This window comes from Sarcophilus harrisii, chromosome 2 (assembly GCF_902635505.1).
Source record: "Sarcophilus harrisii chromosome 2, mSarHar1.11, whole genome shotgun sequence".
Lineage (NCBI taxonomy): Eukaryota > Metazoa > Chordata > Mammalia > Dasyuromorphia > Dasyuridae > Sarcophilus > Sarcophilus harrisii.
The window spans coordinates 540,584,272-540,728,450 of record NC_045427.1 but is presented as its reverse complement, the minus strand read 5'-3'; the positions used below and the strand labels follow the sequence as shown (position 1 = coordinate 540,728,450).

Sequence of the window (144,179 nt, the reverse complement as noted above, 5' to 3'; positions counted from 1 at the left end):
TGACTTCTAATAAGAAAGATTCGATTCCCCTCTTGGGACTCTTAATCCCTACTCTTTGAAGCTTAATAATTAACTCTCTGACTCTTTGGACTATTAATCCCCAACCTCAGTGCTCTTGGAGCAAATTGTCCAAAGCTCAGGTATAAACTCACATCAAGGGTTTCCCCAGAAGGAGAAATAGAAATTTACTTGATGTACAGTGTGAATCAGATATAGGAAAAATATTGATTCCCTACAAATAAATAATAAAACATAAAATGTTCTCAAAAATATCAGCAGTATGACTCAACCTAAACAAGCAACTGTGATAAGTTACTATTATGCCCAGTCAAAAGGTGAATTATTAAAAACCATCTAAATATAAAACAATTTAAGGCACTACTGAAGAGGCACTTCATATTTCACCTTGACTCTGCACTGTCCTAGTAAATGCCTCTCTATAAACAGGCCAGATTTGTTTTGTTGAAAGTCAGAATCTCCAAGAGACAGAGGAAATCGTTACTAGAAACTATTTCCTTTGCCATCATTCAGCTCCAACCAAAAGAAACATTCATGCTCAGAAGGTTGCCTCCAAGCCTAGAAACATTCATTTTAGGATTTTCATTCATCAAATATTAGGAAAGAAAATAAAATGGAAAACGACAGCCAAAAACTCAAGTATAAGATCCCAAGTTGAGTTCTCTGCTCTGTCTGTCAAATGACCATGGTCACTACTTTGCTGGAGTGGAAAAGGTTCAGATCTTCCCAGTACCTACAGAGAAAGAGAGAGAGAGAAAAAGAGAGAGAGAGAGAGAGATACAGAGAGACACACACACAGAGAGACAGAGAGACAAAGAGAGACAGGAAAAGAGAGTCAAACAAAGAGACAGACAGAAACAGAGAGAAAATCTCAGTTACGTGATACTACAAGAAATAGGGGATGCCAAAGATAGATCCACAGGAAATCTGTCTCTGCTTTAAACTAACACTGCACCCTGCCCTCTCCCATATCACTCAGGGCAGGATTATTCAGGTTCTGCCAAAGGCCAAGTCTTAGGGTTGCTGTACTATACCACCAGAAAATTTTTTATCTCCATTGTACACTATTTCACATTGTCCTGGGATCCCTAGAAGTTTCCAAGGAAGCTCTAGGAACAGGATTCCTAGAATGGTCCCTATAGTTCAAGTTATCCTCCATCATAAAAATAGTGTTGTGTATATATTTATTTCACAAATGACTAAACTGAGATCTAGAGATCTTTGACTTACACAAGATCACACAGTTAAAAAATGGTAAGTCTGGAACTCCAGCCTACCTGTTCGGGCTTTAAGTTGCGTCTTTTCCATCACTTGAAGTCTAAAGCTTTCTCTTAACCATACATACTACTTTTGTATATTGGACTTTCTCCTGCCTCTAACTTCATATATGCTAATTCTCTCATTACAGTCACATGCCCTTTTAACATTCATGTGAGTTTTTATCATCACTTTTAGATTTTTTTCTGCCTTTTACAGAACGGATTAAAGCAGTACTCAGCTATTTAAATTTAAAATAATTGAGGTCTAGGTATTTTTGGAGAGTTCTTGGCATTTGTATGATCTTTGTTTCATCCAATTATTATTACTGGGGTCCCTCACAGATACACTGATACTGCCAAGAAGCCTGACTTGAATTCAAATCCTTGTTTGGCTTCTGACAAATATATTGGTTATAAACGGGAGAGAGGAAGGGGAAAAAGAAGGGAAGTCTTCTGTCCAACTCCTCAAAAAATATAATTGCCAAGGTAAAAAGTCTAGGTTGTAATTAAGGGAAAAAAAACATTAAACATCTGGCTTAATCCCTTATAACATGGAGCTTATAAAGATGCCTTGACCATTTTAGGCCACTGGGAGGCCACTTACTGCAAACAGTCCTGGAACTTAGGGTGGGTTAAATTCCTGATAAAGGCCCTGTAGTTTTAAAGATTACAAGTCAAATCTGATTTCTCCATAAAAACAATGACATAATAGGCAGCCACATTCCTGACCCAAGGCTTGATGCCAAACTTTTTACAGAAATAACGATAAACACCACATTTTATTAACTTTATTTTATCTCCTCCCTTCCAGTAGCAGAGCTTCACAATTTCAAGGCACTCTTTCCTCTCCCTTCTCCTGAAAATCCAATCAACTGCAAAATCTTGTTGCTTCTACTTCCAGTTCTCTCACATATACCCCCCTCTCTTCATTCACATAAATATCTCACTGGCTCAAGCCCTCATGATTTCTCCTCTGTGGTATTGAAATACCCTCCCTTCCCACCCAGTTTCTTCTCTTTCTAAACCATACTCCACATAGTTTCCAAAATAATCTTCCTGGAACACAAATCCAATCATACTATTGTCTTGTTTAAGAACCTTCCACATCCCACTCTTGCATCTAGGATAAATGTTCCTCATTTTGGTATATAAATCTCTTCACCAATCTGGCTCCAGCCTACATTTCCAGGAAAGGGACAAGCATTTATTTAGCGTCTCCTCTGTACCAGGGACTGCATTTAGAGCTTTACAAATATTATCAATGAATCCTCATAACTCTGAGAGATAGGTGCTATTAGTAACATCATTCGATAGCTGAAGAAACAGGAAAACAGAGGTTAATGGCTTGGACAGGATCACACAGTTAGTCAGCATCTGAAACTGGATTTGAACTTAGGTCTTCCTGACCAAGCTCAGCTCTCTATCTACTTTGCCACCTAACTACTTAAACTTACTTTACATAACTCTCCTCCAAATACCCTAAATTCTAGCTAGACTGTTCTCTCAGCTTGGCATTCCATATCTTCTTCCCATGCTTTCTCCCAAAATAAATATTTCTTCTCTAGATTGTACTCCACCCTCACCTCAGATTCTCGGAATCTACATCTCCCTTCAAGGCTTAGCTCAAGTGTGCCTCTTATAGAAAGCCTTTCCTAGTTTTCCTCAATTGTAAAAATACTCCCAAAAGAATTACTCTATAAATACTTACAATTTATCTTTCTGAGTTCTATATCCTTCTAACAGAATGAGTTATTCTAAAAATGAGAGTATATTGTTTTAATCTTTCTTTCTCCAGTGCCTATCATCATGCCTTGTACATATTAGGTGCTTAATAAGTGTTTATTGAATTGAAATGAGCTACAAATATAATGATACCTTTGCATATTTGTAGCCTAAGTCACAGTGTCGGGCACTTCATTGTTGTCCATTCATTCAGTTGTCTCCAACTCTTTATGACCCAATGGATTATAGCATACCAGGCCCTCAACCTGAGGGGCTCATCTTCAAGTGACATATCTTTTAACATTTTAATACTCTCTATAGGGTTTTCTTGACAAAGTTACTAGCATGGTTTTCCATTTCCTTCTCTGGTGGATCACATTTTTGACAGAACTCTCCACTATGACCTATCTGTCTTGGGTAACCCTGCACAGCATAGCTCATAGAATTCATTGAATTATCATGACAAGGCAGTGATCCAAGAAGGGAGTCTGGCACATAGTAGATGCTTAATAAATTCATATTGATTGATCGCTTTTGCTTAAAGGATATAAATCAATTAGGGCAACAGAATATCCAGCAAATACATATTTAACTCTGTTTATTTATATATATATATATTTATTTATATATATAAACTCACTAAAGTTTAATTCTCTTGCCTCATCATAAATGGTGTTGAACCTAAATTTTCAAAGGCTCTATCAGTGAAGTGTAAACTCTATCATGTCCTACCCAGATGAAAAGACCTCAAGTAGCAATCTAGGGAGAAATCTACCATTCAATGACCAGACTAGTTAAGTTCAGGGATGGACCTTACCAGAAAGTTGATCAGCAGATGATGATTTGGGGGTGAGGGGAAGTAGATAAAGATTCTCATTCACAATGAATCAGAGACATTGTGAACTCACGAGAGTGAGATTGGAGATCTTTTGATATATTGAAATAAAGGGTCCTATGGGTTCTTTATAAAGTCCCACATAGAAGTAATGACTATCAGATCAGGAGGAAACAAGTATTTAGAACTGTCTAAACCAGGAGAGGAGCTATGACTAAAGAAGCCTTCAGAAGCCCAGATCCTTAGGAGCCTAAAACCTTTTGTGTATCAGAAAGCTGACTGGTAAGTTTGTCAGTTGCTTTTTTAAAGGGCTAAGTAATAGTATGGTGATAATTATAAGTGTGAATCAGTGTAAGTCAAATCAGCTTTATGAAACTTCATTTTCTCAAATGTAAAATGAAGTGGTTGAATAGGATCATTTCTAAGGTGTTTTCCAGATGTAACAGTTTATGATTCTACGGATCCCTATAAGTTGTGGGTCACATATGCTTCTTCAGTCTACCCATTTGTCTCAGCATTCTACTTGGAAAAGGCTGGAGCACTGCCTCACTCTGTCCATTTTTCAAATTAGAAAGCTGCCTGCATGGTTATTTTTAATCTCTCTCTTCTAATAACACTCTCCACACTTTCCTACATCAGAGAAAAACGTAGAGATCAATTTGCTCAGCATTATAGACAGACTTGGTTTGCCATTTGTTTCTCTAGGATTGCAGACATCGAAACCCACAGTAATTGATTTTTACATCAGCTACTCATGTCTTTAATTTAGGGTTTAGGCACTGGATCTTTTTAGGATGCATGGTATCCCTCGTTTTCCAATGATTAAATAATGCTTTAAAAATGTCCATCTAGCTCCAAGGGCACAGGATCTTAGCACTGTGCACTGAAGGCTTCAAAGTCCACAATGGGCAGGCAATGGACACGCTTCAATCAGCCTTATATACTTGTAGTTGAGTTTCATGGAAAAAAAGAGGAGCTTTTTTGTCCATGTATGCAAGCTCAAAGGAAAGAATACTACGAGAAGGAGCAAACTGTCCCAGCTTGCTTTCAAATAACCTCACTTCAGGGTTTTTATGTCATATGGGCTTTCATATGACCTCAAGTCTGGTGGTCTGTTTTGTTTTAAAAAGCTCCGTTGCTGTAAGGAGAAGCATGAAACAAGAAACTCAAGAAGCTTGGGATAAGTGAGAAAATAATTCATATAGACTTGGGAGATACTTTACCTGGTGCTAGGATGAGCCTTTTATTTTTCGTCCTTCCTTTGATAGTTCTAATCCCAATGCTTCATGGTGATGTAGAGGTGATCATGGATCCTCAAAAGCTATGCCAGCAGAGTACAAGCTCTAGAAGTTTCTCCTATTGTAGAAAAATGTTTAATATAGTCTCAGAAATATACTATGACTGCTTTCTGAGGAATAGTCTAAGGATAGAAAGGCACCACTAGACTGGCCACTCTGTTCATGATGGTGGCCCATAAAACAAAGAAAAGTTCAAAATGACCCTCAATCCTGGTTATGTCACTTCACATTCTGCAATGATGGTAGCAGAGGAAGAGGAAGGTTGAGTTCTCCATCACCCAAAGTCAGATAGAAGGCTGTAGGCAGCTCAAGGTCTGCCTGCCCCTCATTCCCTTCCTATTTCTTTCCTTCTTGTAATCCCATTCCGTCCCCTAAAGACTCTCCCTTGTGAGCATGATAATGTATGTGTGAGGGAGGAAAATAAAAATGTCAGCCCAACTGTTCCATGCATTTGTAAAAAATTGTCCAATGTACTAAGATCTGGGGACCTCTCACCTTCAGTAAGGGGGTAGGGTAAAATGTCAATATAACTATAAAATATTCAGAGGACAAGATATTTATGGTTAGAAAACATGCATTCTGAGAACATTCCAGTTGCTATTGCCTTGCTCCCTACAGAAATAATCTAGTCTCAGAACACTCAGAAGACAAAATACTTGTGGCAGGAGACACTCTTTTTGAACATTGCCATTACTACAGTTTTGCTCTCTGTGGAAGCACTTCTAATCTCAGAATACTGAGACAAGAAACTTGTAGCATGATCTACAGTATTTGATAACATTTCAACATTTCTGTAAAAGCTAATCTTGTTTGAGAAAACTCAAATCTCTCATCTTGGTCATGTTTCATGAAAAATCAAGGTAAACTGAGATACAAAAAAGTAATAGTAGCAGAGTAGGGGGGAAGGGAATGTGGTAATGGTAGCAGAGTGTAGGGAAAGAGATAACAGTAGCAGACTGAGAAGAAAGGATGCAGTACTTGTAACAGAGGGCTCCTAAAAATTAGCTACTTTTTCATCTTCATCAAAACAATAATTACAGATTAACTGAACAGTAGAACTGATGATATGTGGCCCTCCGTTTTCATTTCTATCCCCCAAACTGGACTGGTTCAGGTTCTAGAGTCCTTTCATGTTGGTTACTTCATCTGATCTTCACAATAATCCAGGGCAGCTATTATTCCCATTCCATAGGTAAGGACATAGAGGTTTTGTGATCTTGAGTGTTTCATTCAAGATCACACAGCTAGCAAGCAAGGATCCTACCTCCACCTTACAGTTCACTCACTTTACAATCTACTCTGTACTTCCTCCCTTACATGAGATACCTCTCAGAGATGTTCCTGGTTTGGGAACTGAATTTCTCTCATCACTTCATGAAGCTTTCACACCTCTCTATTTCCTTCTAAGTAAAAACCACAAGTAGAAGTTTCTTCAGGATAGGATAAGGTTTAAAGCCAGACCTCTGCCTTGAGAGAGCCTTTCATTACAGACCAAATGATGGTGGCCAAAATGATGAGGTATGAGGTATGAGAAATCTCTCTCACTTCTATCATCCCCTTGCATTTCCCTCAGGAGGATTCAGTTGCACTGAAAGAGTTATATTTATTTGAGAAAAATTTGTGAGGCAAGGACCTCAAACCAAAAATAATTCTTTAGGTAAGATGGAACAAGCAAGCTGTGTTCAGTCAATTTCTACTTAATGAATTGGGGGTAGGGAAATAGAGTCTTTTTCAAAGGATATTTTGTATTTTGTGAGTTCCCTAAGAAACTCAAAGTATAGCTGAACAACGAAGACATTAAAACTTATGACATCTTTAATCATCCATAAGCAAATTTTTGGCATAATTTTAACAGAACCTGTTTTTTAAAGACACAAATTGGTGAATAACGGAAGAGAGACTTCTGTGCTAGCTGAAATTCCCAGTGTTCTGTTCTCTAACAATTTCTGTGACAAGGAAGTTTTATAAACCTGCTGCCTACTACACACACACATACACACACACACACACACACACACACACACACATTTCTTTGATTCCTGTTCTTATGTTTGGAGGTGGATAGCTATGTTCAGGGTCTCCCCTTTCCCTAATCATCCAGGATAATTAGGATCTTTTCCTGATCTTATTCAGGCTAGAAGTATGAGGTCATTCATAGATCTGATCAGCTTGAGTATTGTGTCCTGCATCATTTTCAAAATGAACTGCTTCAACAAGTTAATGGACCCCACCCCTGGGAGTTCTCTGTATTATTTATTCCCAAACAGTACAGATCAATGTGATCAGTATAACCCACTGTAGCTCAGAATTTCAGCACTCAAGAGATCAGATAGCCTTAACTTCCTTCATAATCCTTCTCTCTCATTGGCTGGTTCCTTCATTTTAAAGAAAAGGCTTGTGAAAGTCATTCTTTATTCTGCTCCAAACTGTACTCCTGATTCTTCTCCAAGACTGTCTACAATTTCTTACTCAGTACTTTTATTCTCTCTCCCCCTGCCATTTTTCAACTTCCCATTATGTATTGTCTTCTCCTATTAGAATTAAAGTTCCTTGTGGATAGAGATTTTCTTTCTTTCAGCTTTCTACATTAAGAACACTTAAGAATATACCAGTATTATGTCTGGGGTAAATATCTAATAAATGCTTTTTGACTTAACTTAGTCTGAACTGGTACATAAAAATTTAGGTCTGTATCACCACTCCCAGATCTTTTCCTGTTCTGTGGAATGTGAAACTCCTGGAGGGCAAGAAACAATTTCATTTTTGGCTCTGAATAGCCAGTAAATAGCACAATGTCTGGTATGTAGTAGGTTCTTAATAAATGCTTATTGAATGGAATTTCATAAATAAAACAGGAAAATTATTTTTTATTTTTATTTTTAATTATACCTTTTTAATTTTTAAAATATATACATGGATAATTTTTGACGTTCACTTCTACAAAACCCTCTGTTGTAATTTTTTCCCTCCCTTTCTTCTCTCCCCCAGTCGGCAAGTGATCCAATATATGCTAAACATGTACAATTAAAGCATATAAAACCTCCTGAATAACATCTCCTATTTCTTTTTATTGTTATTCTTTTTCCTATTGATTTATCTTCTTATGTTCAAAGTCTTTGAGATCCCTTTTTTCCTGAAATCTTTGGTACTTTCAGATTTCCCCCTCCCTCCTATTTTCCTTATCAGTTGCTTCCTGATTGTGGTTTCCTTGGGGGCTAGCTCTCAAAATACATTTGCCTCTTCCAACACAAGGCAATTCATGACTCACCAGTCTACATCTCTGTCCCAACTGATTTTTGGGTGGTCAATGGCTCTAGCTGGGTGCTGTGTTCTCTCCTTCTCATGGTGGAGTGCTACACAACACACACACACACACACACACACATTGTCCTGGTGACCTGTCCCATTTCCTTTGTTCTTCAGTCATCTGATCTAGTGCCCTTACTGGCAGTTTAGACACCCACTAAAGGAAGGTTTATCAGGACAATTTGAATTTCCCCCAAATTGAGGATACATTTTTCAATACTAGACAGGTCTTTAATTATGCTTTGGTATAGAAACTCCCATAGATTCTGATATTTGATTAATGTCACTAATCTGTAATTGCAGAATCATTCATCTGGAGCAGTAAGGGGTTAATGACTTGCCCACAGTCATACAACCAGTATGTGCCAGAGAATACGGACATGGTATATGGACCCAGGTATCCTGACATCAAGGCTGATACTCTGACATCACTGCAGCATTGGTCTTTCATATTATTGTAACAGAAACATGTCAAAAGTACATTAAATTCAACAGATACACAAATAATATAGAAGTGGCACCATTTCTCAGATTAGGGGCCAGTAAATCTCTATAGTCACCTTGGGCTTATTAGAATAACCTCCCTGTGACCATGTCCACACTCTGTCAGCTCAGTCCTTTCTTCCTCTGGATCATCCATCTCATCGTTGTCCATTTCCTTTGCTCAGCCTTCCATATCACTACCTCTCCTCCTTCCTAATGTCAGCCTTAGAGAAAGAGAATTTCAAAAGTCACCTTTCAAGAGAATCAACATATAAATCTTTCTCTAAAAGGTGGATTCAATTTATGATTGAGGTCAATAATTTGGAGTCATACTGAGTCTGTGTGTGTGTGTATTTAGAAACATTTCCTGAAGTTAAGGAGGACTAGCAGTTTTCCTTAAAAGTAAAAGGAAAGTAAGTAACTCACTGATTTTGCACTTATTGATAGAACCCTAGGAGTGAGGCCAGGAAGATCAAAATTTAAATCCTACCTTAGACACTCCCTACCTGTGTCACCTTGATCAAAACATTCAACAGCTTTGACCTTTGGTTTCCTCACCTGTAGAATGGGAGTAATAATAATGTCACCTCTCTTGAAAGGTTATTGTGTAAATCATGTGAGATCATGTGTTTAAAGTGCTTTGTGGATGTGCTAAAGCAAAATGGCAGTAGAGTGGAAACAGAGCTGGCCTCAAAGTTGGGAAGAGCTGAGTTTAAGTCCTGCCTCTGAAACACACTGGTTGCATGACCTGAGACAAGTCACTTCACTTTGCAAGATTATCTAGTCAACTCTCTAAGACCGTAAATTGCAAAAAAAACACAGGTTTGTATTTGTAAGAGGAAGTTCCTCAGCAGGAGTCCTAAACAGACAGATAGGCAGATAGATAGATAGATAGATAGATAGATAGATTCAGATAGTTAGATTCATTTGGATCATGTCTGCCAAAGTGCCCAATTCTTATTCTTGGCACTTCCTATTGAATTAAAACCCATAAATCAAAAGGAGATTTTAAAACATTTTACATTTGTTCTATCCTTGAAAGAGTTTTATTTGTTCACATAAAACTCTGATCTTTAGCTGCATTTGATTTCATTTTTATTTATTTTTCTCCTCCAATGCTTCCCAGAGCTTCTGACTTCCAGCAAGTTCTGTTCATAATTAAATATAGTGTTCAAGGAGTGAGACTGACTTCAGTAAATGAATAGTTGGATAGATAGGTAAAGGCATGATGAAGAAACAGCTTATCTTGATCAGTGGTTAGATGTCCCACACCACCCAGATATTAAGGTAGTATTTCTGAGGACAAAGCTGTTCCTGAAGCCAGGAATAACTGGGTTCAAGTTTCTTACTTTGCTATCCTGGATCCTGGACAAGTCACTTAACTTCTTCATGTTATAGGCAACTCTAAAATTAAATTATGGCCTTACCTAAGAGACAAAACTTTCTTTGACTTATGGGGTTTGATGAATCTGGCTCATCAATTAACTGTAGCTGTGGTTCCAGCACTTAAAGTCTGTTCCTTAGGTATCAAAATCCTATCCCTAATACTTTGACTGGCAGCATATTTTAATTCTTACTGTAATGAATCCATTTCTGATCTGTGAAATTATATATTTTTCAATATTAGACAATTGAAGAGAGTTTCTCTATGGATGTTCCTTTATTTTTAATACCATTTGCTATTCTTTCCCCTTAAAGTAATTGAGCCCCACTCCAATCTAAGAAAGTAAACTCTCTAATCTCCCATTCTCCCTCTTCATAATTTCAATATTGACTATCATATAACATATATTCTCTGTATATAGCTTTCTATTGGCTGCAGTGTTATTTTGGGAAAGACTCCAGTAAAAACTTCTCTTGACTCTTGTCCTTGGAACTCCAGAATTATGTGAAGAAACTAAAACTAGACACTCCATAAAACTCCTGCCACTGAAAGATCACTGATTCTACTGAGGAATATGTCTTCACAACTTGAGAATACCACAAGACATTCCAACTCTGAGAACTGAACCTGTAATTACCAAAGTAAATATCTTCAGATAATATATACAGATATATGCATATATATATATATATATATATATTAGATTTCCTTCATGAAATAGAATCCATTTCAGTAATAATAAATAAGAACAAGAGATAGAAAATAGAGTGAGGTATAAAATTAATAACATAGCAATCACTAAGGTTGTTCTAGCTGATCTAATGACCTGACCCATGTGCTTTCCACAAAATTTCACCTTAATTGTGGTCCCTTTTCCCACTTTTGGGTTGCTATGAAGACCTAGACTCTAAAATATACAAGTTTGATAGGCACTTTTTGGTTAACCCTCTAGCAGCAGTGTCCTAGGCTACCAAAAAATTATTTCTACATGAAAGTAGAGAAACAGAGGGAACAAGGAAAGATGTGTTTGAACTTGAAATAAGGTTAAACCCACATCCAGCAATCCTCCCTCCCCAAATCCTTGAAGATCCAAATTCCAAACGATAGAATTATCCTCTGCAGCAATAACACCAGTGAGGCAGCACTCTGTATTATATAGCAAGGGAACTGAGGAATAAAGAAAATGAGAAAGGACACCATGTTTGGAAAGCTGTGCAGCACTCTACTTAGCCTAAGGCACAGAAATTAGCATTCAACTGGGGCCAGTTCTGAATCCCCAAAAATTACTTGAGGCAGAGACCTAACCTAGTGAATTGTGAATTGCCCAGTAGGGAAAGATGCTAAGATGCTCTGGGATATAGTTCCCAGGGAAATCACGAAGAGTTGAGGTGGGAGTCAGAAAATGAGTAATAAGGGACAATAAGAAGGAAGGAGAAAAAATACTTTAAAAAAGACCAAATTGCTCAGAAAGAAGAAGAACTCAAGAATTTTGAACAGAAGTAGAAAAATCTAGAGGGAAAATGTTAACAGCAGAACAAAATATGGCCTCCAGATCTAGTAATTAACTTCAAGCATTCATGATTAAATATTATAAAACAAAAGAAAATGATCCAACATTTGATGAAACAGAGAATCCTGTGGAATTTGAGAAGTATGTGAAACTATAACAAATTGTTCCTGAGTGGTTTAAAAAATTAAAAAAAATTATGAGAGAATTTATGGTCTGCATAGCAAAAATGAGGGCAGAATAGAAAGCTTGAATTTGTAATCGCAAATCTTGCCAAAGTGTTTATTATGTGCCAGGTACTATGCTAAGTGATGAGAATACAAATGGTATTTAAAAAAAAAAAAATATATATATATATATATATATATATATATATATATACATATATATATATATATATATCTTCCTTCAAGTACTTCCATTCTAATGGGAGGAGATAACACATAAAAGGAAGATGAAAAGAGAAAGAAGTAGATAACAACACTGGTCAAGGAGAGGAAAGAAGTCCAGAGATCATCTGAAGGTCAGAATTGGATCCTTAAGAGGAATGAAAGAGTGAACACGGCTGCCTTGGGATAGTCCTTAAAATGGAGATTTGGGTAAGAACTGAACAAGCAAAGAAAGGGAATTTGGGAGGGATCTTCCAAGATGAGAATGCTTCTGGGGCATAGTGGCTAAAAAAACACAAAAAGGAAGAAGAAGAGGCTGAAAAAGAATGCAGTGGGGGAGGATTCTGAAAAAATGAAAGAATAAGTCAGTAAACTTCCAGTTCTCCAGATTTTCCCCACAAATAGAACAAATTTGTATCTCAGGGCAAATAGAGACTGGTGAAAAATCAAGAAAATTTGGGGCAGAACATGGTCCTCCGGGAACAACCCAAGAATATCTGAAGAAAGACCCCAGGCCTGGGATTAACTACTGTGAAATGCAGACATCTCCTAGCTAGCTCTGAAGAAACACCAAGTGAGGACCCCTGAGGCAAGCTAGATTTGGCTGGAGCCTCTGCAGGAACAACAGAAACCTCCTGGAATGCATGTGCAGTTCGGGGTCTGAGTCTAGGAAGACTGAGATAACTAGCTGATTAAGAATGGGGGAGAGGGTTGGGCAGGAAGGAACCAGCATACCTGGTGAAAACAGAAGCATTGAGTCAGGGAAGCTGCTTGGCTAATAGCATTTACAGGAGGGGGGAATTTTTGGTTTGAGATTTCAGGTCAAAAGGGAGAGCTGAAATTAAGCTAGAGACATCATCCCCCCATTCTATAATTAAAGATGGTTACACTATTACTTCTCATTTAAAAATGAACCATTGGAGAAGAAACCCAACCATAGAAATTTACTATGAGAACAGGGAAGACTTGGAGTTTATCCTCATAGGAGGACACTGAAATAAAAAAAGAATTTTTTCTACCCCAAGGGGTAAAGTAAAATGGCTCCCTGCCCAGAGAGAATTTATAGAACAACTCAAAAAAGAATGAAAAAAAATCAAATGAGAGACATTGAGGAAAAATTAAAAAAAAAAAAAAAATCCAAAAAACCCAAAAAGATTATGAAAAAAAGTTAACCCCCCAAAAAAGGAGATGTAAAGTCTTAAAGACAAAAATAACTCTTTGAAAATTACAACTGGGCAAGAGGAAGCCAGTGAAGCCATAAGAGACCAAAAAATAACAAAACAGAATATAAAGAATGAAAAACTAGAACAGAATGTGAAACATCTTTTTTATTAAAGCTTTTTATTTTCAAAATATATGCATAGATAAGTTTTCAATTTCTCCTCCCCTCACCCTCCTCTAGATGGCAAGTAAATCCAATATATGTTAAACATGTTAAAAATATGTGTTAAATCCAATATATGTACACATATTTATACAATTATTTTGCTGCACAAGAAAAATTAAATCAAAAAGGAAAAAAATGAGAAAAAACAAAATGCAAGCAAACAACAATAAAAAGAGTGAAAATGCTATGTTGTGATCCACAGTCAGTATCCACAGTCCTCTCTCTGGGTGAAGATGGCTCTCTTCAGCACAAGATCATTAGAAATGGTCTCAAACATCTCATTGTTGAAAAGAGCATGTCCATCAGGATTGATCATCATATAATCTTGTTTCCATGTACAATGATCTCCTGGTTCTGTTTATTTCACTTAGCATCAGTTCATCTAAGTCTCTCCGGGTCTCTCTGAAATCATCCTGCTAGTTATTTTCTTACAGAACAATAACATTTCATAATATTAATATACCATAACTTATTCAGCCATTTTCCAACTGATAGGCATCCACTCAGTTTCCAATTTCTAGCCTCTTTAAAAAAGGGCTACCACAAACATTTTTGCACATGTAGATCCCTTTTCTTCTTTTAAGATTTCTTTGGGACATAAGCCCAATAAAAACACTGCTGGATCCAAAGGTTTGCACATTTTGATAGCCTTTTGGGCATAGTTCCAAATTGCTCTGAAGAGTGGTTGGATGAGATGTGAAATATCGTATAACAAAAACTATAGACCTGGAGAACAGATCAAGAAGAGAAAATATAAGAATAAGTGGACTGCCTCAAAGCTGTGACCAAAAAAAAGAGCCTTGACACAATAATGCAAGAAATAATCCAAGAAAATTGTCCTGGAATAATAGAACAGGAGGGGGAAATGGAAAAAATCCACCAATGACTACCTCAAAGAGATCCTTTGTGGAAAACGCACAGGAATATTATTGCCAAATTTTGAAACCACCAAATCAAAGAGAAAATTTTACAAGAAATGAAAAAAGAAATTCAAATACACAGGAGCTACAATTAGAATTATACAGAATTTAGCAGCAATCACAATAAAAGTAACAGGTCTTTGAACTACATATAGCAACAATCAAAAGAATTAGGTCTGTGGCCAAAAATATATCCAGCAAAAATTTATATAATATTGAATGAAGAAAAATGGACATTCAATGAACTTTCGGATTTTCAGGACTTTCTTTCAACCAACCCTGAACTCAATAGAAAATTTAATATGTAAGAGTCAAAATCAAAGATCAACTTCAAGGAACTTAACATGGACAAATTGTTTATTTTTTTACATGGAAATGTAAAACATATGTTTAAGACTGACATCAGCAAGAGGGTAGATCAAAAGAAAGATTGGCAGAGTTAAGGTAAAAATAGTAATTATGTTATATAAATGAGGTGCAAAGGAAGAATAGATACAAAGGCATTAGAGGGAAGGGGATTCATAGTTCTGAAAACCTACTCACATCAGAAATGGGTTAAATAGGGAACACCACATGTATACCAGGAAGGGTATGGTACTCTCCAAAATCCATAAAGAATTAAGTGGAGAGGGATGAGTGGACAGGAAAGCAAAGGATAAAAGAAGAAGACAAGGGAAGGATCTATGGATGGGGGGAGGTTAAGTAATAGCAAGACAAGTTAAGAGCAGAATTAAAACAAAGAATTAGCAGGATAGGAGAGGTGTGTGTGTGTGTGTGTGTGTGTGTGTGTGTATCTATATATGTATACATAAATATTTCCTTGCTTAAGTATAACACACTTGAAGGAGGTAAGGAAGATAGAAAGGGGAAAAAAGAATAAAATTTAAATGTGTACAGCTAAAAACAAAAAAAACAACCTACAAGGAAGCAAAGAAAAAATGGATACTCATGAATATAATTTCTTCTCCTATTATATATCCTTTCTTGAACTGGTAATTTATTGTTATATATTTTGAATCTTCTCTGATGTTCTGCTAGGCACAAGAAAATATTGTTTTGTTTTATTTTTTCGGTCTTCCTTTTCTGTTTTTTCTTTTTTTATTCTGTTTCCTAATAAAATACATAAAAATTTTTAAAATATACATAGGGAAAAAATAGAAAAGCTTGGAACAATATCTTTCTCTCAATACAGTATATTCATGATCTCCAAAGGTTGTGGTGACCCCTCAACTTTAATCCCAGGTTTTAACAAGAATTTCAATTCTCTTTATATTTTTTTTTCTATCAGAATGTGGCTACATAAACATCTCTATCCCAATTGTCCTCCAGGATATGATACCCAGTATTTGACCATAATCCCAGTTTCCATCTTTAGAATAAGAGAATTCCGTGAACTTTAAAAAAGTGCCTCAGACCCATCTCTGTCTCTTTCTTTTCTATCAGTCCTTCAGGTGGTAAGGTAATAAGAGGATAAAGGAAGGGAATATCCTTTTTTCTCTACTCTGTCAACTAAATCCCATGTCTTACTAAGCAAATCCAATTCTGGTTCTCCTCCTTCTGTATTTATTCTTTTCTAATCTTAGGTGAATAAGAATGGATTCCAAGATGTATGGGTTTAAGCTTAAAGGTCTCTTTAGAATTTAAAAATCTCACAGATCCTGGATTGTTTGATTGAGCTGGTTGGAAACCCCTGACAATTAACTCCAGCTTTTCTTAAAGAAGATGACCAGTGGCTAGATGGCACATTCAATCTCTTCTCATTTGATAAAACACATGAACTTTGAGGGAGACGGTACAGAATAAAGGTAAAATGCAAAATGCCTAATCAGCAATCTCACAAATTTATTCATGTTGAGATAATTTTAAGCATCAACCCCACAGTGGAGTAAAATAATTGCTATATGTCTAGTTTTGTCTTTCTATCAGTGTTACCTGCAAGTGTTTTATTAGGTATTTGTGTGTGTATGTACATGAAGTAAATACTTGTTCCATATCTGATTTATATTATATGTTGAGTACTTTTCTACTCCCCCTACTTGAGAAGACTCTAGACATGAATCCAAAATATAAGTTTTAAATAAATTATCTTTATGGGGCTAAGGTAGTAAGGTATAACAGAGTGAATGTGAGAAAAAGAAGTCCAGCCATTCTCAAGAGTCTAAATTTCCCTAGCATGGAGTCTGTTTTAGATTAATTCAAGAACAAAGGGCAGTGGAGGCCCCTAAGTTGTAAGTATGTGAACCACCCCCCTCAAACTACTAGTGGATGCTATTATAAGTCATACCATAAAATAAACAAGAAAGTGGAGGTAGGGAAGGGGAGGAGCTTCTGGTCTACTAATTTAATCTTTGCTCTGGCTCTGAGTAGACATTTACTATCTCCCATGTCAAACACCCAATGCCTCTGTTGGTTTTGTCTTAAACATTAGCCTGTCCTGATTCTAAGGGTTATTGAAGCTCATTCTTTTTTTCAAAGAGGACCAACATTATAAGGATCCTTGGCTTGTGAGTGAATTGGATTTAAGAGAAGTGGACTTGCACCAAGTCATCAGATTCACTTTCATTTCCAGAGTCTTTGAAGTCTAGTAGCAAAAATTAGTCAGGATGACTGGAAATGGTCCAGAACACATTGGATGATCTCAGCATCCTCAATGCCTGACACAGCTTTAAGGGCTCTGCATCTCCTTCATGAAGGCTTTGGCTGCCGTCATGGGCATCAGGGTTCATGGAGTGTCCAGGAGGACTAGCACCTCTAAGGTAGGCTCTTTTCAGAGCTGCTCCTCAGCTTTTGGTGTCTGCCTTTCACCCAGTTCTCCAAGAAGCTGTAGCATGCACAGTGACTACATCCCAATGAAACTATCTTGGCAGTTGGAAGATAACCAACAAGCCTCAAACTGTCATTGAATTAAAGAAAGGTCTATCCCAGGCATGGGAAGATTTCTCCCTGCAGAATGAGTGAGTGAGAATGATTCGAGAAGGACAAAGAATGTAGTATCAAAATTCCTAAAAAGGAAAAACCATTTCTGACTTGAATCACTCAAACATAAGCATTTATTTTGAATATATTTTATTGAAATCTTTCTCTTCTACATTGCCTCTAAATTTCTTTGTACATTCAGTTCCCTTCTCTCTCCTATAGAGTCATATCTTGTAAGAATTACTTATTAGCGTCATATCTTGTAAGAATTACTTATTAAAAGAAAAAAAGAAATGAATAAAATCTGCAAAACTAATCATAAATCAAAAAAATCAGACTATATGCTCTGTTTCACATTCAGGGACCTACTACTTCTACAAAAGAACATGGAGAAAGAAGTTTTCTCACTTTTTTTTTCTTTGGGAACAATTGTAATTTTCAACATCTTCATTTATTTTGTGGTGATTACTTTTTCTATTTACATCACTGTAGTTATTTGTTTTCTTGCCTCAATTCACTTCACTTTAAATCCATTCTTTTCATCATATACATTACAGCACAATAGTACTCCATTATATTGACATACTTCAATTTGTTTAGACATTCCTCATTTTATAAATGGCACCCTGTAATCAAGAGGACCTGAATTCAAATTTTGCCTCAGACAGTTACTAGCCCCATGACCCTGGGCAAGTAAGTCATTTTGCCCTGTTTGCCTCAGTTCTCTCATCTATAAGATGACCTGGAAGAGGAAATGGTAAACCACTTCAGTATCTTTCCCAAGAAAACCCCAAAAGGGATCATGAAGAATTGGACACAACTGAATAAAACTGAACAACCACAACAAACAACATAGAACAATAGATGTTTATAATTTCCTATATAATCCTCCTTTTTGCTCTTTGTATAATGAAATGTTCTTGTTAATTTGATATTTAAATTTAAATTTTTTTTAATTTTTTAATTAAAAAACTTATAAGCCTGGAGTTCTGAGTTCCTACATTACTTCCGCTTTTTGTAAAATAAGAACAAAAACAAAAACAAAAAACAATGACCTTCAAAATTGCTTTTAACAGGTTTTAAAGTGCTTACAATCCCATTTGGAAAGTACCTTAAATGTCCTGGCTCCAAAAGAATTTACACCAACGTATAGTTGATTTTTTCACTTTGGAAAAGGAATAATATGAGATTAACCTTAGCTTATTTTCTGCATTTTCCAAAGTCATTATTTAAAAAAAAAAAAAACTTCTGCTAATTCACCTGTTAAACTGTCTCCCATTTGCTAACTTGAAGTATTCAAAGAGGTTAAAAAAAAAAAGAAAAAAAGAAAGATATGAACTCAAATCAAACTGATTCAAGTCGAGAAAGAGTTTGTATTCATGTAATCAATTTGATAGCTTTTCTAAACTACAAATCCATCAAAAATAATAAGTTAAAAATACAAAAAGAAAGGATAAAGTAGTTCATTTGAAAAGAACCAGTCATTGCTGTCTGTTGTCTATCAGATAGTTCCTGTTCAAAATAAACCAAGTACTACTCTTTATCAAGTGTCTGGGACATGGCATTGGGCATCAGAGCCTGAACTCATCTTGTCTGAATGAAAAAATCAATTAAATTTGGTCAGTCCAGTGAAGATCAAAATCCAATAATTAATTACATGTCAGTATCAAAATAACATTTTCAATTGATTTAGTTAAGTTTTCTTCTTTTTCAACTGTATGTGAGAGGTTTTATAAATATGCCTTAAAATGTCTAATAGACATTTATTCTTCTTTAATATTTTAAAAGATTTATGATTTCTTGTGTGATAGATTGGTGAAGAAGGAAAAAGGAGCCTCCTCCCAAACACTACCTTCCTTTTACTTCTAGAAAATCTGCTTTTTTCATGATGCTTTGGGGGCAGAACCAAGATGGTGGATTAAAGAAAGCCATTCAGTTAACATTCCCCTCCAAAAATCTTTAAAATAATTCTTCAAATCACATTTTGAAGTGTCAGAATCAATAAAAGGTCAGAGTAAGACATTTTTCCAGATTAAGACAAATTAAGAAGTCAGCAGAAGATGTCCATAATATTAGGTTGGGGAAACAACCCAGCCGTGTACCTGGAAGGCAACTACAGTAGCAATAACTTCAAGAGTTTTCAGCTCAGAGAAAATAGCGGGGTTGGAAGATTGGTCAGAAACGTTACAGGGGAGCCTTTGCTGGCACTAGGTACAGTTGGTGCTGTTTGGCAACTCTATTGCCCATGCACAGTTCTGGGGCACAGTTCCATAGTGAAGAGAAGAGTTTGTAATCTGTTAAAAAAAAAAAATGGAGCAGGGACCTATCTGTCAGCCTTATTAAACAATACTGTTTTAAACTATTTAAAACTAGATAGTATAAGATTGAACTATTGCTGTGATGTAAGAAATGATGAGTTAGTGGATTTAGAAAAACATGGAACAACGTGGACTTAAGAAGGATGAAATTATCCGCTTTCAGAGAAACAGAGGACAAACAAGAATAATACAATCTCACATAGAGGTATATGAATGTGTGTGTGCATGTATGTATATGACTATAGATATCCATGTATATATATATATGCGTAGACAGTTGTGAATAAAATGGTGTTGTATTTTATATATTCTTTCTTGAAATGGAAATTTATTGTTCTATATTTTGAATTCTTTTGTGTTTTGCTGTGCTTATGACAATTTTTTTCTTTTTTCTGGTTTTTATTATTTTGGTTTTTTCCTATCATATTTGTTTTAAATAAATAAATGTTTTAAAAATAAAAGTTCTTTGAAGAAAAAACTCCTTAAAAAAGCAGAACTAGTCAAATTTTAAAAGATATAAAAGCTCAGTGAAGGAAATAATTCCTTAAAATTAGAATTGGGCATGTGGTAGCTGATGCCTATATGAAACATCAAGAAACATTAACATAAAGTCAAAAATAAAAAAAAGAAGAAAATGTGAAATATCTCATTGAAAAACAACTGACCTGGAAAACAAATTGAAGAGAGAATTATTAGAGTACCTGAAATCCATGTTCAAAAAAAAAGGGCCAATACATCATTTTTTGAAAAATTATAAAGAAAAACTGCCTATTTTAGATCCAGAGAGTAAAATAGAAATTGAAAGAATCCACCAATCACCTGAAAGAGTTCCCAAAATGACAGCTTCAATGAATATTATAGCCAAATTCCAGAGCTTCCAGGTCAAAGAAAAAAATACTTCAAGCAGCCAGAAAGAACTACTAATTCAGATATCACAGAGCCACTGTCAGGATCACGTAAGAGATAGAGCACCCACATTGAAGGAGAGAACAGCTTAGAATATGATCTTCCAGAAGACAAAGGAGCTAGGATTACAATCAAGAAAACCTACCCAAAAAACTAAGCATAATCTTCAGGGGTCAGGAAACAGATATTTAATAAAATAAAGTAAGCATTTTCTGATAGAAAGACCAGAACAGAATAGAAAATGTGGCATTCAAATGAAGTCTCAAAAGAACCATAAAAAAATAAACATGAAAGGGTAATCATAATGAATTCATATAAAGTTAAATTGTTTATATTCCTATATGGAAAGGTAATACATGTAACTTCCAAAAATTTTATCATTAGTATGGCAGTTAGAAAGAGTCTTCATAGATAGAGGGCATGGACATATTGAGATGAGCTCTAAAAATAATAATAATAATGAAGGAGTGAGAAAGTTATAGAGAGAAAGGGGAACAGAGGTAGAATAGGGAAATTTTTCTCATATATAAAAGGCATATATGGAAGGGGAAATTGAAGGGGGAGAGGGGAATGTGGCAGGCAATGTTTGAACCTCACTCTTTAGAAATCATTCAAAGAGGGAAGAATATATATATATATATTCTTCTGATTAACTGATTTTGTGTGTATATATATATACATATATAATGTTTATATATTTTATAAGTTGAGTATAAAAATATACCTCAAAAGGGAAATAGGATGGGAAGGGAATAAGAGACATAGGACAGGAGCAGGTCCGAGAGAATGTTAAAAGAGAGGATGTCTTAGGGGAAATAGTAGTCAGAAGCAAAATGAACTTTTAAGGAGGAGCAAGATAAAAAGAGAGAGAGAGAAGGATAAACAGAAGAAAAGGATGAAGGGAAATGCACAGTAATCATAGCTTAATGTTATGGAGATGTAATGCGATGAGCTCACCCATAAAAAATCAAAATGGAAAGCAGAATGGAATAGAAACCAAAAACCAAAAGTATGTTGTTTATAAGAGACATACTTGAAACAGAAAGGTACACAGAGAGTTAAAACAAAAGGCCAGAGAAATACCTATTATGCTTCAGCTGAAGTAAAAAAGATAGAGATAACAATGATGATTTCAGATCATAGAAAAAGCAAAAATAAGCCTAATCAAAAGAGGTAAGCAGAGAAACTAAAGTTTTGCTAAAAGGTAACACTGACAGAAGTAATGTCAAAAAAAAAGCAAAATTCTCTGATAAAAGCTTCATTTCCAAACCATATAGTGAACTGAGTTGAATTTATTAAACTAAGAGCCATTCTTCAATTGATAAGTAAATCAAAGGAAATAAACAGGCAACTTTTAAAAGAATAAATCAAAGCTATCTATACTCATTGAAAAAAATGTTTTAAGTTTTATTGATTAGAAAAAAGGCAAATTAAAACAACTCTAAGGTACTACTTCAAATTTATCAGAAATTATAAATTCTGGAAGGAATGATGGAAAATAGGAACACTAATAAACTATTGGAGGAATAGTGAATTTATCTGATCATTCTGAAGCACAACTTGGAATTATGCCCAAAGAGCTATAAAGTTGTGCAATAACACTACTAGCTCTGTATCCCAAAGAGATCAAAGAAAAAGGAAAAGAACCTATATATACAAAATATTTATAGCAGCTCTTTTTAGTGGCAAAAAAAATTGGAAAATGAGAGGATTCCCATCAATTGGGGAATGGCTGAACAAGTTATAGCATATGATTTTGATGGAATACTTTTGTGATATAAGAAATGATGAAGGATGTGGTTTCAGAAAAAAAATAAAACAACACCTACATGAACAGATACGAAATAAATGAGAAGAACTGGAAGATTATTGTGCACAGTTACAGAAATATTATAATGATCATCAACTATGAAAGATTTGACTATTCTGATCAATAAAATGATACAAAACAATATCAAAGGACTCATGATGAAAAAATGTCATCTACCTACAGAGAGAGAACTCCTTGACTCTGCATACAAATAATTTTCTTACTTTATTTTTCTTGGATTTTTGTGATCTGGTTAATATGGATATATGTTTTGTATGATTTCACATATATAACTGATAAAATTATGCTTCCTTCTCAGTGGGTAAGGAAGAGTTGAGAGGGAAGGAGGAAGATAATTTGGAACTCAAAATTTAAAAAAAGAAAAAAATGATTAAAATAAATAATAAAATAAAAAAATTTTAAAGCAAAATATGCTCAGTTTTTTTATTTCAGGATTCTTGACTTATCTTCCACACTATGGAAACTCCTATTTAGATATGGTCATTAAAAGTCACTTAGATTCCATACCATAATTAAGATACATTTTAATAAATTTCAAAAAGGCATGATGACACAGAGGTATCAGACAATGGATTACATAGTATGTCATCAGTGCTTTATTTCAACACTAATATTGTCACCTTGACTCCCTGCTAGATTCTGAAACCATTTCATCCTCATGCCCCTGGAAGTAGATAGACATTTGCTTTGTCTCCTAATGAATTCCCCTGTCTCCCAGTGGAAAGAGGAGACACTCTCAGTCCCTCATAGAAATGGCTCAGACTGACAGCTATTTTTAGGGTTCACTGGTATTTTCAAAATGCCTCAGATTATCAATATGTCTTTGGTACTCTACATGACTTCTTACTCTGCACTGATTAGTTTAACAAAATGGGAATAAAGATCATCCTGACTATTCTGTGGCTCACAAGTTTGGAATAGATTATTGATTATCTCACCCTAGGTTCAGGGGAGAAAAAGGAAGAGATGGTGGTCTGACTGCACGATATCACTGTATGTTAGTCTATATCATTCTCCACCCTCTCTCTACTTTTCTTTCTATTTCTCCCTGTATTTCTTTCTCTCTCCCTGTCTTCTGACTCTCTCCTTTCTTCTCTCTCTTCTACTCTCTGTCCTTTCCTTCTTTTTTTTTCCTCCCCCCCCCCATCTCATTCTTTCTTCCTCTTTCCCTCTCTTCACTCCCTTTGTTTTCAATCTAGTTGTCCAATCTAGTCCAAATCCTCCACCAAGCAACAAAAATACTTGAGGAAATGAAGCTATACCAGAGAGATTTCAGTCCTAATACTTGCTATAATAGATCATTAGGATAAACCTGAGTCTAACAATATTCAGATGATTCCCCATTCATTATACTATGCATAGATATATTTAACTTCTCCACCAAAGTGTACTGTGACCTCTCTGTGCCTTAATAAATGGATTTTTATCAGTTTCTATTGTCCAAAATAATTTGTTGCCAGATGGCTAACCTTCTAGTGATGAACTTTTCTGAACTAGGTAAGGCCTTGGACACAGAATTCAGAAATTTGTATCATAACAAATATTCTTATGAGGTAAGCACCCAAATTACTAATTTAGTCTCCTTTTAAATTTACCCTGAAATGGGAAATAAATAGACCAGGTGTCACAATAACTGTACTATCTTCCACACATTAAGATGTTGACTAGCATCAGCAGACTAAGCTGTTGTTTTCCATTAGTTGATTTATCTATGCTTTCAGTGAACAGTTGAGAGATAGCTGATCAGAGTTCATAATGGGATCTGTAACTATGAAAGCTAGATTGAAAAATGGAGGGACTTGAGGCAGGCAGGCTATTACAATAGTCCAGGTAAGACTTTGTTTGAACATGTATACCAGGAGGAGCTTTGGGAAGCAGAGCGTTTCCTTAATACCATACTGTTATGGGAATGAACTGCTGCTTTAAAATAATCCTTCTTTCGGGAGTTTGTGGAAAGAGATTAGAGTAGTGGTGAATCTGACTCTTGGTTTTACAATACTTAAGGATAAATAGATAAATAAGATAAATTGGTCATTACACAAGCATTTATTAAGTCCCTACTACACTTTGATAAGTACTAGGCACACAAAAGGCAAAAATAAAACAGTGTATTCAAGGCACTTTCCTTCAATGAGATAGACATGTGCATATATAAATATATTAATAAGTAAGTACAAATTTTAATAAGTAGCAAGTAAGTACAAGTAGCTTTGGGGAGGAGGGCACTAGCAGCTGGGAGATCAGAAAAGACTTCACATAGAGGATGATATTTTAGCAGATTCATAAAGGAAACAAAGGATTTTAAAAGGAATGAAGAGGGACTGCAGTCCAAGAAGACAGTAAAAAAAACAAAGGCATGGAAATGAGAGATGGAGTGTTACATGTGAAAAACAGCAAGAAGTACAATTTGAATAAACTAGAGAGTGCAAGAAGGAGTGTAATGTATGAGAAAACTAGAAAGGTAGACAAGGTGGGCCAGATTGCAAAGGCTTTAAATGGAAAAAGGATTGGTTTGTTTTTATCCTGGGTGCAACAGGGATCTGCCATAGTTTGTATAAATAGGAGAGTGAAGTGATCAAAACTGCACTTAAGGAATTTGGCACTTAAGGAAAATTACTTCAGCAACCATATGAAAGCTAGATTGAAAAATGGAGGGACTTGAGGCAGGCAGGCTATTATAATAGTCCAGGTAAGAGATGGTAGGGCTTGGATCAAAGTAGTAGCTAATTGAGTAATAAGAAAGTGTCCAATTTGTGAGATTTGCCAGTAGAAATGGAAAAAGCATAAATTAGTAAACGAATGAATCAATGGATGGAGCCAACTTTTCACTGTGATATTCACTTTCTCCATCTTTACCATGTGCTCAAAAACATCTCTGTATCTTTCAGGAGGAGCAGGAAATTAATTTATAGGCACAACTAAACTTCAATGACTCTCAAAAGCTTCAACTCCTCCCCATCCCCATGATGCCTTTTCCTCTATGAATCCATTAAGTTAATGATGGGGTTTGGGTGCTGCATCTCTTTGTGCAGTATGTGACACATTATCTGCCCATAATTTTTTTTATCACAAAAATCTGTGGGAAGGGACCATGTGGATTTGACTTCTTTTTCATATCCCACAGTGCTCAGCACTGTGCTGGATACACAGAAAGCAGATTAATAACTATTTTTTAACTTGGGTTGTAGATTTGTTTGAACATGTATACCAGGAGCAGCTTTGGGAAGCTGAGCATTTCCTTAATACCACACTGTTATGGGAATGGACTGCTGCTTTAAAATAATCCTTCTTTCAGGAGATTGTGGAAAGAGATTAGAGTAGTGGTGAATCTGACTCTTGGTTTTACAATACTTAAGGATAAATAGCCAATGTATGTGTTTTGCATTTAAACACTCTCTGAACCAAATGAAGAAAAGCATAAAACTGTTCAGGTTGAGCTAAGATCAGAGACAAGTAATGAAAATTGCCTCTCCATCTGTTATTGATTTACACAATTGGTCATTTTAAAGTACTTAATAATTCTTCTCAAAAGAAGTTTCAAATGTGTACGTTTGAAGTAAAGAGTTAAGGAAAAAAGGTGGAAATAGGGAGAGAATAGAATTTCTGACATAGATAACCTGAATTTCCCCCTCCATTTTGGATGATGGCTGACCATTTTCCCTTGACGAGGCATATGCGCAGACTAGAATACTGATTTCTGGGGACATGTGTCTACTTTTCATCTCAACTTTTATTACCTGGTGATTGAGACTAGCTTATGTGAGTCTAAAAGTTTCACAGAAGACAAAGGGCAAGATCCAAGATTCTTTCCTTTAAGGTACTACTAGTGGTGCCTCTTATTACGATTCTTTTTTCCCTATAACCCTTGATCACTCTGTACTTACTTAGGAATTGCAGGGGTTTTTTTTTTAATTCCTTTGTGTATCCCTAGCTCCTAAAACAGTGCCTTGAACATGAGAGATATTAACAAATGCTTATTGGATGAATATGTCCCCAGACTTTGGATCCATACATCCATTGCCCCCTAATTCACACTTATTCTAAGACCCTACTTTCTCCATGGCTGGCTTCCTGGTGGCTTCCTAAGCCAATGATATGGCACAACAGAAAAAGGAAAGCCAACAAAATGTGGAGTGGGAGAGAGATAATAATGTAGCTAGCATTTTTTTCTTTTGTTTTTACATTTAATTTTAATTTTTTTCAATTACATGTAAACAAAAATTTTAAATAATTTTTAAAATTTTAAGTACCAAGTTCTTTTCCTCCCTCTCATCCCTATTCCTTGAGAAGGCAAGTATTTTCATGTAGATTATACACATGAAGCCATGCAAAACATTTTCCATGTTAGCCATGTTGAAAAAGAAAATGCAAACCAAAAAAAAAAAAAAAAAAAAAAAGAATAATCAAGAAAGTTTAAAAAGTATTCTTCAATCTGAATTTAGATTCTATCAGTTATTTCTCTAGAGATGGGTAGAATTTTTTCCATCATAAATCCTTTATAATTGTCTTGGATCATTGTATTACTGAGAATACCTCAGTTACTCACAGTTGATCACTGTACTATATTGCTATTACTATGTGTAGTGTTCTCCTGATTCTGCTCATTTCACTCTGCATCTGTTCATGTAAGTCTTACCAGGTATATCTGAAAATTTTCTGTTCTTCATTTCTTATAGCACAATAATATCCCATGACAATCACATCCGACAACTTGTTTAATCATTCCTAAGTTGATGGGCATCCCCTGAATTTCCAATTCTTTGCCACCACAAAAAAATAGCTATTATAAATATTTATATAGATAGATTTTTTTTTCTATAATCTATTACAATCTTAGTGGTATTATTGTAAAGCTAAGATTTAGATAGCATTTTTGAGTTTGCAAAGTGATTTACAAATATTATTTCAATTTATCTTTACACCAACCCTGGGAGGTAACTAAGACAGAGAAAGGTTAGGTGATTTGACAGTGTCATGAAAGTAGTAGTAGTAGTAGTAGTAGTAGTAGTAGTAGTAGAAGTAATAATAGTAGTAAATAATAATTTTTAAAATCACTTACACAGTCCTTTAAGATTTGCAAAAATCTTCACAAATATATCCTCAAAACAATCCTAAAAGATTGGTGCTATTATTATCCCCACTTTGCAAATGACAAAACAGAAGCAGACAAATTTTTGTGATTTTCCCAAGCTCATTTAGTAAATGTTTGAAACCAAATTAGAACTCAGGTCTTTCTGACACCAGGTCTCATGCTCTATCTATTCTACCACCTAGCTGGGATATGAAGTAAGGAATGCCCCATTGTAACTCTTCTTTGGACAGGTTGGAAATAAAGATGAGTATGCTGAGAAACCTGATTCTTGGTTTACAATATTTAAAGATCTGCAGGAAGTGTGTCATTTGCATAGAAACATATTCTAAGCAAAATGAACACACACACACACACACACATATACATACACATTTATTCTGGATAAGCCAAGATCTGAGCTAAATATTCATATTTGCCCATAAAAAGAAAAGTTAAGAGAGAAAAGATAACAAATAAAATTCTTCCTTTAGGAGAATTGCCCATAAATTTAAATTTACAAACTATAGGTGATCAGTCCAAACCTTTTTAGCAAGTCTACTTTGTACAATAGTATATTAATAATAATAATATTTAATTACATTTATCTAGCTCTTCACAAATACTATTACATATATTTTGAATTTTGTAACTTTGTAAGTGATATATGTGTATGTATGCCTATATGTAAACATACATATATACACATATATACATATACATAAAATTTATTTGAGATTCACAAGTCAGTGATATGTTATACATGTTTTATTATTCTCATTTTTATGGATTAGAAACTGAGGCACAGAGAGGTCTAAAAAATTTTTTTCTAGCAACCACCTTGTGAGGTAGACATGTACATATTACCACCACAATTTTGTGGATGAGAAAACTTCAGTTGAGAGGTCAAGTTCTCTTTCCAAAGTCAAACAGCTAATAAGGATTAGAGAGTGGATTTAAATGAAGGTTGATACTCTATCCCATTGTGTTTTCCACTCTACCTCTTTTCACCATATATGTTCTTGAAAATTGAAAACATTCATTCCTAATCATTTTTTCCTTAAACCAAACCATTTTGCCCTAGGTATTATTTGTGGATGACTGTAGAGGGGTTAAATAAGGTCTATCTATCTTTGACAACTTTTGAAAACAAAACTGTAAAATTACTTTCCATTCTCTAGCTAATGGCTACTCACAAATCGTCAATATTGATCAATTGATAATTGAGTGTTTTATTCATTCATGTAGCTAGTCCAACCTCAAAAAAAATAATCCTAATTTTATAAAAAGCATTTCAGTCTCACAATATGTAGCAGCCTGTGCTGTAATAATAGGTCATGGCTCACACTTTGCTATGTGGGGGAAAAGGAAGGTAATGGCCAGTTATCTATTTTTGCTGTACTTGCAAAATGACAGCAAAGTGGCTGTTGAGGATAATTTTTAATTTTTTTTTCAAGATGGCAAAATTTTCCAATTTTTTTCTTTGTCATTTGTGGTTAATTCCCTCCTAGAAGCAGAGAAATGAAGTTCTTTTGGTGCCAGTCTCATCTTTCCCATTGATTTCTTCTTCTAACCCTTGCCCCTAATGGAGCTCGAAATGAATGCAGTCCTGCTTTTGTTTACTTCCTTTGTTGGTGTACCCCTGCCAGAGGCCAGATGGGGGTTGATCCTTGGGGCTTTCATAACTGATTCAAAATGAGGGCAAACAGGAAGAAGAGAATAATAGGACCTACCTTCCTTTTGGGGGCTTCAAATGATTTCACAATTTTGTCCTTGAAAGCAGTTGCTTTGCACAAGAAGATAAGCATTATTAAAAGGAAATGTAGCATCCTAGAGCTGGAAGGGACCCTAGTGATCAACGCCAATCTTCTCATTTTATAGGGAAAAGGAGTATATGGGGTGTGTGTGTGTATGTGTGTGTGTGTATGTGTGTATATATATATGTGTGTGTGTGTGTGTGTGTGTGTGTGTATACATATATATATGTAGTATAATGGACTAAATATTGGAGTTATTAGGAATATGGAGGTTCCCTTGAAAATGTTCAGATCATCCCTCCCTTTTTGTGAACTGCAAAATAAACAAATTTCCTGCCAAAGCAACTAGAACAATTGAGCAACAAAAAGAAATAAACTGAGTTGAAATGTTTTCTTTATACTAAATCTTACTTGTTTTCCATTGATTTAGTACTTTTCCCATGCAGATCAGTCATTAACCTTCAAAAATCTTTAGCCTTCAAAGTCATCTTTAGCCAAAAAGTGATCTTTAAACAGAGAATTTCAATGAATAGTGAAGAAATAGGTTTCACAGAGATTTGTTACACCCAGCATTGATTATGAATGAAAATAAGAAGCCCAATGTCTACTTCCTGATTTATCATTATCTTACTCTGCAAACCTGGGAAAGCTCCCTGGTTATTCTTTGATTCTGTTTTTAAAATAGTATTAGTTATTTGTAAGCCCATAAGCTGCCTCAATGGTATGCTTCTATACAACACTTGAAGAAATTTGCTAAAATACTTTAAAATTGAGCACTATATACAGTCCCCAATTTTCATAGGAATCCTTTCCCAGAGATAACATTGTAAAATGAATTGTCATAAAGCAGATTATCATAAAACAGCTTGTATTCCCCCAAAGGAACAATGTTATAATTGAGGGATGTTTTACTGACCAATGATTCAACCAATAAATCACAGATATGATCAACAATATGTTATAAAAAGTAGCATATCACCTATAAACCTTAATCGTTTAAAGTAGTCAAATTATACACCAAGTTCTATAAAATGGCATAAATATACTGTAAATAGTGATTATAAAATGATCTCCCTACACACCATAAAATATACATATAGCAAATAAAAAAATACAACCCTATTGGGTCATAAATTTGGCCAAATTAAAGCTAATATCTCAGAATTATAGTGCCTGCAAGTTCTAAATGTTAAACATTGAATTAACAAAAATTGTGCTTGTTTTATTAGCCTTGAGAAGAACCTGTGGGGATTATTTGTCTAGGTCTCTTCAAATTATTCCAAGGAGTTTGGACTAATATCTTTTCCACCCCCTTACCTTTTTCCTTCTATAAATGTTCCTATAATAAATAGGGATGAGGAAAAGTAGATTAATTGATGACAGAACTCTCTGATGGAGTCCTCTCCACTCTCCCAGTGTATATCTCAGTAACTTACAATCTATAGCTGTCCAAAGTCCTAGTACTTAAGAGTTAGATTCAAAGCCGAGAACTTTTCTTCTTCTCCCAAACCACTGTCACTGAAAGCATCTATATCACCGAAGATCTAGCCAAGCACTTTAGTCAAGGGCTCTTGGGAAGAAGAAGTCTCTTGAATCTAGCTCAACTTTTTTTCCTAGCAGTTTTAAGGTGTGTGGGAGGCTAGAGGGAATGGCAGTTATTCCATTTTCCTTCTCCTCCAACCAGAATTAAGGTAATAGTGGGGGCAGGTCAGACCAGGACATATAGTTCAAGCAGACTGTCAGGAAGACTAAGAGAGAGTCTGACAACAAATAAAAGGTGAGATTCACTTAAGGAAGTGGCCTTCATCAAGGAAATTGATCTTGTAGCCATAGGGGCAGAACTATAACTAATAAAGTTTGTCTGGGCAAATGACACAAAATAAAATAATCTCTCAAATCAACTTCTGGGGAGAGTAGGAATAGAGATGGGTGGAAGGAACAGAATGTTTACAGGGTTCAGGTGAGCATATGCCCTTCCTTTCTTTCACATGTTCCCCACAGGTAATTGGGGGAGGGGGCAACTCCTCCTCCAGCTCCCAAGTCTTCTCTTTTAATTTGCCAAATATGCACTTAATATGCTCTGTTCCTTCAGATGATCTTTAAATATCATGGACTTAAGGCCCTTTATGATCTTAATTGCTATCATTTAGGCACACTCCAGTTTATCAATGCCCTTTTTAAATTATGTGTCCAGAACTAAACACAATACTTTAAAAAAAGATCTGGCAAGGGGAGAGTACAGAGCACATAATCTCCTGAAGTTATAGTCCTCACAAATTGTTGGAAAATCTTCAGTAGCTATTTATTAACTCTAGAATAAAATACATATATAACTCTAGAAAAAAATCCATAATCTGGATTTTTCCTAGCTTTATCTATATTCCAGCCAAATGAAACTCCTAGCTGTTTCTCAAGCTCCTGGAATGCCCTCCCTCCTTATCTTTACCTTTCATAATTCTTATCATAGGCCCTACCTTCTTTCCCCAAAAGTCCCAGTCATTAGTGATCTTATCCTCCTAAATTTGCCTTGCATGGGAGATGGAATCAAGACAGGTAAGTTCTCCAATATAAATCTAGAAGATATAACAGACTAGTCACCTAGAAAATAGATTGAGTAAAGAGAATTTAAGATTCACTGGACTACCTGAAAGCTAATCACATCAATACCCCCCAAAAAGAACTTTGACATAATATTTTAAGAAATCATAAAAAAAAATACTGCCCAGATTTCCTAGAACCACAGGTTAGAGTGAAAATAGAAGAAAAATCTACCAGTCATCTCCTGAAAGAAACCCCAAAATGAAAACTCCCAGGAATATTATAGTCAAAATCCAGGCCTTCAAGGTGAAAGAAAAAATAATGCAAGCAACCAAAAAGAGAAAATTTGTGTTGAATAATAGCCTAGGATCACACACTATTTCACAAGAAAACACTATAAATAACTGAAGATAAAATGATGTCATGATTTTCTAAAAGGCTTACAACCAAGAATGACTTAGCTAGCAAAACTAAATATAATCCTATAGGTAAAATAGATCTTTAATGAAATCAAGAAATTGCAAGCATTCCTCATGAAAAAAAAAAAAAAAAAACAGAGTTACATAGAAAGTTTGAAATAAAAACATAAGCATCAAAAGAAATATAAAAATGTAAATATAAATAAACAATCATAAGGGACTAAGCAATGATAAACTGTAATATTCTAATATGGGTCGATGATACATATCAGAGGCTTATAATCACTATGGTTCATAGAGGGAGACTAATTAAGTAAAAGGGCTAGGAGTGGGTCTGTTATATTTTAAAAGAAAAGAAAGAAAAAGGAAGGAAAATGATGGAGGAAATTATCTCATACAATGGTATAAAAGAAGAAATGTATACTAGCAAGAAAGAAGAATTAGGGCAATGTTTGAGCCTCATTACTCTAAAGGAGAAACACACACACAAACACACACACACACACACACACACACACACACACACACACCTGCCAAATCATAGGATAGGAAAGAAAGCAGAGAAAGAGAAAGAGAGAATAAGAGAATGAGAATAAGATTAAGGAAGGGATTAATACTATTGTATTAATTGTGAAAAGGAGGAAAAGTAGGCATTCATTAATTGAAAAAGTTAAATTAAAAATAAATTTACCTTATCTTGTCATTTTTATTCAATTGTTTCCATCCTGTCCAACTCTTCCTGACCCCATTTGGGGTTTTATTGACAGAGACACTGAAGCAATTTGACATTTCCTTCTCCAGTTCATTTTATAAACAAGGAAACTGAAGTAAACAGGGTTAAGTGACTTGCTTAAGGTCACAAAGTTAGTAAATGTCTGAAACCCAATTTGAATTTATGAAAATGAATCTTCCTGATTTCAAGCACTGCACCATCACTGAACTGCTCCCAAATGCATCTTCAAAAATAGCATTCAATTTCTTCCATCAGATGTGTCTACATGTAGGCATTAACTCTTTTATATGAGTTGATCTTCATGCTGAAAGGAATAAGTATTTATACATGTTCTTTAGCTATCACCTTCATCTGCCGAATCCCCACTGTTTTGGAATCCATTTATCATTGAATAGAGCCAGATTTTATGCTATTAGAGTCCCCAAGTCACTGATAAAAATGATAAATGGCACAGCAACCAGCCTAGATCATGGGGGCACCTCACCAGCAAACTTAGGCTTGATATAGCAAACAAATAAACAAACAAAAACATCTGATCAACTCCAGCTATCCAAAAGTGGAATGGGACTCCTTGAAGATAATGGGTTTCTACATATCGGTGTGTAACCAAGGGTCAGTTGTCTGGCATCTTGTAAAGGGGATTCTGATTCAGATATGCATTAGATTATATGGCCCCTCAGGTCACCCCCAACTCTCAAATTCAATGTTCACTATGCCAATACAAACCCCTTTGTAAAGAAGTATGTAGTGCATTCATTTGCAAGAAGTCCCTTTCTTAGACTAGTCATTTACTCCCATATCCTAGAATGAGAATCTAAACGACATTGGGAAATGATTTTAACCATATTTTACAAAGCACTCACTTAAACTAACGTTAGATGTGAGCATTCATTGCTTTTAAATGATTCCTGAGATCTTCCCAGTAGGGGGGGAAAAAAGCCTGAGTAATTCACTTAAAGTGTGGGTGACAGAAGTTACTGTAGTTTCTAATAGTCTTATTTTGATTGTACAAATGTTTATTGATCTATAAAGCCCCTTCCAAGTGTGAGCTTTGGTGATGGGTTGGAAGAGACATAATGAAAAGGTTGGGTCACAGGCCAGAAGACAAAACAAGATGGACTCATGCCAAAGAGCAGAATTATAAAATAACAATGGGAGAGGCAGCTCAATTTCCAAGTCAGAAGATTTCAAATCCAGGTCCTACTGACTCATTACCTGCTCCCCGAACTTCAGTTTCCTCTTCTTTAAAATGAAGGAGTTGGAGGTCCCTTCTAAATCCTTGATCTTCCTAAAGCAACTCTCTCTCTAACTCTCTCTCTCTCTCTCTCTCTCTCTCTCTCTCTCTCTCTCTCTCTCTCTCTCTCTCTCTCTCTCTCTCTCTCTCTCTCTCTCTCTCTCACACACACACACACACACACACACACACACACCCCATTCAATCACTTCCAATGGTTCCCTGTCTCTAGAAAAATCCCTATCTCCTCAAAATTAATCTCTAGGATCAAATATAAAATGCTCTGTTTGATGTTTAAAGTCCTTCAAAATTTGGCCCCCTTCTACCCTTCCAATCTGCTGACACTTTATCCTATCCAGTAATCAAGGCTATCTTGCTGCTGCTCCTCAGCCAAGAAACTCCATCCCCCAATTCCCTTCATTCTCAGTGGCTGTCTCCCATTCTTGGAATGTTCTCCATTCTCTGTTCTGCCTCCTGACTTCTGTGGCTTCTTTCAGTTCTCATCTAGTTTCTCTCTGTGAGTTCCTTGAAAACATATACTTTTAGCATGTTTGGTTGGATTTTTGTTCTTCTTTTCATAGTGCCTGGCATTTAACAGTGGGCCTGGAATACAGTTGACACTTGATAAATACTTCTTAATTGATTATAATAATAAATGATGTTTCCATAGGACTTTTTACAAACACGTTCTCATTTGTCTCACGAAAGCTCTGGAAGATAGACACTACATATCTCCATTTTACAAATGAGGAAACTGAGGCTAGAAAGGTTAAGGGACTGGCCTATGGTTATACAACTATCTAGTAGGTTTCAGAAGGTAAGAATTAAACACAGATCTTGTAAACTCCAAATCTAGTACTCTGTCAAATCTAAACCCCCAAGTTGAGTGACCATATCAAGCTGCTTATACTAAAAAGTTCTTAAATACCTGCTACAAATGTGAGCAATAGGGATGTAAAAAGAGGTGTCACTGTTGGTTTTTACAAGTTCAGCTATATTAGTTATTTGGCACAAAACTTAGAATCTGAGGAGTATCATTGGTTTTGATGACATACAAAGCTGGAGGATACAAATTCTTTGGAAGTGATCATTTAATTGAACTACTAGATGGAGTAGCAAGGTTAAGATTTTAAATAGATATCTTATTAACCCTTAATTTTATTCCTATTCTGCTTGTCAGTATAAGACTTACTCTCTTTATTCAAAGTTGTCTTTAATGAGTATCAGAACAGCTGAAAAACATATAGCAAACAATTTATATAAAACCCCCCTCTCCTACTCCCTCATATTCATTTTTTACAGGGCAATTGGGGTTAAATGAGTTGCTCAAGATCATCCAATCAGTAAGTATTTTAAGTGTCCAGTACCTAGGCTAAATTTGAATTCAGGTTCTCCTGATTCCAGTACTAGTCCTCGATCCACTTTATCATCTAGCTGCTCAAATTCATTCTTTAAGCTCATTTCCATCTTTCATACCTTGCTGCATTATAAATTTCCCTAGATCTCTTACTGTTATGCCAAGAAACCTCTAGAGAAATTGCTAGGATTGGGTTGGGTTTTTTTTAGGCTGGTACACAATTTTGTAATTTACAAAGGTTCCAAATGGAATGCAAATCTGCTGGTCTACTTTTGCTTATCACTCTATCCTCATATCCATGATTCTACTTTTAAGAAGTTGCATTTGTAAGTATATTCAATTTTGGTGTAAATTTCAAAAGAGAAGAGTTTTCTGAATTACCACAGGCAAAGACAAATAATAGACTATTAATCTATTCAGAATATGATATTCTACCTTTTTACATTTCCTCTCACAACTATCTGTCTTTAATAAGTAGAGGGGGAAAAACACCTAAGGCCTTTAAAATGTAGAAAGTATTTAATAATCTAATGATTTGTATATTCACCAAGCTAGATACCATAGAGAATAGTATACCTACAATGAAGGAATAAGAATTATGACAGAGATACCCAGAAGTTCACAAACGTACAAAAATACAGCAAGAAAAAAATAGGATAGGCCCTAAGATAAAGTGTATATAAATAAGTTCAGGGAATTTTTTAAAAACAAGCAAGATAACCTATACGTCCTAATGTAAAGAGACAAATATGGCCTTACCTGTATCCCTGAGATTAGTGGGATGAAATCTATGACTGGAATATGACCTTAGATAAATAAACCATATTTATAAGGAACAGACTAGAGAAAATATTTTCTTATACTAAGAAGATATATTCATGTAAAAAAAAAATCAAGAACCAAAGGGGAAAAGTGTGACAGAAGCCATTTGGGTGAAGGTCAATGGATTAAGAAACAGAAGCAATTTTTGTCACTATAGTTAACCTTAGACTGGGTAGAAAGGGGAAATAGATAGGTAATGAAAATTCAATAATTTGCTTATCAAATTTATAGGCAACAAACACTGTGGTAGATAATTAACATACAGGATGACGGATGATAGAATTCACTCCAGAAGGCTCTTCACAGACTAGTCACCAGAACATTGGGCAGAATTTCATAAAATGAAATTCAATAGAGATAACAGATCTTACAAGTGGTTCAAAAATCAGCGTCATATGTAGAATATGGGAAAAAAATTGGTAGATGGCATTTTGTTTGAAAATTTAAAATAAATACATTTATGATTAAGAGATACATAGCTTTCAAGAATTTAAGAAATCATGTTACCATTATATTGTGTCCAGGTCATATCACATCTGGATTGTTGTGTTCAGTTTTAAGTATCTAAAATTTAATAAAGATATTGATAAACTGGAGAACATTTAGAGAATATCCAGGCAGTTCAAAGGTCTTGAGCCCATGTCATATAAGTGCCAATTGAAGGAATTAGAGATATTTAGCCTGAAAATGGAAAGCCCTCAAGGAGGGTATGATAGTTATGTTCAAGCATTTTAAGTAACCATCATGTGAAAGACAGATTATACTTGTTCTATTTAGCCCCAGTGGGCAAAACTAGAAACAATGCTTGGAAATTGTGAAGAGATTAATTTGGTCTTGATTTCAGGGAAACAAAAAAACAAACTTCTTAATTATTGAGCTACACAAAAGTAGAATGGGCACCTCGGGAGAAAATTCCTCATCTGAGGTCTTCAAGCAGAGGCTAGATGACCATATCTAATTTATTTCCTTTAGGAGTATGAGTTAGACTAGATGGTGCTAAGGGCCCTTCCAACTTGAATATTCCATGGTTATATAGATAATGAGAGAGAATGGGGGGGAGGGAGAGAGAGGGAGATTGGGAGAGACAACTTGTACTTAAATCAGTATATGTATAAATCAGTATATTAAGATCTATATAACTTTCAAGAACTTAAGAAATTATATTACCTTTGTATTTTGCCTAGATCATATAACATCTGGATTATTGTGTTCAATTTTAGGTATTGATGAACTGGAGAAATTCAGAGAACAACCAGGTTGCTCAAAGGACTTGAACCTATGTCATCTGAACATCAACTGAAAAAATTAAGGATGTTAACTTAACTGAAAAAGGAAATACTCTGATTTCAGAAAATCCTAGAAAGACTTATATAAATTAGTGCTGAGTAAATTGAACAGAACCAGGAAAACAATGAACATAATAACAGCAAAATTATGTGATGATCAACTATGATAGACCTAGTTCTAGTAAGTAGTGTAGTAATTCAAGACAATTCCAGTGGATTTAGGATGGAAAATACCATCTATAACCAGGGAGGGAACTATGGAGACGCGATGTAGATCTAAGTATGGATGGTATTTTTACTTTAAAAAAAAAATTCTTCCCCATAGTTATTTTCCCTTTGGGTCTGATTTTTCTTGCCCAACATGACTGGCATGGAGGTATGTTTGGAAGTATTGTGCATGTATAGCCTATATCATATCCATTGCTACTAGGTAAGGAAGGTGGGGGAGAGAGAAGAAGTTGAAATGTGAAGTCTTGCAGGGTTGGATTTTGAAAACTATCTTTATGTGTGTTTGGAGAAATAAAATACTATTGAGTGAGAAAAAAGAAAAGGAAATATAAAAAAGCTTCAAGGGGCTTATAATCAATACATGTGAAATTGAGGGAGGAGGCATTAAAAGCCTGGGGAGGTCAGAATATGCCTTATCTTGGAAGTGTCATGAGCAGAGTTTTGACAGAAACAAGATTATTCTAGGAGGCAAAGATGAGGGGGAATACATCCAAGACATTGGGAACAGTGACAAAAGATAGTTTCAAGTATGAGGAACAGAAAGAAAACACAGTTTGAACTATAAAGTGCAGGAAGAAGAGTAAGGTTGGAAAGGTAGTTCAGGTCAACTCATGAAAAACATTAAAAGATAAAACAAAACTAAATAATTGATCATAGAGGCAATAGGGAGTCATTGGAGTTTATTGGGTAGGGGAGCGAAAGGGTGAGTCCAGCACTTGAGAAAAATCTCCTTGATAACTCTGTGGAAAATGGTTAAGAGAAAAAAAGAGACCTGAGACAGAGAGACCAATTAGGAAACTCAAGCAATAGTGTAGGTGAGAAGTGCAAAGGCCTGGAAAGAAGGTAGTGATAAATTAAAAAAAAAAAAATAGAGATTCTGAAAGGATTTGGCAATCAATTAGACGAGTAACTGGCTTTATCTAAAATATGTGTAATTTTGAGTGAGAGAATCCAATTCAATGCCTGGCTTTGTCACTTTCTCTCTTATGACCTGGACAAATTAGTTATCTCTCTTAGTTTCAGGCTCCTGACACGTGTGTGAGGTAATGTGTGAATGATTCAGCAACATTTTTATGAAAAAGGTGGAAGATTTTAGAAAACAAAAACTTTTTTCCATTAAAGTAAGACCCAGGAAATCAAACAGCAACCACAAAACCCCCAAAAGTGTTCTAATCTTGGTTCTGTCTCTAGCTGGCCATGTGACTTTGGAAAAGTCATTTTGTTTATCTGACTCATATCCTTATTTTCTAAGTAAGAGATTTGGAATAGATAATTGTCAAGACCTCTCCAAACTTTAAAACCTTACAGTTTATTTCTACATAGAATCTTAATTTCCAATGTCCCATTTACTAGACTCTCAGCTATGCTAAATTGAATAGAAAGCTAACTTGATAAAAAAAAATAATAATTTGACTTACTGTGCTAATAGATAATGATAATTTCAATGTGCCGTGTCTTTCAGATATTTGTTGTTATTATCATAGTTTAACTTTAACAATGATAAATGATCCTTAGCATCACAGATTGGTACAGTCAGATATAAGGTGGTAAGAGAAAGAGAGGCTTTTGGTGTATCTTACTCCATTTATAAATCTGAAGTAGTACAAGATTTTGTCCAGAGTGACAACTACACCTATAATTGAACCTATTTGGAAATAGTTTTATTCATCATTCTATACTCTTTCCTCTCAGTCTCCCAGTGTGGTACAGAGGAAAATCTGTTAAATTTTGAGTGAGAGCATAGAGGTTCAAAGTTTGATTCTGCCACTGACTACTTGTGTAAATTTGGACAAGCCATTTTACCTCTTTAGGCTTTTTTGTTTTCTCTTCTATAAAATGAGGGGGTAGACTAGTGGCCTTCTAGTTCTAAATCAAGGATCCATTTCTCCCAGGAACTGAAGGTGCAATCTGGGAATGTGGAACATAGTAATCATAACAATACTAATGAAAAGCTCTTTACATGCATCATCTCATTTGATCTTCCTAAAAAATACCTGGTATGGTAGAAACTACAAGTCTTACTGGAAACTGAACTTCAAGAGTAATTAAATGACTTTTTCAGTGACCTACAGCTTATAAAAATCAAAAACAGGATTCAAACCAAGGACTCTTCCATCTCCAAGTCTAGTACTCATTGCTACTTTGTTGAGTCAATAACTGGCTCACAGGGAAATAAAACCCATAAATATAAATATATGAGACAAATACAGCTTCTCACAAGCTCTCTCAACAAATAGAAGTTAAAACTACATTATAAACTTCTGTATTTTTTTTTTCATGCCAGATGGAGTGTTGTAACAGTGGTTTGTTGGTCTGGACACAATTTAGTTGCTATGAAGCAATGACATGAATTTTCACTAATGGCTAGGCAGCCATAATGGATATTTATCACCAACTTTAGCTCTCTCTGTTGGTCACTACTTCAGTGCTTTCCAGGCTGCTGGCTGGATTCAGTTTCTGATAGTGTATTCTCAAAGCCCCAAGTGCTGGACTCAGGCTGCAGCTGAGGTATTTGCCTCATGGGCTACAGGGAAAGGTCACCCTTTTGCCCTTCTCTTCTTTATTCTCTAAATACAGTGGCTTCCAAATATTTTTAAGCACAAAATTATCAATGAAAAAACTTTGAGCATGAACTCCTATTACATATATATTTACTTACTAATAAATTACATATTTTATACATGTATATGAGATTGCTTTATTTTATATATTATAAGGAGGCCATGGCTCCAGGGACTCCTGTTCTGGTGTCTGTGACATTTGATGATGTGACCAAATATTTCACAGAGCAAGAATAGAGAACTGTGGAGAAATAGCTAAAGAAACTTTACAAGGATAAAATGAATAGCAATTATAAAATTTTGGTCTCATTGGGCTATACCATTCCCAAATCAGATTTAAATATTCAGTCTGAACAAGGGGAAGAGTCATTTTCAGACATCAGGGACATCTAGAGACAATAGAACTGGCCATTGATTCCAGTGTTGGAGAGGATCTTGATTTGAAGAACCCACGGGGGCAACTGTTTTCTGAGAATTCCAGATCATTAAATTCTAGAGAGCAGGAAAACTATTTATTTGAAAATCAAAATTCATCTTAATCCTTAACATTCCACTGCAATGAGTGTAACAAGAGCTACACCCCACAAAATCTTAAATAATAAAATCAAGATGCACAAAGAGAAACAAACCTTCTACACTGAGTGTATCAAGAACTATAGCCAGAGTGACCAACTGTCCAGGCACCAGCACCTACAAATAATGGAGTTACCCTTCCAGGGCCTTGAGTATGACAAGACTTAAAGAAAGCCAAATGAAGTCCATTAGCTCACTTGTGCACAGTGGGGATATGTCATTTTCCTACAGTGAATGTGGCAAAAGCGTCATCAAACATTGTAATCTGAATGCATCGTATTATACACAGAAAAAAAAAAAAAACCCTTCCTGAACCCAGAGTGTGACAAGATCTTTCACCTAAAAGCACCTGCAAAAACATAGCAAAGTCAGGGTCACTCTGCAGCAGCAAGGGCACTAAAGCATTTCCCTGTAGCAACCTAAGCTCACAGTCCACATTAAAGTGCACACAAAGAAGCAGTACTACAAGACCCTGCTGTTCAGACTGATGGACTTTGATTGGAGTTGAGACAAAATGTATAGCATATAAGGGGTGATTATCAACACTCCAAGTCAGAGAGTTACAATGAGAAAGGACTTCAGATGCTATCTAGTCCAAATCCTTGACAAGTGGGTCTTTCGATCTCTGCTGGAACACCTCAAATAATAGGAAATTTACCACTTCATGAGGCAGACTATATTCCATTCTGGAACAGCTCTGATTGTTAGGAAGTTCTTACTTAGATTGCACTAGAATCAAGCTCCCCATAACTTCCAGCCATTTTTCACAGTTCTTTCAGGAATCAGAAAGAAGTTTAATACCTTGTTTCAAAGGCAATTCTTTAACTATCCAGTGAAATAGATTTGGTGATTAAGGAGGGAGAAATAGGGAGGAGGAGAAAGAGAGAGAAAAAGAAAGAGAGAGAAAGAGAAAGAGAAAAAGAGAAACAGACAGAAAGGAGAGAGAGAGAGAGAGAAACTAAAGCAACCTCTCCTACTTAAATGGGTCTCAACCTTCCTCCTAAGAATTTAATTCTCTACCCAATAGGTGAGACCTCTAGTTGGAAAGAACTTGAATTTTTCTAGAAGTTCAAGAACCTCTTTACCCTTCTAGCAAATCAGCTCTTATCAAAAATTATAATAGCAATAACAAAAGGATGTATATGGCATTTAAGGTTTGCAATGTATAGCTTATCTCATTTGATCCTCACCACAACTCTATGATGTAGAGCTATTATTAGCTTCATTTTACAGATGAGGAAACTGAGCTCAGAGAGATTTAATGACTTGTCTATAGGCATACTGTTCATAAATGTCAGAGGCAGGATTTGAATGAAGGTGTTTTTGGTTCCCACTCAAGCACATTTCACTCACCACATCACCTAGTTATACAGTTAATGAAACTTACAGTATAGTTCTAAATGGGGCTCCTGGTAGGGGCAAGATCTAAGTGTAGACCTTCATACCAGGATTGGTGGCTCATTGATAACTGAATATCTCCTCTTTCAAATGCTGCCCCATTGTTACCCTATTACAGATCCTCATCTCATCAGCCCTTTCCCTACCATTAGTGCCATTGTGGTCTGCTGTTTCTACCATAAATTCCCAAAAGGTGCTGTTGTCTTTCTCAGTGTTGGATTCAACACTGGTTGGTTTTATTTATTTCAAGTTTGCTCCATTCATTCTTATTTACATTTTTAATAATTTAAATAATTAAATAATTGAATTTTAAAATAATTAAATTAGCTTTCAAATTCCAAAAGTATTCATAGACCCAAAGAACTATTGAGATGTAACATGTAGCTTTGCAGGCCAATGTTCTCACATTAAGACTGGTGGCTTCTTGCTTAGTTCCCTAGTTAAGATTTCTATCAGCCTTCCTATACTCAGAGGCTCAAAGAATTAGTCATCTAGTCCAGTTGTCAAACAAATAGAAATGGATCCCTTTGGGCGCATATTGACTTAGAAAATCACAAATTAACTTTATATTGAATTTTAGTTTTATTTTATTTTGTTAAACATTTCTCAATTGTTTTTCTTCTGGTTCAGGTCTTACTCAGAGGTTTTGACAAGCCCATTTAAGACCCCTGGCCTTTAATCCAACCTCTTCCTTTTATTGAAAAGGAGACTTAGGTTCAAAGTGATTTAGTGATTTTTTTTTTCCCAAGGTAATATAGATAGTAAGCAGTTAAGAAAAGATATGAACTCAGGCCCTGTGATGCTAAATCCAGCACTCTTTTCAGAGTTCTAAACTATCTCTCTAGTCTGCCTCTTTTCTTAAGGCACAATTGGCTTTGGCTTGGCTGGTTCTCATAACTATGCTTTACACAAGCTGATGATCTCTAACTGAATACATTCACTGGGCCATTCTAGAGCTAAGTTCTTCCCAGTGGCTTTAATATCTTCCAGTTTGTCCTTTGAAACATTGAGTTTTACTCATTTCCTGACACACAATGCACGCCATGCTTGTGGAAGATCTTTACTGAGGAAATTCTGGGCAATCACTAAACTACAATGGTGAACTGGGTTGGGGACAAGCTTGGCTGGGACTCCCGCACCAGTCAAATTGAATATTTATACACTACAAGCATAGCAACTGTAGAATGTACTTCATAAGCACTTCGTGTCACAAGAAAGTTTATCTACTCAATACATTCTGCCCCTCACTTATCATAAACATCAAACATTATACATGATCAAGGACATTATAAAGCAAAATAATCAGACATTACATTATGAATGCAGAACTGCTAATCAATCTTAGATATTACCCACAACATAAACTTAGCATTCTAACAGCATTTAATTATTGTGGGCACAGATAGCCTCCATATCCTCCCTTTTCTTTCTCATTACTATATTTAGGTACCTTAGGTCTCTTCAGTGAGGCTTATATGGTCTTCCTTTTCTTTTGCCCATTTCTTCTACAACAGAGTACCTAATACATTACAATTATTTATACAACATAATCATCAACATCGATATTACTTCCCATAAATCTGCTGCATAGTCTAGGTATTCCAAACTCTAGGGTCTTCTTCCAATCTCTTTCTGTACAAGAATGGCTAGCTAGGTGACAAGGGGAAAGAGCTGTGGAAATCAAGAAATTCTGAAATATTATTTAGTCTTTAATGCTTGTTCTACCTCTTAGTTCTTTGCCCCTTATTGTCCACACTTTAATTCTCAGACCCATGTGGCCCAGGAAAGGAGAGACTTAAGTCACATAATGACTGCTAATTAAGGGCATAAACTAACACCTGTAAAATGCTTCCCCGGCCTTATAGGTCTTGACCTCCTAAAAAACATTTTATTTGAGATTTTAGCAGCCCATTCCAGCATTCTATAAGGCCAGCTGCTCGAGAGTGATATGGTATGCTTAAAGTCCAGTCTATTCCATGTTCCTGTACCCACTCTTAGACTTCGTTAATGATAAATTGGCATCCTTGATGGGAAGCTATAAAGTATGGAATCCTCAAGCAATATATCAATCACTGTTAACTCCCAGAGGTTGTTTCTGCCCAAATTCAGCATCTTGGGAATACAAATACCAATCCTAAATGTCAATAATCAAAACAAATCTCTTCCCCCTCCACAACAAAAGAAAACTTACATAGTTAATCTGCCACCATGATATGTGGTCTATTCTTCTCATCAGGAAATCTGCTATATCTGAACTTTAAAACAAGGCATATTTGCCAGTAGCTGAAACATTTGGCTACCACAGTGGCAAGATTAGACTTGGTTAATAGCATCTCATGATTTCTAGACAATGCATCCATTTTTTTTCTTTTTTTAGTATCCATTCTACTTTGGGGTTCATCTTGCATGGATCATGAAGTCCAGGAAGCATCTTATAGTAACTTTTGTTATAGGTTGTATGAGTCTGCAACTTTATTTTTGTGTGTTCTTCTCCAGTGGTGGAGTATTCGTGGACATTTACATTGGACATATAAGTGTTTAGATAGCAACCCCATTCAATGAAATCCTCCCAAATACTACTCCCCTATATCTCCTTGTATTGTGTTTATCATGTCCCAGATCACTTGAATAAGCTTTCAGCTGTTAAACCAGTATATGTACTACATACAGATATATACTACTTCCTAGGTCTTAACTACCTCATGTCTTAGCATAATTTAAACCATTCTGAGCTCAGATCACTGGGATGATCTACCTTCCCCTTAATTGTTCATCTCCAAACAAGCAATTGACTAGAAGCCAGAAACTACTCATTTACAAATAACTATAGTATTTTTTTTAATTACAGTATTTTTTTACTTACAGTCTTCAAGGGTCATTAAAATTCTTTTGGTTTCTAACTTTGTCCAACCAGTCAGGAAACATATAACACTCTAGGTCTAAGAGCCAATATGAGAGTTGTGCCAATTATTCAAAATATTTATATCTCAAATAAATTCAAAATGAATGAGTCTGGAATCCATTGGCTCTATCACAAAATGGACTCTTCCCCTCCCATAATTATTCCTTTAGGTCCCTATGTCTCTTAGCTTTACAATATAATAAGAGAGCCCTGGTAACCACAGAAGCAGTGTCTCTTCCTAGCTAAATTCTAGAAGCTCCTTAACCAAATGATTATTTTATTTGCTCTAGTGCAAAGTAAATCTCTGTCTGAGATGGTCTTTACATCTTTTTATAGAGGTGATTTCTCCCACCCTACTTTTGTATTTGCTAGCCACTGGACAGCATTCTGACTTTGGACTTGGATGATGAGATAGGTGGTCAGTTTAGAAGGACACAAAGGTCTCAGGAGCCCCAGTTCACCTGGTCCCTCAAAGCCCCCCATTACACATATCAAGGTTCCAATTCTTCCCAAACTGGGACCCTAATGTGGTCATGGAGATCTGACTTAGCTGTCAGTTAAGTTTGATTTGCAGTGTTGTTACCCTTTGAGGTTATTTTTCTGCTGCCCCAGTTTTCTCTGGAAGGTCTCCATGGATTTTTATCAAGTTAACTTTTGTGTATGTATAGTACTGCTTCTGCTCCCTTTGAGAGCACTAAGCAATAGCCACCTTACCTGGTAATCCCTGGCCTTTTACTTTCTTATTTTATTCAATATGATGGGTGATGGATAGGTAGGGAAGCAATCAATCAAGAAGAAAAAAAATGCCTCAATAGTATTTGTTTATTAACTAGGTTGAATATTTGAATATTAAAAAAACACAACAAAAGAATTGTGCAATTGAGTGCTGTTACCAATAATATTCTCTCTCTAGTAAAAACTCTTCATTGTGCTTTAAGAAGTTTCATTTGGAGTTAAAGGGCTTGTATCTCAGTGCTACTATTTGTGTGACTCTAGAAAAGTCAAAATGCCTCCAAGCCTAAATTTCCTCATCTATATATAGGGAAACACTGAAGTTTTAACCTGATCATAATAAAACATGAAAGCCAGAAGATTTAGGGGGTTTGGTTTGGTTTGGTTTTTGCTGTTGAAAAATATATATGATACAAGAAAGAATGTGGACATTGGAATAGATTATTTACACATGACACAACAATCAAGACCTACAGTAATCTAGTATTTGATAAACCCTCAAACTCCAGCTTCTGGAAGAACTCACTATTTGACAAAAATTGCTGAGAAAACTGGAAAATAATATATCAGAAACTCAGCATAGATCTACATAAGATCAAAATGGATATGTGATTTGGATGTAAAGAATGATAAGAGAGCAAGAGATAATTTACCTTAACAGATCTTTGGATAAGGGAAGAATTTATGACCAAAAAGAAACTAGAGAACATTATGAAAGGCAAAATGAACAACTTAGATTACATTAAACTAAAAAGGTTTTACATAAAGAAAACCAACAGAAACAAGATTAAAAGGGAAATGCAAAGCTGAAAAAAATTCTTTACAGACAATGTTTCTGATAAAGGTCCCATTTCTAAAATATATAAAGAACTGTGTCAAGCCATCTCAAAGGGCTATCAAACTGTGCATAACCTTTGACCCAGCAGTGCCACTGCTGGGTTTGTATCCCAAAGAAATTGTAAAGGAAGGAAAAATACCACATGGGCAAAAATGTTTATAGCACCTTTTTCTGAGATAGTAAAGAATTGGAAAATTAGTAGATACCCACCAACTGGAGAATGGTTGAATAAGTTGCAGTATATGAAGATAATGGAATATAACTGTTCTATAAAAAATGCTGAACAAGCTGATTTTAGAAAGACCTAGAAAGATTTACATGAACTGATGATGAACAAAACAAACAGAATCAGGAATACATTGCACACAATAACAGCAAGAATATTCGATGATCAACCATGAAAGACTTCGTTCTTCTCAATGGTTCAGTGATATAAAGCAATCCCAATAGACTTTGGACAGAAAATTCCATCTGCATCCAGAAAAAGAATTATGGAAATTGAATGTAAATCAACACATGCTATGTTCTCTTCTTTTTTCTGCTTTTTTTTCTCTCCCATGTTTTTTCCTTTTGTTCTGATTTTTCTCTCCCAACATGATTTGTGAAGCAATGTGTATTAAAAATCAATATTTTAAAAAAAAAAAAAGAATGTGGATTAGGAGAATAAAGGATAATAATGTTTATTCCTTCATTTAGCTTTATTTTCTGGCTCACAAAATAAGAGGATCTTGAAATAAAGTGGGTTTTAGTAGCCAGACTCCAAACAAGCTTTCTTTGGCAGAATGCATAAAAATGGATTGGGGGTTGGGGAGGAACGGGACACAGAATTCCTATAAGAAACTAAACAGAAATTACAAGAAAGTTTTAACCCAATTGATTGGCACAATTGATTTCAAATCAGCACAAGATACAGGCAGTTAATCATTTCATTTGGGCGCTATTCCTCTTGCCCCTCCTTTTTTCAACTACCCTTTAGATAGTGTTACATAGCATATAACTATGTAACCTTTGTTATAACTAAAGAACTATTAACCTATTCCTATCAAAGAAAGGCTTGCTAGTCACTGTACCTTAGCAGACAGAAGCTGAGGTGACCAGCAGGGAACCCTGCACAAAGTGATGTAGATAATGGAGAGAGCATTGGGTCTGGACTCAGTTTCTATGCATGGTGATGAGCATCCATAGAAAACACATCTATGGCCAGAGAAGATGTGCAGTCCCTATTGAGATATTTATATGGCCAAGATACATACATAAGGGTTACATATACAGGAGACATGAGTGGGCAGGGCAGCTCACATCTGAAAATCTGAAACTGGCTTCAAATCCAGGCTCAGCATTCACTAGCTGTATAGGCAAATACTTAACCTCTGAGTTTTTTCAAGAGGAAAATGGGGATAATAATAGTAATTCTCTTCCAAGATTGTTGAAATGATCAAATGATATAATATGTGTAAAGCATTTAGCATGGTGCCTAGTATATAGTAGGCACTTAATAAATGCTTGTGGCTTCCTTCCTTCCTACTTTCTTTCCTTCTATCCTAAAAAGATGATGCCCAGAAGTAGGTTGCAGCACAAGATGAGCAGAACATCCCCCAGTGGAATTCTCCCATAAATAAGAATCCAAATGAGTACATCACCAGAGAATATTAGCAACCATGAATTGTCAGAGGTATGAACATGCCCTTTACACATATTCTGTCCATGCATCTTTTCCAACCATAGATCTGTTTTTTATGCATGTTTTCCAGCCATACATCTGTTTGTATAAGCTTTCCATCACTAGTAATGTGAGAGCATATACTACAGGCAAATATGAAGAACCTTTTCTTGGCATTTTATTTGCTATCCTGTTTTATTAAATGTCTTTTGTATAGATTAATATGTCCTCTGGCTAGCTGGAAAGAGTAAATACACCAATGGGACTCTTGCACATTTGTTTTGAGTAGGTGATGGCCCAAAGAGTGTCTTGAGCTTGGGATACCCTTTTTTGAGGGGGGAATATGTGAGAAGAAATGACCCTAGAAGTTACATGTAAAATTAGAAATTTGAACTAGATAACTTCAAAGGCTCTGACTCTAAATCTATGATCTTATGATGTTCTTTCTCAGGAGATGGTACCAGTTCATTCAGAGAAATATTCAGACTCAGAATGCCTGAAGGCTAATCAAAATGTTCTGTCTTTCACTCTGCTCACCAAAGGTTTTTAACCAAGTTAGGGAGAATTTGGTCCCCTTCCTTTCTTCCTTTTCCCTGCAGCCAGGTAGCACATTACCCACTGAATCAATATCTCCCACTGAGCCTTTTTTTTGGATCTTGGAAAGGCATTAACTCATGCCCTCTTTCCATTTCTCAGTCTCAGTCTCAGGGGCTGATGCAAGATCCTATGCAAATCTTACACTCATCCCAGGATTTCTTTCAATATTAGGAAATGGGGGGGAAAGAGGGAAAATCAGCTATTCCCCATGCACTCACCTATAATCACACACAAGTGAAAGGGGACAATCCTGGTATTAGAGATGTAATTCTAAAGCCACCACTCTTTGCTCAGGTTCAGTGTTGGGATGCAATGAAAGTTTAACAAAGGAGATGTACTTTGCCCATACAGCAAGGATATGCAACAAGGATACAGCAGTCCCTCTTTTCTCCATCTGGAAATGTATCTTGTCAGTTATCAGGTAGTTTCTGGTCATCCAGTCATCAGGATATAGCAACTTGGCCTTGAATAGACTCATGTACCTGTCAATTTGGAGAGGTTTGGAACTTCTTGGGGTTTTTTGGCCCTAGTTTTTTTTAATTGGCTTGGATTTTTATTGGCCCTAGCCCAAGAAGTATGTCAAAGAAGTTGGGAACAAGATTTCCTGAGGCCAGCAAACCATCCAGGGAATTTGGAGCTAAAGGAAGTTGTATGAGCAGGGGTTGTGGGTGGGGGGAAAGTCAAGTCAAGGTAAGGAATTTATCCTATTGCACCTAGCATGTTATTGAAGATTCCTGTAATGGCATAACAACAACAACAACAAAAAACAACCCTTCACCAAAACACATCCTCCAGCAACTTTCCCTGCAAAAATTATTTTCTATAATCAATGTATAAGAATTATTAAATATCAAGTAGTACATTAGATTAAAACTTCTTACACTATAGGCTGCAATCACACACGTAATCTCATAACTGAATGTGGGGATCACAAAATTATGATTTGTTATCAGTAAATGTTTGACTTGTATAGTTATTTTATATATCTATATAACCAGAATTGCATAAAAATTTCTCAATTGAAAGGAGTTGCCAGTGGAAAAAAGTTTAAGAAGCCTTACACTGGATGATAGATATAGGAACAAAATCCCTGCCCTCAAAGAGATTGCAGTTTACTAAGGAGAGGTGAACAACATGTGTAAACAGATAATAGATGTGATAGAGGAAAGGGAAGAAGGAAGGTGATAGGAAACATTTATTCTAAACACTTTTACAAACATTTCATTTGTTAAGGATAGAGGAGAGATCACTGAAAATGTTCTAAGGAAACTTGAAAAGGGTTAAACAAGGAATCAAGGAAGATTCCACCAAAGTGGATACCTTCAAGAGAGACAAGGAATTTGAAAGATGGGAATAAACATTCATTGAGTGTCTACTATGTGCCAAGCTCCTATGCTGAGCTCTGGAAATTCAAAGAAAAGAAAAGGACACTCTGACTTCTTTGCATTCTAACAAGGAAGACAGCATGCAAATAATTGCGTACAAACAAGTTATACATAGGATAATGAAGAAATAGTCGATAGAAAGAAGGCTCCACAGTTAGGAGGGATTGGTAAGGGTTTCCTAAGAAAGTGGGATGTTAGCTTAGACTTAAATAAACCATTTGTGAGGGGCTTATTATGTGCCAGACACTATGCTAAGCTATATCCAGAGAAGGACACTAAGTCAAATTTTGGAAACAGCTAGTGGTACAGATTAGTTAAAACATAGAATCTGTGGGGAAAATAATATAAATAAAAGGTTGGAAGGGATCTAGAAGCAGTAACTTACTGTGTTGAGGAAAGAGAACAAAGTTCTTAACAGTCTTTAAGAGGTGATTACCTCTCTTCTAACACCAAAATTCCCAAAGCAATCACCTAAATATACTCAACATTCAAAAAGAAACATTTTTCAGAAAGAAAAATGGGGTGGCAGTGATAGTGTGTCTAGTCTCTCTTTTCCTTATTTGGTTCAGAATCCCTCTTCATTTGCTAATTCATTACTGGAAGGTTCTCTTTTATTTCTAGTTCCAGCAAACTGGGAATAAATTTTCTTCAGTGAGTTGTCATAAGCAAGTTGTATTCTAACCAAAAAAATGGGGTTCCTCCTGGAGATCCTTATAATAGGATTTCAACATTAGTGCCTTGCTAAGAATTTAAGAAAAAAATAAAAGAAAAGAGAAAAAGAGAAAAAACACTATTCAAAAATCTCCTTCCCGATAATAATATACAGCCATTCCCTAAACTCAGCCACTAACTTCCATGCATGCAGCATTTTTGGCATAGTTTCCCCAAGATGGGGCTCATGGTTATGAGAATTGCTTATGACAAAAGAAAGTAGTTTCTTCTTAAATGGGTTTATATACCCTGACCTTCCTCCCACACCTAACCAACACCTTTTCTTCATAACAACTCCATTAGTCCTGGAAACTATCTCTTTCATTAATCTATGGGGTAGATTAGCACCTAGAAAAATTAAATGTTCGATAATATGAGTTAGTGGAAAAACAAAGTAGTGGGTGTTCCCCATTATAACTGCTTAAAGTACTCTTCTCTAGAAACTTATCTCTTTGCAGTAGATGTTGCAATAATATATAGATCCTTAGTAAGAACACTGTGTAAGTAACACAGAAATCAGAGCAGTTCCATTACCTTTCCTGTTCAGGACTGGTTGACTCCAAAGGTCCTGTGAAACACTAAATCTGTGATACTATGATCTGGTTACAATTTCTAAAATAAGATTATGATTTTTAAAATTACTATCTATATAGTTCCTCTCTCCCCATGATCAAACTTCAATAATCTTCACATAAATTGGGTTATAATTGCTTTAAAGGTACTTTTTCCTGGTTCTGATGAATTGTGCAATTAGCTCAGAAAAATTTTAAGCAATTTTCTAATTCCACTAAAACTTAATGGAGCCCTTCCAGCCCTAGGCAAATGGTTGGTGCAAAATTTAATTTGAGCTAATCTGTATAAGATTGGGGAAGCGTAAAATATACAGCATGGGGGGCATTTACCCCTTGTGGGCACCCAGCTTTCCTACCATGCTTTTCCATCAAGATGAGACTCTGGGTGAGTATTGATTTTACAATAAGTGGGGATGTGATACTAGAATTAAGTGCGTTGTCCTCAGCATCACTAGTGTCTGTTGATAAAACAAACAAAAAGCTTCAATGAAGTATGAATGTAATGAAGTAATGAAGTAAAAGAATATTGGCCAAGTAGTCAAGAGCCGTGGGTTCTAATCTTAACTCTGCCAATGACTTGTTCTCTGACCTTGGATAAATCTCTAGGGTCCTTAGCTTCCTCATCTGTCAAGTAGAACTTCCCACTCTCAAATCCCACATTCGAGGAGTTTAACTACATCCTTGTTGGCGCTGACCACACCTGCCCCACCGGCAGGTGTCAGTATCTCGGCTGCAGGCGGATGGTTACAAGTAAATTCTCTTCCACCTTCCCACCAAATTAGGCAAATTAGGCTTGAACCTTTGTCAGCGTGGATCCGCCTTCTCCCAGACTGCCGGCTGTCCCCAGGTGTTGGTCTTTTGTGTCAGGAAAACTTTGAAAGAGAGAGGGAGCTGGACAAAGAGGGGGAAAGCGACGGCGCTTCTCGGGGTCGGGGTATGCTCTTGGCCCCCCTCCCTCTCTGGGTCAGGGAGGGTGGGAGAAGAGCAAGACGCCCCTGGGAGAGGAGCGACGGGGATGTGCCTGGCAAATTCCTAAGAGGCGATGCCACCGAGGGGAGGGGAAGGGAGGGGAGGGGAGAGAGGAGGGGGAGACAGAAGAGAACGGGCACCGACTGGAGCAAAGCTGTCAAACTGAGCGCGGAGAGGAGCCCGCGGCTGGGAGGGACGGCGGGACTGGGCTGGGCTGCACTGGGGGGACAATCGCAGAGCCTGTGCAACTCCCCGCCTGCTGCTGCCGCCGCCGCGGCGGCCGCTTGTGCCCAAGCGGGGCTCCCCGGGGTTGGGGGGCGGCAGGCAGGTGGGAGAGGCGCTTTTTCTCGCTCTGCTCCTCGCCGGCTCCGTCCCCCGCTGGCCGGTCCCGGTCGGAGGCAGGCGCCCGAGCCATGCAGCTGCAGTTCAAGAGCTGGATGTTGGCTCTGCTCACCCTGCTTGTCGTCTTTCTCATCTTCGCAGATATTTCGGAGGTCGAAGAAGAAATCGGGTAAATAGACCCTGCCTTCCCCCTCCCCCACCTCCGGGACCCCCAACCCTCTAATCTCCTCCACGCTCCCGCTTCCCACTCCACTCCCCCTTTGCTCCTTCCCCCGTCTTTGTATGCGCCTTGTCCTTCCCCCTCGCTGTGGCTGCTCCTCCCCGAAGCTGGGGAGAGCGACTGGGGGGCGGGCTGGTGGGGGCCAGGACCACGTCGGGGCTATTGCTAGGAGAAGGTGGGTGGCTCGGGAGTTGTAGAGGGGGGGCTGGGTCTCAGGGCAAGAGGGTCGGGACGGTTTGGGGGGGGCAGTGAGAGTTAGAGAGGGTAAGGGGACACCACTAGAGTGGGGCGTCGTTAACTAGGCATTGGCCAGGGTGCCAGCGGGCGACGGAGCGAGGGGGGGAGATCGAAGGCACGAGGATGTCTTTTTTAGTGGATTTCCCAATCATCCCTACCCCTTTATCAATCGAGGTCCTAAGGAAGGGGGCTGGTGAAAGAGCGGGGAGGGCGAGACGGCCAGACAGGCGGGTTGCGAGAGAAGGGGAGTGTCTGGGGGCGGAGGGGGTACTGGAGAGAAAGGCAGGAGAGTTTCTTTGTCTTGGGCTGCACGGGTTTCTCGCCTTTACAAAGTGGGAAGGGAGCGCGCCTGCATCTCAGTGGGGAGGAAGGGCAGCCTCGGGGCCGGTGCCCAGCCCGGGGAGGAGAGGGCGGGGCGGACCGAGTAGCAAGGGGCCCCGGCGCGGGGCCGTCCCGGGAGGGGCAGCTGCGCTCTTGCTCTTCCCCTTGCGCCCCGCGCCGCGCCGCCCTCCCACTGCCTGCTCGGGGCTGAGAAGCGGGCGGTCCGCTCCGTAGGGGCTCTCCGGGACTGGGCATCCCCCTCCACCCTCTGCTAGTCGACCTAGGAGACTTCGGTCTCCCTTTGTCCCTTCTCCTGCACCGGGTGCTGAAAGCGGGTGAAGGGAGAAGAGAGACGGCGCGAATGAGTCAATTTCTAGGAATACTTTATTCCTGCTGTCCTCGCTCCTGAGCTTCCAGGAATAGCTTTAGCATTCGTTACTATTTATTGCTGTGGTGCTTCCGATTTTTACTAGGAGGTGTGTAAGCTCATTTATCTGACTACACATGCCCCTGCCCAACGGCGAGTGTTCTCTACCCTCAGCCTCAGATCTAGGTGGCTCTGGTTCCCTTACTTTGAGGGGCGGAGGCGAGAGGAGCAAGAGCTGGGGTCGGGGAGGCTCCAGGGCCAAACACTCGTGGGACCCGCTCCGACTAGGATCGATCGGTCTGGTCCCGGGACAATAACCCAGCAGTGACTTCCCATCCTTACTCAGTTTGCACGTTGCCCCAATCCCTCACTCTCCAGGTGAAATTAAAGGTAACAAAGAGAAGCTTGGGCGACGAGGGGGTTGGGGGAGAAGAAAACTGAATTGGCTCTGGATGGAGGCGGGGGAGCGTATCCCAAGGGAAATATCCTGCAATTAGGGACAGTGAAGGAAAGGAGGGAAAGAATTTCTCGGGGTTGAAAAGGAATGTCAAGTGACCCTGGAAGAGGTCAAACGATCCTGAAGGGAAGACAAGGAAATAAGATTGGGAATGTCCGTGCCTAGATTCAAAAGATAACCCTTAGGCAGTGGGGTTCTGATACCCTTCCAGGACTTCATCCTGCTTGCTTGACTACATTGGTGCCAGGTTTCTGCAATGGCCAATGCTTTGAGCGTTTCAAACCCAAGTCCTCACTCCTAGTTAAAGGTACCCAGAACCAAAGGGACCAAATCATCAAAGATATTTTACTTCCTAACAATATTATTTCTTCTTTCTTTTCACCAACTCTCATTTCTGTCGTCTCCCTTCCTCTTGTTCCTTTCTCTGCCTTTCTCTTTTCCATACCCTTTACCTTCAGAATTTCCTTTTCCCCACTTCTACCCCCACCCCCCTCTCTCTGGAGTAAATGTTCGTTTTCTTTCCAAGCCTCTCAGAAAACTTTGTAAAAGGAAAAGCATCCGGTATTCTATCTTTACCCACCTCTATCAAGTTTCTGAGTCAACATGTTTTGACTCAGAAATCTTGGTAGGAGCTACAGTTATTTTGTAAAGTTCTACTCTGTTGAGTGACCCCAAAAAGCTGTTGTCAAAGGAGTTAGAGTTCCTCTAATTCAACTATTCCATTAAGAAAGAGGAAACAAATCCAGATGTAAAGAGATTTGCCTAAGATGGCAAATATTAGAGTTAAGATATGAAACTGTATCCCTCACTACCAAACCTAAGATTCTTTCCATTGCATAATACTGCTTTTGCTTTTGGGTCTGATTGGGTTTTCACAGATGTCAGTTTTAGCAGAGTGGTTAAAATTTGCAGTTTATGGCTCCATTTAGATTTGTTATTTTATTTTTACTATTATTATTGCCTACAATACTGACCAATATGGTGGACAACAAAAGTAATTTCCACTTATTCCAACTTTTAAAGTTACAAATCCTTTTATATACATTGTCATTTGCTCATCCTAATAATCTCATGAGAGTAAGTAAACATTTATTGAATGCCTATTGTGTGCTCGACATAAGAAGTAGGACAGCTATCTAGGACAACTCATTTGTTACAAAGGAAGAAACTGAGAGAAGTTAAATGACCTGTCCAAGGTCACAAAACTATTATATAGCAGATCTCTAACTCACTCCAGTGACTTTTATATCTCTCAGACTAATAAGCTAGGAAAAAAGCAAACAAATTAAAGGTAGTCCCTACCCCAAGTAGCTTACAATTTCCTGGGCAATGTTTATCACAAAATTGAATTGAAAGAAACCTCAGAAGTCATCTGTAGAGAGCTGGAACTCTGGAGAAGTATACTTGAAACAAGGTTAACACCTTGTTATTCAGTAGAATTGATGAGATGATGGTTCTCTAGTTCACATATATACTTAGTATTTAGTAGGGTGATATAATGGTTCTCTAATTGACACATATTCAGTATGCTGTAATGATGTAATTGTACTAAAGTATATAAAGGCTAAGAAGGACTGGAAATGAGACATTCCATTTTTGACTATCTTCCTGATGGCTCTCCTCCTGCACTAAGATCAAGGCTGATCCTCCAGAAAGCTAGCCCAAACATTACAGTCATCTAGTTCAACCTAAACCTAAATCCACAACATAACTAATAAGTGGTCATCAAATCTTTGTCTGACAGCCTCTACTAAAGGTAAACCCAGTATCTCCTGAGACAGCCCATTCCACTTTCGGATGCCTCTTGGTTTTAGAAAATTTTCCCCAATAGCCAATCTAAATTTGTTGTTTTCATGACTTCTACCCATTATTCCTGACTGCCCTCTGTGGCTATTAGAAAGATACTAGTTTATCCTCCAACAGTAGCTCTTCAAATATTTGAGGACATTTGATCTATTTCAGGCTAAGCATCCCATTTCCTCTCAACCCATGACCCTAGTACAGGCCTTCATCACCTCTTCCTGGAACACTGCAATAATCTTCTAATTGATCTTTATATCTCAAGTCCTCTGCCCACTACGACTTGTCTGAACTGCCAAAGCAATTTTCTAGGGTGAAGATGTTACTATATCATCCCTTTGCTTAATAGTGGCTCTTAATTATCTCCATGATCAAATAGAAAATCCTTTTGTATATTTAAAGCCCTTCACAACCTGGTCTCTGTTTACTTTCCCACCATATACTCTACCATCCAGCTATAGTGGTCTATTCACTATTTTATACAAAGTACTATCCACTTTCTGACTCTATGCCTTTTGCACTGGTTTTCTTCCAGGACTGGAATTCATTCCTTCCTCACTTCTATCTTCAACTTCTTTGGCTTCTTTTAGATTCATCTCATATTTATCTTCTTCACAAAGTCTTTGCTCCTCTTTCTTCTCCCTTCAAGTGTCTTTCCCATCTAGTTATTATGCAATTAGACTATATTTATCTTGGGTTTTGTATTTGAATGTTGTCCACCACATTAAAGCTCTTTGAGAGCAAGAACCTTTTTTTTCTTGAGGACAATGCCTTCCTGGCATATAAAAAGCAATTAATAAATAGTTGGTGATTGACTGATTCAACCAATCAGTTCCGTGTCAATGCAATTACAGATCCTTAATATAGTTATCCAATATTCTCTATAATACTGGTCACATAGCATGTGATCAATAAATACCTAGAATCACACCATTTAGAAGCCAGAAAGGATTTTAGAGTTCATCAGATAGTAGCTTTAGAACTGGAAGAAATCTTAAAAGTCTAGTTGAGTCCTTTTTACTATAGCCATTTTTATTATGGATGAGGAAATAGATCTAGAGGGAGGAGTTGATGTATACCCTCATATGTACTCATATAGAGTAGTCAGTAGCAAAGCCAGGACTAGAACCCACATCTCCTGCTACCTTCTGGCTTGCTCTTCTGGAAACTGCTGATTTATATATTTATTTAACTATATTCTTGATTGAGCTGAGGTCCAACTTGATGATATCATCTTGGTCTCTAAGAAAACAGAAAGGTCAAAGATCATGATAGAGAAGACTTACTAGATTTGGAGTCAAAAGACCTGGTTTTAGATCCTGCTATCACACACTAATTAGCTTTGTGACCTTTGAGCAAATCACTATATCCCTCTGAGTCAGTCTCCTGTGAAATAGAGATAAAATTTCTCTTCCCTCACAGGGTTGTTTTGAAGATCAAAAGAAATAACATGGATAAAAGCCCTTCATATAAACTGCATAGTAGTACTAGTAGGCCACAAGTTCTAAAATGAGGTTTAGAAAAAATCTTTTGTCTCAGAATTTTTATTTATTTCTACTACCAATTGTGGAACAATAGCAAAGGGATAATATAAGGTGTTTCTGGGAGATGCAGTAGATAGAGTGCTAAGCCTAGAGTCAGGAAGATTCATCTTCCTGAGTTCAAATCTGGTCTGACATTTACTAGCGGTGTAACCCTGAACAAATCGCTTAACTCTGTTTGCCTCAGTTCTTCATCTATAAAATGAGCTAGAGAAGGAAATTGCAAAAAAAATAAAAAAACTCTACTATATTTGCCAAGAAAATCCCAAATAGGGTTATGAAGAGTGGTACATGACTGAAATAACTGAACAACAATCCATTACACATTAAGATAAATAATATTTTATGAAAAAATATCTACGTGTATAATTTTATATTATTGGCATTGTTTTCCATATTTTAGCAAATCTTTTTAATGTCTGATTCAATACAAAATAGCTTGATTTTCATATCTGCTTCTGCCTTAATTCTAATTCAATTTGGTGTTTTGGTTAAAGTATTTGAAGAAAATCCAACCTCATCCAAATAGTAGTTACTGGAAAAGGAAGGAATATTTTTGCAAGCAAATGACATCTTTGTATTTTAACAAAATAATTGTGGCCTCAGAAACTCCCTGAAATGGTCTGACTCCCCACCCACCCACCTAAGAGTCCATGGATCACATTTTGAGAACTGCTTTTCTAAAACACAATCCTAATTCATACTTTAAAATGTGAATTCTTGTAAAAGAAGAAATGCAAATCTAATTGTCCCTGTTTTACAAATAAGGACTATAAGGTTTGGGTAGTTAAATGACTTTTCCAAAGAGCAATATTAAATCTCACATATAGGTCGTTTGATTTCAAATCCACTTCTTTTAGCTCATTATATGAACCTCCTAGAGAAGATTCTATATATTAAGATAATTTTGTGCATATTTCATCCTTTGTTTCCAAAGTTTCTTCCAAAGAGTACTATAAAATTTTTCTCTGATCTATAGTTTATTGAAAGTAACTTTAGGCTTTAGTCCTTTATTCTATGCTGATAGAGAAAAAGAGGTCAAAGAAGAAATTATTTTAGTTCATCCTTTACCAGTTCAGTAGACTGGATCTTTCTGACCTTGTTAGTCAATGGCAGAGTTTTATCTAGGCAAAAGATGAGTTTGGCCCTTGAAGGACCTTTTGTTGTTTGATTGGTTCACACTATCCCTGAGCATTTGGCATCCTTATAATTCATAGGCTTCATTTTGAGGCTTCTGCTTATGGAGAGATGGGGAGGGGGAAGAAATTGTAAATCATTTCCTGATGTAAATTAAGTGGGCTTCCTGGGCATCCCACGCTTACAAATATGATTTGAATTGTGCACTTCAGGGCCTGGAAATGTGATTTCTGAGTAGGGAGTAGCTATTATTATCAGATTTAAGCATATCTAGAAGTAGGGGGCAACTATTATCATCAGATCCAGGCTCCATTTAAATACTAGGAAACTGCACCCTTTAGGGTGATGCATCTGTATGTAAGGAAAAGGGAAAGTCACCTGGAGAGGATGTGGTGCAAGGACTCCAAGGTATGTGTTTGCTTGCCAGAATTGTCTTAAATTGTCTGTGAAAATGCCCTTTTAAATGTGTTGGAATCATAGAATCCCAGAGTAGGAAAAGATCTCAGAGGTCAATATGGTCCAATCCATTCCCACAGGAATTCCCTCCATACTGCCTTTGATGAGTGCATTCATCCAGCTTCCACTTACAAACCTCCAATTTAAGAGAACACACTATCTCACTGAGATAAAACTCTTATTTTTTGCTCAAGTCTAATTGTCAGAAAGTCTTTCCCTATGTTGGGTGCAAATTTTCTATCTTCTACCACTGCTCACTGACATACAATCTGGGGTCAAGTAGATTAAGTATAATCTCTCTTTCACAAATCATTCAATCAATAAACATTTATCAAGCATCCATTTATGTGCCAAGAGCTATATTAGGCATTGGGGATAAAAACAAAGAATGAAATCATCTGTAAGGAGCTTCCATTCTAATACATGGGAGAACTACTTGTATAAATACATATAGCATAAACATAAGGTGAATAAATACAAATATAGACACAATCGTTAAATATAAAGTACTTAGGGAGGGAAGGTAGCAAGTGGGGGATTAGGTAAGGCTTCATTAAGAAAATGGTGCTTAAGCTGTGAAATAAAGGAAGAAAAGCATTCTGAGGCAGAGGTAAAAAGGAAGAGCACTTCTAGGTATGAGGGGCAATCAGTTCAAATACTTGAAAACAATTATCATGCCCCTCCTAAGCCTTTTTTAAGTTTCTTCAACAGATCCTGGGATGGCATGGAAAAATCACTTTCTCCCTAGTTCAGCTGCTAAGCTTCCATGGAATATATCTGATAGAAAAAGAGGAGGAATAAATGAACAGGAAGGAGGAACCATATTTAATTCACTTGTCTCTGGTAACTATTATCAGCTGCTCCCTGCACCTAACCCATAAGTGGATATTCATCTTGGGAACCTTTTCAGAGACATCTTTCTCACTTTCAAGGTTGGATTGTTAAGTGCCAGAATTATTTAGGAATAGTGTAACTTTCCTATTATCAATGTTTCTCAGAAGCAGCGAGCTCCTATAGACCTTAGGTCTAGGACACTGCAAAGGATGAACATTAATTTTTTCTAGTCTCAAGGGAACTATTTAAACACTAATTGACTAAAAGGTACCCTAGGGGGTTGGCTAACTTATGAACTAGCAAAATCTGGTCAACTCATTTATCCTACCAATATGCCAGTGCTGGGAAACAAAAATCCCCTCTCATTTTTAAGAAAAGTAGAAATCCGAGTCATATTTGTGTCTGCTTAGTTCAGAGAAGAACCAAGGGACACATTTCTTGGGCCAATGGATTATTCACTGTTTGACTGTCTCCACCAAAGTCAATGTCTTCATTGTACCTGCTTTCATGGGACCCTCCATCTGACTGAAGAGGAAGCTTCCTAGCAATCACTCCAATATAACTTTGTTAAGGAATTCCACATTCTGTAGTATTAAGAGCAAATGGGGATTTCACAGCAATCTGTTTTGCTCCAAGACAGTAGTAAACGTAAAGACCAGAAGTTATTAGTTTAAAGCATTTGATGGAAATCTTATAAGTAAGCAATGAATCTAGTGCACTCCAGATGCATTTTAAGGTCAAGCATGTCTATGCGTCAATTCAATTTTAAAACATATATGTGTTATTGCTTTTATTTTTTCAAAATACTAGTAAAATGAGGATGGAGGTAATGGGAAGGAAAGTCCAGGCTGCTGATGGATGGCTAATAGAGGAACTCAGAGATCTTATATCCATAACTTGTTTTCCATCAATGAATTAAAGAGAAGGATGGTTATTCCAAAAAAAAAAAAAAAAGAGAGAGATTAAGAATTCAAAGGAAAGAGAAAGATACAGTGAAAATGGTCAGGTGGATGAGATCAACCCAAAAATCAACAAGGGACATAAATTACTTGGAGTTTTTTTTCTCCCATTGATAGATCCTGATGGGTTCGTTGCCCCACCTGGCATATAGGGAATGTCTAGACAACAGTGTGTTTAAGGATTACTTTCTCTAGCCACAGTTCTTATAGTCTGCCTTTCAGTTTTCCAACCATCCTCTCTCATTCTTGGGTGACAGATCAGCTGATTTTAAACCCTCCACAGTCTCCTGCAATTCATCATTTAACTATAAAGTTGATTGGTAACCTGACAGGATCCATTCTCTGGCTCACTATTTTCTCAGGTTGAAATTGTCTCTGATCTAGGTGCAAAATGATGGAAAATGGTCAGACTTGGAACAATAAAATTTCCATGACCCTTGTATGTATGAAATGTCACCAAGTGAGTTTTTCAGTGCTTTCAGCACTTCCATACATTTTCATAGTTCAGATTGCCAGAAGGTCTAATCTGTGCTCTTAAGCAAAGGATCAGAATTCAGTCTTACTCTATTATATAGGTTTATGATTGAGTTCTGAAAAATACATAGCTAAAACAAAGCTCTCTGTCCTATCTGGTAGTATTCAAGAATTTCTTTTCTTCTAACATAATGGAATCCATCTGAAATTCATAAGTCCCTTTTTTTTTCAAGTTTTCAGACCAAAACTTTTTCTTATGCCTAAAGTATCTTAAGGTTGAGATAAGCTCCAAGTAAACTGAAAGGATCACTTTGATAAATATTTCTCTTTTGCTTGCACTGCTTCCTTCATAACAAGGGTGTCACTAAGAGGAAACAAATTAAAATAGAAAATGTCCTAAAAGTAAGGTGAGATGATAAGGATCAATTTGGAAAATATACAAACAAATACCTCTGAATGAACAAAAAAATTTAAACAGAGTCAATGGAAGGGAGAAACTTAGAAAAAGTAATATTGAAAGAGATCTTAGGGGACAGCAAATTAGATCCAAGTTTGTAATGGGAAATGGCAACTAAAAAGGTCAATACAATTTGGGATTGCTAATACTAAAGTATCATGTCAGAGCAAGAAAAGGGTAGCTCTACCTTTCTCATTCTCCATTTCTCATCCCAATGGCCTTGAAATACTACATTTATTTTGGACACCTCATTACTATAAAGACGGCAAATAACTGGAAGAAGAGAAAAACAACACAAATGATTAAGGCCTTAAGAGATTTTCTTAGGAGAAAAGATTAGACAAACTGAATATAGGCAGCTTGGCCAACAAAAACTAAAGTAAGGGTGGGAGTTAGTTGGGGTGGGGGAGAACTGAGAGATACTACTGTGGAAAAGGATATCTAAAAATATAGAAAAGCTGTAAACACCAAGGGAGGAAGGAGACTTATATAGAAGTATAATAAAATTTAGTAAGAGAGAAGGGAATGTAGGATGTCAAGAGATTCACTACTTATTCCTAATGCAAAATATTAATTTAGGTGAGTTTACCAAGAAAAATGGGGGATGTTGCTATCCTTTGAAAATTTTCCAAATAAAGCCAGGTGAGAAAGCAAATGTGGCTGGAATCTGTCAAGGACATGAATTTATTCAGTTCTCTTAACTCTAAGAAAAGAGAATGTCCACTATCCTCAGAAGCAACAATACACAGGATTAATTAACACCTTCTTCCCCAGCAAGTGTCACTGTAGACTAAATAATTAGGAAGGCAAGAATAAGATGTCCAGAGGGAAAAATCATACGTGTAGGTAAACCAGTCAAAGTTACCTTTCTTCTACATACACCAGCTTCAAGCATCTTATCAATCAGTGTCTGCAGCACCAATCCCAGAATCAGGAAGTCCTGGGTTTAAATCCTACCTCAGACACTTATTAACTGTGCAAATCAGCCCTGTTTGCCTCAGTTTGTCATTTATAAAATGAACTAGAGAAGGAAATGGCAACCACTCTAGTGTCTCTGCCAAGAAAACCCTAAATGGGGTCATGAAGTCAGACATGACTGAGCAACAACAAATCAATATGGCCATGCACCAAGGGGGAAAAAATGAACTGAACCAAAGAAAAATGGTTTAAAATCTTCATTGTGTGTCTGTCCACCTAGTCTGGCTTTCCCCGATTGGATCTTGCCAGTTAAGCTTCCCATACACAGTAGAAGTGAACTGATTTAGTCATTTCTTGTGCAAATGGAGGTGGAGAGGTGCCAGCCAGAGTTTTTAATGACCCCTTCCTGTGTCCTTCAGTCCTATCTCTTGAGGCTCCAAGTCTACAACACTCTAGGAGACTAACTCATTTTGATAATCAATATTCTTCTTTGAGAAATAATTTATGGGGGGAGGGAAAGGAAGGGAATAAATATTTATATAGCTTCTACAATGTGCCAGACAGTATGCTAAGTATTTTACAAATATTATCTCATCTGATCTCATGATCCCCATTTTAGAGTTGAAATTAAGGCAGAAGTAGAGATTTTACAAGGTATGCAAGAACAAACTTGAACTTAGGTGTTCCTAGCCCAGAGTTCTATTTTCTGTACCATCCAGCTTCCTCATTGCAGTCTCTATCCCTAGCTCTTTATTTCCTTCCCCCTTATCTAGCGGAATGCCATTCCCTGAGAAAGACCAAGCCATTACTAGTGTTTTTAGCACTGTGACCATATCCTCTGATGTTCAAGAACCCTAAAATATTTCAAGAGTCTACAAAGAAATTCTCAACAAAATAAAATAAATGTGAAGGTAGGAGGAGGTTTCAAGAGGTGGAGGTGAAGAGAGAGAACATTCCACTCATGGAGATAAGAGCTGCACTATCATTTGTAAGTAATGGCAAGTAGATCAAATTGTTGGATGGGAGAGTGAATGAAGGAGAATGATGTGTAAGAAACTGGAAAAAAATAGAAAGCTGATAGGTCATGAAGAGTTTTAAATACCAAATAAAGGAATTCCGATCCTAGAGGTAATAGGGAGCCACCAGAATTTGAGGAAGCAGGAGAGGGGTAGGGCAAGGAAAAATGAAAGAGCTAATGTGTATCTCTGACTTACTGACTTAAGTTGTCTGATTTTGTCAAATGATTGGAAATAGATTAGAAAGGAGAGAGACATGAGATGGGAAGACAAATTAGAAGGCTATTGGAGTACTGTAAGTATAAAACATGGGAGAGGTACAGGACCACAGCTTGAGGAAATGGTAGGGTCAAATAAAGGTTTTATCAGGATCCTGGGAATGTCTATAGAAGGTGGAGAAGGAGCCAGAACATTAAAAAAAAATTAATATGTGAGGGAGTAAAGAGTGATGAAAGAGCAAACATCTAGAGAAGACAGGAAAAGATCACACATACACACACATCTTGTCAATCTTGGTTATACATATTTATTGTCTCTCCCATTAAACTGTGACCTCCTCAAGAGCAGAGATAGTCTTTTGCTTTTCTTTATATTCTCAGTACTTAGTCTAGTGCTTAGGGCCTCATAAATGCCATATATAGTAGTCATGTAATAAATGATAATTGATTGACAAAAAAATATATAAATGGAAAGATTAGCCTTTCCAAGAAGACTCACTGCTTTATCAGACACTGGAGAAAAGAAAATGAGAATGGAGGTTGAAGAAGGGAGCCTTTGAGAAGTGGAATGTGGTATGTAAAAATGTTTGTAGCAGTTCTTTTTGTAATAGCAAGGAATTGGAAATTGAGTGGATGTCCATCAGTTGGGCAATAGCTGAATAAGTTGTAGTATATGAATGTTATGGAATATTATTGTTCTATAAGAAAAGATGGGAAGACTGATTTCAGAAAAGCCTGGAAAAACTTACATGAACTGATGCTAAGTAAAGTGAGCAAAATCAGAAGAACATTGTACACAGCAAAAGCAAGATTATGTGATGATCAACTATGCTAGACTTATCTCTTTTCAGCAATGCAATAATCCAATAAAATTTCAATAGACTTGGGTTGGGAAATGACACCTACATCCACAGAGTGAGAACTGTGGAAACTGAATACAGAGCAAATGTGGGATGAAGCATAGTATTTTCACCTTTTTTCTTCTCACTTTTTCCCTTTTGGTCTGATTTTTTTTTGTATAACATATATAATCTTGGGAAGGTGAGAGGTAATAGACGGAGGGAAAAAAATCGGAACACAAAATCTTGCAAAAATTAATGTTGAAAATTATCTTTACATGTATTTGGAAAAAATAAAATACTATTAAGAAAAAAAGAAAGAGAAGTGGAATATGAGACAAGATGGAACTCAGGACAGAAGCCTCTCTACTGAGAGGGCCAGGGAAGTTGTTGAAGGATATCTGAGGAAAGTAAAGCTCAAAATAGTTGATAACTTAGGTATGATAGAAGGTCCATCAGTAAAGAATAAGAGCATTGCCATGTAGCAGAGAGAACCTGGTTGAGATGACTTATAGTGAACCTAGCATGGTTGAATGACTTTCCAAGATCATCCAGCAACATGTAAGAAGGAATTAGTAGGGGTAATATGAATTTTAGGTTTGGCAAGGCATAACTGGCAGTAAGATAAGAGGACAAAGGATTTAAGAACATTTGACAGTATTTCCTTCATATAATCAACCATAGGATCAAAACATACTGATATATACAAAGTTGATCTCCTACACATGTGCATGCACATACAAACATACACAAGACTTCTAAAACATGAACGTTATTATACCCTAAGATTCCACACGCCAAAAACTGATCATCAGAAATCAGGATTATCCCTGTAAAGTCATATCATCTAGTTACCTTTATCACACAGCCTGAATTAATCTTCATGAAGTAAATCTTATCCCAAACGTATTTTTTCCTTTTGTATAGTAAATTCTCTCGTGATTAGAGGAAATGAGTCCAGTTGTTGCTAATGAACAGCTTGTCTAATTTGGAATATTCTTTTGAGGCTCTTTTGAAAGACTCAAAATGATCTGACATGACATCCATCTGAGAAAGATAGTCCTGCTAGGAAGCCAGGGAATGGACTATATTACCATAGAGAATACTCCCACATCTAGCATTTTATGAACAAGAATCAGATGTGCACCTATGCAAATTGGAAACACTTTACATACCATAAAAAGAAAAAAAGGGGGGGAAGTGAATTTTCTCCAAATAATTATTAAAACCAAAATATTATTAAGTTAAGGTACCTGATTCATAGGTGATAAGCTCTTTCCATCTACCCAATTCCAGAGAGAAGGAAAGTAGAAAGGGGGAAAAAGAAGGAAAGGAATGAAGGGAAAAGGGAAGCCCACCAATTTATGAGTTTAAATCTGGCTTCAGACACTTATTAACTGGATGACTCTGGGCAAGTCACTTAACCCTGTATGTATTCAGTTTCATCATGATCTGGAGACAAAAAATAGTGATTCTCTCCAGTATCTTTACCAAGAAAACTTCAAATGGGGTCACAGAGAGCCAGACGTGACTGCAATGACTGAAGAACAAATAATCTAAAGTTGAGTTATTCTGACTACTTGACCAATAGAAAAACACTTAAACAAGAGCCAGTGGAATGAAATGGCATGGATGAAATTGGAAAGCAGGTGAGTTTGCTGAGATTAAACTGATAACAAGAAGATTAATAAGGGTCTACAACCTAACGAGTCATGTAGTATTAAGAATGGTTTTTAAATCGATGCTTGTCTGACTGCCTAATAGTATCTAATCTTGTCTTTTGAAGCTTGAAGATTTGGTCTCAATCAATCAAATGAGATAAAATAAAGTAAAATCTATTGACTTTTTTATTATTCTTCTTTATTAATGTTTCTATATCCTTGTTAATTTGGGAAGAGAAGCAGCCTAAGAGGACTGGCCAGCCTAGATGGTTTGTCATTACTACACTTTGCTGCAAAAATCATATAGCAATGGTGCATGAGAAAGAACAGATTCGTAAGGACTTTGTCCATCATTTAAAAATGTCAATTCATCTCTCCTTGGAAAGAAAACAATTGTCAATATGGCATTCTGGTGGTGTAGTAATCTACCATACAGATAAAAAAGAATACAAAAGGGGAAATGAGTTAGGAATTAGGAACTAGGAATCCTGAACCTCTATGAGTTGTTTGCTATGTTCCGTTTTTTTCCAGATGTGAAATTTCATTTATGTAGAGTCCTCCAGTTCATTGCCTCAGAAAAGTTAGAATTGGAAGGGATCTCAGAAATCTAACAACCTGATTTTTGTAAATGAGGAAACTGAGGGCTAAAGAGATGAAATCACATGGTCAAAGAGGAATTTGCATTCAGATTTTCTTACCCTAAATCCAGCTTGCTTTCCAATACATTGTTCTTTCCAATATGCATTATGATATATTGTGTGGTAGTGGGAAACACGAAGTATAAAGCATGAGTTCTACTCCCAAAAAGAGATGAAGTAAGTAGGCAAGATGATTTCTGAATGAAGTGTCTTTCAACTATATATTTCCATGATTCTGTGATGAATGTTGATCCTCAGATCCCTTTATAAACCTTTCATTTCACAAGCTCCCATAATAATTCCTACTATCAAGGAATTCTTCAGGTATAAAGAATTGATTCTTTGGAACAGAGCTGGCCATTTTAATTTACTAAATGTCTTGCCCTTAAAATTTCAGAATGGAATAATTAGTAGTGGTAAAATGATGTTGGTGTAATGGCTAAAAACAAAAGGTATCTCCTAAAGACTAGGAAGATTATGTTTGGCTAAAGACTTTTTTTAACCCACCTGAGAGCATTTTCAGGTGAAAATGGAGATAGGATAGAGAAAGATGCCTAAATTAAACTATCAATCCAAATAGTATTAAGAATTTCAGATTAGAAAGTTTAATAGTCAAAATAATCCCAGTAATTCATACAATAACTAAAAAAACTGGCAGTTATAGTTAAAGCTTCAGATAGTTTTGTAAAGACCAAAAATAAAAAGAACTTGAAAGTAAATACAGTCTCATAGATACCACCAAGTTTCATAATAAGACTCATGGTTCAGATATGACAATGGAAAATTTATTTTGTTCAAAAGAAACCAATATGATAAATAAGAAAATGAACTAGCACTGTAGGTCAAAAAAGCTAGATACAAATAGATGAATCCAAGGGAGGAGGAAAGGGTACATAATGTTTATGTATGGCTAAAAAGTAAGTAGCAATGGTAATGAGAGTGCCTCACAGTCAAATGGAAGAAATGGATGATGAAGTGGTGCAGAAGCAAAACATACAGGTCTGTAAGATGATGGTTATCTGCTTCAAAAGCTCAAGTGTTTTTGGAGACACTGTCCAATTTTGTCCAGTCCTTGATGATTTTTCTTATTTTTTGTACGATTCCTTTTAGGTAACCTACTTGTCCCAATATATAGTAAGTTCAGGCATCCATTTGGAATGTTTTATGTGTTGCAAGAACCCGCTAAATAAATTTCAGGTTTCTTTTTGCTTCAGGGACCCATTGGAGAAATTTTTGTCTGAATTTCTCTTTAGAGTACCCTATTGTTTTATAGAGACCTCTTAGAGAAGTTTGAGTTTTCTGTGTGCTAAAGAGACATCAGAAAATTTTTCACTGAGGAAAATTTGTTTTCTAACTCAAAGGTGAATGGTAACTTCCATTCAACTCTAGTTCCCCAGTCCTTGTTGGGAATTCCCCAAATACTGTAGAGCTCATATGGGAATAATATTTTTCTTCTGGGAGGAGAGCCTGTTTTTTAATTTTTTCCCTTTCTTTTCTTTTTTTCTTTTTTGCTATTTTCATTTTTGTTTTCTATTTTTTCTAATTTCAAGACAAAAAATATGAGAATTTTGTAACATTATTTTGGAATTTGAATGACCATGAATTGGGAGTGAGTATAATATCCAGATCCAACAGCTGTGGTAGGTCTGGACCATCCAAAAAAACTGATAATTTGAAGATTTTCTAAGAACTATGCTAAAGAGATTTGTTGAGACTCTTTAGTACAAAGTAGCAACAAGGTACACAAAAGGACAAGGCATGAGTTTCTTTAAGTCCCCAAAAAGAAATCCAAAATAAGGGATACAGAAAAATATTCCAGGAGTATCCCATTTTATCTGCTGAGGACAGAAAATATTTAACTGTATGAGAAAAGGGGAGAAGAAAAAAGGACTATAGATAATTAAAGGGAAAGTCCCTGGTTAAATTGTGTAGCTTTCCTAAACAACCCAATAAGATATGAAGAAGTTTTCCAAATACCTTACTATCATAATAAAGTGTAGACTAGTGTTAGTTGATGATCAAGTTGAAGTTGTTTCTCAGTTAACTTGATAGGATTGTAAGAGGCTGGGTTTTGGATGTCTACAACTGATGGGGCACAGGAATTTGCTAACAATTCACTAAGATCAGTCACACCTGTTGAGGTCTATATAAAGACTGGGCTAGCCTTACTGCTTCTAGCAGCGTGCAATAGGCAGGGTGGGGAAAACGGATTTCTCTTTTCTTGTACTTTTTCCACTAGCAATGGAAACTCGCAGTAGCCTGAGGAGGAATTCAAGGGCATTGCCTCCTGAATTCAAGCCTCTCACAGAAGATTCAAGAGAGGGTGCTTGTGGCCAAAAGCAGGCATTCATCTCCTGCAGAGATGGCAGATCTCAGAGCCGCAACTGCAAGTGAGCAAACTGAGAAGGTTTCCTACTGCTCCTGGGATGAGAGCTATGATTCCTTCTGAAAAATATATAGCAGTACCCAAGGCAAGGAATTCAGGTTGGCTAAAGGCTAGACACAACCGAGTCTGCTAGCAACCTTCAGATCAATATGCCTACAAGAGAACAACCCTAGCAGACCAATAAGAATAATCAAAATATTTTGCTCAAAGGCCTGCAGCTCAGGTGTGGATTACCCATCCACACAAGTTCCCCACATATGAGCCTCTGTGATATGATCTCTCTGCTTTTCACTCTACTGTAGACCACTGACTATCTACACTCAAGGACAAGTCCATTTCCTATTGTTGTTGCTGTCCTTGTGGTTCAATTGTGTCTGACTCATCATTACCCTGTGTGACATTTTCTTGGCAAAGATACTGGAGTGGTTTGTCGTTTCCTTCTCCAGATTGTTTCTACAGATGATGAAACTGAGGTAAATAAGAAGTGACTTGCCCAGGTCATACAACTAATAGAAGGCTGAGACTAAGTTTGGACTGAGGACTTCTTGACTGTTGTCCCACTTCACTACCTTGCTGCCCATTTTCTAAACTGAGTTTCAACTTTCCTGATCTTTCATGGGCTTTCTTATGCCCCCTATTGCCTGCAAATTCACATGCTCAAATTATGAAGGGGACTTTGCCTTATATCCTTATATTAAAAAAAAAAAAAAAGATGCATTTAGAGAGAATATACCTTTACAAGGTGCTCTCTGGGAGCTAAGATTATTCAAGGCACATACAAAAGATGCTATACCAAGAAAGTATCCTAAAGAATGGCACAAACTGATAAGAATAGTGTCAAAAGGCTAAAGTCCAGAATGAGCTAGGGCTTGTTTAAAAAAAGTAAAGCAAATAAATAAACTTGCTAAAGACAAAAATAAGGAATTTTTTAAAGGTAAAGAACAAAGAAGAGATCAGCTCTATGTTTTGGCCAAGCAGAATAAAGTAAACAGATAATATAGAGAAAGCAGCCACTATTTTGCTTTCATCTTCTCAATAATACTTGCATTACTTACCTTAAAGAATTTTTGTGAGGAAACCACCTAAAGCATTATATGAATGTGACTCATTATCATTTGTTTTGAAGAATAATTTTCTGATTGAGAAAGGGAGTGTGTTATAATGTTATCAAAATCAAAGAGAAATGGTGGCTTCCATAAGGCTCCTTGGGCCACAAATTGACTTAGAAAACCATATAGTATTATCTGTGCTCTATTACATTTTTATTTATTTTAAAAATATTTTCCAATTACATTTTATTATAAACTTTTGGCTTAAAGAATAGAACATCTAGAATCAAATCCTGGCTCAAATACCTAATCTTTGAGAAATCACCTAACTTCCCTAGGATTCTGTAAAAGGAGAGATTGGACTGAATAATAACTTCTTTAGGTTCCTAAAGAAATAATGCTTATTCCCATCCCTCTCCCTCCTGTCCCTCTTCAACTCTGTATCTATGAATCAGTGGTTCTGGAGAGGGGGAAGGGAGATGGTTAAAAGAGTTTTTAAATCTAATGTAGATGAGGAGATAAGAAGAAAAAGCTTAAAAGCCTTAAATAAGTTCAGGTGTCCTGGCCTGGTCAAAAATTGTCCTTGGAGTATAGAATCAAAGTTTAAATACAATTGATCACAGAATTGTCAACAAGTGGTGCTGTCTTCCTCCCACCTCTGGCCAGGTTACAGCAATGGAGCCAGAGCTAAAGATGTGGGGATACCAAAAGTCTTTCATGATATCACCTGAAAATTTAGGGGCAATAGGTGTTTAAAATACCTGTGATATATTTTTTAAAAATAGATGATAAGACTTAAAATAGGAAAAGAAGATCCAAAGTAAGAAAGACAAACAGAATTTCTCCAAGCCAAATGAGATGAAAGACCAAATCATCAAACACAGAATCTAGAAAATCTGGAAAGATGTACCTAAATAGCATGGCAAAAAAAAAAGCATACAGCAATCAAGAATCTGTGGGTATCTGAGAGAGCCGGAAAAAGCAATAGCCCAAAGTCAAATTGGCCATCAGATGGAGAAAAGTATCTGAGTGCAAATAGAGTTTTCACAATTTGTTTTCTTTAGTGAACAGGTTGTACCTGCAACTTCATTTCACAGAATATAACACTAGCCTCCTTCACTTTTTTCCAAATAAACCCTAACTATGAACAACTTTCACTCACCTCCTCTGCTTTCTAAATTGAAGGCATGCAAAGTAAATATTTTTTAGGAATTGAGATATTGAAAGACAGACAAATGATACCATGATGATTTTTAATGCTTTGAAACTATGGACAAGTGACCTTGATCTAGTGTGATTTCCCCATCAGTACTCTACAATCTATTCTTAAGGCTTATGAACAATTGGAAATGAAAAACAGTGATCGCTAAGAGTGACCAGGGGTTTGGGAAGGACTGATCATGTGAAACTAACTTCATTTCCTTTAATGGCAGAATTAGTATGTAAGCAGATCAGGAGTTTACTGAAGATAGAAAGAACTGCATTCCATCAAGGCATTTGAAAAAGTCTATTTGCTAATATTCTTACCATTTAAGGAAATAAATTACTGTATCTAAGGAGTAATGATCAATGCATCTATATAAACTGATTCCCTAATATATTTTGCTCATAATAAATTTTTAAAGTTTATTTCCATAAATAAATAAATATCAGCCCAAAAGGTCTCTTGTTCTGAGCCACAGTGCTTTACCCCCCAGACCTATTCTACTCAACATTTTTATAAGTAAGTGGAATGATATCTTTATCAAATTATGGGTGACAGGAAGCTGAGATAGTTATTATATTGGATGGCAGACTTTTGATTCTAAGAGATGTCAACAATCTGGAATGCTAGAAACAAGACTAGAAGTTAAGATTGATTTTGGTGGGGTTTGGTATTACCTCCTAATTTGCAATTCTAGTGGGGTATCATGTAAATATCATATGTAAAATACTTCACAAGCAATCTGTAAAGCATTATGTACATGTAAGCCATTATTTTGGGGTTTTAGGTTAAAATATTGAAGGCATAAGTGCAAGGATTTGGGTAAGGGTGTGCTAAAGCTAGCTTATGCCAATTTTCTAGTTAAATTTTCAGTAAGAGCATTTACACCTTAGAAATCAGCAAATGCTTGACTCAGAGCCTGATTTATTTTCTTGTTGACTGTCTAGACTTAAGAAAGTGAAGGAGAAAATTTAAATAATGCAGATTAAGCTGGAAAAAGTGCATCCTGAGTTTTCAGAGTACCAGTTGTTAAACATTACCAGTACACCCCTGGAAGTGTGAGAAAAGACTAGGCAAGAGATCATTTGGGGGGGAAAAAAAGATAAGGTTTTCAGTAAATTGAAATCTCACCAACAGTAAAACAATGGTGTGTCACAAGAATAACATGATCTTGGATTGCATTAATTCCAGTAAAGTGTCAAGATAAAGAAAAGTAATTGTCAGACTGCATTTATCAAAACTCAAATAACATCTGGAGTGTTGTGTTTAGTTCTAGGAACCAGATTTTAGGTAGGATGTTAACTGGCTGGAGTACATTCATAGAAAGACAACCAGGATGGGGAACAGGAGGTATCAATGTTTAGTCACATATAGATAATTTAAAGGAACAGGGGATAGATATTTAGTCTGAGTAAGAGAAAATTTAGGTGGGGTATGACAGTAAAGTATCATATTTGGAGGATTGTCATATAAAAAGAGCAGGAGACTTCTATGTCACTTCAGAGGGTAGAAAAGGGACTGTTGAATGGAAGTGACTGGGAGATGTAGGTCAGTTTAAAATAAATACAAAAGAACTAAGAGAATTATTTAAAATGTCGGGTACTCTAGTTGTCATGTGGTAATAAGGTCCCCTCACTGCAGGCTTCCAATGTACTATGTGGGAAATGAAATTCATGTATCAGGTAGGGTCAACCGTCTAAGATTCTATGCAGCTCTGATTTCTATGATAACTCAATTCACCTAATTCCCAGGCTGGAAATCATTCTCAGGTCTCACTAAACCCCACTTTGACATGGTCACATAGAAAGTATATATTAGAGGGAGGATTTGAACCCAGGGTTCCCTGTCTCAAAGACCAATCCTCCAAACATTAAGCAATGCAAGTCTGACCATGTCAACCCCATTTCATTCAGTAAAAACTAGTGGCTCCCTACTGCTCCTACAACAAAATATAAAATCCTTGATTTGACTTTTAAAGTCCTTTTTAAATGGTCCTTTTCTATATTTTCAGTCTTCTTATACTTTACTTCCTTCCATGTTTTTTGGGATACAGTGATACTGCCTTCTTCCTGTACCTTGTACTTTATTTTCTGATACTTTATTTTCTGACTCCAAGTATTTTGCCTGGATATCCCACCCCTTGGAATATTGTCTCCCTTCATCTCTTTCTCCTAGCTTCCCCTATTGCCAATTAAAGTAATCTTCAAGAAAGGCTTCTTCATGCATTCCTTCTGAAATTCTTTCCAATTTATCCCACCTATATCTTGTTTGAATAGGATTGTTATACCATGAATTCCTTGAGGGTCCTTAATGAGATTTTTTTTTGGCCTTTCTTTATGACCCCATCACTTACAAGTGTCTGGTCTCCTGAGTATTTTCAGTTTTGGAGAAAGACAAACTGATGATTCCTAGGATATGTGATGATGATTTGTATTCTGACCCTTTCCTTTGTTCTGAAGCCTTCCAGAGGGCTTTGCATTATACACAAAATACAGTCACTCCGTCCTAAATGGCTTCCATTTGTAGATTCAAGAAACTAGTGCATGAATAGATAGAGATATACAAGTAATTCTCTTCAAAAGATTTTCTTCCTGGAGAAACTAGAATGGAGATTGAATAGAATGTAGAGGGGAAAAGAATAATATTTAGATTAAGGTAAGGACAAGAAGTGATGAGTATAAATAAATGAACAAAAATTAGATTAAAAATAAACTTTGGGGGCACTGGAATATGCTAAGAGAAGTCTTATTTTAGATGGTATACTGGAAAGAATGCTGGACCTAGAATCATGAAGACCTGAGTTCAAATCCAACCATAGACGCTTATCAGATATGTGACCCTGAGCAAATCTCTTAACCCTGTGTCTCTCTTACTTTCCTCAGCTGCAAAATGTTGATAGTAATAGCACCTACCTTCGATCTTTCTTTGTGAGGATCAAATGAGATATATTTGTAAATTATTCAGCCCAATGCCCAACACATAGTAGGTGCTTAATAAATGCTTGTTTCCTTCCTTCTCTGAAATTTTGAATAAATCTCTAAAGATAATATGATACAATAAAAAGAGTCTTAGAACTCCCTCATTTACTAGCCATGGACTTCCAGGCAAGTCATTTAACCTTTCTGTGCCTCAGTGTTCTCATCTTTAAAGTGGGGATAATATCATTTCATTAGCAACCGTACCCGGTTGCTCTAAAGATAGCCCTTTGTAAGCTTCATAACTTTCTATTGATTTGAGTTCTGGTAATTATTTCAATACTTCAGTGGGGGGAATGATCTCATCAATTTAAGTATGCACTTCAATGGAACAGATTAAAACCCATCAATTGATGTCTTCTCATCTGGAGTGATTCTTTGGGACTAAGTCCTCCATCAAGGATCTATGAATTGCACTGGAAGCCTTCCCCTAAGTCTTTGATATTACATGCCAGGCAGTATCTCAGTCATCATTCACTCCTTACTCTTACTACATGACAATGTACCTTCTTTTTCAATTGTGTAATGATACCTTTTACACAATTTACTATATGCATGTCATTGATAATATGCTATAGCCTATTTATAAACCCACTATGCATCTTTCCATTGCCCTTTGAGTCATCTGTAATTTTGATTCTTTGGAGATTGTAGAGTTCTGTGATTCACAGCCATATAGCATCATCAAAAGAGTATTAGATGGGTTTTTATATCTTTGAGGAGGCTGAGATAGTTGGAAGTGCTACATAATTTCTTCAATACAATCCAACCTGCACTCTCTCTTCTTCAATTATGGGCATCTCTAGTACATGTACTAATAAACTAATGGGTCTGCATCCAATTATACCTCATCGTCTAGACAAGGAACATTATTAAACCACTTTTTTCTCTGTGTGGATTATTAGGTCAATCTCTTTAGGGAATTCATAGACCTTATAGAAGAGGTGCTATTGGTCTTGAATAGATTACCACTATATTATTCATAAATAGGAACATCTGAAGGACTGTAAGGAATCATTCTTCCATTTTCAGAGAGTCCTTAACCTGGGGTCCATAAACTTGGAGAGTAATTTTTTTATATTTTGCTAATTTTATTCAATGAAATTGGTTTCCTGTGGTTTTTTTTAATTTTATGCATTTAAGGTATCCACAGACTTCACAAGACTGCCCAAAGAGTCCATGACACAAAAACAGGTTAAGAACTCTTGATTTGGGGAAGAATATGTTGTTTGATTAATTATTTGCTTGATTTCAAGGTCTTTGACATTGACAGTCAAAAAACCTAAGCTTTCTCAAGTCACAAAAATCACAATGGGGAAGAATGATGAGGTGGAAGGTATCTTTCCTATTGTTTAAGAAAAAACTCAAACTAAGGAAACCTCATGTGTCATACTGCTAAGCACTCTTGGCAAATCTAAATGTTGCTGTTTTTTGTCTCATTTGAAATTGACAATCTTTACTTGAGTAAAATTTCCTTGAGTGAAAAAAAATTCTTTTACTTGAGTAAAAATATTTCTGTGGTTCTTTTGTCAAGGAACAAGAATGTAAAGTGTAAATATGTAGAAGTTGTAAAGATAAAATGACAAGACTTTGCAACTTATTAGATATATGTTAGAGTGAGAAGTTAAAAGAGAATACCCAAAGTTTTGAAGCTGTGAGGTTTAGAGGATGGTAATATCTTCAACACTAACAGGGAAATTGGGCAGTAGGGAGACTGAGTGTGAAGTTTTGTTTTGGAATTATTGAGTTTTAAGATACCTATGAAAAATCTAGTTCAAAATGTCAAGTAGGCTCTTGAAGATGCAGGATAAAAGTTCAAATGAGAGGTAGATCAGGGTATATGAAATTAAACTGGATGCTTATAAATCACGAAGGGAGATTATGTTTCTAAAGGAAAGAGAAGAGCCCACAACAGAATGTTGGGGGACATTCACAGTGGGATTGACAAGGATAAACACCTAGCAAAAGGAGACTTAAAAGAAGCAGTCAGTCAAGTAGGAGAAGAACCAAGAAGAGGCAATGTTGTGGATACTCAGAATATCCAGGGGATATAGGAAATATCCAGTAGGAGAAAGTGATCACCACTGTCAAAAATTGTAGACAAACATCAAGAATGATTAGTGCTGATAAAAGTTCATTATTTTGAGTGATGGAAGGTCATTGGTAACTTTGGAGAGGACATTTTCAATTGAATTATGAGGTCAGATACAGAATTGCAATAGGTTTAGAAGAAAGAAAAGAGGCACTGATCTATGTAAGTTTTTCAAAGTGTTTAGTACATAAGAGATATAAGGTGACAGCTAGTGGGTATGGGAGGATCAAGTGAAGGATTTTAACAAAATGGGAGACAAATATTTGTAAGCAGAAAAAGAACTAGCAGACAAGGAAAACTGAATATTAGAAGGAAAACAGGGATGATAACGAGGGTAATGTTGTAAAGAAGACAGGAGAGGAATAACTCAAGAGTGGAAGTAAATTTGGCTTTTGTGAAAATGACTATCTCATCAGATATTGCAATGAAGCAGAAGATAAACAAGGATAAGGGAAAAAGAAAGTTCTTGGAGGATGGATTTAATAGATTCTTAAATATATAAAGATAAATAGGTTCTTAGATAAGAGAGCTGGGAGAGGGCTGCTGAAGGTATATATGGGGAGGCAAGAAGATTTGGAAATGCCTCTTCTATAGTTACAATAATGGAAAATCAATTAGAGAGGAGTAGTAGCATTGTCTTGCTTCTATAAGGCCCTGGTTGAGGTTTGATAACATAAATTTGTAGTGAATTCAAATAGCATGGTTTTGTGACTTCTACTAGCTCCATTAAGCAGCCCACGATTAAGAATAAAGGAGGGGCAGTGAGCCTGTTGGATATTTGGCAAGGTATGCTCTATGACAGAATAAGGAGACAAGATATTCAACAATAGACAATATTAGAGAGTTTGAATTGGTTCACTAAGAGTTCAAGTTTGAGAATTAAGGAGCCGGTATCAGTGCAAGAGTCTTGGTCTGAGAAAATATTGAGTGATAACAGGATTGAATGTCCAGGTGAAAACAAAGCACAGAGTTAGCAACAATAAAAAATATTGGTAAGACAAAGGAATGTGAGGATTTATGAACATGAAAGTAAAGCATTTGTGGATGACAGCAAGATCAGGGGTATAACTATCTCTGTGTGTAGCTAAAATAGAGTAGAGTCAAAAGAAATAAAGAATTAGGGAATCAGAATATTTGAAGGAACATTAATGTGTTTATTAAAGTCTTGTAATATGAGGGGAAGAGTTGGGGTAGAGAGAAATAATGGGCCAGCTAGGTGGCACAGTGGATAGAGCACCAGGCCTAAAGTCAGGAGGACCTGCATTCAAATACAGTCTCAGACACTTCCTAGCTGTGTGACCCTGGGCAAGTCACTTAATCCCAATTGCCTCAGCACAAAAAAAGAAAGGAAGGAAGGAAGGAAGGAAGAAAAGAAAAAGAAAAATAATAGCAAGCTTTTATGTAGTCTTAAATATTTGCAAATCATTCATTATGTCTTTCTAACAACTCTGGGAGACTGATGTTATTATTACCCCATATTCACATATAGGAAAACTGAGGCTAAGTGACTTTCCCAGGGTCGAATAGTAAATAGGTTTCTGAGGTCAGATTTGAATGCATGTTGTCCTACTCTAGGTTCAAGTCTATCCACTAGCACTAAACTCATTAAGAGAGAATAACCTCTATTTGTGAACTGAGGGGTCTATAGGTACTGATTGCCTCTTCAGTCATTCAATCAAGCTACAAATATTTTCGACCCCCAAAGTGAAATCTAACTCTCCTTCTTACCATTTCCTACAGAAATTTAACAGATGTAACCCAAGTGCTATGATGAGGTGACTACCAGCAAACATTTATTTACTAGCAAAGTAGAGAGATAACTTTACAGTTTAGAATATCAACTCACTTAAATCATTACAAAGGAGGAAAACTTTAGTAGAGGGGGGACAAGATTTGATTTGAGACCAAATTAATAACAATTAATGATGATGATGTAAGATTTTCAAAGTATTTTCAAAAATCTCATTTTATCATCACAATAACTTTGGGAGGTGGGTGATGTTATTATCCCCATTGTACAGATAAGGAAACTGAGATTATAAGTTGCCCAAGGTCACACTAAGTATCTGAGTCCAGACTTTAACCAAAGTTTTTTCCTGAGCCCAGGTCCAAAATTCTATCCACGATATCGCCAAGCTGCCTAAGAAAAGTCTAGATTAAATGAAGACAGCAAATAGATAAGGAAAGGGAACAGGCTTACCATTGTTTCTAGAGGAATATATTTTTATCATCAGTAAATGTAAAGTGACCATATTTGACTCTAACAGCATAGTTCCAGTGTACCATGGGAAAAAGAAGAAAGACAAGAAGATAGAATTAAGAGAGCCAAGGCAAATATACTTGGAAAAAATCCATACCAGAGGCAAAACAAGTTGAAGAGCACTAAGGAATCAAATTTCTTGCTATCTAAAAGAGGAGGACATATGAATTTATTGGCAAACAAATCCTGGGTCATAGCCTACCTACTGAAAAGACAAAGGTAACCTGGAGCAATCTGCATGCAATGCTATACAAGTGAGAGCATGGATTAGATGATCCTTTGGAGAGTCCTTCCTTCATCCAAATTCTGTGATGCTATACATAGACTCTTAGAAGAGGAAGGAGGAACAAAAGAAAATAGAAGATCTTGATCTTGTCCCTAGCCCAAAATGCCAAGTCAAGAACTTGTGGGTACCCATAAAAATAAAGTCCTGCCCATCTCAGTTCTTTCAGGGCCCATTTCACTTCAGACTTCTGATGACTTCAATCTTATAGAACACAAAAACCTTAAAATAAACAAAAAGTTCTCTCAGCAGCAAAGAGCTGTCACAAAGTCCATGTCCTTTACTCCACAGGAGTGATAGAGCCTCCTTCAGGCTCTTATCCAGTCAATTAATTATGTGCAAAATTACAGCAACAGATTATAGCAGCAGGACACATTGATAGTAATGAGAATGACTGCTAACAACAAAGGAAGGTGACAAAAGAACTACAAAAAAAAAAAACCTATTAATTTTAGTATATTTCAATTCTTTATAACAACGATCTGAGGCCATTTTGTAAAGGAATAACTAGCCCTCCTATTTAATATCACTATATCTATGAAAAAGGATGTTCATTTTATTAGAGTACCTTAATTAGTATTTAAAATGATGACCCCCGTGTCATCAAATTTTGTTGGCATTCTGGCTTTTAAGCAGGGAAAACATTTATCTCTTGGGGAGGAGAGAAAATTTGTCAAAATAATTAAAGTAAAAATAAAACTTTGACTTTTAAAAAACTAGATTCACTTACCTGAAAGAATTTATCTTTATAAACAAACTTAATTCTTGTCAAAATTCTAACACTTATTTTTAAAGGGATTTTAAATCTCCTGAAAAAGAAGCTCTGGCCCCCAAAAAACAACATGGCTTCATTAAGAACATATTTGGCCAAACTAACCTTACTTTGTTTTTAGTAAGATTACTAAATTGGTAAACCAGAGGACTGTCGTAGACTAAATTGGTAAACCAGAAGACTGTTGCTTAGTTTTGAGCAAAGCATTTGAAGAAGTCTTTCATTCTACTTTAATATTAAACATATGAAGATGGAAAAGTGGGTCTATATTATAAAACAATTAGATGAAATTTGTTGACTTATCTGAGCCAAAAATAGTTCTTAAGAGTCCAATATCTTGGACTTGGAAGGAGGTCTCCAGTGGCGTGTTGCAGGGTTTTGTGATTGGTTGTTTATTAATACTCTTATTAATATATTTATTTCATATGTTATTTATATTCATATTTTAGTCCATTTATATATTTATGCATAAATATAAAATATTTAGTCTAATAAAATATGTGAAATACATTTTATATTATATTAATATTACCTTATTGTATGGTTATTGTCATTTTAATATTATCAATGATTCAATGAATCACAGAATCTGTGAGTTGGGTAGGGACTCACCAGTCATTTAGCCTAACCCATGTGCCCTAAAACATACCCATCAAATAGTCATTCAAGTCAAATGGAGGTTTGGGGCTTTTTGCTTATTTTTTTTTAATATAGGGGAGAACTATATTTTTTCAGTCCTTTCCCAACCACCCAACTAGGGTGCCTAGTTGGTAGTGCCTTTCCCTTCTGAGATTACTTTCCTATATATATGCCCTATGCAACTCACAGATTTGTGATTCATTGAATCATTGATAATATTAAAATGACAATAACCATACAGTAAGTAATATTAATATAATATAAAATGTATTTCACATATTTTATTAGACTAAATATTTTATATTTATGCATAAATATATAAATGGATATAAATATATAATAGGAGACAACATGAAAATAATTGGGTAGATATAAGATAAATATATCCAATATATAATAATTGAGTAGATATAAGATAATATATATAATATATAATAATTGGGTAGATATAAGATAAATATATATATTTATCTTATATCTACCTATTATTTTCATGTTGTCTCCTCTCTTAGAGGCAGCTAGGTGGCAAAGTGAGGCTAGAGTCAGGAAAATTTATCTTTGTGAGTTCAGATCTGGTCTCAGACACTTTCTGGTTGTGTATCCCTGGACAAGTCAATTAATTAACCCTGTTTGCCTCAGTTCCTCATCTGTAAAATGGGTTGAAGAAAGAAATAGCAAACCACTCCAGTGTCTTTACAAGAAAACCCCAAATTGGGTCACAAAGAGTCAGAGAGGACTGAACAACAAGTTCCCCATTAGAATGTGAGTTGTGTAAGGGCAGAGCTCTTCCCTTTCTTTGTATCCCTGGTACTTAGCAATGCCTAGCAAATAGTAGGCACTTAATAAATGATTGTTTTCCAGTTGACCAGCTGAGAGGAGAAGATTGATGATTCAAGTATAATATGGAGTATATATTCTACCTTCTCTCCTGTAACAGAAAAGGTATGCCTCCCCCTCCACATTTTCTAAGACTTGCCAACTTCCACATCTGTAAAAAACCAAGAGGAAGTGGGATCAAGAAAGGACCTAGATGTAGAATCATAAAATCATAATATGCTCAATTTGAAAGACATTTTATTTTATTTTTTGCTGAGGCAATTTGGGTTAAGTGACTTGCCCAAGGTCATACAGCCAGGAAATGTTAAGTATCTGAGACCAGATTTGAACTCAGATGGTCCTGACTCCAGGGCTGATGCTCTATCCATTGTGCCACCTAGCTGCCCCTAAAAGACATTTTAGAAATCATATTATCCCAGAGGTATCATAGTGAAGGATCCCTTCTGTTTTCATTTACCAAAGCTGGATTTATAGTCAAAGGCTCTGGGTTTAAGTCATAGTTCTATCATTTACTTCCTCTGTTACCTTGAACAAGTCATTTAAACTCTCAGTTTCTTTATCTGTAAAATGAAAAATTGAATTAAATGTCCTCTAAGGTCTCTTTCAGATTTAAATCTTATAAGAATAAAACCAAAATTCAGAGCATGACCTGTTTCCAGTCACCCCATGAATTAATTAGCAGATTCAGGATTATAGACAATCCAAGTCAAGGTGAAAATTACAGGTACAAAGACATTATGAGATCAGGGGTAAAAAGAACAAAAAGCTCAAACTGGATGACCTTGATCTTTTCTTTAAGCAGCAGCTGAGGAAAAATCTCATTCTCAGGAGAACATTGGATAAATTAATCATTTACTGAAGTGCAAAGATACTAGATCCACTGTGGTAGTTAAAGGGGAATTCTTTCTCTCCTTCTACTAATACTAGAAGTAGTTACCCAATTTGAAATCTGGGAAGGGATTTTATTCACAATAGATGTTTCCTAAAATTGTACTATCTGAAAAAATCTAGAGTTAATTCATCAATCCATTCTCTACCAATGGATAGATGGCCACCAAAGTTCAATTACTAAAATAAAGTAGTAAAATATTGGACATTTTTTCATAACAATAATTGTAAAGGGGGGGTCCCCCCTTTGTTTCAATAGTCTAGGCTCAGTAACTGAATGTCTCTTCTTCCCTTTTTCTGAATTTTTTTGGTACATAACAGCAAGGTAATATCACAGAGAATTTCAGTTCTCTGGAAATTTTCCAGTAAACCAAAAGCTTAGACATTAATTTCCACCCACTTTTCTACCAATTCTTTTATCAGAAATGTTAGTACATACAAAACTCACTCATTTGAGTCTCTCTTTTCTGTGTCCCTAACTTCTGTGTCTAGGGGCAGAAGGGAATGAGAAGGAAAACAAAAGAGCTAGATAAGCCATACATATGCCTAAACAATGGAAATGTGGATATAATGGTCTATTAAGTCAATCACTTTGCCCCTTTATAATGTAAAACAAAACCTAAACCTGGACTTCATCTACTTATATTTCCTATGCCCTGAAACAGGAGCAGAGAGGTATTTTTCTTCCATGTGATTTAGAGGAGAGATAGGAGCCAGTAAATGGAGGTCCAGTCATGGAATCAAGGAAAACCTGGATTCAAGTTTTGCTTTTGACTGTATAACCATTTCTAAGTGATTTAATCTCTCAGTGGTCCCACGCAAACCCTACAAGGCAGTAATTTATGAAAAGTTATCAGTCTATATCAAAATAGAGAGTTCCTTCTTCTATACTCATGAAATCACAAATCTGGACCAAAAATAAAGCGACTCTACCTGAGGCTGTCACCACAGCTGGGTTGTCGCATGGTCTCAGCTGGAAAACCCAAGAGATAGAGGATTATTCCAATTCCTTCTGGATGGACTTAATGCCTACAGCATTTATTGGAACCATATGTCCTCAGATGAAAAGGACTGAAGGCTAAAGCCCAGTGAGAAAGATGGCTGGTGATGAGTAAAATGTGCTCATTATGATTCCAAATCAGGTTAGCTTTCCCTTGTTATTTTTCTATCAGCTTTTCTATCTTGGTTTTGTTCTTGCAAGATTTAAACATCAACAGATCCTAGAAACAAATCCTCACCAATATCTCCAGGCATTTGTGCCCAGGTTCATTCTCTGAGGCTAGTCATCTTCCAAATCTGGTATGAAAAAGCATGTCCTGAAGAAGCTGTACCCATCCTCTGACCCCATCTTCATGGTTTCATTGAATAAACATCTTGTCAAGTTGATGCTGCTGTCACTGAGAAGCAACAAGAAATTTTTAAAAAACAAAACAAAACAAAAAAACCAATATGTATGCTGGGGCACTTCCAGAAACCTTTTGGTTATTTCACATCTGCTGCTTCTGCTTCAAAAGTCAATAGCGGAATACTATGCCAAGCCAGTTTTTGGGCTCATAATCCATTAGTCATTCCTCCCTGACTTTCATTCATTCTGACCTTGTTCTCCCTCAAACATGATAAGAGCTCAGGACTGCCCTGCAGACTGCAAGAGCACATGGTCCCATCTGGCTGAAATGCAGAGAATCACAGATACCCATTATCTCAGTACCCTGGATAGACCCCTAGACAGGTTGGTTTTCCAGATACAATTAACCCTAACACCAATTTCAGTCCCAGGAGGTGGGAACTTGGAGGAAGAGAATATTTAAAAATAGAATAAGGAGCTTCAGTGAAACAAGGAAAAGTTTAAATGAATTAGCGGGGAACATTCCAAATCATGCAGAATAGTAAGATTAGAGAACTATCTCCAGTGGAATCAGATTTTTGCCTTTTGCTTCTTTTGGTCTCTTTAGTGGATCAAAATCTTGTTCATAATGACACCAGAAATGTGTAGACTACAGCAGAGCCAACTCCAATGATAATTTTGACCCGTCAAGGTCATATATAGAGTGCCTTTTCAAGAGAATTGGACATGGTTTAGTGGAGTTCCTCCATCCTCTGCTAGTCTTAATTTTCATCACATTGTATGGTATCAAAATTAGAAGGGACCATAAAAGTAATTCAAATCATTCCTGGAAGGTTAAAAGCATGTATATAGTAAAAGTATTATCACAAGGTTCAAATCCTGGCTCCAAGACTTAGTAGTTTTGTGACCATTTTGTCTCTCTTAGTCTCAGTTTTCTAATCAGTGAAATGTGGGTTAAAATATGCCTACATTATCTACCCTACTGGGTGGTTGCAAGGAAATAGCTTTGCAACCCTTATAAAATTATATGCATGTGAACTGTTATTATTACCCAAATTATGGATCCAGTATATAATATCCCAAAAAAGTAGTCAGTTACTCCCTTCTTAAACATCTCTTGGGACAAACAACTTGCTACCCTACTTTGAGGTGCCTTCTTGAGAATATCAATCACTGTCTGACTCAATTCAATCTCCCCAGGCTCTGAAGATGATTTGGGACTTCCTGTCATCACCACTGTATCCATCTAATGGATGATATAGCTGTAGTTGTTGTAGTAGCAGCAACAACAGCAGTAGTAATAGTAAAAATAACAATAATATAGAGTTTAAATGTTTGCAAATCATCTTAGAAATATCCCATTTTATCTGCACTAGCTCTATGAGGTAGATGTACAATCTCTCTCTGTACCCATCCCATTGCTGACCAAAGCATGGGGAAAAATATATTTTCTCTCAGTTAAATTGAAAACAGCATTTTTCAAAGGAACTTACCAGCTTACTTACAAAAAAAACTAATCAAAATGATCAGATTCACTGATTTGGATTGAATTCAGCAAACTTAGTAAATACTGTTCAAGATGTTGGGCCAGGCATTGAAGGTTGAAATTTAAATAAGAAACAGCCCCTGCCCACAAAGAATATACATTCAACTTCTTAACAATGATCTCTTATGGATTAAATATTATATCCAAGTAAAGAAGATAACATTTCCCAAGTTTCCCTAATTTCATTTCTACAAAGCTTGATATTTAAAAAATCTAACCTTTTACACATAATTCAAATGATGTTTTAAGGAGGGTTATTTTTACAGTTCATTTGAAGGATGGTTTACTGGATCTTCTTGGATAAGTTAAGAAATAGTTACACTTGACTTTATCATGCACCCGAACATAACAAAAAACATCACTTCATGGGACATTTAGTCATCTCATATTGTATTTATTAAAGCCTCCCTTGAAATTAATACATTCTTTCAGATAGATAGATAGATATGAATAACTTCAATGCAAAGGTAATCATAAGGGAGGAGAATGAATACATAATGGAAAATATAGTCTATGATTAAGAAATAAAAATTTCAAAGGCTTATAGAATACAAAAAAGATTCATACCTGTGGTATACTATTGCGAGTCAGCATGTGCTAGATATAACTAGAACTAAATAATATCAGCCAAAAAATGAAATTGGCTATATCTTAAGCAATAAGACATTATAGGATAATAATAGGAATAATTAATTTCTGAATCAGAAGACTCTGTAGAATCAGACTGTTCACTCATTAACATAATGATCACTATCAATAACATCAGAAGAATTAAATAAAAATGAGAGACTATGTTGTCTAATTGTGGCAGTAGGAACCTTTATTTAAACAACTTAGTGATATTGAAAATGGGAAAGCGATAGAAGAACAAACATAGACATGGATTATCAGACTCTCATACTTTCTTAAGTAAGTGTAACTGATTTATATAAGTTACTGCAAAGAGGTTAAAAGAGCCTAGAAATCACCTTTGCTAGAAAACACTTGATCATCTTTCTAAGTAGAAAGATATTACAGCCTAAGACAATAAAAGTTTAGAACATAAACTTATTTGCTAAATCTTATGGAGGAGGGTGGTGAAACATTATGAGCAGTGTTGCCTCATAAAACAATAAGAAGCAGGGATAGGAAAAACAATTTTACAGCCTTGGCAATACATCCAATTAAGGCAGATTACCCTGAGATCATTCAAGTATGAAATTGAAAGGAGCACAACAAACAGACAAGAAATGGAAAAGATCTGTCAATATTTTCATAATAAACCTTTTCCTCCATCAATGATAGTGGAGCCAATACATTTGGAGTCTAAAATCATAGTTCTGGATATGCTTATGGAGAAAATAGAAATGACACCAAAAGGGGGGGGGGGGGGGGGGGGAAGAAGTTGGAATTGACCAAGTTCACATGGAAGAAATCTGTGTTAGTAGTCACACTTTTGAGGGAGGGTAGGTTAGAAATCAATTCTCAAGGAAGGAGGGGAAAAAAATAAAAGTATAGAAAAATCTCTAAACTGACTGTTACTTAAATAAGACAAATGAAAAAATCAATTATTACTGACCTATATGTCTACTTTTTAACTTATAAAAATTTTTTGAAAATAACCCCCTTACATATCATGAACATCTTTGATAAAGATATTAGAAAGAGGCAAGCATTCACAAGTGAAATTCTACAATAGACCAAAACTTCATCATCACACAATTGGCTGTAAGATGCACAGAATATATAACATCCCCCTACATTTAATGCTTATTGACATAAACAATATATGATTCAATAGAGAAAACCTCTGCTTTAAATGTCCTCCGCCAATAAACTATCGTCCATTCATATATACTAGGGCTGTTATCATTCTAATCACCTCTTTAAGAAAAAATTCACTCCCAAAAAGTTCCCAGAAATCTCTCATCAGGATGAGAAGGAAATATCCCTCCAGACTCAAGACCAAAAAGGAACCTATTCTTCCTATCTCTGATGCTCAAAGGAATCCAAACATGAGATTTGTTGCTTACCAATTGTAGCAATAATCACCTAGTTAATCTCTCTCTTTCCACTCTGTCTCTTTTCTAATCCATCCTCTTTAACATCTACCTAACTGATATTTCTAAAATAAAGCTCTGATCATGTCATTAACCTATTTTTAAAAATCTTGAGAATTTTTCTGTATCCTCTAAAATAAAGAGTCTTATTTTATGTAACTCCCTTTTACATATCCTCCAATTCAGTCAAACTTGTCTGTTCTCTGGGGAAGGGATGCTAGTAAATGTTTAATAAACCAGCTCTCAAAGAAAAAAAGTATGTTCGATACACTTTTTAAGTTTAACCTAGTTGTTCATACTTTCTCCATCACTTTCTGTTAGTCTAGACAATCAACAAAACAATAAACCAAGAATTGTAGGGTTCACCAGTTTCCAAAGAGTAGATACAGTGAAATTGTAACAGTTAGTTCTTGGAAACTAGCATGGACTAACTCCAGCACATTCCTGCTTATTCTCCATCCTCCACAATGTAACTACCACCTCCATGCCTTTGCACAGGTGGTCCTAATTCCGGATCATATTTAGAATCCTCACCTCTTCCTCAATGAGTCCCTACCTTTTCTTCAAGCATAGCTCAAGTGATACCTCCTACAGAAGGCCTTTTCTGCTCTCCCCAAAGGAGATCAGATTCCAAAAGGATGTAAATAAGGGTACTGACTTTCATTTTGGTTTTGCCTTTATATGTTTGCTGAATTTAATTATTTCCTACATTAAAGAAGTATTTTCAAAATGAAATTTAGAAACTATCCACCTTCAGAGAAAGAACTGATAAATAGAAGTATGAGTGGTATGATTATATGTGTGTGTATGTGTGAAATGATGTCCTTCCCTAGTGTGGAGTGGGGAGAGGAGAGAGATACTTCAGAACTTAAAAATATAAGAAAAAAATTAAATTATATTAGATATAAATCTTCCAACTGGAAGCTTTTGCCTTCAAAAATAAATAAATAAATATGAGGAAAGGAAAACAAAAAAAGAGGCAGTTGTGAAGGTTGTGTTCTAGATTATTCAGCCAAAGAGAAAACAGAGGTGAGAACATAGGCTTCTAGTTGCCTGGCCCCAGATATATGTTTGTATGTGTTTTATATATATATATATATATATATATATATATATATATGTATATATATATATATATATATATATACATATATATATATATATATATAGAGAGAGAGAGAGAGAGAGAGAGAGAGAGAGAGAGAGAGAGAAAGAGAGAGAGAGAGAAGTCCCATCCTGTGGCTTAACATTTCAGACAAATGTTTTTTGATCCATAATTATAATCACCACAAAGTCACTGCCTTTTGCCTCTCCTAAGGTTCAGCCTAGGATTAGAAGGGTAAGACATCAAAAATTTGGAAGCAAAGTTACTTCAAAGTCTTCCCCAATTCTGGTGCCCTCCAGGAACTTTATAATAAGAATGTAGCAGACCTTAATAGATTATTCAGCCTTTCCCTTTTTTTCTCTTGTTAACTCTGATGGGACCCATTAGAGCAACAGCTGTAGATCTAACAGGGTTGCAGCGCCTTACATCCCTCTATAAGAGGGCACTGCTTCTGTAATGGGTCCTATTAAGAAATGAATGAAACAGAGAAAAAGCCAGGTTTAACACAGAATCTTTTCAAGTCCAGGATATGAAAGATAAAGAAAAAAATATACTAGTTTTCTACATTTAGGTTTTGTGGAGTCTGCATATATTGCCTGTTGAAGTCTTTAGAAGGTATATCTGTCCAGGGTGAACTTTTGTGATACAAAATGAAGGTACCTTATCTCCAACATCTGTAGCCCTGTCTGCGTCCTTGATCTGGAGATAACCAATTAATTGATAAATGTTCATTAAATATCTACTTCTTAACAAGCACTGGGAAATAAAAACACAGAATCAAAACAATCCCTACAATCAAAGAGTTTATATTTTGAGGACAGAGAAAATTTGTACATATATAAGTATATATAGAATATATACTCAAAATAAATATGAGATAATTTTGGGACAGGGTGCTACTAGTTGTGGACATGAAGAAAAATGATTATTTGTATCTTTTCTAAATGCTTGTGTTTTCCATGGAAAGACTACCTTGAAGCCCCAAAGATGTCAGAGAATTTTTGCATTAACACTGATTTCCCTAGAGATGAAGAAAAATTTCCCAAGAGCTAGAGACATAACTAGCTTAAGGGAACCATTTCCTCAGAGCACTGAAAAGGGGAAATAAAGGGTGGAGATTATTGACAAAAATCAGAAAAAGATCATTTCCCTCCACAACTCACTTTATGGTCCCCCACAGAACTACAATGCAATAACCCCCTTGCCCAGCCACCTCTGGGTCCCATCATCTTAGCACCCTCCTCTCTAAATGCTTAAAAGACTCAGTCAGGACTTTCTAGGTCGTTGCTAACTATACCTAGGATAAGTGTCCTCAAAAACCACAGATGTTGGAACACTCTCTCTCACTTCAACTCAACCTGCTTAAGTGGATTTGCCCCAGGCTCAAGAATTCCTAATTAGAGCTCAGCCAAGAGCTAGAGTGAGTTGGTAACTGAGAGCCAAAGTTAGACAGTCCCTTGACAGTCTCATTCAGTGAAGTAAGGAACACCCATTCAGATGTTCAGTCTCCAGGCTATTTCTCCCTAGAGATCAGATCAGCCAAGTTAGCTTTTAATGGCATTCTTCCAGGACTTGCTATAACTCAGGGTGATCCCCAGAGCACATAGGCCTGTTCAGCAAATTTGGTTCAGAAATGCTGTGTTCAGCATCAGGCTGTAAAAACTACCTCCCAAAGCTCACATCACATCACCAAGTCTTTTGGATTTGACAATGAGAAAAGAATGACTGAGCCTAATCCAAAATAATGGGGTCTCTCTGGGTTAGTTTACTCAAGTTGATGCCACAGAGTGTCTCAGAAGCTGCTTAAGTTGATCTGTAAATTTCCTCCTTAAACTCAGGTTCTACTACTGTCAGATGTATCCATGTATACAGAGTAGAAGAATTCTTCCTCACCTTCTTGAGAGATTGAACTCCCTCTTCATAAGCATAAGAGTAGCCCCAGAAACTGGGCTTTTTCTGACATCAGTCTTCCAACAATTAAATTCAACCCAACAATAAAATTATTAATAACCTACAGTAGGAAAGGCACTGTCCCTGGTGTTACAGAAAAAGACTCAGTTCCACGCTCAAGTATCTTATAGTCTAACAGACAGGTACATATATATGTACCTGTCTGTTAGACTCTCTCTCTCTCTCTCTCTCTCTCTCTGTATATATATATATATATATATATATATATATATATATTATACATATGTTATATGTATAATATATGTACATATATTATACATATTATACATACATATATATATTATACATACACAATATATAATATTATACATGCATATACATATATGTATGTATAAGCATATGTATATATGACATGTGTCATATATATATACACATATATATATAACCCATATATATATATATATATATGGGTTAAGTGACTAGAGAGAGAGAGTACATGAAGGGGAATAGTATGCGACAAGACTGGAAATATGGTTTGGATCTAGATCATGGAGTGTCTTGAATGCTAGACCTAGAATTTTTAAAGTGAAAGATAGGGAGCCAATGAAAGTTATTTCAGCAGCAGCAGCCTTTTACACAAGATAGGAACAGAATCTTTGGTTTCATGGATATAGGGAAATTTGGAGAAAGGGAGTTTCCTCTACCAATGCTGGTTAGCACTTTTTTTTTAAATCATTTATCATCTTAATGATTTGCTTAGGCTAGTGAAAGGTTAATTGTCTAGGGTCACACAAACAGTTTGTATGGCAGAATAAAAACTAATGTGAGGAATGTGAGAGGAGGAGGCCTAGGATGAAAGGAAATCTGTTCACTGTGGAATGGCAATTCCTCAGGGCACAATGGAAGAGGTAGACAGGGTTGGAGTGGAATATGAGATAGACAAGAAGGGGGAGGGGGAAGTAAAGTAGAAAAGAATAGAAATGAGCTGAGGAAAAAAAGCTGAAATTGGGATAGATTTCATCTATATGCTAGTAAAAGTGGAGCAGTTTTACAAGTAGCAGTAAGACCAGTGTAAATAACTTTCTAAAAGTTTGGAAACAGGGAGGAGAGAGAGGTACAGGAAGATAACTTGAAGCGTGACAAGGCAGAATGAAGGTTTATTTAAGCACAGAGCTGACCTATACTGATTTTATGAGATGATAATGATCAATAAAGCAAAGTTCTGGAGCAAATAGTTAAGGATGGAATTAAGGATACAAATAAATGAGTTAACCTTGCAAGGAGGAGGACCAGCTCTTCATTTCTAAAATCATTAGAAAGGAGTTTAATTCCCAAACATCTTAAACTTAACCACCTGAATATGCATATTTTTAGACACTAACTAGGAATTTTGACTTTTTGTTTTCTGTATCTGGAATGGGACTATCTTGAAATGGAATAGCTTTACATGCAACATCCAGTGCCTTTGAAAGGTAGAAAATAGCTTTCACTTATTGATTTTTGTCTCCTTTGAGGGTTGACCAGAGGTCACCAGAGTAAAAAGGATGAAAATTCAGCAATGATTGGGATATAAATTGCAGAAAATTTTCTAGTAATTATGTAGCAGTTTACATGCAGTTTGTCACATTGTTTAAAAGTGGGGAGAGGAGGAGTTAGTGGCATGGGGCTGAAGTCAAATATAAAGTTTAGATAAGATAGTTCCTACCCTCATGGAACTTGCAGTGACATAATGGAATGTGGTCCATACAGCAATAACTCTAATGCAAAATAACGTAAGTGTCTGAGAGTAGCACAAAATATTTCATAAGAAAATTGAGAAGAAAAAAATCTTAATAAACTGGGGGCCATTAGGAAAGGATTCATGGAGAAGATTACATTTAATGTAGACTTTAAAAGAAGTATGGGACTTCTACTATACTATACTATAAGCTCCCTAAAGGCAAGGACTTTGTACTTACCTTCAGTACCCAGCAGTATTCTACAAAACAGTAGATACTTAATAAAAGTTTATTGACTTGAACTAAACTAAAATGAATTGAAATGAATAGAGGGAAGGCACTTCCTGGCATAGAGAACATGAAGGAAAGTAGAGAGGAGGGGAAGTAGGTAAGTGGTTCAGATTCTTTGGATCATGGAGCAAAGAGTGGGCAGTATGTATTCTGACTGAAAAGATAGGGTGAATTCAGACTGTGTGAATTTTATTTTCATTTGACCACAAGGAACCATTTAAAGATTTGGAGGATCCCACACTGGATATTATCTGTCCTTCAGAACCTTTTCTTCTTCTAATTTCCTTCACTGGTTCTTGAAACCTAGATATTATTTTTGATTCTGCCTTCTTGGTCTCTCAAATCCAATCTTAAATTTTGTCAACTCTACCCACAAAATAGCACCTGCCACAGTCATAGGATAGACCCTCATTCTCATCTTCCTGGGACATTACATTAGCCTCCTACCAGGCCCTTCTCCCCCCACTCCTTTCTCCCTTAAGTTTTCACTTCCTGCTCCTACCAGACTTCTCTTTCCTATGGATCTAATCACACCATTACTTGATTCTCTTCAGTTGTTTACTTTTGCCTACTCTAGTCTCTTTCACCTAACATTTAGTAATCTTCATAAACTTGCACCTGAATCATAGCTTCTCAGCCCAAGGTTTGACAAGAGATGAACATCAATAGAGTAAGAGAGCAACAGATTCAAGAACAAAGGACTGTGGAAAATTGGACTGACTAATAAGATTAAAATTAGCAAGTAAAGGAAAGGAAGTAAAAGTAGGAATACTGAGTATTAAGTAAGTACTGATTCTACTTCCCTTCATGTATTCTGTGCTCCCATGGCCATAGAGGATTACTGGCCATCCTTTGCACTCAATCCCTTAATTGGCTATCTTTGCTTCTTCCCTTGTTGTGTTTCTATGCCTGGTTTCTATGCTTTTTCCTCTTCTCTATCTCCTACAATTGAACTCCTATGCATTCTTCACAAAATTCCTCCTCAGGGGCACCTAAGTGGCACAGTGGGTAGAGCACCAGCCCTGAAATCAGGAGTACCTGAGTTCTAATCTGGCTTCAGACACATAACACTTCCTAGCTGTGTGACCCTGGGCAAGTCACTTAACCCCAATTGTCTCAGCAAAACAAATAAACAAACAAATGAATCAATGAATCAATCCCTCCTCAAAGAAGTCCACTTTGAGTTCTTTTGTCAGTAATGAATTTTTTTCTTTGTATTTCTGAGTACTTTGTTTTATACCTTTCTTATACATACCTCATACTTTATACTATTCTTATTTTTTGTTTGTATATCACTATTCATGATACAAGAATGTGAGCGTTACACAGGACCTTGCACATCCAATCCAATCTCCTTAGATGAGAAAACTGAAGTCTATGGTTTGATTTTTTTCTTAAATTTGAGAAAATGTATTAAACCAAGCCAGTTACATGGTAGAACTGGGATACTGCTAATTAAAAAAAAAAAAAAAAAAAAAAAACTCCATAGAGACGAATCCCTTGGATTCATCTATATGGGCTTATACTCTGAAAAATACACACTCAGCTCTTGATTATCCACCTTAATGAAGCAGATAGTAGTTCAGAGAACTTTAAACATCAAATAACTCTCAAATCTTTTATGCTTGGCTTTCGATTACATAGAATACACCCCATAATCATAAAATGATTTTGCAGAAGATTTACTCTCTCATTTACACTTTATTTAAAACATTATTAAAATAAGTTTAGAGTGCCTGTGCATGCACTGACTGAATGGTAGGTAGAAACTGACCTAGGATGAAAAGTTAGCTGTGACTAATTGAGAAAATGGAGATATTAAGGTTGAAAGTAAAAAACAAAAATTACAGAATATCTTCAAAAGAAATAATGTTTTATCACAAGTGTAATGAATACTAAAAATTATCCTAAAATATGCTATAAATAACCATTTATAAATAAAATGTGACTCAATTGATGAAAACCTCAAATTCATAGTTAACCATGATTAAAGATTGCTAGTTATCAATGTTCAAAGATGGCAAGTCAAGGAAGAGGGTAAAAGAACAGTTAATGAAATTAATTGACTGCATTTCTGTTTAGTCCTCTGCTGCCAAGACTTTTTTTAAAAAAGTATTTCTCTTTATTATAGCTCTCACTAAAATAAAGTGAATTGTGGATTTCAAAATTGTATTTGAATTTTACAAGCCTTTCATTTCTTTAAATATTCATATTGATGAATGGTTTTGTGATATTCTAGATTTGGGAGTTCCCTCCAGCCATGTAAATCACAATCCATCCTTGTCTACCCATCCAGAGTATTTCTTGCACATGTCCTTCCAAAAGTTCAACACAGGGATTCACCCAAAGGTACTAAAGGCCTTTGTATGGACACATTTTACTTTGAATAAGGGAAGGTTCTTCTCTTATGACACTTTTGGAGGAAGGAGGTTTGTGGGATAGAGGAAGGATTCTCTCAGAGTTACAATTACCAAAGATAAGAGCATACAACTGCATCTCCAAGGGGGAAAGATCCATCTCTGATTTACTTGATGTAAGCACTTGGGTCTTAGGTAAGAGGAGGGGAACAGATGATCATACATACATAGCATCTACCAACCAATTTATGGTTCTTACCAGTCTTCCTAACTTAATGCACCTGGGTTATTCCAGACAATAGGAAGTTCATCTCATTAGAAGAGGGAAAGATGTTTAAAGAAGAAGGAAAAGGGCCTTGCTCAGCTTTGTCTGATTGATCTTTTACCTTTGATGTTACAGGTGGGGGAGCATTAATGAACCAGATTCCATGGCAAATATAAATTTTAAATATTGGACATTCCTGGCAGAATGCAGGACAAAAAAAAAATTTAAGAAGAAAGAAAAAGATGTAGGTAGCTATAGAAATGACAGCCTATAGTGAAAAAAGCAAGACCTGAAAAAATAGAGGTTTTTTTGGACTACAATACATGTCAATAGGAGAATTAGTTGAAGGAAATGGGAATGTTTAACCTAGGGAAGAGGAGAACAGGAGAAATATGATAGTCATCATCAAATATTTGAAGGATAGTTATGTGAATAAGGAATGGCTCTTATTTTCCTTAGCTTCAAAGAGTACCAATGAATAAAAGGGAGTTATTTTCTTGCTAAATGAAAGAAAAAGAATCAAAAATAAAAATGGCCTAAAGAGAGTTAGATTGCTTCATAAGTTAGTAAATTCCATAACACTGGAGGATTTCAAGTATAAGCTTAATATTAAGTTCTCATCATCGGGATTCACCCTCCAAATGAATTTATCCTTCAAGTTGTTAAATTTCTGAAATCCTTCCCAATCTCACTTTCAGTGATTCTCTGTGTTAGGTGTCATTGCCAACTAAGATTAGATAGAAAGCTAAAATATTTCTGAAATTATGTAAGTCAATCCAATCTTGGGTAGAGTCGTGATAAAAAAAGTGTGGAGAAGAACTACACAGGATAGATAATCATGGATGAGTTGCAGTCTATACCATTGGAAGGAATACTTTTATCACCGAAGCATTATGGCATAGTGTGTTGAACTTTGAACCTGGAAGACCTGAATTCAGATCCTGTCACTAATACTTTTTAGTTTAGGCAAATTACTTAATATTTCTGAACCTCAATTTCCTCATCTATAAAAAGAAAGGATAGGACTAGAGGAAACTTTTGGCCTGAAACTGACAATCTTATGATAAGTAATGTTACAGAGATAATGAATAAAAATGTCATTTCATTTGCAAAATCTAATTTATAGCCAACTTTTCAAGAACAAATTTATAAAATGAAGAAAAAAGAAAGAAAGGAAGGAGGGTCATAGAAGCAAATTTTCTTTAATTCACAGAAAAAGACCAGAAAGAATCATGATAAACAGGACAACTTTGAAGATTACATCCTAAATGTATACGACTGTATAAAGAAAAACAAGCTGTATGTAATAGAGATCTATAGTTTCATATACAATCTTTGTTTCCTCTTCTACTAGGACTATGAAAATGCTCATTTTATTTGGTGTTTCCAAAGTTCTGAATAAATGAAATTACAAAATGAATGATATTGGGGGAGAGGGAGAAGGAGATGGGGGGGCAAGAAGGAGAGGAGGGGAGAGAGAGAGAGAGAGAGAGAGAGAAAGACAGGAGGGAGGGAAGGAGGGAAAAGGAGAGGGAGATATTGTATCCCCCACACCTATGAGCATAGTAGTAAGTGTTTAATAATAAAAGCAAACAATACTTACCCTCAAGGAGCTTAACCTTCCAATGGGGGAAGACAGTACAATGTGTGCAAGACAGTAGATGAGAAGAATGAATCCAGAGAGAGGTTTTAGGCATGTTAGGTGAAACAGACCTAAAACTCCACCTAAAATAGTGGTGTCTGGAAGGAACATGTCAATTTAGAAAAAAAATGTTTCAGAGTAGAGATTTCTTCAGAGTATCAAGGCAGCTGACAGAGAAAAGTCCAGAGAAAGAGATGGAGATATTGAGTGAGGTTATCATAAATTAAGACCTGGAAAAGACCATAAGAGGGACTTATTTAGTCCAAAGCCCTCAGTTTCTAAATCTAAATGAAGAAACTAAAGTCTAAACAAGTCCTCTCACTGCTCTAAGGCCCAATTCTCTGACTCCAAAATTAGCCCTTTTTTCCATGGCACTTTGGGGCCTCTGAAAGTATCCAACATATCATCTACTGATTGCTCTCTTTGTGGTCATTTACTTATAGACTTAGCATATAAGGAGATAGTAATTTTGGTTTTTAATTGTCAATTAATTTTCATTTATTGACTATTAAATAAAAGCCCAAAGGCAGGATGGTAGAGACCTGGTGTTGGAACCAGGAAGACCAGTCCTATCTCAAATATTTTTTTTTAGTAACATGACCAAGGGCAAGTAATTAACCTATCTATGCCCCAAGCAGATCCCTAAGCTTATAAATTGTCTAAGTATCAGTCTATATCCTAATGAGAATTCCCTATATTGATGAAATCATAAGTCTTGACCACAAATAAAAAACCCACCCTTGACCCCAATACTATTTATTGCATTACTCTTACCTCCACAAAAGTCCTGCTCTCCTGCTTCATGTGGCATGGAGAATACTCCAAGGCTGTGCCAGTGGAGCACAAGGTTTTATCAAGTTGGAAAATCTTCACAGAAGTCCAATAATGGTTGTAGACTATATCAGCTGTCAGAGGACCACCCAAGGCTAAGTATGGAATAGTTTATCAAAAGAAGTCAGGTCACTAAGCAATGAGTTATTTTATCATTACAACTCATGAATTTTGCTGCTTCCACAAATAACAATAAGACCTTATGTTTGACATTTCACGCATTTTAAGGTGCTTTCAGATCCATTATCTCCCTTGATACTAGGTACTGTTATGGAGAATACAAAAGAAAAAGGAAGAAGTGGTGTTTGGAATTTATAGAATGATCAGATACACTTTAAAATGGCTTAAAGAGAGTAATGGAGCAACATATAAATAGGTCTAAATTAATATAGAAGGAAATTAAGTACAAAGTGCAGAGAGGGCACACAATAACAGTGTTGTCTGGTGGTGTTAATGAGGTATGGCTAATCACAGGTGTGCTTACTCCACACCTTAAGGTTGAGACTAAGTCAAGTTTCCTGATAATAGGACCCTTCCGAAGGAACAAAAAGGATATATCTTACTCTTAACTCATTCTGACTTACCATCATGAAAAATGACTCCCAAAGATGGACCCTTTTGGCAAATGGCAAGAATGAGAGCTGCTTCCTCCGTGAACAGCTCTCCAGACTGGGGGATCTCTTGACTATTGAACAAAGCTTTGCAAAGAGGAACTGGGTTTATAAATAATGCATTTCCTTTGTCTTGCAGGAATTCTGGAGGCAGAGGTACAATCAGATCAGCTGTGAACAGCTTACATAGCAAATCTAATAGGTTTGTAAATTAGATTTTGTGTTCATTTGTTTTTGCTGTAAGGCAGCTATTAATCTGCTTCTCTTCTTTGCTGGCTGGTGCCCTTCTTACTTAGTGAACAGATCTGTTTTGTTTCATTTCTGCTTTCCATTTCCCTAATCACTTTTTGGGGGATTGGGGGAGGGGAGAACTGTCAATGTAAGAACACTTACAAATGACCCAAGGTCTGCATATTCCAAAGATGGGAAATATGGGGAGACAGCAGTTACATTGAGATAAAAATCAGAATCATATTAGACAGCTTTGGATATCATGGATAAAACTTAAATTTGCATATTCACTATGAAACTTCAATTCTGCAAGATTCTAGTAAAAGTCACAAAATAAGCTCCATCAAAAAATCAACAATTTATTGGGGGGAAACATTCACTCTGGTGAGGCATTCAAGCAAAGAATTCAAGATATTAGCTGAAAACTATTTAAATTGTTTGGGTATACAGAAAGTAATTAGTCTGAAGGAACATTGACTGTTTAATATGTATTCAATATTTCAAAAGGGCTTTTTCTCACTTTATCATAGTAGAATATTTGACTATGTTATGAGCTGCATGTGGTCTAATCCTGAGAAATGTGGGAGATTTCTGGCAAAGAATTTTCTCCTGCAACATCTCTTAGAGCCACCTAAGATTTATTGATACTTTCCTTTAAAAAAAAAAAAATCCCCATTTTACAACCTTAAAGTTGTCATTGTTTCTGATTTGTTTTTGTCATATCCAAAGTTCCAAGAAAAGTTATTTTGTTTCAATGACCTTGACCAAAGCAGATATAGGGAAAGAGAGAAAAGAGCTCTTCCTAAAGCTTTTTGTGTCTAAGGTTATTGGATAAGCTCAGAAATTTGAAAAGTTTGTTTCATAGAATTGAGATTATCCAAATAATGATCACAAAATGGCCTTTACCTTCCTAATGATTCTAACAAATCAGGTTTCTAAACTTTCTTGTATATACACAAGACCTAATGTATCTACATGATTAATTCCTATAATAAACTTCTTGTGTAATTTCCTAAAATTATTAACAACCAAAAATTCCCTGAGATCGAGAATTGCTTTACTTATTAATTTTTGCCTTTACATCCCCAGCATCCAAAACAGTGCATATCTCACAGTGGTATTTAATAAATGATAATTGAGTGATTGAATGAAAGCAGTTCAACAGTTTAATGCTGACATTATATAGATGTTGAGTTGTTCTATAGGGAATTTAAATTTTTTGGGAAGTTCCTCAAGCCTGAATTTTGTCCAGAGTTATAATTTCACTGATATGAGGAAGTGTCCGTGTGAAAACTCCTTCTTTTAATATATATTTGTACTTATCTGTGACTTCTATTCTTAGAGAGTTGTCTGAGTCACTAAAACCTTTAAGTGATTTTTGTGTAGTCAGACAGCTGGTATGTGTAGGAGGCAGGACTTGAATCCAAGATATCCTGAAGACTAGCCATTCACATGCCATGTTGCTCCTCTACATTCCCCCGCCCCCAAGAGACCATAGCAAATTTTATAGTTACCCATTCATTGATATTGACAACTGAGCTTGTCTTTGCCAATGGATAGATTTACTTCATATTTAAGAAAGATGAGGTGGGGATAGAAACAAATTAGGTACCAAATGAAACATCTTGGGGCCAAAATTCCTCTCTCCATAATTTCATTTCCCCCAAAGTGAAGAAAATCCCACCTGTCCTGGAGAATCTCAGTTGGTTACATAGAAATCCAGTAGCATTCAATCACCAGCAAACCAAATATAGGTGGAATTTTAATAGCCATTTAACAAAGGTTGCCATAGGCTGACTTTTTAAAAGATTCTTATTACTTCTCTCTTACAGCAAGGTCATTGTCCCATGGTAACATAGCAAACAAATTTGGAGCCACAGACTTGGGTTCTAATAAATGTCCTGCTGCAAGGAAACAACCACAGAAATACTTCCATTCTAAAGAAGATCCCCTTCATCAGGGTTCTTGACTTTTTTGTATCATAGTTCTCTTTGGCAGTGTAGAGAAGAGAGAAGCCAACAGACCCATTTGCAGAATGATATTTTTTAATATATAAAATAAAACATGTAGGAAATACAATTATATTGAAATAAAGACATAATTTTCCCCATTCAGGATCACAGATCCCCTAAAAATCTATCTACCCTGGTGGGGGGGGTATATTCTATGTACCCTGTGTTAATTAAGAACCGGTGCCTTAAGATCTCTTACATGCCACAGTACCCATTTCTAAGTAGCACTACCCAAATTTATCTACCCATCAAACCAAATAGTAGCCAAAAGTAGCCAAATAGTAGCCAAAAAAAATGTCCATTTCTATTGTTTCCTCATTAAAGAGGAGCATAGGTATCCTTCCTGGTTAGATAACTCAAAAAAATCCTCTGTTCATGTGAGGCATTTTCTAAGGCATAAAGGCATTTGGACTATTCACTTGAATTCTGATACCGTTCTCTCTGGAAGGCTGGCTTATCATGATAAAATATTGAAATGCTGCCATCTTTTATGCCTCTTGATGTAAGCTGCTGTGAAATATGGGCATTAGACCTATGGTCTCATACTAATGCTGGTAACCTGGGCCTACTGCCAAGTAATGGGGTCCTGCCCAGTTCTCATGGATGCTTCCATCAATAGCACATGTAGGGTACTCCTGTAAGCCCTCCCAGGAAGCTTCCAAAAGGGGAGTTCCACATTCTAAGCCCCCCTCTCCATATCACCTTTAGAAGAGCTACATGATTATGAAGTCAAGACAAGAAGCTGAGGCCATTGAGGAGAGAAGAAGTAAAAGCTGATAACAATAAAAACACAAAAGTGAATTTCTACTCAGCTCATCTGTAGAAAGTCAAGGAAAAGAACAGAGTTTAAACCTTGTTTAAAAAAAAAGAAAGAAAGAAAGAAAGGAAAGAATTTCACATTTTTGAACTTGGCTTGAAGCCTCAGAGCAAAGCATTCTTTGATTTGGACTTTTGAAAGGACAAGAATTTGGCTTCTCAAATCTGTTTAAAATTCTGTCTATCCTTCTCACCCCAGATAAAGGAACAGTTCTCTCCTCCTGTGACCCAGATGCTCTCTGTGTATATCTGGCAGTATCTAGGTTGAATATTATATCCTTTATATAAATATAACTATAACCTAGTTTCTCAGAAACCCACTGGCATAGATCACAAGCCTATGAAGTTAAGAGAGAACAGTAATACCTGATGTTTCTGGAAGAAAGGGAAAAAAAGAAGCACTTAATGTACACATAACCATGTATCACCTTGTGGAAACAATTGACCCACTGTTGCTCCAAGGCCTGAAATCTATTACCTTTGGCTATCATTCCAAAGCAAGTGAAGCTTTGGCATACATTTTGATTGTCATTTGTTTTTGGTTTTATTTTTTATTTAAACCACCCTATCTAAAGGGGAATCAGCATGGTTGGTAAGAAAGAATGTTAGACTTGGAGAAGAACTGGATTCAAATATAAGATTTTGCCACAGTTTTCTCCTCTGTAAAATGAGGGGTTGGATTCAATGACCTCTAAGGTTTCTTCCAATTCTAGATATATGACACTATACTTTATTAAAAATTAAAATATCTAGCTTATGTATTTTTCTTCCTTGAATTTGAACCACAAAAGCACCTAGCTCCATAAGCGACTGCTAAGTGGGTGAGGGGCACCTCTCTGTGGACAACATCCTGCCCACCATTGGATAAGGCAGCTTTACTAGCAAGGTAAAGCTGGATTGGTGCTTGAGAGAAAGCCAGAGAGAGTAGGGGCAAGGGAGAGAGAAGGGTACATCGTAAAAGATCCATAGGCTTCCACCCCTCTAGGTAATCACTGCAATTTTGCTTTTCTGGAGTTTACATTCATGCTAGAGCAAAAACAAAACTATTAGAGATGTCATCGGTACACTAACAAATCCTGTCTCTCTTTTTCTGGTTTGTGTTGTGTGTTTTTTTCTCCCCAGAGTCGAAGTTGTAATAAATGGCTCTTCATCTCCAGCTGTTGTTGACAGAAGTAATGAAAGTGCAAAGCACAACATTAAGCCAGCCCCATCCACATGGAGACACAACCAGACCCTGTCTTTGAAGATCAGGTATTGGTAATTACCTATAGGACAAAAGACAGATTTGGCCCTCTTCAGCACAAGCTGGCAAATTGCCTCTCTTTATCATCGAAAGAAGTCAAGATAGAAATAAAATGTTTACCTCCCGCCGAGGCGTGCTTCATCTGTAAGCGATCAGTCAGAAACACAAATCTCAGAATAGCCTAGTGGCCCAGCAGGTGTATGACACCAGGACGAGAATGGGCTATGAGAGGAGTTCAGGGCTCCAAAGTGAGCCATGAGGAACAACCTGGCGGGAGGGAGGAGAAAGGGTGTCCTCTAGCTTGGGATGTTGCCCTCCAAGAACATCAGGCAGGAGGGACCTCCAAGTTAGACCGCTCGAGGGAATGCTGCCATTCGGATCACACAGAATATATTCATATGGCCATTGTGCTGAATTTCTGGTGTATAATGTTTTCATAGTTAGTGAGAAGCCAAAGAGATTCACCAATTTTGGGTCTGAGGTGTGATTTGCAGATGTAGAAAATCCCCCGTTGGTTTAAATGCAAATGCCTTTTTAAAGACCAACTACGGAAAATCTCTATCTTAAATTCATCCAAGTCCATCATTAAAGTACTCTCAATCTATCCATCCTTACCCACAGATGAAGTAGGAATTGCCTCCAGGATCACTGGACAGAACTTGTACTTGCCTCTACTTTCTTAGTGAGAATCACAGGCCCCCCCCCAAATCCTTCCTCTCCTACTGACTATTCCCTGAAACTCCACTCTTATATAGGTGGGTAGAACCAGCAGATAGAGTGCTGGCTTTGGAGTCGGGAAGATTTGAGTTCAGATGGGGTCTCAAGATGCCATCTGGGTGACCCTGTATAAGTCCCTTAAAAACTGCCTTATATGAAAAATGGGAATAATAATAGCACCTAACTTTGAGTGTTGTTGAGAGGACAAAATGAGTTATAAAAAAATAAAGTATTATATAAATGTTAGCTATTATTATTATCCTCCAAAACTTTGACCACTGTTATGATACACATTCCCTTTAGAGAGAAGCTTTATGTCTTTAGCAGTCATTTATTTGTTTATAAGAATAAAGAAACTAATTACAGGTTTGCAGAAGAAGAAAGGAGAAGAATATGAGGACATGACATCAGGCCTAGCATTATTCAGTTATAAGCCCTTTGAGAGTTGGGTCAATGTCCTATCTACCTTCATTTTTCCTAATACCTATCGTGGCACCTTGCATGAATTAGCTATTTAATCATTTATTTAATTGAATTGGCACTATGGAAAGTAGAAAACACAGAGTCTGGGGACACTATAAAAAATCTTACCCAGACCACAATTTTGTCTAGCAAGTACCCTGGGGTATGGCCATTGAACTACAGTTGAAATTGAAAATGAGATTGTAGCAAGCTACATGGGAAAAGCAGCACACTTTCCATTCAAGCCTTAGGTTTCTAGTTTCCAGGACAAAGAGATCTTGGAAAGAAGGAAAAGAGCAAATTCTAGAAATATATGATCTCCAAAGGATATATGTAGAATGGAAGCAGAAGCAGAAATGAGCAGCCAAAAAAAAGTCATCTGAAGTAGATTTCTTTCTCTACTAACTACCTTCCTTTTCAACATTTCTTCCTGCAAGGTCCCTGGTTCTGCACTTGCCTGTTATGGCTTCCTGACAGCTGCAGGCCCATATTACTGATCCCTTTAATAAGAGGCTCTGTGTTGTCATTAAGACCAACTGTGAGTAAAATTGTACCTCCTCTTGCCAGCTCAGTCTCATCTGGGTTTCCTCCCTCTAGCTTATTCCCCTTTATCAACTGCCAAAGAAATCTGATCACTTCATTGAAAGCACAAATCAGATGAGGTGCTCCAGCTTATGCCTGAGATTGGATTGTGTGAGCCTGGGAAGGGAGTCATACCCTAGGGAATCATGATGAATTAGTTGTCAAAGAATTTGGTCTTTCCCAACTTGGGGCTCTTGAGTATAAGCCCAGTGGATCCCACAGTATGAACCATTTGCCTTCACTCAAGGGGAGGGACAAATTCTTTCAATACAGGCAATTAGTCATTGAAATTATTCATAAGAAAAGATTCTTCAAGTCATTTGAAATAATATTTAATAATTGATAGTAATTTCTAGTAATTAATTAGAAATTAATTCACTCATGAAAGTCTTTGTGGGTTTTCTGGGGGTTCTCTTTGTTTTTAAATACTTTGGAGTTGGTAATTGGAAGGTTCTTAGCAATTTCCCAAACAAATTAATGATTTAGTTGGATTACATAATCCTTGGTAAGCCCCAGTAAATAACAACAATGCTTCCATTTTCCATCCAGTACAAATTATTAAGTGCAAAATTTCTCTCTGTGTTAGAGAAAGCTCTACTTCATTAATTAAGAAATAGAATCAAAGGAAGAGGAGAGGGGACAGTATTCCCTCCAGGCTTCTCCTGCCCTATTAAATATCAGGATTCCCACTAGCCCTTCCTTCAAAAATCCAGGGTCAAATGTATGTTTTATTCCTCTTGGGCATCATTTATCCCATTCTGCACAACAGAAATCATAAGATCACAGATTAGAACTGGAAGGGACTTCACAGACCATTTAGCCAAACTCTTTAATTTTACAGATGAAAAAACTGAGTCGCAGAGAGGTTAAGTGGCTTTCCCAAAGTCACAAAAATGGTAAATTACAGAGGCAAGACTTTGACCCAAATCCTCTATCTCCTGCCCAACTGCTGCTGCTTTCTTCAGTCCCAGCTTTGATGCTTCCTTGGGGCATGGAGGTAATCCTAGTTTTTCAAGGACCATGGCAGCGGCACATGAATTCTGGCAGATCTTACCAATTTGGCAAGGCATCAAGATTGGGTCCAGTGATAGAATGTACATCTGTCATCTAAAAATCAAGCCAGCTAGACTTGGAAAGACTCATCACCAGAAGGTTAGCCACCAGGTGATGAATTTTCTCAACTATAACAATTCATGAACTCTTCTAGTAAAGCATGAAGGGAATATAGCCTTAATTAGTAGAGGAAGGACTATCACAAATAAATTCAGTGAATCTTGAAAAATTAAAATTTAAAATAAAGTAAAATTAAAAATTAAACTAAAGTAAAAATTAAAGTTAAAAAATTTTAAACGAAGTAAAAAACCTGACTGATGATATCTACAAGATGCTTAAAGATCTTATGATAACAAAATCTCTTCTGAGTTTTTTTTTCTTATTTCATTTGTTTCTAAGGCATTCAGCTTCTCCTGAGTTAACTTAATCATAGCTAACATTTATATGCTACTTATTATATTCCAGGCACTTTGCTAAGTAAGCTTTAAAAACATTATTTCATTTGATCCTCACAACAACCCCAGGAGATAAGTGCTACTATTATTCCCATTTTACATATGAGAAAACTGAAACAAACTAATTTGTACAGCTAGGAAGTGTCTGAGACAAGATTTGAGCTCAGGTCTTCCTGACATTGGCCTGTTTACTGTGTCACTTATATGTTCCTATCTGCACTTAGGCCATTTTATATAGCAATCTAATACAAACAATTCCTCTCTGTTCATATTATTATAAAGGTGTTTTTGACGGATCCTTCAAGGTTAAATCTTAAAAATATGTCTTCACTATCCATAGAAAAACCAACCAAGTAGACTTTAGATCTGGAAGAGATCTAGAAATCTTCTAATCCAACTTTTGTTTTATAAAAGACTAGGGAAAAAAAGTCAGAGAATTATTCTGAGCGATAAAAAACAATGCTTAGCACCTCTTGACCATGAACCAAAATATATTTATTTGTAATTGCTGCTGAAATATTGTAGGATAGTGAGATGCATTGAGCAACCTCTGGAAGCTAACTGAAGAGTTTCCTTTGATGGAAAATCCTTGAAATTTTCCAAAAGTACAAGAGGCCTCCACAGGCCATTTAACAAGTTGATCAGCTGCCATCTGAGATAGATACAAGAGTTTGTAACACATTGTTTCCTCCCCAACCTGGAGAAAAAACTGTCCAGTTAATGTTCTTTTCCAATTTACCCGAAAAGGAACTGGGATAAAATAAAAGATGTGTGCTAATTAGAAGGCAAGGAAGAATTGAGCTCTGACTTCCTAGTCAGGACCCTACCTGGTGTCAATCCATGTCAAAGATGCCCCCTGTAGGATAACCCAAGGATCTGACATCTTTTTTAAGAGTAGTGTGCCAAGATTCCAACCTAATCAATTCTGGAGTGCTAGAGGGGCACTCTGACTTGGCGGCTTCTTTTCCATTTTGCAGAAGGAAATGTGTGTCACCAACTCTCATGGCAGGTGGCAGCTGTCACATCTGCCATGGATGTCAGAGGAAAGCCCTAACTGTGGCAGACAGCCCACCTGCCAAAGAAAATTGGTCCTTGGGTCATCTTTAGCACACCTGGCATAGGTTGCCAACCTCTACCCCAAACCCATTAGCCAAGTTTACCTTCAGGGGGTTAGCATCCAGCTGTCTACCTTTTTTGCTGAAGAGTAGCTAGTTATCAGATAGAGAAGGGGAAGGTTCGAAATTAGGGGAGAGGGAAAAATGCAGCACTGAGAAAACAGTTGGCAAGAGAGGGCTACATTAGGGAGAAGCAATGAAGGGAGGAGATCCTTTTCTGTCACATATGTGGCTTTGTTTTTTCAGGAAGCAAATTTTGAAGTTCTTAGATGCCGAAAAAGACATATCAGTTCTCAAGGGGACCCTGAAACCTGGAGACATCATCCACTATATATTTGACCGAGCTAGCACCATGAATGTGTCACAAAACCTATATGAACTCCTGCCCAGAACTTCTCCCCTGAAGAACAAACATTTCAGGACCTGTGCTATTGTGGGAAACTCTGGGATCCTGCTGAACAGTGGCTGTGGACGGGAGATAGACACTCACAGTTTTGTAATAAGGTAATCTCCATGGCGTAATTCACACTTAAAGCTGGTCTGGTAAACTGAAAGCTGTTAGACAAGTAGATGGAATAACTGATGACTTGATCTAGGAGGTCAATTTGTCCCCCCAAAAATTTATTAGGCACTTATATGCTAGGCACTGTACTAAGTCCTGGGAATATAAAGGAGGTTTCAATTGTGGTGTCCCTGCCCTTAATAAAGTCCAATTCTAATAGGGGAACCAAGTCTATACACATAGAAGAGATAATAGATGGAGGGATAGTGGGATCATAGAGTCATGGGATTGTTGGGATCAGAATTGAAAAGGAAATGTAGAGATTATCTAGCTCAACTTCCTCATTTTACAGATGAGAAAACTGAGGCTGAAATCTTGGAAAATGATACACTTAAGGATTCTAAAGCATTGGAATGATATAAAATGAAGTGGGCTCCATATTAATTAACTTGAAGCAGCTGTATTAGTGGCAGAATCTGTGATTTCTTAGGTGTAGGGGGTTCAGGTGTGAAAATCTCTCCATTAGTGATGATTCAGTTATAACTAATAGATTAGAGAGTTACATAGAAAACTTAAGATGATCCATGATTTACTCATGATCACACAGACTGGAATCCATTCAAAGGCAGGTCTTAAATCCAGTTCTTCTTGACTTTTAGGCTGGACCTTTCTCTTCTGCATAAGACTGTAGGATGTAGATTTAGAACTAGAACTTCATTTTACAATTGAAGAAACCAAGGCCCAGAAAATATCTATGACTTAGCTAAGGTCACAAAGTAAATGCTAGAGCTGGGATTCAAACTCAGGTCCTATAGTTCCAAGTTTTAGTTGGGGGTAGGAGGGGAGGTTCCCATATAATATGATACTCTTCAGTTTACATATTTGGGCAAAATTAAGAATAAGGATTTTAACTCCATAAGTCAGTCAATAAATATTTATTAAGTCATACTAAGTAAATAAATACTTACTATGTACCTTCTATGCCAGGCACTGTACAATGCAACTGAGGATACAAAAAGAGGCACAAAACAGTTCTTACCCTTAAGGAACTCACAATCTAATGGGATACAATGAGAAAATGAACAAGCAAAACAAACTATATACAGGAAATATGAAAAAAATTAAAAGAGACAAGACACTGTGGAAAAAAAGGGAATAAGCATTGATCTATATAGCACTTACTATGTGCCAGGCTCTGAACTAAGTACTTTCCAAGTATTACCTCATTTGATCCTCAGAGCAATCCTTTGAGGACCGTGCTATATTATTCACTTTTACAGTTGAGGAAACTGAGGCAAACAGTTTAAGTGACTTTGTTAGGGTTACACAGCTAGTAACTGTGAGGTCAGAATTGAATTCAGGTCTTCTGATTCCAATCCTATCCACTCTTGCTACCCAGATGCTCAGAATTCTAGGCACTAGAATTAAGAGAGGTTGAGAAAGGCTTCCTGTAAAAGTTGGGATTTTAATTGGAACTTAAGGGAAGGCAATGGATAGAGATTCCACATCCTTTTCCCTCAATCCTTCTTCCCATATTTCACCAGCATGAGCATTTAAAAATAGTCATCTCACTCAAAATAGAACATCCATTGTGGTGCCTCCAAAATACTACAGGGACAGGTGTCTATGCTATTCCTGGGGCAAATGGAAGTTCTGAATATTTCATTACACACAGGTCACCACCCATGGAAAATTTGCATGGGACCATCTCAGATTTCCTGGGCCTAGAAGCCACCATTCCTGTCTCAATACTGCCGTACTGAGATTTCAATTTTAGGACATTGAAAGAAAGAAAAATTATATTTCAAGTTTTTGATGAATTTGTGAAAATACTGAGTCTAGATCACAGAACAACCTACATAATTTCCAATAAAGTTTAAAAAAAACCCAAGCATTTATTAAGTTCTCATTATGTACCAGACACTGTGCTAAGCACTTTACAAATATTATCTCCTTTGATCCTCACATTAACCCTGGGAGTGTAATAGCACTTTATTACATCCCCATTTTTATAGAAGGGAGAACTATAAGAGAAAGGATCTTGTCCAGGATCTTGTCATTCAGTTAATCTGAGGTTAGATTTGAACTTAAATCATCTCATTCTAGATGCATTGTTTTATCCATTATGTCACCTTGTTGCCTACAAGCATTTATTAAGAGCCTGTGCCAGGTACTAGGGAGGTATAAACAAAACTCAAAACAAAGTCACTGAACTCAAAGAGCTTGCATTTATGGCGATTAAAATCAATGTTCTCTTGATCACAATTTGATATATCTTGCATAGTGCCTAACATAAAATGGCAGAAAGCTAAGAGAATAAAAGGGGGGATTTAAGATTTCTAATAAATCGAGTTATGTCAATTCCACATAGCTGCCATAGTGATTTTCCTAAAATTTATGGCAATCCCCTGCTCTATAAATTCTGCCAGACCCCCTCTTAACTCTAGGACCAAATATAAACTCCTCTCCTTACCATTTAAAGCCTTTCAAAATGACCTGATCCCATCCTACCTTTCTAGCCTCCTTTATATTTATGCCCTTTCCAGTCCTGTCAAATTGACCTTGCCACTCCTCACATCTTCACCTCCACGTCTTTGCACTGACTGCCCCTCATTCTTGGAATGCACGTCCTTCTCACTGTCTCCCTCTCCCCCAGCACACACACACTTTTTTTAAAATGCCTTGTTCTCTTTAAAACAGCTCAAAGCATCACCTCCAACCCAACACTTTTCCTGATCCCCATCTCCAGTTCCTTCTTCCCTCCCTCCCAAAATTGCCTGATATTTATTTTGCATAGACTTTTTCATGTTTGTACATAATCTTCCCAATAGAAAAGAGAAACTGTTTCATTTTTGTCATTGTATCTCCAGTGCTTGGTACGGTGAAGGTATGGAGAAGGCACTTAATAAGTGCTGATTGATTGAATGATTGACTTAGCTAAATTAAAATGGAGGGAAATCGTTAGAATAAGAATTATCATTGAATTAGCAAATGAGTCAAGGATGATGTAATAGAAAGAATGCTGGTACCTGAAGAGGTACCTGAGTTGGAATCCCAGATCTACCATTTACTAGTAGTGGAATATTGGACAAATGGCTGGACTTCTCTGGATCCCATTTTTCTCCATTTTAAGGATGATGGTTGGACTAGATGGCTCTTACAATCCTTTCTAGCTCTAGAGAGATGATACCATCGGCAATAATAGTTATTACTTTCATGTGGCACATTTACAAAATGCAGATATTATTATCATCCTTGTTTTTTCAGCTGAGGAGACTGAAGTTCAGAAAGGAGAAATGGCTTGTTGGCAATTGGCAGGACTCAAGTCCATGCCTTCAGATAGTTGTCCAGTGATCCTCAAACCCTCTAACACCTCACCCAATAGTCAGACTGTGATGCATGTATAGACACCATAGTTCACACACACAATTGCATTTTAATATTTCAAAAGTATTAACATTAAATGATACTCAATGAGACTTGCACCCAAAATGCAAACCCTGATCAAAACTAGTCCCCTTTCCAGGTCACCCATGTTCTCACCATCCTTTGTACACATACATATGAAAGACAGATAAGAACCCTAGAAAGTGTCGAAAAACCGAAAGTCTAATGGAAAACTGTCACTAACTTTGATACATAGGGACTGCAGTACATGTATGCATGCTATATTTCCACTTCACACATTCCAGCATAATTTCTTTTTAATATCTATTGATTATTAACAAACATGTAGCATTCGTACAATGAGGATATACAGAAAAACAGTATGATAGAGAGACTAGAGGGATAGGAGATGGCGTTTAAATACATTACACTGAGGGTATGTGTGTGTGTGTGTGTGTGTGTGTGTACTTAAAGGACTCCAAATATCAGTGTACTGCTCAAAGGCAAAGCTATGCTTTTATCATTAAAGTCCATTCCTAGCAGGTGCCCATGGATTTGTGTGTATCCAGGGCTGATTTATAAATGTTTGCTCAGAGATTTGCAAGTCTATTGTGGAGAAACCCCAGCCATTGTAAGAGACACATGGGAAAACCAAGAATGATAATTGCATGGCTCCAGTCCTTGGATTAAAAAAAGATAAACTCATGTCCCAACAAGCAGGATAAGGTCAATCATTTTACGTTACTTCATTCAGTCTCGTTCCTTTGCCACCTAATTGGAAGATAAAAATCCCTTCCTAGTAAAGAAGCACAAATAAATGATCATGATAGTAGCTCTTGTTTATTTAGCAATTTACTATTTACAAAGCAATTTCCTCCTAACAATTCTGTGAAACTATGAAGAGCCTACTAATATCTCCATTTTACAGATTAGGAAACTGAGGTCAGAAGTGTGAAATAGTTTGGCGAGAGTCACACAGTCAGCAAGGGTGAAAGTCAGAACCTTAACTCTGAATTTTCTGTTAGGCCCTTGCTTTTCCTACAGGATAATTCTGATCCATCCTAATTCCAATACCACTGTGCAACAGAAAATTATCAGGCAGAAAAATTCACCTTTGAGTTTTTTGATCCTCTGTGGCAAGTATGAGATCACCATAGGAGCCCACAAGTGGCTGATTTTCCACCTACTTGCTATTTATTAATCTTTATATATGTAATTTATTATTTGTATATAATATACAATTTTATTTATATTATATAAATATATTATTTATTTGTGTATAATATATAATAAATTAATTTATTAATTGTTGTGGGCAAGACACTGTGCTAAGTATTAGTATTGTTCTCAACTGGTTTTTATTGACCTTCCCTCTACCCCATGCCCATATCATGTCCAATCAATAAGTATTTAGTAAGCATCTTCTATGTGCCAGGCACTGCGCTAAACTCTGGGAATACAAAATAAGACAAAATTATTCCCTACCCTGAATGAGTTTATAATCTCAAGAGGTAGACAACACACTAATATATATATATATACAAAGCAAGCTATAACCAGGATAGAAAGGAAATCATGAACAGAGAAAGGCACGAGAATTAGTAAGGGTTAGGGAAGGCTTCTTGTAAAAGGTGGGATTTTAGTTGGCACTTAAGTGAAGGAGGTCAGTAGTGGGAGGAGTTCTATGCAGGATATAGGTAAGCTATATTAGGTGGGTAAAATAAAGGTAAGAAAAAAAATCAAGATATGTCAGGGTTTCTTTCAGAATTCAGTCCCACTGCTCTATCTATTTAAAATATTCATGAGAACCCATGTGGCATAAGAAAACGTGAGTCTGGATTTAAGACCTGCCTCTCAAATGTAATAGCTGTTAGCCTAGGCAAGTCATTTAATGTTTCATTCCCCCACCCAACCTGCTTTCTTCCCCTCTCCATCAAAACATCAGTCTATATTTTGATAAAACAGCTAATGGATAGATATGTCACATTTCACACCACTGGTTCACTGACTTTCATCTGAAAAAAGTTTATTCTCATTTCAGGTTCTAGCACCCAAAATGGATCATTCCATTTGAAGCATGTTCCATTATCTTTTGGTTTTGTCTTCATTGATATTAATGTAGTCCTTCTGGTTCTGATGGTTTCACTTCCTATATTTCTCTCAGTTCCTCAACTTTGTCCTTCCTTGTGGTACAATTCTAATTCTATACATTCTTGCACTATATTGTATTCTACCCTTCCCCAATTGATGAAAAAGGCCTCTATTTTCAAATTATTTCCAGTGCATAAAATGAAACTATTATATGTGTGTGTGTGTATGAGTTCTTTGGCATATATGCTCAATGGTATCACCCTTGTGTTCAACAATTGATCTTATCAGGATTACAGAAAATCATAAATTTTTAGCTAGAACAGATCTTAGGTAGCATCTAGCTCAACCCCCTTGTTTTATTGGTAAAAACCTGAGATCCAAGGATGTTGAGGGATTTGTACAACATCATTTAACTAGTCAGTCACAGAAATGGGCCTGGAACCCAGTTTTCCTAATCCAGGACACTTTTTACTAGATCCAAATGTCTTCACCACCTGACCCTCTAATAACTCCATGGGAATTAAGCCTTCTGCAATGACTGAAGCTACCTAACACTTATTCTGTCTCCCCCAACTTCCATTTTCCCTATTCTGAAGGGAAGAAATAAGCAATGTCAAAACCAATGGTCCTGAAACCTCAAGTTTCTTGTAGTTGGTGTCCAAGCTCCACCTTTCCCTCTATCTGGATCTCCATCTGCAATTCTGGAGAACAAGAGCATCCCCACATTCAAAATATGCCCTTTGGATGTTGGGAATATGGGCATATTTCCTTCCAAAAAAGCTAAACAGTTTCTCCACTCAGTTTTCAGTTCAGAGAAATATCTATTCCTCTGAGAGTCGGATCATGGGAGTCACAATAAAGAAAGGCCAGTGGCTTATATCAGATGCCTTATGTAAAAGATGATTCTTTATTTGGAATTTATTTGACTGAACCTTTGGACCAATAGCTCCAAAAAAGCTCAAAAGCCAAACCCCATATAAAGTCATGTTTCCACTCTTCCTTTTCTTTCTTCAATTAAGCGTATTAAATTCAACAAATGATTATTAAATGCTTACTCTATGGGGAGTACAGCAATAGTTACTAGTTAGGTAATTAAATAAAATAAGATTCCTACCCTAATGGAACTTAACAAACTAGTAGAGGGTTGGTTAGTCATTTTCTCTCATATCTGACTCTTTGTGACCTCATCTGGGTTGTCTTGGCAAAGATATTGAAGTGATTTGCCATTTCCTTCCCCAGTTCACTTTGCAGATATAGAAACTGAGACCAAAATGCTTAAGTGACTTGCCTGGTATCACACAGCTAGTAAGTATCTAAGGACAAATTTGAATTCAGGTCTTCAGCATGGTGCTCTATCCACTGCACCATCTCACTTCCCCAGTAGGGGGATTTTATATATACAAATCAATAGTGTATAAAAGCAGTCATGGACATAAGACATAGAAAAAAATTGAGATGATAATAATAAGAAAGCACTAGCACATAACAAGTCCTATAAAAATGTTAGCTATTATATCATAATCATCATCATTATAATTATTAATGCCTTCCTTCTGTGGTTACCTCCCACTTACAAGGTATTTGTCATATATGTATGTATTTCCACTTACTTCCACTTCTTTAGTAGACTATAACCAGGGGTCCTCAAACTACAGCCCGCAGGCCAGATGTGGCAGCTGAGGACGATTATCCCCCTCACCCAGGGCTATGAAGTTTCTTTATTTAAAGGCCCACAAAACAAAGTTTTTGTTTTTACTATAGTCCGGCCCTCCAATAGTCTGAGGGACAGTGAACTGGCCCCCTGTTTAAAAAATTTGAGAACCCCTGCTAAGCCCTTGGGAGGGAAGATATAATTTTTTTTAATCTCAAATGAAATATGTATAAAGCACTTTATAACCCTAAAGCACTATATAAATACTAGCTATTATTACTATTATTGTTATTATTTTTTATCTGAGCTTTAGATACCTTCCAGTCCCTAGCTCAATAGTTGATTTATACCATATTCATTGAATTGAATTCCATTAAATCAGGCAGCATAGTTTAGGGGAAAGAGTGCTAAATATGGAATCAAAAGATCTGGGTTTCAATCTAGGTTTTGCCACTTACTATTTGTGTGACCTTGGCCAAAGCATTTAAATCTTCTGGCTCTCAATTTCTTCATTTGTAAAATTGGGGGAGGGGAGTGTACAAGATGAATTCTAAAATGCCTTTCATTTCAAAAGCTATGATCCTGTAAACTTATAAATGAAATAGGCAGGAATAGTAATGCGTGGAAGGTATTCCAAGTCATGAGTAAAAATAAAACCAAAGCAACAGAGGTAGAAAAGCATATAATATATATGGGGAACAGCAAGAGGTTGAAGATGGTTTTCTGTTGAATCATAGAAGGTAACAGTAAAAGAACAGGCTGAAATGGAAGGAAGTGAAAGACTTTGATTATCAGCCAGAAGAGTTTGAGCTTTACTTGGTAAGCAGTAGGAAGTATTGAAGAATGTTAAGCAAAGAAGTAACATGATTAAATACATAGTTAAGGAAAGTGAATATGACAGCATTTAAGAGAAAAATTGGAGGGGAAGAGTGTAGGTGAGAAGAAATGTGAAGGGGCTATTGCAATAGTTCCAGTGAGTAGTATGAGAGATTGAGTAGGAAATGGCAGTGGGAATTGAAAAGAGGAGGAAGATGAGAGACATTTTGATAGTAAAATCAACAAAATTTGGTAAGTGATTAGATATGAGAAGAAAAAGAGGAGAATCAAATATAACAGCAAGATTTTGAATCTAAGTCTGAGTAAGGTAGCATCACTAATAAAACTTGTAAAATTTGAAAGACAGGCAGATCTAACAGGAAATGAAGAAATTCTTTTTGGGCCAAGTTAAGCTGAACTTTCCAGTGGGACAGCCAGGGAGAAATGTCCTCAAGACAGTTGATAATACAAGTCTGGACTTCAGGAGAGAGAGCAAAGGTAAAAATACAAATCTGGAAGCTACTTATCTTTTCATCACCTTGGGTATGATGAGTGAGGGGATGATGTTACTATACCCAAATTATGAAATGAGATGCTCCCTCTCCCCCCCAAAAAAATCCCTCTCATTCCATAGAAGTAAATGGCTAGCATTTCATCATTTTGAATAACAAAAAATGATAATTTTCTCACATTCAATTTATGTAACCTTTTTAATTATAATTCTTTTTTGAATTATGATAAATATTAAGCTTTATAGAGATAGTTTCTGTATTATCAGAAACCAAAGTTTTAAAGTGATAGATCCATGCAGACACACATAGACATATTTACTATAGAGTATACATTTCTTTCCAACATAAAGGATTCACTGGGCAAATTCCCCCTCACCAAAAGTGAATCCAACCTAGGGTTTACAAATGCTTATATAACCTGTGGCCTACCATCATTTCCACCTCCAAACTTTTGGTTTATATGAGCTGATTTTTTTCTTAGAGAGAGAACCAAAATCATAATTCTTTTGCTCACATAACCCCACCCAGGGTTTAATATGAGAAACTCTTCAAATATAACTTCTACTTAGGGTTCCACCAGATATGAGAAAAAAAAGTCTCCCAATTCCCATACAAGCACTCAAGGTAAGAATATCTATATCAAGTACAGGACAGACTTAATAGAAAATGCAAGAAATTCATAAAAGAACCATAGTAGCCCATTTGAAAAATCAATACAATCATCTTCCCTCTATAGTGAGTCAAACCATTCCCCAGGGCTCCTCAATTTTTCAGACTCATAGCACCACCCTGTGGTTTAGATTCTCCTCAGGAGGGAAATGAATTTGGGGTTCCTGGGGAAACAATTCCCCCAACATTCTGGTAAATCTATCTTCATCCCAGGGACCTATCCAGGAATCCAACCTTATGGTATTATCCTGGGGGCTTAGATTATCCCAGAAGGAAATGAACTTGAGGGTATTACAGCAGTTAACCCAATTTCCATTGCACCTACACTGTCTGAATAACTGGCAATATTAACAAAGGAAAAAAACCAAGTCTCTTTCAAAGACTTCATCTATGTCATGGTTTAGATCCCTTGATAATCTTCCATCTTCCAGGGGCTTAGCCATATGTTTACTTCCCAGGAACCCCTAGGAAGAAATCCCTTCCTGTGTTAGAAGGTTGGCTCTGGGGACTGAGCTGCCTAGGAATTCTACATTGTCCATGATATCCCCTCTACTTTTATCAAGGAGACAAAGATTCAGGTTCTATCCTCTTGGGCCACATAGATAAGGGCACATACATCTTCCACTTGGGTAAGTTTCATTTGTAACTTCTAAAATGAAGAGATCTCCTCTATGCAGGGCCCATGTCTTCTGTTAGTTCTGATGTTCTTGTTTCTTACAAAGAAGGAAAAGGCAATAAGAAAATAAAAAGCTGTCTACCATGAAGACTTTCCTTTTTAAGCCAATATAGAATGTCTCCTCTCACAAAAGTTCACTCTACAAAAGTTCATGCCAACCAATTATTCACTAACAGGTCCACAATGAGTCAAGAATGGATCAAAATGGGCAAGTCCACTCTTTTCATAGAAAAAATCAATAAAAAGTTCTAAAGACTCATACTCTGCAAGCTTATTCTTAACACTTACAATGTTCCTAATTATCTCAACACACTTCTTTTCTTGGTTACACACACACACACACACACACACACACACACAAGAACACATATGTTCTTTAAATGAAGATCCCAGAGAACATCATATTCAACAAAAAAGAAAGTCAAAAGGCTGAGTTAAATAAAGGCTGGGGAAGAAGGGAGCAGGCACTTTCCCCAGCCTACATAGTGAAAAAGCAGGCTGGCATAATGAATCAGATGCCAGAAAGACATGGGTTCAAATCTTACCTCTCACACTTTAATATCTGTGTGATTCTGGGCAGCTAACTTAACTGCAGTTCTCTTTGTCAACTCCCTAGAGCTCCCTCTCTATTAACTAAGGTTAAGTATCTGTAGTAGTGGAAGAGGTTCCCCAAGAAAAAAATTATTTCTTGTATTCCTATAAATATCAGGAAACATAATGGGAAGCCTAGATACCAATAAGGAAGAAGCCTAGATCAGATGTACTCTTTCTTCTCTCCCCAACTCACCAAGGCATTAAAGTTTTTGATGAATTGGATTATTTTCAGAGTCTATCTAATGTAGGAATCTCCCCCATCATTAACATCCCAAATATAATCACAATGGACAATGAGAACATTTACACTAGATTAAGGCCCTAGAAAGTGTTCCTAAAGTACATTCATACTCCTGGGGAAGGTTTAAGAGTCCTAGGATCAGTTCCAGGCTTAAGGGTTTATAGTAGGCACTTGGAAACCCAATACATCTTAAATGTAACATATGCACTAAGCCAGTGTCATCAACAACCCCTCCTATACTTGACAAGAATTGTTCTCATAGAAAGCATTCAGAGCATCTGATCTGTTTGACTTTTAAAGTCCTTCACAACCTTGCCTCTGCCTGCCTTTCCATTCTTCTTATACTTTACTTTTTTCTTAATGCTCAGTGACCCAGAACACTGGCCTCCTTGCCGTTCCTTGTACAAGACACTTCATGTCTGAACTCCAAGCTTTTTCATTACCTGTCTCCTCCCCATGCCTGAAATGTTCTCCCTTCTCTCTTCTGCCTATTCGTTTCCCTGGCTTCCCACTTTAAACCCAACCTTCTGCAGGAGGCTCTTAATAGTCCCTCCCACTGTTAATTCCTTCCCTCTGAGATTACCTCTAATTTTCACTATATATATTTTATGTGTACAAAGTTGTATGGATGTCACTTCTTCTATTAGAATAGGAGCTCCTTGACTGAGGATGGATTGAAACATAGTATTTCCCTTTTTTTGTTATTTACTTGATTTTTTTTCCTTTTTCATTTTTTTCCCCTTTTTTATCTGATTTTTCTTGCCTAACATGACAAATATGGAAACATGTTTAAACGAATTGCACCTATTTAATCTATATAGATTATTTCTGTCTTAGGAAGGGGGAAGAAAAGAAGGGGAGGAGAAAAATAGGAAAAGAAGGAAGAAAAATTTGGATTACAAAGTTTTACAAAAATGAATATTGAATCTTTTATATGTATTTGGAAAAATAAAATACTGTTTTGAAAAAAGAATAGGAGCTCCTTAAGATCATTTAAAAAATAGCTTTTCACATCTCTAATAACTAAATATACATTGTGATTTCCATAACAGTTTTCTTTTTTCAAAAGAACTTTTCCACTGGCAATTATAAAGCCCTATTGCCAATTGAGAGTGATAAATAATTACTCCTCAGCTGTGGTTACCACTAATCAAATATTTGAAGAATAACCCTGATTGATAGGAACCTGGATAAAATGGGGAAAATAAGAGAAATAAAGAAATATGAATCACCAGGCACAAAACTAGAATACAAAAAGTTGGTGGATATCCTTATAGGGTACTTACTAGGCCTTAGAATGTGAGGTGGGCAATCCTAGAAAGTTGACCTGGGCTATGGTGAAATGTCCTCCAGATGCCAACCTCATCACCACTGAGGACTATCCTGATACAGAAAAAATCCTTGGTAAGTGGTTTTGGAATTAAATTGTAGGAATAGTATAAGAATTATCATCTGATTGGTGCAGGAAACCATTTCTTCCTCCCGTAATCTTATTTGCTATATATTCCCCTTGTGCTTTTGTATTCTAATTTGTATGCTAATCTGTGCACCTGTTACTTTCCCCTCCTAAAGTGAAAGCTTGAGGTGGAGACCCCATTTATCCTCATAAATGTTCTTGCACCTAGTACTATACACATACTAGACACCTAATAAATATATGTTGGATGGTTGACTGTTGAATAGAGAGAATGAATGAATAAAGAAAGAAAAAAAGCAGTTATTATGTGTTTGTTACATATCAGCATAGAAACAAGTAGAGAGGAAGAAAGGGGAAGTTATAGAGATCCTGCTACTTTCTAGAAGGTATAATGCTCATTTTTCTACTTTCAGGTGCAACCTGGCACCTGTCCAGGAATATGCCCAGGATGTGGGGATCAAGACTGACCTGGTGACCATGAACCCTTCTGTCATCCAGAGGGCCTTTGAGGACTTGGTCAATGAGACCTGGAGGGAAAAACTTCTTCAACGCCTGCACAGCCTCAATGGCAGCATCCTGTGGATTCCTGCTTTTATGGCCAAGGGTGGCAAGGAGAGGGTAGAGTGGGTGAATGAGCTCATCCTGAAGCACCACGTCAATGTGCGAACAGCCTACCCTTCATTGCGCCTGCTCCATGCTGTCCGAGGGTAAGAGTACCTCTCCCTAAGGCTAAAAGATGATGTAGTTGACAAAGATGTGGGCTGGACATATGGCCTGTTTATCATCATATGGAGCCTCTTGCAATTTGGGCTATTAGTAATCAAACTGGATCTTCTTGCCTACATGATATCATGTCTATAAAGAGGACCAGGAAAACCTTTAATTAAAGAACATAAAGGAAAATGATGAGACCTTTAGATTAAGTCATTAGTGATTATATCTTCCTTTCAGGGGCTGTCTCTCTTCCCGAGAAAGAGAGTATATTAGTGAATTGAGAAAAGGATATAGAGGGTAACCAGAAGGCTCTGTAGTGCTCCTCTGACCCTCATCCATCCTGAGTCAGTGGTGATAATAAATCACCACCATCTGTTGGTTCTTCACCAGCCCTAGCCAAATAAGTTGACATTCACACAGCATTCATATCACAGTCTGCTGATTCTCTCCACCCCTTAATGTAATATGGCATCCATCAGCCTGGCACTTGCACTGGTATATCGCGCCATCTAGGGAAATCTTCATGGAGAGACCTAGAATTAAATAGCAAATATCCCACATTCCCCAACTTCATAACATATGCTTAGTTCCTGAGCTTTGTTGCCCTTTAGAACAAATGGGAGGTCAAAACCTCTAGGATACCTAAAAAGAAAATAAGACCAAGTAGTCCATTGTAACTTCCATGCTTGCCCCTAAAATATTATGAAGCCCTCATTTGGATCCAAAATGAAAAGGAATTTACATACTAGTTAAAGAGAAACTCTCAGATTCCCTCAGTTTTCTTATGATAAGTTATCAAATATTACCCATGACCTAGGCCTATGAACAGAAGAACCTTCATTGCAGGAACTAGTGAAACTGCAACTTTCTCCATCCTGTGAGAAATAATGACAATAGCTCACATTTATGTAATATTTTCAGCTTTGAAAAGGGAATTATATAAAGTATTTCATTTGATCCTCACAATCATCCGTGAGGTAGAAACTATTATTTTTTTTCCATTTTATGGATAAGGAAACAGAGGCTGAACAAGGTTAACTGACTTGGCCAGGATCATACAACTAGTAAATATCTGAGGCAGAATTTTCACCCAGTAATCACTTTCCTGATTACAAGTGCAGTATTCTGTCCACTACATTCTGTTGCCTCTCTGTGTAGGATAAGTAAATAAATTCAGATATCCAATGGTAACTAAGGAAGTCTGAGTTCCATTCCTAAATATTTGATGTTAATATCAAAAAGGACAATGCCCTCTCTCAAACCTCTCATTGTGCTGCTGTCAGGAACAAAATATATAGTTTAGTAAGTCTGACCCAAAAGGACAATTCTTAAAATTCATATATTTTATAATAATCCTTCCCATTGGGAGGCAACTTAACTTAAATGTCTTGTTATGGGTCAGAAAGGATTAGTGAGAAAGAAGAGTATCCTGCAGGTAAAAAGGAAAAACACGCTTGAAAGGGAACTAGGCAGGGGGCAAAGGACCATGGGAAGGCAGAGTTATTTCTAGCTGTAATTGACTTACTTTCATCTGTCAAAATTGCTCTAAGCTCCTGTAATAAGCCCTTTAAACAAATAGGCTGCTAATCCTGAGATTGTGGTGTCTTTCTATGCCAGAAACTCCCAGAAGGTGCACTGATTGAGAACTAAGCTTTATCGATGCAATCAAATGCCACCGTGAAATGCAAACATTTATTAAGTACCTACTATATGCCAGACACCATTTTAGGTACTGAGATAACAGTTCTTTCTCTCAAGAATTTACATTTCTCTTGGCAGAAAATAATTCTCAGCTCTGAACCAAAAAAAAAAAGAAGAAGAAGAAGAAATCCTGGAGCCTAACTAGTGAACAAACTTTTTTCTTTAGTTGAGCCATAAGATTTGTGGATGACATAATGGAGCAATGGCAGAATGTCATTGAAAGGCATAAGATTCTATACTATATAGCCTATTTATAGATTTGGATAGAACTCAGAACTCCTTCATACTCTTGAACTCAAAAACTAAATTTCCCAAGTACAAAATGGTGGAATCATAGATATAGAGCGATTCAGCATATATATATATATATACAAACAAATATATATAAACAAGTAAGGGACTGCAAGTCCAATCTAAATCAATAATGTAATGTGGAAGCAGGAAAGTGAATGCTTTCAATAGCAGAGATTGCTCCACTGAACATTGTCCTGTATAGACCACATCTGGAATAGCATCTTCATTTCTGGATGCCATAGACTAAGAAAAATACTGAGAAACTGGAGAGTACCCCAGCTCAGAGTGACTAAAAAGATCAAAGGCCTTGAATTCAATTAATAAGGATTAGTTAAAGGACTTCAGCATGTTTTGGTGAATAAAAGAAGAATTATGGAAGATATGGTAGCTGTATTCAAGTATTTGAAGGACTATCATGTGAAAGATGAATTGAATGTGGCCCCAAAGAACAGAAGTAGGAACAGTGGATAGCAGTTGTGAAGAACAGATTTAGACTTGAAAAGTGGGGATGGGGTGAAAGACAAAGAAAAAACTTCTTATCAGAGCTCCCAAAGTAGAACAGCCTGCCTTCTCAAAAGGTAATAGGTTCCCCTTTCTTAAAAGTCTGCAAGGGAAACCTATGTGGTGACATGTCAATCCGTATGACAGAAGGGATTATGGTTCAGATGTACATTGGATCAGCTGCCGTGCTGATGCCTTCCAGCTCTGAAGTTCCTATGTTTGAGAAGTTCATCATTACTCTCTGAGAAGTCATATAGTATCAAATGAATGTGGGTGAAGCTCCCAAGATAATGACTATAGATCTTTCAGATGAGAGCTATGTATGCTATGGATATCATAAGCTGGAAGACTTCAATAAACCAGAAGGGAGAGAAGAAGGCAGTTGGAAGCAGCTGCACTTGTCTCAAAGAGGGAAGAATATTCCTAATGGGCGAAAGTATCCAACAAATGCCTGTCAATTGAGTGGCCATGTGTTTCTCTGGGTGACATTTGATCTACTAAAAGACATTCATGCAGCTTCCAAGAGTGATGGCTAAGCTCCCATCTTTATGTTGAGAGAATCACACTGATACATGTCATTCTGTCATCATTCCTCTCCAGTCTTGGGTGTCTAAGCAGATTAGTCAAGTAGTACCTTGAAGAGAGAATTGAGAATTAGAAGGAAAAAAAAAAAAAGATTGAATTGACAGCCTTGTATGTGAATCCTTGGACAAGGAGCTGGCAGGAACTGAGTCCTACCATTGTAGAGGTCAGGAACCTGACAGTCAGATTGTTCTGGCTTCCTCCATTTGGACTGAGGTAACATGGGAGAGCAGCTGGCTCGCCCTCCCTGCCGAGTGTTAGAATGCAGAGGGCCAGTCTTTTGGCAAGTGAGGTGAGAAACGGGGGGAAGAGTTCCACAAATGAGTCACAGAGGTAATTGTCTATGGCAGTGAGAAGTGGGAAACAGGAGAGTCAGCAGCTGGTGCCGAATAGATCTAATTCAATTACGGCAATGGAGAAGGTTGTAACCCACAGAGAGAATAGCCCCCTCAGCCAGAAAAGCTGCACACTGACCTGACTCAGCCCCTCCAGTTCTCTTGCTTCCCAATACACTAGTGTAAGAGAACTGATGTAAATTGATGTCTAATTAATGGCTCCTGGATGCCTTGCTGATTTCTTTAAGACCTGTCCCCTTTGTACAGACATCCCCAGCCAGGGCAGAAGAGATACTAAATTAAGTATTTAAGAAAAGGTATTCCCGATGGATCCCTGTGGCTTATCAGCCTGGTGCAGAAACCAAATGGCCAGCAGCCAGGTCCATGAACTCCTACTAAGGTCAAGGCAGTCCCTTCAAAAACAAAATGAAAGAAACAAAGAAAAAAAAAAGAGAGAGAGATCAAAGATCAGGTTGGTCGTGACTACTCTTCAAGGTATTTTTATATCTTTTAACTATTTGACTTCTTGTCCTAGTACTATCAAAATCAAGAAAGTATGCAGAGAAATGCTTCTACTGAGACTCTTAGGTAAATGTTAAATCTGGGATCAAACTAATTTGCTCCAGTCTGATTTCTAGAACCTAATTGTGCTTCATAGTTTCTCTATAGGGAGCCCAGTAACTGTTAAAATACTTTTTTCCTTTTTTTTTTTTTTTATTTTGCTCTATTGTATCTTGATTTCTTGTGAAGTCATTAGCTTCTATTTGCTTAATTCTAATTTTTAAGGAATTATTTTCCTCAGTGAGCTTTTTTACCTCCTTTCCCAATTGGTTAGTTTTACTTTTTAAGAGATTCTTCTTATTAGTTTTTTATATTTGCTTTTGCACCACTCTTAATTTTTTTCTAATTTTTCCTCTATCTCTTTTACTTGATTTTCAAAATCCCTTTTGAACTCTTCTGTGACTTGAGCCCAATTCTTATTTTTTCTTGGAGGCTTTGGATGTAGGAACTTTAACTTTGTAATTATCTTCGGCATGTGTGTTAATTTTCTATGGTCAGAAACTTTTTTTGTTGTCTACTCCCTTTTTTAGCTTATTACTCAGCTTTTAACTCTTTGTTTAACTACTTTGTTTAAGTAGGGCTCTGGTTTCTGGGTGGAGGGGACATGATCTCAAGCTTCTGGATTTTTGTGAAGCTGTTTTCAGAGATCCTTCTAGAAATCTAACCATAAGCACTATTTTCTACCCTGGAACTGTTAGAAGTGTCCCTGCCCCACTATAGCTATAAAATCTAGTGTGCTAAAGAAACAGAGTTCTGCTTTGCTACCAGTGGGGCCAAGGCTAGGGCCAGCCTGCATTGGGAGTGCACATAATACTTTTTAAAGGAACTGCACAAAGCTATAGGGCTTACTTTCCTCTCTAAGATGTTCCTGGAGCCAGTTTCTTTGAAGAACTAATATTTTCTTGGTCCTTATGAATTTTGAGTTATGTTTAACTGCCCAAGAGGCCCCAGAAGATAACTACAAGGCTGATTACTGTCCCAATCTAGCAATAGTGACAATAGTCTTTTGCTAAATTAGATAAAGGCAATTATTGACTCACAATAGCAATAATGCAGAAAATTTCCAAACTGGAAGGAACCTTAGAGATGACCTATTCCAACCTTTTTGCAGCTTTTTATAGCTGAGGACACCAGAGTTCACAAAGATTGCGTGACTTGGCCAGGGTTTCACTGGCAACAATTTAGTTAATTATATTTCATATGTCTATACTTCCTCAAAACCTAGACCATAATATTTCCAGGAGTTAATCTGGTAAAATTAATTAATGTTCTTCATGAAATACAGTTTTTCAACCAGATATCAACTGGCATTGCTTACAAGTCATTCTTTGGCTCCAAAATCAATTTCACCAAACTTGGAATTTCAGGAGCCCAAAAGTAAATAATAGCTCTAGTGTAGAACTGCTCTAAACTTTCTATTCCATCAATGAACTAGTTTGTGATTTAGAATCAGAGAGGAGGGAGAGAAAAGAACAGGAGGGGTTCAATGAAATTTAGATCCTAACACTGATTTAAACCTTCTTTTGCATTACCAAAATTCCATTTTTGCCTTCAAATTGATAGAAACGTCAAATTTTGTGACATAGCTTTTACTCTCATTATCTTCCAACTGGCTTGTTTCTTATTTTTCTGATTGAATTAATTGATAATCTGAGTTTATTCATGAAAACTCTTCATATCACAGGAACCTCCAAACTTCTTACCTCTCTTACTCTTTCCCCTCTTCTCCACAGTGTTTTTTAACCATTATCCTATGAACTCTCTTAGAGTTTTTCTTAATAGTCCCATTGGTGTTTGGCTCTTTTTGCTGTCTTTTTTTTTTTTTTGGGGGGGGGGGGAAGGAGGGGAGGAAGTACCTTTGAAAATATACATATTTGTAGATAAAATGTAAGTTTTTTCAGCAGGATGTATTGAAAAACTCCCTGGCATTTGAATCAGAGGACCAGGGTAAAAATGCAGGTTAACTAACTTGCCTAGGGTCATACAACTAGTAAGTGTAGTCTGAGGCCAAATTTAAACTCAGATAGATCCTACTGACTTCAGTGCCAGTACTCTATCCACTGCACTATCTAGCTGCCCCTATGATCCTATTTAAAAAAAAGAAAAAATGAATTCCTTTACCACCTCTTGCAAATTGATTATTTTAAATATAATAATTCAAAAAGGAAAGCCTGGCAGTCAAACTAGATGATCTCTACTATCTTTTAAAATTCCACTTTTCTTTTGATGTATTTATTTAATACATTCAAAACAAATTTTTTTACATTTGTTATCTAAAAATATTTGAGTTCTAAGTTCTATGTCTTACCCCTACTCACAATTAAGAAACCACATATGAAGTTATGCAAAACATTTCCATAAAAGTCATGTTGTGAAAGAAAACATAGATCTTCCACCCTAATGAAAGTAAAAACCTTTAAGAAAAATTAAGTTAAACAAAGAGAGAGAGAAAAAAAAGAGAGAGAGAGAATAGTTTAATCTGTATTTAGACACAGTCAATTCCTTCTCTTGGTATGGACAGAATTTTTCATAAGTCCTTCAGAGAAATCATGGATGATTGTACTCCCAAAAGTAGCAAAGTCATTTCTAGCTGGTTATCCCAGAACATTGATATTACTGTGTATACAGTACATTTCACTTTGCTTGGGTTCATGGAGGACTTCCCAAATCTTTTTCTTTGAGAGCATCTTGCTCACCATTTCCCATAGAACAATAATATTCCATCACAAACACATACCACAGTTTATTGAGTCATTCCCCAATTTTTGGGCACCACCTCAATTTCAAAAATTTCCACTTTTCTATGTCAGATTTATATGGGTAGATTGAAGAAGGTTCATGCAAGTCTAGAATTTTTGTTTAGAAACTCAAAGTTCCAGACAAATAATAATAATAATCAATAGTACTTAAATAGCCCTTATAGCTCATTTAATATTCTCAACAATCATATAAGGTAAATACAATTATTATTCCCATTTTACAGATGAAGATTAAGTGGCTTGCTCAGGATCACACAGCTTAGTGTCTGAGGCCAAATTTGAACTCAGGTTTTCCTGTGCTTCAATTGCGCCTAACAGCTGCTTTTAATAAGCATCTGAAGTTCAGGGATTATTTCATTTTTGACTTTAGTCTCCAGTGCCTGACATATTGTGGGTATTTAATAAATGATTGTGGATTGAATGATATAATTAACTTTAAAGCTCATGAAATACTTTTCATTTAAGAATACTTCGAAGTAGATGAGAATGTTATTGTGAGCTCCATTTTACAAGAAAGAAATTGATTTGTCACTAATCTAAGGAAACACTATTATTTGTCATTGTCAAGATTCAAACTCAGGATCCCTGAGTCCAAAACTAGTGTTCCTAAGTTAGATAATATTTGTAAAGCACTTAACACAGTGCTTTAATACAAGAGTACAAGTAAATTTTGATAATCCACATTTGTTGTTCAGTCATTTTCAGTCATGGCCACCTCTTCATGATCCTGTTTGGGGCTTTCTTGGCAAAGATTCTGGAGTAGTTTGCCATTTTCTTCTCCTCTTCATTTTACAGGTATAGAAAATGACGCAAGTAGAATTAAGTGGTTTGCCAAAGGTCATCCAGCTAATAAGTGAGTGAAGTTGGATTTGAACTCAGGAATTTGAGGCTTCCTGACTGTAGGCTCATCATTCTATCTACCACACTAAGTAGCTCCTTTAAATGAGATATCTGTAAACCTTTAGCACAGTGCCTGGCACTAACCTAATAGAAACTTAATAAATGTTTATTTAGTCTTTCCCTTCCTTCTTTCCACTACATCAAACTGCCAGAGATTCAGGGCTTTTCTCAATCAGTACTGGGGAAAAAAAAAAATGTATCTCAATATAATGCTTTAAAGTTTATAAGGTTTTGTTTTGTTTTTTTACTTTACTACAGTTTTACTGTACTTTTTACTTTTTACAATTTTAGAACCTCAATCTTACAGCTGACCAGGGCTTTTGCTATTGTAGTAGAGAGTTAACTCTACTTTTGTAAGCCACAGGGTTCCTTTCTTTCATGCATCCTGGTAAAGCTCAGAAGACCGGAATTTGAACCCCAGCTTTGATCCTTACTGACTAAAAGATAAATCAACTACTCTGAGCCTCAATTTCCTCATCTGTAAAATTAAGATAATAATACTTATACTGCCTACAGCACAGAATTTGAAAAAAAACTTTTTTCTAAACCATAAAGGGCCTTAGAAATGTAATTTATTGTTATTCATAGACTCCCAAAACAGACAAGAGCCCATCAGAGTGTTGGTGAAACTGTTTCTAGGAACTGGGCTTTAGAGAAAGTCCTTTGTAAATGTTCCTTGACAGTTCTGGAATTTAAACTTATTCCACTGCCCAGAGAATCACTTTGTTCCTGCTCCACGTCAACACAGGAAGATTTTGGCATTATGCTCCAGAAGTGATAAACTTCTAGTTTTGTCTTCAGACAGATAGAACCAGGCCCTGAGAGGGAACAAGAGTCTAAACAGGTCACAAAAGCATCCACCTGATGCTAAGGGAGAGATTGGGACCTATGGAGAAAGAAAGGAAAGGTGCAGATATTCATATTTTATAATTACCTTTTCTGAAGTAATGCTTACTTGAGGAGCAACCTCACTTTAGGGCTCAGTTTCTAAAATGAATGAATGAATGAATGAACAATATACTCCCCAGGAAGAATATTAAATGAAGTCAATAGACTTTTTTTTCTTATCTCCCTAACAAATATAACCCCTGTAGAACCATACTTGAACCCTCATGTAAAGTTTTAAAGTTTAAAAAAATTATACCAAAAAGTGGTATAATTGTAATACGAGAGTCCAAGTAAATTTTGATAATCCACAATATCCCTTCAAACAGCCTCAATGTCCACCTATGCAGGCTATTTGGGTAAGAAGTATGCTACTCCTTATTTTCAGGGTAATAGCTTGAAGAAAACAATATCCTTCCTAATAAACACAAACATCAGGAGCTCTCAGCTGATTTATACAAATATTCTATTCTACAAATATTTTATTTTGGCAGCTTACTAGCTGGTGGTCTATTAACCTGTCCGTTCAGACTAGAAAACCTCAGGAATGAGTCTAAGCTTCTGATATTTCCCAACTAATAAGCCAGCTGGCCTCCCCTTCCAGCCTTGAGTACTCCGTTGTTTAACAAGCTATGGACCCTACTTGTAGACATGGAATCCTGCCACTCTTCCCAAGCCAAAGCCATCTGGTTTGGTTGCCAAACAGTAAGGGTGAATCACTTCAACATAGGAAATTTCCATAATGTCAGAGCTTCCAAAGAAAGAGTAACGATGGATCAAGGGGTTTTCCAGGCCCACTTTGGATTTTGTACCTATGCAGAGATAAGTCCTGTCCGTTCTAGCTGCTCTATTCTCTGGTTGGCTCCAGAATCTCAAACATCAGCCAATCAGATACAACTTGGTTTAGAGCAACATGGGGTGATGTGTCAAACACAGATAATTAGGATCTGGGAATTCTATTCCCAACTTTTCTTGTGACTGACCTCAGCAAGCAAATTTTAATATGTCACTTGGCCCAGTTCACCAATATAAAAATAGAAATGCTTCTCCCTGTGGGTTGAAGTGGTGACCCCAAAATATACTTCACATACCACATTGTGTGTTGTGAGCCCTCTGTATAGAGGGGCTATAAAAATATGAACAAGGGACAAGCATTTATTGAATACTTTGTGGAGCTAAGGATAAAGATAGGATCTGAGTCAAAGCAAAAAAAAAAGATACAATCGATTATTGAGTACATTGAGCACTATGTGCCAGTCACTGTGGTAAGAAGAGACAGGTCTTGCCTTCAGTGAACTTGCATTCTAATGCTCACCTATGTAGACTAAAGTAATGCAACTTGCAAGGAGAGAAACTTGAGAATTCTGGAGAGAAGGAAGGTTCATGTTACAGAAAAAAAATTCTGCTCTTTTCATTTATTGCTATCTATGTTTGTGAAACATCGTGCTTAATAGTTATTGTGATTGGTGTACCCATTTTGAAAAATAATTACTGCCTTCTTGGAGATTACCTTGCCTTCTAATTAATCTTAGGTCTGGAATATTAAAGGTGCATCATCAACCCAGCATCCAAGATATACGCAGCTAGACTCATTTAGGGAAGAAAAATTAATTAGTTTTTGTTTCAATCCCCAGCTGTTTTGCTAAGGAAAGGAATGGTATGCATGTTGACAAGACAGACATTCTCTAAATTGACTAGAGCAACTGAAGAGATAAGGAAAGGGGAAGGAGAAAGGAAGAGGAAGATAGAGAGTGATTTGTTCCTTTTTAACCCACTTAGCTTTTAATATAAACTGCCCATATGTGGCCCTCCCTTGTTCTTGCTGACATCCCTCAGGAGCCCTAATTTACCTGTACAGTAAGACTAGGAGATAAGGGGGCTCCTCTTTAGAGATTAATGTTTTATTCACTTTTTTACTGTCAAACCATATCCGGGTTAGTGACAAGGGGGGTCCTGGAGCCTTCTGGAGTGCTCACTGAGGTATCAGAGTGAAGGTTCAGGATCATGCTTGCTGTCACAAAGGTGAGTCAGTCAACACATGGCCAAAAGAGTCTCAGAGTGATATGTAACAATGTAACAAGAGGGCAGGAAGGTGACATGAGGAACTAAGAATAGAGATATACTCTAAATTGAGTCAAAGAAAATAAATGAATGAACAAATAAATCAATGCATGAAGGAATAAATGAATGAATGAACAAAAATAAGCATGGTGAAATCAAACATTCAGAGTTAGGAGACACAGATTTCTATTTCAGCTTTGCTAGTTACTACCTGTGTGGGCTTGAAAACATTATCTCACCTCCCTGGATCTCCATTTACCAACCTATAAAACAAAAGGGTTGGCTCAAAAATAGTGAGAAGAGAGGGTGGGTTGATGAGTGGGGGGAAAGGGAGTCAGAGAGGGGATGATATCTCTTTCATGTTTTAAAAGGCTACATAGAAGAAGAATTACACTTGTTTCTATTTGGAATAATGGGTAACAGTTGCAAAGATGTAAAATTTAGGCTCCAAGTAAGGAAAAACATCCTAATAGATAAAAATTCCTCCCTTAGAGTTTTCTTCCCCACAGCTCCTCATAACTGAGAGTGGATTACCACTTATCAAATATTTTGTAAATTTTGGACTTTGACTGGGTGGCCATTGAGATACTGTCTCATTCTGAAATTCAGTGATTCTGTGTCCCCAAAGGGACTTTCCAACTTGAATTTTCATAATCCTGTGAGTCATCTAAACCAGGAACAAAGCATGGAAGAGTTGGGCTCTTTGTCATACAAAGAATTTACCCCCAGCTTCTTGGATAACTTGAAAATATCTACAGGCTCTTCAACTACCATGACTATCAGATCTCTTTAGAACTGAGAGGTACAGGCCCACCTTGGCATTTAGCTGTTTCAGGACCTATGGCAAATATACCATAGAAGTTAATTTATTTACTCCTTCCCTTGCAATATTTCATAAATTTATCATACTTTGTGGCCAGTTGGGCCATGCCATTCATAATAATATATATTTATATTATATAACACTATTGTCAAGGCACTGTGATCATCACAATAATCCTGGGGGCAGCTGCTCTTATTATCCCCATTTTACAGATTTAAAAAATGAGGCAAAAAGAAGTTAAATGACTTTCTCAGACTCACACAACTAGTAAATACCTGAGTCTGGACTTAAACTCAGGTCTTCCTGACTCCAAGCCTGGACTCTATTCACTATATCACCTAGCTGCCCTACTCATGTTATGGCTGGCCTCCAGTAAGAATCTATTAAGACTGCCTGCTTCTCTAATCTACATTTTTTTTCTTCTCCTTTTTACAAGCACAGAGTTACACAGGTATAAAAAAGCACTATTCCTTTAAATATAAATAATCAGAAGTTCTTGAGCTGCATGAATATTTCACTCATGGCAAGAGATATGTCCTTTGTCAGTGTGACTTCTATAAATGGTTTGGTGGATTTAAAAAAAAAAAAAGATATTTCTAAAAGTATCCCCTTCCTAAGTTATTATTTCTAGGGAAAAAATCCTTGGGGGTGATTATAGATAGAATTCCTGTTTAGCTATTGGGTAGAGGGTTACTGGGGACAAATTGAAATTCTTGAATTCCTTAAAATGATTACAGTTTCTATTAATACAAAGAGAATATCAAATTATTAAAATTTGCAGACATCCTATAGGATTCATGCCACTAAGTGGCTAACTTAATCGGTGTTCACCAAAGCTTAGAAGAGTAGAAAGTACATAAAACTTGATAGCTAGGATCACCTGGGCTCAAGTCAATTCAAATCAGCAAATGTTTCATAAATGCCCACTATTTTGAAAAACTCTGGGAGAAACTTACAAAGAAAAAAATGAAATAGACTCTGTCCTTAATGAATTTCCATTCTATTGCCATCTAATCTGACAAATCATTTAAACTTTCTGAGTCTGAGTTTCTGTATTTGTAAAGTGAAGGGTGGTGGATTAAACTTTTTCTAAATCAAACTTTTCCTTTGAACTCCATTCTTTTCTCTGACCTTAAGAGAACCTGGAATTGACAAGTCTAGAATCCACCCTGAGTTCTTTCTGCCAGTACCTAGCTCTATGACATTCGGCAAATAACAACTCCTCTGGGCTCATTTCCTCTTATATGAAATTTGGGAACTAGATTAGATGAATTATAGAAGTACTTACACTTTAAAATCATTGATGGTATGATTTTTCTTTTTTTTCTCCTTTTCTTCCATTCTTCTCCTACTTCTTTCCTTCTTAAAGTTGCTGTTGAGAAAAGTATTCATAAAACCTAAATGGATTTAGTACTGAAGGAAACCTTAGAAATCATTGACTGTCCAAAAAAGAAAGATAAAGCAACTGAATCCCATAGAAAGGAAATGATTTGCCTAAAGTCATAAAATAGCAGTTAACAGAGTCTGAACTTGAATCTGAGTCCTCCAAGTCTAAAACTTGAATGTCCTCACTATATCTATGAGAGAATTATTATTACTAGCTCTTGCTTCAGCCTAATCCTCTTGATTGCCTTCTTAAGCAGTGTCTAGTGGTACTTGGGACTGAATAGATTGTTAATTTTGAGGTATCCTCATTTAAACAGTAATATGAGGTGGGTTAGGCATAGATTTAGTCTATTAGTCAAATAATAGTATATCCCAGCTCTGCAGCTACCTATGGGACCTTAAACAAATCACAACCTCTCTGGGTCTACTTCATCTTTAAAATAAATTAGTTAAAGTAGATGATTTTTTTTTCTTGGAGACAGTAGGAATTAAGCGATTTGCCCAGTCATACAGCTAATAAATATCTGAGGCTGAATTTGAACTGATGTTTTGACTCTAGGGCTGGTGCTCTCTCTAGCCACTATTCTACCCAGCTGCCCCAAATTAGATGACTTTTAAGGTAACTTCTAGCTTTATTTCTATAAATCTATGATCTTAGTTCAATTCAATTTAATAATAAGCACTTGTGTGGAAGTCACTGAGTTAGACAATAGGAAAAAAAAAGTGAATGCTGCCCTCAATGAGCTTAATATCTAATAGGCAAATATTTGGAAATTTCCCAAATTGGGAAATTCCCAAATAATTAATGTTAAGCATTCTTATTTTTCTAAATTAATGTGGTTAATTGTTCTTGTTCTTCATCCTGCTTTACACATATAACTTTGGTGTGGTAGGTAAAATGTTTTTGGAATTAGTAACTTCTGCCCTAAAAATAGGAGACCCTTGTCCCAGATTGTCATGGAGACAGATGTTTCTGCCTAAATTTCTTCACCACCACTACTCCTCCCAACCAATTGAAAATAACAGATTCCCAGGAGTTCAGTACGAAACTGGCTTTAAGTTCCTGAATGAGGGCTCATCATTCATTAAGGAAGAAACAATGTGATTTATTTATGGTCATGTGACCAGTAGGTATCGCAAGACAAAATTCTAACCCAGGGCTGCTACCTTGAGTGTTCTTTCTACTCCATCATGTTGCTTTTTCTCCCTTCTCAAGAAAATAAGTCAACAAAGCAACAAGCTTTGCTTACATGGTTACTTGATCCCTGGTTCTATACTGCCATTTTTTTCTAACTATAGCTCTATCAGCCTTCAGGGGTAGAAATCTCTAAAATGAATGAGCAACCATGCAGCTGATAAAGAAGTCGGCTCCCAATGACAATCTGAGAAGTGGAGGCTAAACTGAGATAATCCAAGCCCCATCACAGCTGGACCCTCATGGGAAATTCCATTTGCTGGCTGAGATAGTTGCTGGGAAATAAGGCAGATCAAATGGAAGGAGTGTCCCCACCCCCAAAACTTTTCTTCTTAGGCCAGCACTTATCCCAACAGAGGGTGTCTGCTCCCCACTCAATGCACCACAGTAGCAGGAAATGCAGGAAGCAGGAAATTCCCTCTTTATCCTAGACATGGATATACAAAGCACACAGCTCTCTTCTGGGAAGCTTCATTCCTTTCTCAAAATGACTGCGTCATAAAAGAAATACTTTTTTAGTCTGCTGTGGCAACTGTTACTCCAGCCACTGGTCCTTTCCATGTATTACTTAAGGGAGAAAACATAATGCTGACAAAGTCCCAAATAGGACTTTTTAAAACCTTGTATTTCAACTCACCAGAATACCACAGTGTTCAAAAGAATCTGAGGTGATTTTCAGCAGTGTTCATGTTTACCATATGACAATGTCTATAGTTTTGTTTGTGGTATGCTTTAAGTATTTATTTAGTTTTGTTTTTTTTTTTTAATGCAGCTCACCTCATTGGTGTTACATCAAATGGAAAGTATTACAGGATCACAGATACAGAAGGAACCCCGAAGAAGATCTGGTTTAATCCCTTCATTTTACAGAGAAGGAAACTGAGGCCCAGAGATAGCAAATTATTGCCTCAAAACAGATGGATAGTAGTCAAATTTGAATCCAGGTCCTCTAGTTCTAAAAACCAGTGCTCTTCCCACTGTACCCACTATATTTTTTTCTTTACCGTGAGGGTTGTTTAGGTCTTCTTAAAGTAACAAATGCGAGGAAGTAAGGCAGGGAATCCACAGAAAGGGGCTTTGGTCAGAACTCACAGTATAAGGCATTTCTTCCTTCCACCATTGAACATACTTTATTTAAGGGAGTAATCCTTAGATCCATCCACTCAAAAATGATTTGATAAGATTTGTTAAGAATATTTATTGTTAAATTGCTAACAACTATTGTTCATTTATTAGGATTAATGATTTACTAAGTGCTAAGTCCTGTATTAGGCACCAAAGATACAAAAACAAAATTTTAAGTCTCTGCCCTCAAGAAGTTTCTATTCTACTGAAGGAAAACAAATAAATATAAAATTCAAACAAAGTAAATACACAAAGCAATATTGGGGAAGAGACACTAATAACTAAGAAAATAAGGAAAGGTTTTATGAAATACAGCATGATGTCATATGCTGAGCTTTGGAGGAGCAGATCTTGTTCAAGATCACCCCACTACTTAGTAGACTCACAGACTCATAGATCTCAAGCTGGACAAAACTTCAGATGCCATGTACTTTAAAAGAAAATTGAGTCCCAGAAAAATGAAATGACCTGTCCAATGTTATACATCTACTAAGTATCTGAGATGGTGACAGAATCAGGATAAAAACTGTAGTCTGGGGGAAAAAAAACATGACTCTGGAGTCAAAAGACCTCTTTTCATATTCTACTTATGACCTTTAAGTATCACTGATCTCCATTTCACAATTGGGAAGAATGAAAAAGTCAAAGATCACAGAAGACACATGACATTAGTGGCAATTGTCATCGTAGGCTATTCCTGATCCAAAATGCCGGCTACCCTCTAATATATATATATTACTCTGCTTATCCATCCCTCCCCACTCCATTGAGGAAATACCTGAAATAAAATCCAGGAATCCTGCCAGCCAGATCATAGATTCATGAATTAAAAGAGGCATTAGAAACTATCCAGTCTAAATCCTCCATTTTATAAATTGGTAAACCAAGTCCCAAAAAGTGAAGTGGTTTGTCCAAGATTACCCAAAGAATTAAAAGCTGAGTTAGGATTAAACTTGGATCCTTTGACAGAAAAATAAACACAATCCAAGGCTTGCCTAAACTAGATAACTCCCAATAGAAGTTGAGGCATGGGAATTGTTTCCTCAACTGTAAAATGAGAGATGTGGATTGAATGATCTCTAAGATTTCTTCTAGCTCTATCATTCTAATCATTGAAGAGCAGGAAAAAGTAATTTGGGACTAGAATGGGCTAATTCCATGACTGATTATTTTTTCACCTTTGTTTCTAAACTAGGGTTGGCAAGTTAGAGGGTTCTTCGAAGGGGTGTGCTTATTGTAAATGTTTAACAACCAGGACTTGTTGGGGGGGACAGGGTAGGAGTGTACTTACAACATAATTTTAAATTCAATCAGCATTATTGACATTTTTCCACCATTTTCTTAAGTCTAGATCATCAATAAAACTATATTTACCAATTTTCAAGGTGAAAATACTTATACTGAAAATTTAACTGTATGGGCTGGATCCAGCACACTCCAAGTTCTAGACCATGGGAATGTATTTTTTCTCAGGAAAGAATGAATTGTGAAACTTATGGGCTTTCTTCTTTAATTTTTTTTCAGATACTGGCTGACAAACAAAGTACACATCAAAAGACCCACCACAGGACTGCTGATGTATACTCTGGCCACACGCTTTTGTAATACCATCTACCTCTATGGCTTTTGGCCCTTTCCTCGAGATCAGAATCAGAACCCTGTCAAGTATCACTATTATGACAGCCTTAAATATGGCTATACATCCCAGGCCAGCCCCCATACCATGCCCTTGGAGTTTAAAGCCCTAAAGACTTTGCACCAACAAGGGGCTTTGAAACTGACCGTCGGTGAGTGTGATGGAGCTACGTAAAGTGGGGATCAATGAGGATTCCGTGGCTCACATTTCCAGCAGGCTACACCACGGGTAGATGGGGGTCGGGAGGCAAAAACAATAGAATGAGCAGAGGCTAGTGGTTTTCTTTGTTAAAGTGTAAAACAGTGACAAGAATATATATACCTGCATATATATATTGACCTGAGTATTATAACTGTGTGGTGTTCATCCAGAGTATGGCAGACAAGTTGCAGGAAGAAGGTGCTGAGGACTCACCCAATCTGAAGACACCATGTTTGAGAGTGAAAAGATTGGATTCAAAAGGAAATTAATTCCAGCACTGAATATGTAATAGTCTCATCAGTTGAAGAATTCTGGGGGTTGACGGATGAATGCTAAGGCATTCATTTTCTGCTGCTCTGAGTCTCTGAGAAAAGTGGATTCTGGGTGACCCAGAACCTAGAGGTTAGCAGCTGGGCTTAGTGTTAAAAATGTTACTGTTCAAGAAAAGGGGGGAAGGAATGGGGCGGGGGGATTGCTCAACAGAAAAGTGGAGCAAGAAACCAAGAAGCACAGGTTGGGGCATGTTAGCGGATGGCCTTGGTCTACACGCTCTAAGTGAATTGTCCAGGAGACATGCTCATGGCCCATCAATGTGTTCCTGATTGGGACACTTTTAAAGCTCATAAAACAAACTGAAAAAACCAGCGATGGACTTTGGCTTTTTAGGTGATGAAACCATGATGCCAGCATGGACACCACTGATGGCTGAAGCAGAGGAAAAAAAAAAAGGTGACCCTGAAAATACGCCATTCAAACCAGATTGACACTTGTTTACAAAAAAAGAAAAAAAATCTGAAATGATCAGAGCCACACTTGGGGCAAAGATAGAAGAGTTGCAAACAATGCTTAGCCTTTTCTAGATGTTCTTTGGGGTGGCAAAAAGAGAAAAGCCATGGGATTTAAGGAAGGAAGAGAAGGAATTACACACCTAAATGTGGTATTGAGGATAAGAGAAAGGTTATTATAATCTGACCTCGTACCAGTCAAAGTCACCTTCTAAGTCTCTTTCTTGCTCCTCAAGGGTTAGCCCACCATTGGACTGAAAGCGGCCACAGCAATGAAATCCAAAGCCAAGACTTGAGAGGGCATTGTCAAGATAAATGTCTTCATGATAAAATATAAGATTGCCTTCCCTCACTTTACACAAAGCCCCAGAGTGTGAAATCTGGAACAATTTTTGGACTTTCCGTTTCACTTCTCAGCACCATCACTGTTCTGCATCTCACTCCATGTGGTCAAAGGAACCAGTCTGCTCAGTTTCAATGTAACTTTCTTGTCAGTGGTATATCTTGACTCTCTTGTTTAGCTTTCTGACTCTGCAAGGAGAGATTTAAATTTTCCCTTCTCTCCCCTCTCCCCCACCACTTGATTCGATTATTTTAGGATTTTGTGAAATTAGACTTGTTCCTACTAAGATTTTGTATATTCGTTCCTTTTTGTAAAGCTAACTCTAGGATGCAAACCACTGGACATAACATCCCAGGGAAATGTGAGCTGAGAACCAACAAGTCACTTAAGAGTTGGAATCCTGGGCCACAGTTAGAAATGGATACTGCATATGGGGCATGGGCTGTCTTGATTTGATTGCTGTATTATCTCTCTGATTCATAATTATGTTTTAAGATATATTTTGAAGTTATGTGAAAAACCAGTATCTTGAAGGGAGTTGAGAAAAGAAATCAAGATCTTCTTCTAAACATATGAGACTAAACATAATTAATCAATAAAATTCAGGACAGGAATCCAGATTAGATAGTAGTTGGAAGCTAATAGAAAGATGATCCTAAGCCATTAACCCAGGACAAAATATGCCCCCCACCCCCTCAGAATAAGGCAGTGATTGCTACTATAAATTGCTTTGTTCTTTGTGTTATTGTTCTAGATTTTAGATTTTTAGTTTTCATCATGAAATGAAAATTTTAAAAGCAACAGCCACTAGCTTCAGTGAGAAGTGAATGATACAGATTCCTTAGAGGAAGTAGAAATAATTGCCATCATATCTTACACTTCTCTAGAGTCTTTCATCTTGAAGATCTCAAAGCTTTTTAGGAACATTTCATTTTCAAGGTTCACAATGCCCAAGACAAAGCAGGTAAGTGACATTGCCAGCATTTTCTAGTTGCATTAACTCAAACACAAAGGATTTTGGTGATTAACCCCAAAACAAAAAAAGAAAATCAGAAGCAAAGTCAGGAAAGGGACCCAGCAACCCAGAATTCCAGCCTCATGTTCTAGCTAATAGATACAATGGACAAGATTCTTGAAATCCAAATTGTTTACTTGAATTTTTGTGGGGGTCTATGATAATTTGGGCTTCTTAAATTGAAATTAGCGGTGGTTGTATGCAGATATAACTTAAGCTGCTAATTTTTCCTTTTCCTCCCCATGGCAAAGAATAACTAGATTGGCCTCCTCCTGAAGGAAGGTCAGTTTTGGTGAAATGTAATATTAGAGAAGTAGGAAGCTGTTGAAAATCTGCCTTCATCTATTTCTTGAAAAGGGTTAGAAAGATAAGGTCAATTTTGCTGATTCTTTACTGGCCAAATGCATTATGCAGCAACAATGACTCCAAAGACTGTTCCTTTTTCATCTGTTCACCGACTTAAAGGAAATAGATAATAAGTTCTTGTCTAATTGGCTTGTTTGATTAAATCATAATAATAATGAAGTCTGGGGTCATGGAGTCTATCTCCATAGAGACAAGTTAACTTGATATATGGTATGGGGGAGGTTGGGGTAGGAGTGTAATGATAACAATAGCTCACATTTTTTATAGCACTTTACAATCACAAAGCACTTTACCCACATAATTTCATCTGTTTCTTATAGGAATCCTGTGAGATAGGTAAACCATGTGAGCACTGAAAATCTTTGATTCTTAGCCCTGTCTGTGGCCTTGGTTAAGTGATGACCTCTCTGAGCCTCAGTTTCCTTATTTGTGAAATAAGGGTCACACTTTCAAGTCCTATCTCCTGGGACTTTTTTAAGAAAATCATTTTGTAACAGTGTAAATCAGTATACAAATGAGCCATTTTTATCATCCTTTAAGAGGAATTGGAGATTCAGATAGGTCACCTTGCCCAAGGTTACACCGTTATTCTAAGTGTCAGACCCAAGGGCTAGCACTAAGATCTTCTGACTCCAAACCCAGTATTCTTTGTACATTATGTTGCTTTCATAAGCTTACCTTGGTCAACTATATTTCAGGCATGTTGGTGACAGGGGAATCATCTAGAGAGAGTAAGAAGTGATAATGATCATAACATTTTCTTAGCACTTTATAATTTATTAATAGAACATATTCACCTATAGACTATCACAAAAATTCCCTTTAACTCTAAAATTCTATGAATCCATTATTCTAAGTCAATTTTATTTGAACTTCACGATAACCCCCTATTTTTATAATAGCTTTTTATTTTTCAAAATACATGTAAAGATATTTTCAATATTCATCCTTGCAAAATCTTGAGTTCCAAATTTTTCTCCCTCTCCACCTCCCCTCTCTCCTAGACAGCAGTAATCTAATACAGTTAAACATGTGCAAATCTTCTAAACATATTTTTTGCATTTATCACATTGCACAAGAAAAATCGGATCAAAAGGGGAGAAATGAGAAAGAAAAAAAACAAGCAAACAAACAAAAACTTTACAAAAGTGAAAATACTATGCTGTGATCCACATTCAGTGCCCACAGTCCTCCTCTCTCTGGATCCAGATGGTTCTCTCCATCACAAATCTATTGGAATTTCCCTGAATCATCTTATTGTTGAAAAGAATCACGTCCATCAGAGAGAAACTCTGTATTTTAGAGATGAGGAAACTCAGGCTCAAAATGATTTGCCTAAAGTCAGACAGCAAGCACATGGCAGAGTTGGGTCTAGAATTTAAGATCTTCTGATTCCTAGTCTTGTACTCTTTCTATTATAATATTTAGAATAATCAATGCATAAATATTCCTAACACCAAAAAAAAGTTACTTCAAGAATATGCCTTATTGGCAGTGATTCAGTAGCACCTTTCTCATATTCAAATGACATGAGTGCAAAGAACACTCTGTCCATCTGTATAATGACATAGAGAGAATATGCTTGTATAAGAGTATATGTTATCATGAACCAAGAGACGTATGCTTGTCTGCATAAGTGAAATCTCTTGTTGGCTTGGTGGAAATGAAAGCTGTTTGAATTTTACCAGGCAGGAGTTGTTGGAGCTACAGGTCTTAATAAATCTTCTATGCTGATGTTCCAAGAGGGATAAGAAACCATCAGACCAGATGGTACAGAGACCAACCTGCTCCAGGAGGCTGCTGTTTGATAAATCTCTTCATGCCTAATTAAGGCTCTTCTTCCAAAATGAATGATGCTGAAAAGTATATTGATGTCGATCAGATGGGAATCCAGACGTGGATGTTGCTATATGAGAGTCTTTAATAGCATCCCCAATGACACCAACAGCAGCAGCTTGCCCAAGCTGCTCCTGTTCTTCATTTTATCCCATCCCAAATCAAGCCTCCAATTCTAGCCTCAGCATCTCACCTTCTGTCTTCATTGCTCTTTCTATTCAGAGAGTGCAGAGGAAACCCAAGCAGGAGTAATTGGCATCTTTCCATCACTAAACATTCTGGGACGCCACTTCTTGTCTGAGTCCTGCCCTAGTGAAACTACTTAGAAATGTGTAAGTGAAGCTTGGTCTCTTTAATCTGTCCCATCTTTGAATTCCCCTACAGATCACAAAAGAAAGACAATGAGAAATGCATTCCATTTTGGTGATTGAGCAAGCCGCCAAAGAAGAGGGACTGTCCATGAGAACTGAATAGAGATCATTTGTTCAGTTTTCCTTGGATTTTATGGGAGTAGAAACTGAATTATGATCAGTAGCAGCCAGGATGATCAGACTGAGTTGATCAAATGATTTCAAGGCAAGGTATACTATTTTGAAATGTCAAAGTCCAAACCACATAATCTAACTAATCTAACACATTGAGTGAACTAACTACAAAATCAAACTAATCTTCACCCTTTATCAGTGGGCAATCCTCCAAATTACTAAGATACCAGAATAGGGATCCTTCTTATTCTTTCTTCATCTACCACTTAAGTGTTTATGTTTTTTAGCAGTCAGACAGGCTCAATAAAAATTGTGAGTAGCCATTTCTTCCATCTTTTTAATAGGTCTGTGATCTTATCAATTTGGTCCAGGAGTGAAGATTGCTCCCCATTTATACCTTCTTTGTTCTATACAACTTTAGACCATGTTCTCTTATCACTACACATTATCCACCCAAAAACCTTCCTCTAAACTTCTTGATATTACATGGACCAGAGAGAGGGGCAAAGGAGGGGGAAAGATTTAAGCATTTATTAAATACCTACTATGTGTCCACTGATGTGCTAAATGCTTTACAAATAGTATCTCATTTGATCCTCACACTAACCTTATGAGGCAGGTAATATTATCCCTATTTAAAAATTGAGAAAACTGAGGCAGACATGATAAGTGACTTTGCCCAAGGTCACACAGCTAATAAGAGTCTAAGGCTGGATTTGAATTCAAATCATCCTGACTTCAGATCGAGTGCTCTATTCACTGTGTCAGCAGCTGCCTCCTTGCTATACTATAGCAGCAGACCATATAAGATATCCATGTTTTGTCTCTTGTACTTGCTAATAACTGCACTGCCTCCTTTTACCAACCTATATCTCTCTGCTGACATCACTTTCCATTCTGCCATTTATTTGTTGGTCTAAGCTTCTTTATCACCCTTTAGGGAACTTACCACCTTAATTCCCCGGAGACTATGGTATTCTACATCTTGAAATCATATTAGAAGTCATCAAAAAATACTGACGTCAAAAAGATATATTTTTATTTTCAGGAAACAAGTTTGGTGTTACTATAAAGAATGTGTAAGTTCCCAGGTTTCTGCCCATTCCCTTCTACTCAGATTTAGATCCAGTTCATTATCCAACCCAGATTCTATTCTAGAAAAATGGAATGTCTCCACACCATTTCCAAATATTAAAGAGATGTCAGCAGATACTTAAACATAAGTGACATTAAGTGAGTTATATGGAAGATATTATTGTATCTGGCTGATGATGGTAAGTTACATTTACCTTTGGAAGACTCTGAAGTTCCATCCTTTAACTTAGAGGGAATCATATAATGAACTTTTGTTCCAAAATGAAATACAAAAGGTGAAATTGTTGGATAGAACTGTTTGCACAAAAAAGTGGATCATTCAAGATGATGATATTAAAGGGAAGCTGGATGTTACAAAGGATGCAACAACTAGACAATTTTCTCAAGTTATTGTGCTTGAGAAAATGGCTTGAAAAAACCCAAGACTATTTTTTTTTCATATTGCAATGGAAGTGGCAGGATTACTGGCAAGAAACTAACCTATTCAGATAATGACTCTTGGATTAGTCCCTTGATTGCTACAAGCAGAGAAGAACTGTGTAATTTTGGAGAAAGAATACTGGACTAGGAATGGAATACCTACCTGGTTTCTAAAT

The 144,179-nt window shown here is 36.6% G+C and overlaps 1 protein-coding gene and 1 long non-coding RNA gene across 3 annotated transcripts; one reads left to right on the top strand and one right to left on the bottom strand.

Moving 5' to 3' along the window:
* Positions 1-52,956: 52,956 nt before the first annotated feature.
* On the top strand, positions 52,957-139,074 carry ST8SIA2 (ST8 alpha-N-acetyl-neuraminide alpha-2,8-sialyltransferase 2). Its single transcript, XM_031955543.1, has 6 exons — positions 52,957-53,330; positions 98,897-98,959; positions 102,939-103,067; positions 107,690-107,947; positions 120,413-120,706; positions 137,346-139,074. The coding sequence occupies exons 1-6, from the start codon at positions 53,233-53,235 to the stop codon at positions 137,629-137,631; spliced, it is 1,128 nt and encodes a 375-aa protein (XP_031811403.1). The 5' UTR covers positions 52,957-53,232; the 3' UTR covers positions 137,632-139,074.
* LOC116421859 lies at positions 56,451-142,464 on the bottom strand. Of its 2 annotated transcripts, XR_004232433.1 has the most exons (5): positions 142,197-142,464; positions 141,952-142,023; positions 140,846-140,889; positions 133,404-133,487; positions 56,451-57,805 (listed from the first exon to the last, which is right to left on the bottom strand). It is a non-coding gene; the product is annotated as an uncharacterized LOC116421859 (long non-coding RNA). The 2 variants fall into 2 exon arrangements; XR_004232432.1 differs by having other exon boundaries at positions 141,952-142,464.
* Positions 142,465-144,179: the final 1,715 nt, after the last annotated feature.

Excerpts from the sequence above, each read along its gene's own strand:
- ST8SIA2 (XM_031955543.1), top strand. The coding sequence starts at position 53,233 with ATGCAGCTGCAGTTCAAGAGCTGGATGTTGGCTCTGCTCACCCTGCTT. Across the intron at positions 53,331-98,896 it reads GAGGTCGAAGAAGAAATCGG|GAATTCTGGAGGCAGAGGTA; the intron begins GTAAATAGACCC and ends TTTGTCTTGCAG. Across the intron at positions 98,960-102,938 it reads TTACATAGCAAATCTAATAG|AGTCGAAGTTGTAATAAATG; the intron begins GTTTGTAAATTA and ends TTTTCTCCCCAG.